The following is a 144,179-nucleotide window of genomic DNA, read 5'->3' on the forward strand; positions in this document are numbered from 1 at the left end:
AAGTTTCTGAAGTGTGTTCAGGAGAAGTTCCTTGATCAGTATGTTCCAGACATAATGAAGAAACAGGTATTGCTGGATCTGGTTCTGGGGAATGAAATGAATCATGTGAACTGTGTCAGTAGGGGGAACATTTAGGGAACAATAATCTCTGCATCCTAAAGTTTAGATTAGTAATGGAAGAAAACAAGGAGCAATCTAGAGTAAAAATACATAATTGGAGGAGGACCAATTTCATGTAGCCTTGTATAAATGTGGATTGTGGGTACCGCTATAGGTGCAACCAAATCATAGATGTTAACTTATGGGCTGCTTGGGCCTTTAAGCACTACACACTCCAGTGACTGCACGAACTCCTGAGTCAGGTACTATGTGTGAAATTCTGGACTCAGCAGCTGAAATAATTCTCATGCTGGCCTTTAGCTGATCACTTACATTCCCTTATGTTGCTTTCTTAATTGCTTCCACATGCAGCTTACTAATTGACTCCCATGGTGTGGATGTATCCTCTGGTGGTGCTACTATAGGAGTGTGTGCAAGCTGCTATAAGGCGGTCGATGCAGTTTGTACTTTGGACTCAGCCATCACTAAAACAGCTAAAGGACCAGAAAAATAATACATTTTAGTCTTTTATGATGGTTTAGGATGACAGTAAGTCACCCATTGAAACAACTTGATGTTTTTCTACATTTAAGAAGGTACATACATTTGTTGCTGTTTTCATATGGCAAGATATCTTAATTGTTATGCAGTAGTGTTGCACTGTTGTGGCTGAGGAAATGAATATCAACTAAGCAGAGAAAGGTAAACAAAATACAATGCCAGCCATGACCATGAGGTGGCATCTAATCTCCCACTTCAGTTCCAGGATCTTCAAAAGTGTTATGAATAGCTTTCAGCTCATGTATGTCAGTATAATTTATAAATATGCAGTATTAAATGTGCAAAATAGAATAAAAAAGTGAGGTGAAAGCTAAAATGAGCAGAGCATCCATCCCATTCTGAGACACTGAAAGCCACTTTGTTTTCATAGCCCTGTGAAATGATCATCTCTAAGTGGGTTGATGTATAATGGTGCCTGACTATTTTTGCTATGATCTAGCAAGGGTGAAAAGAATGCATGCTTGAAAGAAAGGCAGTGGTCTGTATCCAAACAGTTATATGGCCACAATCTTTAAGATTTTATAATCTTTTTACCTGGTGACCTATTATAACTGGGAAGAAAAGAAGTCTGTGGTAGATACAAATGTCATTCTGACAACACCAGCAATAGATCACTGCTACTAGTCCAATCTCAAAAGCTAGGCCAGGACTCTTGACAGCTTTAAAGGTTTGGTCTGAATCATCATTCAAATACCAACTTGCCAAGTGCCTTTCATTGCTGGAATTCATCTGCAACTTTTAGAACAAGAATCATTCCAGCAAGTCTTGGATTTGATCAGAGTTATCACACCAGGAGGCAGTATGGTGCACATCAGTTAAAACAACACCATGAAATCAACCGTTTTGAAGGTTTGAAACCACCAGAAATGATACAATATCATTGAATGTCCAATTGAAAAGGGGGTCCAGTTGCATTGTTTATAAATGTGATAACCACTTTCTACAATACTCTGACAAGTGGTGTGGACTGTTTTCTTGAACCTGCATAAATTGAAGCAGCTATATATTAGATTTTTTTATAAGTCGGATTGAATATATATGCATATATATGTGTAAAGGAAACAGCATAGACATTTACGTTCACTATATATCAAATGCCTTACATTCTAAACTGATGAAGTTTGATGCCTCGGTCAAACTATGTCAAATTACTGAAAACTAAAGTCACTTAAATGTGCTTGTTAAACTTTGTTTACATATGAAAATTAAGCATTATATAGAACAAACCAGAATCACAAAGTTATTTCTAGGATACTTTGGGACTGAGGTGTGTTGTAAGCGTTCAGTGTCTTGCAAAGAGATCTGGAGGCTTGTGTTGTTGAACATTAAGTGTTTATTAAACAACTCATAACTATATACATCTCCAGGATATAGCCCTAAATAGGTGCTAACTCCATGCTGGCTTCTGCTAGACTACTATTGTACTCGGTCCACTATCATGTGATTCTCTACTTTATACTGTGCGTAGTACTGTTTCCCCAGTCCTGCCTTAAACCTTGCTATGCTGAACACCTTTGTACTACAAGGTGCATGTTTCCAAGTTGCTTTTTGGATTAGAGTCAAACATAAATTAATAATTTTTCCATTATATCTCGAAAGTTACTTTAGCTCCAGCTTCTTAGGTATAATAGGATGGTAAGAATTGTTATACTCCAGTTGAGAAAGCCAATTTAAACCATAATTTAAGAGTAAATAAAAGAAGGAATTTGGTTATTTGTGACATATTACAGCTTCTGGTAATTACACGTACAAATCAGGAGCCCTATATTCGGAAAAGCAGACCTTAATGTAAGTTATGGAAAATAAGTATAATGGAAGACAATTAACGTCATGCATAAAATCTCAGTAAAAGGAGTCACCCTGCTATACAACTGCATAGAGAGGCATCCTACATTAGTACAGGAGTGGGAAACATATTGTTGAACATGTTGAACTCTGCATTGAACTGTAATCACATGTTGTTACAAATTTAACTTTTATTCCAATTTTCACCTATCCAAACAGAAGGCAGCTCCACAAATGACAATCATCCCACATTATGGAAACCAACATCAGAAAGAAAGTAAATAATGTCCTGTTGTTATAATTTTGAGAGAAAAGAGCCCCAAATTATTGTTACATTCAAGGAACAGTTACTGTTTCACCAAATATGGTCAACAGTCAACACAGTGAAGGCCCACATTTGTGGTATGGGCGACACTAAGAAAGCTGCCTTTGGTACCAATCCCTATTTGTCCTTAGAACTTTAAAATAAAAGCAAAATACTGGGGATGCTGGAGATCTGAAATAAAAACAGAAAGGGCTGAAAAAATTCAGCAGGTCCAGCAGCTGAGTTAATGTTTTGAGTCCAATATGACTCTTCTAAGTTCTAAAGGCAATATATTTCAGTCAAATTCCTTTGTATATGTATTGAAAACTAATGTGCAACAAAAACGCTTCGTATTAATATTATACCTTTAATGTAATAAAATATCCCAAGGTCTTTTACAGGACCATTGTAAAACAAAATTTGACACCAAGTTACATAAGGAGATATTAGGGTGGATGACTAAAAGCTCAAAGAGGTGAGTTTTAAAGATCTTAAAGGGTAAAAGCAAGGGACAAAGGCAGAGAGATTTAGAAAGGGAATTCCAGAGCTTAAGGCTTAGGCATGTAAAAAATTAACTGCTAATTACGTAGTAATAACTCTATGTCAATGTATCAGATACACATATTCGCAGAAAGCATTAAAACATGATGAGGGGAAAATTTTGATCCCATGATGCGGCTTCAAGTGACGCTATGCAGACTATGTTGGTTCCCCAGGGGCAGACAACTCCTTGGCAGCTATCTGCATGGTTTGCTTCAATGATATCATTGGGGAATTTCATGTGGGATGTGCAGGTGGCAGCCTGAGATGCTGTATGCTCCTGAGGAATCAACATATGTCTGTGTAGTGCCACTTAAAATGTTACTATGTGAACAAATTTACCCAGTTTCTTTTCTACATTTTAGATGTAAGGGAAGCTGCCTGTCAGGCTTTGGGAGAATTCATCCAAAACAATGGAATCTTTGGATCTGCCCTCTTGGGTGAAGATAAAAGATTCCATGGAACTTTTCAAAAAACAGAAATGGGGTTTTCCAGATGTACACCAAAAAGCAGATTATCTGAGCATTATCTCATTGCTGTTTGAGGGACCATGCTGTATGCAAATTGGCACCTATGTTTCTCTACATTACAACCGTGACTATCAAAAAGTGCTTAACTACCTGTAAAGTGCTTCAGGATGTCCTGAGGTTTTGAAAGACACTATACAAATGCAAGATCAACCAGACCCTCAACAAACAACACACAATTAAATTAAATAATTTTAGGTTGGAGAAAAATGGCCATTGCTGTCTTCCAGAGTCTGATATTTCTCATTATCATCAGCAGTGTACTGTCACATTCATTTCTATTCATTAGGATTGATCAGGATATGTTAGCATAAATAAAGTGGCTAGTTGAGCACTAGATTTAAATAATGGCAGCTGATTTCTTGTGTTCTTACTACCAGTAGCTGGACTGACTTGACATTTATTGGAAACCGCACCTCTCTGAAATGGGTAGCAAATAAAGGAATTTAATGCCATAAAGCTCTCTAAAGGGCCACAATTCCCATAGGTTAGAAAATTACCTTGTCTGTTTTATTATGATAACATAAATTCTGTTAATTAGTCTAATTTCATAAGGCAGATTGGGTTAATTACAAAATTCATTCTTCCTGTAACAAAGGGTAAGGTTTTCTCTATATGAAGGTTCAAGGGTATGACTGTTATAGTATAATGAAGGATAATAAAGTCAAAAATAAAGTTAATTAGTTGAATTTACATATATAAATTCTACCTATTTGTTATGCTTTGTCTTATAATTCAAAAATCATGAGACCCAGTTTTATGCTAAATTTGGAAGTTATGTCCATTTTTCTTTAGTTAATGCATCGTTGAGTTGCACTAATCAGATTTAATTTACGCATGCAAGTTCTCCTATGGCTGTAAGAGCCATAAATGCTATTCTACAAAAGAATGAATGTTGTTACTGTGTTGTAAAAGGCATCCACTTTGCTAACAGTTGCAATCATAATTATCACTTGTTAACATCAGATTTTGGTATCAGATTCTTTGTCTCCCTCTAACTCCTTGCTTTCTCAGGACATGCCTGATAAAATCCTTTGGCTCTAAGCTTAAAGTACATTGTTGCTGTGGGAACGGAGGCTGTCTAATTAGTGGAAATTGGGATTGCTAATCTATAAATATCTGCATAATTAAAAGCCAGACATTGATCATGCATCCTTCACATATCTTTCAATGGTACCATACGTCAAACATATTGCTTTAAAGACCATCGTATCTCAAAGAGTCAAAATCATTAGGGCAAAAATAAATAATTGGTGAAAGTAAATTGATATGTGAAATTACCAATCAAACATCTGATTGATTAAATGTGGATGAATTAAAAAGTTGTTTTAAAAAAGTACAAACAGGAACAAGTAATTAGCAAAAATGGTTTAATTAAATTCCTTTTTATTTCAAAGCTACCATTCATAAACCAGCAAAACCAACAAATAATATAATCCAAGTAATGTCTTCACAATTTTGAGCTGCTGTCTTTACTTGGGTGACTTTATATCAGAAACATCAGAAAACATGATGAGAAAATTACACCATTCTGGAAAAATAATCTTTACTTTTACCCAGAAAATTGCTTTTAATGTTACTATTGCCCTTTATAAATTTCACACAAATAGACGGAATATGACACAAATTTGGTCTTTTTGATTAGTTTTGGTCTGCTAGGTGTGCCTTTAAATCCACTTATCAGAACATAAGCTGTATGAAAAAAACCTGGAGTTTAAATCCCTGAACCAAAAGTATTTTGATATAACATTGCAAGGATTGTTGGTTGAAGGCTGTCGAAATAATTAAAACTTAATGCTGGTTGATTGATTCAGTTTGTGTATTTTTTTGTATGGTTCCTTTTTGAATCTGAAAGGTGGGATTTTCAAAATCTAAAATGTCCCAGGCTACATAAAGGAATAAAAACAAAAAACTGCAAATGCTGGAAATCCAAAACAAAAACAAAAACAGATTTACCTGGAAAAACTCAGCACGTCAGGCAGCATCGGTGGAGAAGAAAAGAGTTGACGTTTCGAGTCCTCATGACCCTTCCACAGAACTGAGCGAAAAAAAGGAGAGGGGTGAAATATAAACTGGTTTAAGGTGGGGGAGGGGGGGGGAGAGAAGTTGGGGGGGTTGGGCGTTCGTGTGGTTATAGGGACAAGCAAGCAGTGAAAGGAGAAGATAATCAAAAGATGTCACAGACAAAAGAACAAAAGAACACAGAGGTGTTGAAGGTAATGATATTATCTAAACAAATGTGCTAATTAAGAATGGATGGTAGGGCACTCAAGGTATAGCTCTACTGGGGGTGGGGTGGAAAGACTAGCGGGGCATAAAAGATTTAAAAAATAATGACTCACCGTCCAAGGGCCCAAACACTCCTTTCAAGTGAAGCAGCATTTCACTTGCATTTCCTCCAACTTAGTCTACTGCATTCGTTGCTCCCAATGCGGTCTCCTCTACATTGGAGAGACCAAACGTAAACTGAGCGACCGCTTTGCAGAACACCTGCGGTCTGTCCGCAAGAATGACCGAAACCTCCCTGTCGCTTGCCACTTTAACACTCCATCCTGCTCTCTTGCCCACATGTCTGTCCTTGGCTTGCTGCATTGTTCCAGTGAAGCCCAACGCAAACTGGAGGAACAGCACCTCATCTTCCGACTAGGCACTTTACAGCCTTCTGGACTGAATATTGAATTCAACAACTTTAGATCTTGAACTCCCTCCTCCATCTCCATCCCCTTTCTGTTTCTTCCCCCTTCCTTTTGTTTTTTCCAATAATTTATACAGATTTTTCTTTTCCCACCTATTTCCATTATTTTTAAATCTTTTATACCCCGCTAGTCTTTCCACCCCACCCCCACTAGAGCTATACCTTGAGTGCCCTACCATCCATTCTTAATTAGCACATTTGTTTAGATAATATCACTACCTTCAACACCTCTGTGTTCTTATGTTCTTTTGTCTGTGACATCTTTTGATTATCTGCTCCTATCACCGCTTGCTTGTCCCTACAACCACACCAACACCCCGACCCCCCCCAACTTCTCTCCCCCTCCCTCACCCCCCACCTTAAACCGGCTTATATTTCACCTTATATTCGCTCAATTCTGTGGAAGGGTCATGAGGACTCGAAACGTCAACTCTTTTCTTCTCCACATAAAGGAATGAGCAGCTTCAGATGAATGAGTCTGCTTGAGGAGTTATTCTAAAAAAAAAACTAATCAGTTTGAAACACAGATATAAAAAATTTTATTAAGTTTTCCAAAAAAGTGTAAATTAAACAGACTCTTGTGGTGTAAGAGATTCAAGGAAAAGAGCTAAAGTGCACTATTTAAGCTGTTTACAAAGCCATACATTTATCATGCATCTTTCACATATTTACTTGTGAGCAAAGCCATGGCTCGTGGAATATAGGGACAATAGCAACTTGGATACAAAATTGGTTGTGTGACAGGAAACAGAGAGTAGTGGTTAATGGGTGTTTTTCAGAGCGGAGGAAAGTTTGTAGTAGAGTTCCCAGGGGTCGGAATTGGGACCTTTGCTCGTTTTTAGATGTATTGATGATCTAGACATTGGCGTACAGGGCACAATTGCAGATGATGCAAAACTTAGAAGTATTGGGAACTATGAGGAGGATAGTGTGGAACTTTAAAATGACATAGACAAGGTGGAATGAGCAGACAAGTGTTAGATGCAGTTCAATGCAGTGAAGTGTGAAGTGATTCATTTTGGTAAGAAGATAATGGAGAGACAACATAAAATAAGGATACAATCCTAAAGTGAGCGCAAGAGCAGAGGAACCTGGAAGTGCATTTGCTTAATTCATTGAAGGTGGCAGGACAGGTTGAGAGAGCAGTTAATAAAGGATATCGTATCTTAGACTTTATTAATCATGGCACAGAGTACAAGAACAAGGAGGTTATACTGAATTTGTGTAGAACACTGGTTCAGCCTCAGCTAGAGTATTGCTTCCAGTTCTGGGTGCCACACTTCAGGAAGTATGTGAAGGCTTAAGAGAGGGTACAGAAAGGATTCACAAGAATGGTTCCAAAATAAGGAACTTCAATTATGTAGATAGGTTGGAGATGTTGGGACTGTTTTCCTTGGAGAAGGCTGAGAGGAGATTTCTTAGAGGTATTCAAATCCATGAGAGGTCTGGACAGAATAGATAGGGAAAAACTGTTCCATTGGTGGAAGGAATGAGAACCAGAGGGCACTGATTTAAGGTAAAAGAAGCAATGGAGACATGAGAAAGAACTTTTTCACACAGTGAGTGTTTAAGATCTGGAATGTGCTGCCTGATTGTAGGGTGGAGGCAGGTTCAATCGAGGCACTCAAGGGAATTGGATTATAATGAAGAAATGGAAGAATGTGCAGGGTTACGGAGAGAAGGCAAGGGAATGCCACTAGGTGAATTGCTCATTTGGAGAACTGTCACAGACACAATGGGCTGAATGGCCTCCTCCTGTGTTGTAACAATTCTGCGAACTTAGAATTGGGATCTTTAAAAATGTTTTGCCGACTTGAGGAATTAGATCAAAATGTTATTGTAAATAGATAACTATGTTATACCTCAGTTAATCGTGTGTTTGTCTTTTGTAAAATACATTTGATATTTTAAGATTAGAGTCTGATGTGATGTTATATCATGTTTACAAGCTGTTGGTTGGGGTGGGGGTTGCAAGTGGCATAGTGGTATTGTCACTAAACTTGTATTCCAGAGACCCAGAGTAAATGCTCTGGAGACACAGGCTCAAATCCCACAATGGTAGACGGTGAGATTTGAATTCAATAAAAAATTAAAATACTGATAATGACCATGAAACCATTGCTTTTTGTTGTAAAAACCCAGCTCATTAACATCATTTAGGGAAGGAAATCTGCCATCTTTACCTGCTTTGGCCTACAAGTGTACTCCAGACCCATAGCAATGAACAAGGGCAATTAGAGATGGGTAATAAATACTGTCTGAGCCAGTGACACCCACATCCCATGAGCAAATTAAAAAAGATTTAGTGGAGATACTGAGTAGCTAAAAATAATTACCAGATAGATTCTTTTGTTCATTTCTTGGGTGTATTGTTATTATTCTTGGGTGAGAATTTGAATTCAGTTTAAAAAGTCTGTACAAGGCCAGAATCAGTGAACACAGGGCTATTGCATATTGTAAAAACCCATCTGATTCACTAATGTACTTAACAAAGAAGAAAGAAAGAACAAAAAGTACAGCACAAGAACAGGCCCTTCGGCCCTCCAAGCCTGTGCCGATCATATTGCCCGTCAACTAAAACATTTTGCACTTCCGGGGTCTGTATCCCTCTATTCCCATCCTATTCATGTATTTGTCAAGCTGCCTCTTAAACACCACTATCGTACCTGCTTCCACCACCTCCTCTGGCAGCGAATTCCAGACACTCACTACCTTCTGCTTAAAAAACTTGCCCCGCACATCTCCTCTATAGTTTTCTCCTCTCACCTTAAATCAATGTCCCCTAGTAATTGACTCTTCCACCATGGGAAAAAGTTTCTGACTATCTACTCTGTCCATACCACTCATAATTTTGTAAACTTCTATCAAGTTGCCCCTCAATCTCCTTTGGTCTAGTGAGAAAAATCTGAGTTTCTCCAGCTTCTCCTCATAGCTAATAACCTCCAGACCAGGCAGCATCCTGGTAAACCTCCTCTGCACCCTCTCCAATGCCTCCATATCCTTCTGGTAATGTGGTGACCAGAATTGCACACAATATTCCAAGTGTGGCCTAACCAAGGTTCTATACAGCTGCAGCACGACTTCCCAGCTTTTATACTCAATACCCCTGCCAATGAAGGCAATCATGCCATATGCCTTCCTGAATACCTTATCCACCTGCACTGACACTTTCAGTGACTGTGGACCTGTACACCCAGATCCCTCTGCCCGTCAATGCACTTAAGTGTTCTGCCATTTACTGTATAATCCCTGCCTGTATTAGACCTTCCAAAATTCACTACCTTGCATTTGTCCGGATTAAACTCCATCTGCCATTTCTCTGCCCAAGTCTCCAACCAATCTATATCCCGTTGTATCCTTTGACAATCCTCTTCACTATCTGCAACTCCTCCAACCTTAGTGTCATCTGCGAACTTACTAATTAGCCCAGTTACATTTTCCTCCAGATCATTTATGTATACTACAAACAGCAAAGGTCCCAGCACTGATCCCTGCGGAACTCCACTAGTCACAGCTCTCCATTCAGAAAAGCACCCTTCCACTGCTACCCTCTGTCTGCTATGACTAAGCTAATTCTGTATCCATCTTGCCAGCTCACCTCTGATCCCATGCGACTTTACCTTCTGTACCAGTCTGCCATGAGGGACCTTGTCAAAGGCCTTACTGAAATCCATGTAGATAAATCCACTGCCCTTCCAATGCTGATCATCTTCATCACTTCCTCGAAAAACTCGATCAAGTTAGTGAGATACGACCTCCCCTTCACAAAATCATGCTGTCTCTCATTAATACTCAAGGAAGGAAACCTGTCATTATATCTGGTTTGGCCTGTATGTGATTTCAGTTCCACACAAATGTGGTTTTGTCTTAACTGCCCTCTGCAATGGTCTAGCAAGCCATTCAGTAGCATCAAACTACTAAAAAGAACCAGCGGGCTTTCTACCCTTAATGTCACCATTCACATTTCTTAGCTAATATCACCACCATCAACACCCATTTGTCCTTTTGTCTATGACATCTTTGACAATCTCTCCTTTGCCTCCACCTATCACTGGCCCTCTATCCAGCTCTACCTTTCCCACCCCCCTCAACCAGCTTATATTTCACCTCATTTCTTTTTTTCCTCAGTTCTGATGAAGAGTCATATGGACTCAAAATGTTAACTGTATTCCCCTCCGCAGATGCTGTCAGACCTGCTGAGTTTTTCCAGCTAGTTCTATTTTTATTTTTGTACTAAAAAGAAATCTTGACATACCACTCAGCTTCAGCCTAAGCATCAGAATTCAGACACTACAAAGGCACACCATGCCCAGTCAACCCTGCAAAGACCTTCTCACTAACATTTGGGATTAATGCTAAAGTTGGAAGAGCTGTCCCAAACTAGTCAAGCAACACCCTCATATAGTCATGCTCAGTGATTTTCATACCCATCAGTGAATGTCCCATCTATCACCATCCCTGGATATGTCCTGTCCCATTGGCAGGACAGATCCGCAAGAAGTGGGAGCACAGTAGTATATAGTTTGATGGGAGTTGCCTTGAAAGTCCTTAATATTGAGCCCAGACATGATGATGTCTCATTGCCTCATGGGAAAGAAAACTTCCTGAAGATTACCACCTACTGCCCTTCCTCAGCCAATGAATCAGTGTTGAAAGCCACATGGATGAAGCACCGAGGGTAGCAAGGGCACAGGATATACTCTGGTTGAGGGACTTCAACATCTGTCACCAAGAGTGGCTAGATAGTACCATCACTGCCTATCCTTGCTGTTTCCTGAAAGAAATAGCTGCCAGACTGGGCTTGCAGCAGGTGGCATGGGAACCAGCATGATGGAGTAACCTACTTGAACTTGTCCTTCCCAACCTACCTGTTGCAGTATGACAGCATGTGCAAGAGTGACCACATCCAGTCCTTGTGGAGACCAAGTTCCATCTTCATTTTAGGGACTCTATCATCTTATGTCCCATTATCTTCTTACTAAGTGGAATAGATTAAGAGCCCCAATCTAGCAGCTCAAAACTGGAAATCCATAAGACACTGCGGATCATCACTAGCAATAGGATTGTATTCCATCACGTGCTGTAACTTTATGGCCTGGTATATCCCCCACTCTTTCATCACCATCAAAACAGATGAATAACCCTGGTTTAATGAGGAGTGTTGGTGAGCATGCCAAGTGTAGAACCACATGTATCTGAAAATGAGGTGCCAACCTAGTGAAGCTATAACACAAGGCCACATGCATGCTTAACAGTGAAAACAACATGCTATAAACAGAGCTAACCTGTCCCACAACCAATGGATCAGATGAAAGTTCTGCTGTCATGACTATGTAAAAGGCATTTTCTCAAAGTAGTCTGTGAGCTAAGAATTAGCACATGTGTATGTATGTAGCCCCTTTTTAATTTGAGAGTGACTCAATTTAAAAATAACAAGGAACAGAACTTTAGTCTTAAACAAGATAAAGGTTTGTGTATTACAAAACTACTGCTGTAAGTTACTTAAGTAAAAGTAATAAAATTGCCAACTAAATACAGATGCAAGTTTTCAGCATGATATCAAGAAATGGTTGAGTGCACTGGACACAGCAAAGGCTATGGGACTCAACCACGTTCCAACTGTAGTGCTGTAGACCTAGAAATCCCTAATAGCACTGTGAGAATACTTTCACCACTTGGACTGCAATGGTTCAAGAGGTGGCTCACCATCACCCTCTCTAAGACAACTAGGGATGGACAATAAATGCTGGTCTTTCTAGTGATGTCCGCATCCCAAGAATGAATTCAGAAGAATATATTTGAGGCCTTGTGGTAGTTGTAATTTCCATCTTATTTATGTGGAAATAGAAGACCTTGATGCACTGTAACAATCTGGTATAAGCAGTGGAATAAATAAAATAGAATGATTGCCAAGTGATGCTGCATGGACAGCAAATACTAGACCTATTACGTGAGGTATAACATGTAATGCCACATAAGGAAGTGGATTAACAATTAGGAGAGTCCTGGGAATAGGTACTTGCATCATAAACAAGTTTTGTAAAATTGTATGTAAACAGCATACAGTTATGATTGTGAGGACTTTATTTAATATCAGTAAAGTATAACATATTTTTACTTCTGTCATGTGATATATTGCTTCAACAAATTCACAGCTCTACTGTGTTCTGTAAAGCATTGTCATATGTGGCCTGAAGTGGATCAAGCTAAGCTTCAAATCTTTCATTTCAAGTCCTAGACTACCCACATACAACAGCACAACAGGTCAATTAGAAACACACAAGAGGCAATTTTACTGCTTAAGTGTTGGACTGCCAGCTAAAATACCTGAATTGTGCACCAGTTTTGGATGAGCTTTTTGGTATTAACTTACTTAACAGGGGAAGAAGAGAAACTAGTTTGGCAAGGATTGCATCTTGCCTGCCCCATTCAAATGTCTCCTAGTGTGTCAACAAAGTAATAGTGTGGATAACAGTTACAGAGACATTTAAGGTTTGGATTTTCTCAACCTCCTGATTGAACACTGCATGGCAAATTTAGAGGATGGAAAACATACATACATTACAATAATAGTAAAATAATTTGCAATCCTTGTGTGTCACAGTGTGAAAGCCATAAGGTGTACTTTCTGACCTTCCTTCCCATGAGAGGCATGACAGCTTGTACTCTTTTGCTGTTATATTTCACACTTGGGTGCAACTTCAGCAGTTGTTTATTGATTGTGACAGCCAAGCATCTGACCACATATTCGGTAAGGACTTCTATAATTTAGAAAAGGAAGGATTTTTCTTACTGGAAAAATGAACTCTTTCAATTGCACTAAGCTCAACAGTAGGAGCAGTAAAAGATGATCCACCAAGTGGTATTTGGTTGGTATTATTTGATCGAGATGATTATTCAGTTATTTTTGCACTCCATCGAGAGTACTGATCAAATGTGAGATGCAAATATTAACCATTAGAGTGCCCACAGCTCCAGGGAATCATGTGTTCCTAAAGTCAATCATTTTCTTCTGAGATTACAGTCCCAACACACTAGTACTGAAAAGTTTCTGGTGTTACAGTGTATACATATTAATTTACATTGTTTACTAGCTTCCTCACTATAACACTGCTGTCATGACAATAGAACATGCTCTTTAAAGCAATTCAAAGTAATAACGAGGATGTTTTAATAATTTTATTTCCATTCTGTTTACCATTCACCCCACCCTCCAATTTTCACTGTTACCTCTTTCTTGTTTCACTTATCTTCTTTTTAAAGTTAACTGATCATAGTCAAGCTGAAGAGGTGTGAAATAAACCAGCATTGTTAATCTATTATGCGATGGCTTCAGCTAGGAGATGGATATAAATGTGAGATTAGGATGGGACTGCGGTCAGTCATGGTGACCCCACAGTTAAATAGTCTGTCTAGGCTCACGTGAAGAATAGCCATTTGGGTTAGGTACTTTTTGCTAAGCCATCACTTTCAGAAGAGGAGAAAAAGCTTCAAGGGAGAAAAAAATGTTAGAATAATAGAATGATATGGCACAAGAGGCCATTCAGCTCATTTTGCCAATGCTGGCTCTTTGTAAGAGCTATCCAATTAGTTCTACTCCTTGCCTGTTCATTATCGCCCTGCAATCTTTTCTCCTTCATGTATTAGCCTATTCCCTGTTAAAAGTTATTACTGAATCTGCATCCAACACCCTTTCAGGTAGTGCATTCAAGATCATAACATTGTGTTGTGCAAAAATATACTTTCTCATCTTGCCACTGGTCCTTTACTTATTACCTTAAATCTGAATCCTCTGGTTACTGAAACACTGGAAACAGCTTCTCCTCATTAACTCTATCTAACCTTTTCATGATTTTAAACATCTTGTCAAATCTTCTCTTCCTCTAGGCTCTCCACAAAACTGAAGTCCCTTATACTTGGCATCATTCTAGTATATCTGCTTTACACCCTTTCTAAGGCCTTGACAATATTCCTAAATACAATACCCAGAATTGGGGACAATGCCGCAATTGGGGCCTAACCCGGGATTTATAAACATTTAGCATAGTTGCCAAGTTTATTCCTCCCCACTTTTTTGAACAGAGGTGTAACATTTGCAATCATACAGTCCTCTTGCACCACTACTATAACTAAGAAAGATTGGAAAACTGTGGCCAAAACTTCCACTATCTCTAGCCTTGCTCCCTTCAGTAACCTAGGATTCATCCCATCTGCATCAGTAACTTTTCTACTTTGAGTGAAAGCAACCTTTAAGTACCTCCTCTTTATCCTTTTCTATCCCATCCAATTTCTCTACTACAACCTCCTTTAATATGAAGTTGTCAACATCTTCTTTCATGAAGGCAAACAAAGTAATAATTTAATACCACAACCTTGCCCTCTACCTCCACAAGATCTCTATTTTAGTCCCTAATTGGCTTCACACTTGCTTTGACTACCATTTATTATTTATATGTTTATGAAAGACATTGGGATTTCCTTTTATGTAATCCACGAATCTACGCTCATGCATTCTCTTTTCCCCTCTTATGTTCCTTTTCAGTTCCTCTCTACTTTCTGTATTCAACTTGGCTCTCTACAGAAGTAGGAACCTGATATTTATTATAAATCTCCTTTTATTTTCATCTTAATCTCTATATTTTTAGTTAACCAGTGAGTTCCGGCTCAGGTGTTTGATGTACAGGGGAATGCCATAGGGATCAGTGCTGGGGCCTCAACTGTTAACAATCTATGTCAAGATTTGGATGCGGAGACAGAATGTAGAGTTGCTAAATTTGCTGGTAGCCAGGACAATAAGTTGTGAAGAGGACATAAGGAGTCTGAAAAGGGTTATAGTTAGGTTACGTGAGTGAGCAAACATTTGGCAGCTGGAGTATAACGTCAGGAAGTGTTTCTTTTTATTCATTCATGGATTGTGAGCATCACTGGCTAGGCCAGCATTTATTGCCCATCCCTAATTGCCCTTGAGAAGGTAGTGGTGAGCTGCCTTCATGAACCGCTGCAGTTATTATGGTTACAGTGCTGTTAGGGAGGGAGTTCCAGGATTTTGACCCAACGACAGTGAAGGAATGGCAATATATTTCCAAGTCAGGCTGATGAGTGGCTTGGAGGGGAACTTCCAGGTGGTGGTATTTCCATGTAACTGCTGCCCTTGTCCTTCTAGATGGTAGTGGTCATGGATTTGGAAAGTACTGTCTAAGGAGCCTTAGTGAGTTCCTGCAGTATATTATCGATGGTACACACTGCTGCCACTGTGCAGCGGTGGTGGAGGGAGTAAATGTTTGTGGATGGGGTGCCAATTAAATGGGCTGCTTTGTCTTGGATGGTGTCAAGCTTCTTGAATATTGTGGGAGCTGCACTCATCCAGGCAAGTGGAGAGAATACCTTCAGATTCCTGACTTGTGCCTTGTAGATGATTGACAGTCTTTGGGGGGTCAGGAGGTGAGTTACTCAGATTCCTAGCCTCTGACCTGCTCTTGTAGCCATAGTATTTATATGGCTAGTCCAGTTCAGTTTCTGGTCAATGGTAATCCCCACGATATTGATAGTGGAGGATTCACCAATGGTAATGTCATTTAATGTCAAGGGACGATGGTTAGATTCTCTCTTGTTGGAGATGGTCATTGCATGGCACTTGTGTGGCGTGAATGTTACTTGCCACTTGTCAGCCCAAGCTTGGATGTTGTCCAGGTCTTGCTACGTTTGGACATGGACTGCTTCAGTATCTGAGGCTTGACGAGGTAGATGCTGATATGATGTTTCCTCTTTTGGAGAATCTGGAACTAGGGGGCACAGTTTCAAAATAAAGGGTTTCCCATTTGAGTGAGATGAGAAGGAATTTCTTCTCTCAGGATTGTTGGTCTTTGGAGTTCTCTCCATAGTGAGCAGTGGAGGTTAATTCTTTGAACATGTTCAAAGTCCTAGAGTTAGACAGAATCTTAATTAATTGCTGAAAAAAAGAGACATGCTATTGAAGCTTTTAACTTGCATTCATCAGGACAGATTCACAATAATCTCAAAGGGAACAACAATTTGTACTGCATGAGAAGAGGGTGCAGATTGGTTGTCAAGTGGATTCTGATTGGTAGAGGCATTGCCATGGAGAATGCATCAGGGAACTCTTAATTGTCAAGCTTTAGTTTAAATTCAAACCAGGCAATTCAATTGATTTGTCAAGTTTTTGCCATGGGGAATGAACCAGGGAATGGCTATTCCCCAAGCTTTTGTTAAGTTGAAAAAAGTGCAATACATGGACATGTTCTTTCTGTTTGCAAAGGACAAGGTCTTGTGTGTGAATATATGTACCTTCTGGCACTTGTAAGTGAGCCCAACTAATAACCTGAAACTGGTGTCAGCGTAATTATTAGCACAATCAGGATTGTTTAGCAAGTGTTGTCCAATCACAAAAGCACATACAATGTTGCACACCGTTCTGAGTTTTGCAAGCATGCACTGGTTGTGTAGTGAAAAACAGCTGGGGGATGTTTGATATGATCCTCCAGTCGTTGGGACATATGACCTATCTACTGGCATCATCCCAGCACTGAAATTCATATACCACATTACTCATTTGTGTGGTAGGAAGAATGTCTTTTTGGCTTGATGGCAGCATCCTGTTCATGAAGAATACCCCCCATGTTGCTCCTGCATAGTAGCAGTGTGAAACAGCTAGCTTTACCTGTTGCTCAATTTTTTGAGACACCTTACCTTTAATCTGAGGTAGCCTGCGCACTTTTTGGGACCGAAAGTGATGGCCTTAGGTCTATTCATGAGTTTTCACAACATATACAAGCAGTGATCTGATCAGGGTAGCCATTATCCAGCAGGATAGCTTTGATGAACTCTATTTCAGCATCAAGCTTACATTGAGCAAATGGCTCGGGCCCTATTTATGAGCTTGCCGATAAGGCCAAATCTTATTGTGTGGAACCGTAGGAATTCCAATGCGTCCATTGTATAGTGTAAGTGGGCTTGCTGTGGGCAATAGTAGAGAGCCCAATGGCATACTTTTCAAGGAAATGGGCTAATTTGACTGCTCCACTTCAAAGGTGAATTGAGTGCAGGACGGAATCCAATAAGGTGTGTAAGGAAATTTTTACATGAAGCTGCAGATTCAAATATAGCAAATGTATCATCTACGTATCAGAATTATGAAAGGGGCTGGAGGCTCGGGGTCACTGTGGTTGACTCTTAAATGCCCTCTGAACAAGGGTAATTAGGGATTGGCAATAAATGCTGGCCTAGCCAGTGATGCCCATATCCCATGAACAAATTTTTAAAAAGTCATGAATGGTGCTGACCATTAGTGAACATCCCCACTTCAGGCATTATGATGGAAGGAAGGTCATTATTGAAGCAGCTGAAGATGGTTGGGCCTAGGACCCTATCCTGAGAAATTCCTGAGTGATGTCCTGGAACCGAGATGATTGACCTCCAACATCCACAACCTTCTTCCTTTGTGCTAGGTATGACTCCAACCATTGGAGAGTTTCCCCCTGATTCCCATTGACTCTAGTTTTGCCAGAGATCCTTGATACCATACTCTGTCAAATGCTACCTTGATGCCAAAGGCAGGTGCTCTCATCTCATGTCTGGAGTTCAGCTCTTTTGTCCATGTTTGGACCAAGGCTGTAATGAGATCAGGAGCTGAGTGGCCCTGGCAGAACCCAAACTGAGTGTAGGTGAGCAGGTTACAGTACTGCTAACCTGAACTTGTCCACTTTGGCAGGGAGAATAGGAAAACAGCATATTATTTAAATGGAGAGAGTTTGCAGAGCTCTGCAGCACAGAGGGATCTTAGGGGGAGATGGTGGTGTCCTGGTAATGTCATGGGACTTGTAATCCAGTAGACCTAGGCTAATGCTCTGGGAACATTGGTTCAAATCCCACCATGGCAGCTGGTGGAATGTAAATTCAATTAATAAATCTGGAATGTAAAGCTAGTCTCAGTAATGGTAACAATGAAACTATCATTGATTGTTGTAAAAACCCATCTGGTTCATTAATGTGATTTAGGGAAGGAAATCTGCAATCCTCATCTGGTCTGGCCTACATGTGACTCCAGACCCACAATGTTGTTGACTCTTAGCCCTCAATGAAGGGCCATTAGGGACGGGCAATAAATGCTGGTCTTGCTAGCGAAGCCCACATCCCAATAACAAATAAAAAAAATTCTTGGTGCATGAATCACAAATAGTAAGCAGGTACAGTAAGTGATTAGGAAGGCAAATGGAATGTTGCTGTTTATTGCAAAAGGAATGGAATATCAAAGCGGGGATGTTTTGCTACAGATGAAACCAGATCTGGAGTTTTGGTCACCATACATTAGTAGTAGTTCAGAGAAGGTTCATTTGACTGATTCCTGGGATGAAGAGACTACCTTGTAAGGAAAGGTTGGACAGGTTGAGCCTGTATCCATTGGAGTTTAGAAGAATCAGAGGTGATATTATTGAAGCATATAAGATCCTGAAGGGACTTGACAGGGTAAATACTGAGAACATGTTTTCCCTTACGGGAGAGATTAGAATTAGGGGATACAGTTTCAAAAATAAGGGCTCTCTCATTTAAGATGGAAATGAGGAGAACTACTTTCTCTCAAAGGGTCATTAGTCTGTGGAAATCTCTTCCCCAGAGAGCAGTGAAAGCTGGGTCTTTGAATATTTTTAAAGCTGAATTAGATAGATTCTTGTTTGGCAAGGGAGTCAAAGATTATAGGGGTATACAGGAAAGTAGCGGTGAGGCCACAATCAGATCAGCCATGATCTTATCAAATGGCAGAGGAGGCTCGAGGGGCTGAATGGCCTACTCCTTCCCTAAAATCATATGTTCATACGAGTCAAAGGCTGTGAGGGCAGGCAGGAAAGTGGAATGTTTTTAGTCTGAAACAGAACTAACGACTCTTTGAAGGTCTCCTATTAGTCATTTGTTGTTTTGCCTGCTACGCCTATTCTGCCATTCAGTTGGAAACTCTAGTAATGACCAACCAAGAATTGTCACCAACTGACAGTGAGGAGAATGAATAGGAAATGTTTTAGCCAGGTTGACTGTGTCACATGAGTCTGTGGCACTAGGAAAGGACAGGGAAACTTGTTAAATAGTTGGCCTGCTCACACGGTTGAAGTCACCACATGAAACATGTTATTTTAGGCTGGAATTCAGAAGTCTTAACCAACCATAAAGATAATTTGTCTCGATGTAGGAAGCTTGATAAAACAAATGACCTCATTGGCATTATTACTTTCTGGAACAAAATGTGCAGTGATTATATCACAAGCATTAAGTTTTCAATGTGGCTTTCTTTGTACATTAGTAACATGGTAGGAATTGTTTTCTGCCATAATCACCACTACCAACAAACCAATGGATGTTAAACCGATATAAGGGTCCCATAATATTCTAGACTGTTATAAAGAAAAAGGATAAAGACGTATGCATCCAGAAATTACTTCTGGTTGTATAAACTCACTGAACTCTAGCTTGCATTATGTTGCATTTGATGAGGTATTTAACATTTGCTATAATATATATTGCCTCTCATACGGCCTGGTAGCCTAATGTCAATCATTCATCATTTGATAAACATTCGATCATTAAAGCTTCAGCTCGGACATCATCCCGAATTAACTGCACAGTAGGTAATGACACTGATGATGTTTGCCAGGACGGCTACATCCAATGCAAAATAAAGCCATTCTACCAATTAAGATGAATATGTGGGAGCAATTGCAGCCAAAAGTTATAAACAGCTTTTATTTCGTTCTTAACAGTTTATGATGCCATCAGAACGTTATTATATTGTTTCTGGCACTCAGAAACGTAGTCTTCATGTAACAAAGCTGAAGCTTCTCATTCCAGCATACCTGTTCATGGCTGTGGCCTATATATCTCCATTTTCGAAGCTGCAGAGCAGAAGTTATTAAAATTTCAGGTGAGCTGATTCAAGCTGAGCCAACAAGTGGCCTCCGTGCTTTAGGAAAAGGGATCGTGTTTACATTTTAGTCCAAAAAACAATAGGTGTCTGAAATAACAAGGCGGGTGTAAGATGAGATAATGACAATGTTCAAAACGAGGTTAATGGACTGTAATAGATTTCGAGTTTAGAAAGTATCCAAGACATTAATGCTTTGAAATAGTGGTTCTTTCTGTTTGGGGTAAGGACCGTCTGCCGTCTGCTCTCCCGTCGGATCACCGCCCATTCGCTTTGATGATTTCCACGGAACTAGATTAGCGGCCCTCCAAAATTATTATAATAAGGTAACAATTGCTATCAAGTGTATGAAATATATGAACCTTTCATAAAATTGCACGGAAGCGATTTTTTTTTAAAGAAATGCAAACTTGGAGTGCAAACTGACCGTCAGCATTTCCGGGTTAGCTTTTAATAAGTCGGCTTCTGCAGATTGTCATGTAACCGGGTTCACCGAACAGGAAATCTACCTATGCAGCTTTCCAAAACTTGCCTCACCTGCCCTAACCAAACTTACTCAGCCACTCTCCGAATTAGATCATATTTTCTCCCTTTCTCTCTTTTCTCTTTCTCTATCTCCTATACACACGCGTTTATCATTAAGGCAAATGCTTGCCCTCAAAGATTGCAGTGGTTTATTTTGTGCTGGTGTGTGATCACGATTAAGTAATATCACTAAGGAAATATTGCAACTACAGTTTAGGAGACAGGTGCGAATCTTGTTAAACGGGTTTCAAAAATATGCATGTTTTTAATAATTGGATCTATATCTGAAAAGTGAAAAAAATACAGGGTGTGGGACTAACTCTTTCAGAGTGCCAGCACTGGCACGTTGGGCCGAATGGCCCCCTTCTGTGCTATATGGTGCTATGAATTTATTTTACCATCTGTCCAGTTATAATCGATCTGAAGTAATCCAGTGATACATTTTAAGTAAATCAGGCACATGAAAGCCTAGCAAAAAGGGCACGTTTTATTTTCTTTCATACTGCATCAATAAAACAGACTTGTTAAAAAAGTTTCCATCTGAGCAGCCTACGGATTTGTGTTATTAATAAAGATTGTAGATTGTCAAAAATTATCTTTCATTGTAGCTGAAGACTTTGTTTCAGTGTGGACAGACTCGTTTCGCGCGTGCCTCCTTTTGATCCCTGAGCCAGCTATAGCAACTTCATTTTAAGAAATGCAGGCTTGTGTTGCATTTCAGCATCGCGCCTTCACAATCCCACCGCCACATGCGTTGTGTCTTTTTATCAAAATATAGTTAGGATTAATAACATACACAGCTAACATCTTGAACATGTCATAACCCAAGGAAATAAAACTAAAAGTCTTTGGTTTGAATTGTACGCTAATACTACGAGCAATTACGTGGAAAAATTAAGGCTTGTGATCAAAACATATCAAAATGTAACATCACCAGTACCTAAAACCTTTCTTTAAATATTTGCTTTGATTTTTAATCGGTGAGAGATTTTAAGAAAACTAAGCATACTGATCATATTGACCAACTAAATAAATAATTGAATTGGATACAGCATATTACCACAATAAGTTTTAAAAAGACTCATTTTAAAACCAACTGTATGACTTTGGATAACTTGAATTGTATTAAGGGTTTTCTTGTAAAATGAGTGGTTTAAATGTTTAGAAAGCGAACCCACCCATTCAGTGTATTTTAGTTTTTAATTTTTAACATTTTAACTTTACTGACGTGGGTTAATTCATGGCAATATTATATACATTAAAATGCAACATCTCACCAATAATACGCCGTCAAACGGTTTTGGAAGGGCCGGTGTTATTCTGATGGTTTTAAATATGAATTTATCATACGCCACCTCGCATAACAAATGTATTGAGGGACATTATGGGAAAATGGCGAATTGCCATTTAATGGATTTGTGAATTTGCTTTGAAATAGGTTTTTGGATGTTGTGCGATATGTAACCGATACTGTTCCGGGGTCTCGCCCAGGAGTTACTTTATAGATCGGGCGTAGTGGTCAAATTTCGTATTTCTTCGGTTTCACATTGCTGCCGATGGGTCACAGCAAAAGGGAAAGATCAGACACTTAGCAAATCAACTATTTCCGGTACGCTTGAGACTAAAACTTGAACGGTAGCCGGAAAACATGCACACTTCTGGTGATCTGTATTAGAAAATAAATTTAGCTTTTCTCAATTTGTGCGTTTCTTTTTGTTGTGTTTTGAAAATGTAACAAAACCGGTAATAAAAAAATCAACAACTTGTGTGAACTAACTTTCCCTCTATGTGTCCTTTTCCATCTTTTCAATAAGGCGCAAGGGTAACACGGTTCTCACTGAGTTTTGAACCCGGTTGTAGGCTACAGCCGGCGCGTCACACACGCAGGAGAAATAGCCGACAAGTCAGAAGTTTTTTTTTGCAAAAAGCTTTTGACTGCTCTTGAAATTTAATTCATTTAAACTAACGGGAATGCTAGTTAAAGACTTCCAGTGTAACACGCCGGTTTTTACTTCGAGATGTATTTATTGCACTCGCGTTAACTGGAGAATCTAAACGCTTCTCAAAGCGCATTTCCCCTCCTGCGGTCCATGTTATTAATGACCGGCAGAACTGTTTCATCGACCCTCATGATCACCGTGGAAATTACCGCATTAAAATCCTGCAGTAAACGTGTCGACAGCTGTAGTGGTTAGGGGTGATGTTGAAAGGGTTTACGATCGTTCCTAATCCTTTGCTGTTGTTGGGAGACACGCGTGACGATTTCTGTTTAACTCGTTTCTTCTCAGGTCGGTGGGCGGGATAAACAAACGCTCGGATATAAAAGTCAATGCTGTCGCAACTTTGATTTAACCATAACTGGGTTATCAACTTAATACTTTGAAGCAAAATGTGAACTTGTACTTGCAGCCATCCATCTATCCAACCTTTTATTTATCATCCCCTCGTTTGATAACAGAATACAACGTAACATCGTTGTGTTTAAATTGGCCTCTCCCGATTAAAAATGCTAAAAGTAACATGAAAACTGGGTTAAAGGAATACTCTAGATAGAAGAGGACTGGTGGAAGAACAAAGCACGTTAATAGAAAATCACCTTTGTTGAGTCAGACAAATTCCATTGTTCAATATTATCTCCTTAAACATGAGAAAACTTACAATATTATCACATCCGTCGATCCAATCTGCTGAGGGTTAATTTAGATAAATTAGTGCACAGGGTGGATTTTTAAAAATGCCTTACATTCACTTCATTGTTTAAACTTATTAACTGGCATTATACCGTTTAGAACGTATTCTAATAGAACTCTAACTTACTGTTCATTTTTTTTCACGGGATTTGCAGTAAAATTCAAATTTCGTGGCTTTACTGAGAATTTGTCGGCCTGTGAGATGATTCAATCACCTACACAATGTTCAGAATAACACCCTGATCAAGTTGGGCACTCCATTCTTATTGCTTTATTTTCTCATTACGAAGTTCATTTACTGTCACAATCGAGATTAAACCCGTTTAAAATAAATTGGATTAATTGCCCAGGATTCCGGACACTCGAGATCTCGTGGCTGTAAATTAGCTAATGTCTGGCGTCTTGAAAATTTGTTTGATTAATAAAACGAACACACTCTTCGCACCTTTTTAGTCCTTGTCTGCGATTTAGATACAGAATATCCTTGTGGAATATATATTATTTGGAACCTTTGCAAAACATGTCTACTCTTGCATTTTCCAACAATTGTAAACGCTTTTCCATTAATTGTACGCTTGCGTTTATCCATTACGCTATATTTTTCCATTAATTGCACGCACATTTTTTTCCTCTCTGATTGCACATTTCTCCTTTTCACTTTACTCAAATTGTCCTATTAATATAGAGTTGGGAGAATTACTACTGCATTAAAGGGACTGGATAAGGGGTTTATGGCAGAAACAGATTTACTGGCCACAACACCAACTTTTAAAAAAAATAAATCTGCTGTTCCATTTTAATGTCCCATTTTTAATAAACCTTTTGACCAATCAAAGCTCAATTCAAAAGCCACATTGCCCCTTAAGAAAATATAGTTTTGAACGCAATGTATTCAAGACGCCGATCTCTTAATGGAATAATTTCAATATTGTATGCAGAAATAACTTCAAAGTCTGAATTTCAGTTTTTCCCCATGACGATTAGATTCCACGAATTTCAGAGGTTGTAATATTAAATTGTCCAAATGACTTTAACATACCCAAATAAGCTAATTGTGCCGGTCAAGACAACCTTTATAATATTTTAATGATAGGTATGACCACGAAAAGAGAAATTTACCGTGACAGTTCGCCGCGAGAATGCCTCAGAAGTTGGATGGCAATACATCGCTGGGTGTCCTCGAGAAAATTGCACATTTAATCTCTAGTGGGCGCTGTCGATCCATGAAAAAGACCAAAGTCAGTCGGATCCTGGTTGGCGCCTTGCATATCATACCTTTACATCATTGCATTTAATACCCAACCCAGAACGAAATATATCAGTGCCTTTAACCAGCCGTGTAATTCTTTAAACAGAACACAAATGCATGGACTTGAAGCAAATCAATGGTTGTTACATAATTGTTTACTCTTGGGGTTAGGCACCCAATAATTTATCTCCAGAGTGAATGTTTTTGAAGATTTTCTCTCCCCCCCCCAATTAGTTCTGTGTAAATATGTCTCTCTAGCCGTTGTCCTCTGTTCCCCACCCCCAATGCACTGCCACAGAATTGGCCAGTCAGAGGACATTTGTCAGGGAAACACGTTGAACTTTGTGGCAAAGTGGAACTTTATCAGTTTATTGAAGTGAGAGTGCTTCGGATGGCAATACATCGGCAACCCCTCACCAACCCCCCTCCCCCTTTTCCCCTAACCACGCCACCCCCTCCATCTCCCCATCAACACCTTAATTAAATGATAACAAGATTTGTGCTAAACCGCAATCTTTCCAATTAACAAGTGCAAATGAAGTAGTGTGAGGATTTATGTAGAAACGCTGCAGCAATGTGTACTTGATCTGTTTTATATGGTTACCTGTGCTGTTAGGTTGGCTGCTAACTCAGATCAGCCTTCATCCGATGGAACAATAACAATGGAGAAGGGAAGGCGTTGATTGGCGGCTTCAGGGGCCAATAGGAGCGTGATTTTGCCTGACAGTCAGGAAGAGCGGCGGCTGCAGGTGGCTGGCTCAGCCAATGGGCGGGTGTGTGGGCGCTCTCCCAGTCGGTTGTTGGGTGGTATATAACCTTCTTGCAAGGAGCTGGCTCATCACGTCCTGGTTCGTGAAAGTGGCCAAGTGGAACGCTGAGCGAGACAGAAATATCCACACACATACAACACACAGACAGAGCGCGCTTGCATACGCATTGCTCCACACTTCTGTTAACAACCCACCGGACAGACTTGGACATATTTCGCGAACAACAAAGATTAATTAGCGAGGAGAGAAAGATTTGCCACTGAGATTTTTTTTGCCTCATTCTGCCGCTGCATTGCAAGCAAGTGTCTAGGTTCAAAAAACAAGAGTTGCAGCAATTTAAAGTAACACGGGGGCGGGAATGAGGAAGGCGATCGGCCGAGTGTGAGACCGAGTGCCCCGCTTGCAGACAACTCTACTGGATCAGCAGCAACTGGAAGCGGAGAGTCCATTTCAAGTTTCGGCGGAGCAGTCTCGGATCAGAAGTGTGCTTTTGGTAAAAGGATACCGCTCAGACATTTGAGGGGGGACCCACCCAGGACGAGGATAGCCGAAAATATATATTTCGACCTATATTGGACAAAGTGATCGGTGATGATGGCGATAAGGAACTCGCTTTGGAAATACTATTTGGGAGTTTTGTTCGTTTTATGCAGGGTGGCTATATCAAACTGTGAAATTTTGGCACCTATATATTGGAATTCCTCAAACCCCAAGTAAGTGACACAACTGATGAGCTTGGTCAGGCTCAACACTTGCAGCTTTGGTATTTTATTTCTTGCGATTATAGATACACAGGCAATACAGTACAAGGTGGAATTAACTGTTAAACGCAGCACCCAATCCCAGTGTTACTGTAAGCACAAAGGTGTGATCATTGACACACTCGTGCAATACATTGTCTTTATGGTGGTCCTGCGATAGCTGTGGGGAGGGCGGTTGGTTGTTGAAATCGAAGCCGGCCCGCGATCAGCGGGGACTCAGTTGTGAATTGTGGACTGCCGGTCTCAATGTGAGACGCAGGTTGTTTAAATCTGACTGGGTTTCGGTATATTAAAGGGGATTTTTTTTTAATTGTGAAGGCAGAGGGTTTTCACGAGCGGTGGGAAATTAACACAACCTGGTGTCTCAATCTCTCTGGTGACCTCGACTGGGAGAACAGTAATAGGGAAGTGGCGAGGTCGGAGCAGGAGAGGCGCGGGTCGCAATAGGAACCACGTAGAGCTTGTTTTACGGGGTTGGGGGAATCCTCAATAGACGCGCATCTTTAGCCCCGGCGCGATATAAGCTGTAGTCAGATAGAGAAGGTGGCTTGTGGCGTTAGGAGAAGATTGTGCTAATGTTCGGGGTGGGGGGCGGGGGTTGGTGGTAAAGCGATTCTACCTGTCAATGTGCTGGATAAGACTCTGCAGTCAACAATAAACTTGCATTAGAGGCTTTGCCGAAGTTTAATTTACTGCAAGGCGATTCTCTGCAGGAAACCTAAGCTTTATTTCCTGAATTATCCCAATGCCCAAGTTAAAGTTGGTATAGAAAATGGCACGCGGCGGGGGGGGGGGCGGATATCCCCTCTCATTCCTGCATGGAGGCACACGCGCTATGAAATGAAGACACTGAATTTGAAGTCAAAATAAAGTAACCAACCACCCCCTCCCTCCTACCCGCCCAAACACCTCCTTTGTCCTGCTTCGAAAATTAAAGAAACTGAAATTGCTCCGAATGCAACTGGTGCAAGTGGTAAAAAGAAGGAAAAAAAAGCCAAAAATGTAAAGCAGAACTATAAATTCCCAGACCTGTACCGCTGTCAGGCCACACCACTTACCCCCTCACACTGAATGACCCCCTCAGTTTTTTTTGTTCGCAGTCTATCTTTTTAACGTATATAGGAAAAGCAAACAGTTAAAACCGTGTTGGCCCGTGAAGTGTTTTGTCTATGAATCAGCTTCTTATCAGAGCTGTGTTAAACCTTTCGGTTGGAACTCATTGAGCAAATGTTTGTTTAAAGTGTTAAAGTAAATGGAGTGTCCCAGCTACCAAAATCAGGTCAAGATAAGAAAACTTGATGACAAATCTAAATATGCCCAGTTTTGGCCCCTTTTTCAAACAAGACTCAGACCCTTGGCATCTCGCCTCTTAAGCAATTTGTTACCGTCAGCTTTACCCCTTCAGCATTGGAAGTTAACAGGGAATTTTCCGAGGTGATTTCGGTCGTATTATCAATAATTCCGCTTGTTTTACGTGCCTGAACTATTTTTGATCGTCTATTTTAACAGCCCGATTTTTAAAGCATTTGCAACTTGTTTTGCAGTTAGTAACAGATCCCTATAAAATGGGCAAAATATTCAAATGGCGGGATGTCCAAATTGCCTTTGGAAGTCCGAAATATAACTTTTTTGCTTCCGAACTCTTTGTCAAGAGGTTATTGTATGTGGTTTTTTTTTAAAGAATGTAACAAGCACATAAAACTGCGAGTTAATGCGGGAGGAGGTGCTGCGGGATAAAGCTGCTTGTTCCTCCAAATCAGGGATCGATGGAGTTTTATCGAACCTAACCAGGTTTGGATTAGATTTCGGCGCAGAATAAAAAACTGTAAAATTGATTGAGAAATCACATTACAGCCTCGCCATTTATCTTCAGCCAAGTGACACTTTCGTTCAATAAAAAAGTTGCGTCGATTTTCTTCTTGCGCGCTGGGAAAGCAGAGAAAAAGAAGTCGTGAAACTTGCTTTTAACGCGCCATATGTTCCAAACAAAAAGCTAATGAAAATGCCAAGGGCGATTCTGCTCCCTGGCCCCACACTTTACAGAAAGTGATCTCACCGTAATTTAGGAGTGGGGTTGGCAGGTGCGAACTTTTTTTGCTCGATTTAGGTGGGAGAAAACGGTCAATGTTAAATTTTAAGAACATATTGCTAACGGGCTAACTAAAATTGTCCGCGCTTTCGCCAGTGGAGAGTCGATTTCAGAATGAAGAAAAACATTTCTCAATCTTCCTAACCGTTCTCTTGACACCTTCAGCTACTTCCACGGCCATGTACTGGACTCTTACTTCAACAACTCCGAGTGGGGTTGTTCAAGTAAACCCCGCCAGCGGCCACTAGAAGGAAGAAAGTTGCGGGGAGATTTTAATGAATCCTTCTCCAGTTGCCTCGAAGCGAGCACCGTCACATTCTCCGCTGCTCACTAAGAGACAGCAGCAACAGGTAATAACTGCACTGGATAGTTAAAGAAACATCGGCCAGATACATTATCACCAAATAGAGACAAATTAACTTCTGCTGCAGAAAATGCTTGAATCAGCGGAGCATTGCACAAGTACCCAGTTGTTCGGCTCCGGGGCATCCTGTGCGAAATGAAATATTTTGTTACAGCGTGTTCTTGGAACAGTTTAGATCTTAAAATGATAATCGTCATTACAATAAGCGAGTCGTGCAAACCTAACAGATCAAATGGCGTTTGCGGTAAACCTGAGAAAATTTTCCAATTCCCTCTTCTTGAAAGTTCCTTTAACCCAAGAATTTTGTGAATGACGAGTGATCAAGTCTTGCATTGCGTTCGCGAAATTCAAAGCATTGATGTTTTGCGGTTAAAATTTTAATTTGGTCCTTGGCCCTTAACGTGTCTGAACACGACCATTTAAGCAAGTTATAATGTTTAATATATCCTTCAACTTGGTCTTACAATGATACTAATGTATCGCTGGCGCTGGCGCTGTCCCTGTCGATATATAAAACAAAACACACATGCTAAACGTCAAGTTAAGTCAAGATAAACTGTCATTTAGTTTTAACATTTTAACCAAAAAAATCAGAATATTACCAAATTAGAAACTCTGGTATTAGTTTCTTTTTAATTGAAAGACTCCTAATGAAAAATGAAAGGAAATTTCAGTCAGACGATAGAGGTTTGTTTCTGAGGTGCCGCATTTTAGTTCATTCCGGGGGAGAGATGCAGATCTTTCCAAATATTACAGTCCTACAGAGGTCACTCTTCAGATGTTTAAAGAGCCAACACTTCCACCAAAATCTCAGCCTGTAACTGTCTGTAGCCATTTTTAAACTTATGGGTTATTGATCTTTTCTCAGTTTCTAGAAATCACATTTCCCACAAGTTAGACTGGAGCTGGGTGCGGGTGGTGGTTTGGGGAGGGGTGGGTGATAGGGGACTAAACAATCTATTCATTAATCGTTGCCAGATTGTGCGAAGCATCCTGAGACAATTTTGCAATTTGAATCGAGTGTTCCCATCAGAATAATTGAACTATTGCACCTGATGATACGTCACCAATATTCTTGTATTTGGGTGTAAGACTTTGATTAATCTATTGCATAATCATTATGAACCAGCTACCTTAATATATACAGGCAACAGAGTTGCCACCCCTTTAGGATTTCTGTTGAATCGCCAGGATTTAATGACTAATCTCCATGGACACCACTGTGAGCAACCCAGGAGAAAAAAAAAATCATAGTATCATTAAAAAGGGTTTTTTTTTCCTTTCTGTGCTTTTGTTTGTTACTTAATAAATATTGTAGGTGGCAGCAAAGGCTGTTTGACTAAATGGGACAGTTGGAGGTAAAAAGTGATGTACTGAAACCTGCAGCATTATATTCAACCAGAGTTGGCAAATCTAAGGAGACTCAAACTTTGCTTTGAAGTAATTGTATTTTCACTATGTTGTGCATCTGTTTACAAGGGCCTGCTTCAAGGTGGCCCTTAAACTGCCTGACAAGGGCAGGCTTGTCAGATCTGTGCAGTCTGCTTTGCAGTGCATCAGAAAGTATCTTCATGCATTGCAGGGAACTGATCATTTTCTACAGCTCATTGGTTTAATGCAATAAAATCTCACAAGAAAGTGTCCATGTAGTATGTTGAGATTAATGAGCATCCTGTTCATAAATATAGTGGTTCAGAAGGAGCATTTGCACAAGTATAGATTCATTGCTTGTTTGCTTACAAGTGAGGAGAGAACAGAGCATTTTTGCTAGCTTGATGTAATGTCACTCAAATGATTCTGCTGTATTTACAGGAAGCATGGATCAATTATAGTTAAATTCAGTAATGCATGTAACTTATATGATCCCTTTTCCCTACACTCAAATGTTACCTTTGTAACTCTCTTGGAACTCAGATGGAAAGATAATTCAATCAATGACATAATCAGGTGACTTATTCCACAAATAATAAGATAATGTACATAAATTTAATTTTAGCAAACTTCTCCCCTTCCAAAAAAACTGTTGTGAAATTGGTTTTAATTTTACTCAAGGGTTTACGATAATTATTTATCACTATGTCCCAACATTATATTACTTTGCTTTAGTCCCATCTCATCATTAACTTAATTGCCTTATCACAGTAGCAAGGGTGCAGTTTTCTGCATATTCATGAGTACTGGTGGTCAATACCAGTTAGAATAGAGAGAACTTTCCAGTGTTGGTGGTTTGCGTCACGGGGTGTACTTCCACAGAAGCCTTGTGCACATTTACTGCCCTCCAGTTTCTGTTTGCTCATTTTCACAACTTGCTGTTGCTTTATAACCTCAGAAAATGGGCAGAAACTCCTTAAAAGTTGCAATTGTTTGACAATTAACATTTTCCAGATACACAAATGTGTAAAAAAGTTAATTTTCAAATACGTATACATAAGAATTATTTGGTGAGGTTTTGCTGCTTAAATAGAAACATAGGAAGATCTAAATTTTTCATTCACCTTTTCATTGCTGCTTAATAGCAGGTGATTTGATCAATAGGCCAGCTATAGTTATTGTATTCACCTATGTTCATAATATACTGAAACGGACCATATTATTGTATTGATTATAGAACCAGGCAAATTGCAGTGCACATGGAGGTGACTCGACCCATTGTGCCTGTGCTAGAGTTCAACTGGAACCATCTATTTTAATCTAATTTCTCTTGTCTTTTCCTCATATCCTTTTAGTTGTCAAGTTCTTGTCCATTTCCCTTATAAATAACATTGGAAAATGTATTTCAATAATTACTCATGCTAAAGCATTCCTTATTCATACAATAATCTTAAAAAAATATTTGTTGCTTACCCTTCTTGTTTCTTCAGTGATATTCTTGAGTTTCTTCTTCCTGGTTATCCATCGGGCAATTAGTGGAATGAATCTTCCATTACTCGCCTCTTTCTAAAACCCTTTGTAATTCTGAAAGCCTCTATTAGATCGTTCTTTTAATCTTCTCTATGGCAAAAAGCCCCAATTTTTTATATTGATAACCTCTCATTCCTGATATTATTCCTTGCTGTACCTTTTCTGTGGTACTAATATATTTCCTGTGATGGGGGATTGACTAAGAAGGATGCTGCTGCTATTATCACAAATCATTCTTTCATACTTCCCTTTTGATGGAAGTTTTTCCTGACAAAAATATATTTCTATTGAAGTTTTACAGGCCACCAGGTGGTAGATTAATAAAGAAAACTCTGACAAAACCAATCCATTCTGACCAAATATTAGGACATGGCGAACTATAATTTCATGATTTCAGAAAATAAAAATAAAATGTTAAATCATTAGCATCTTTAGGAATTATATCGTGCTTTTAAGGGGAGACTTTTGAGAGGGGCTGTACAGACATTACTGGGATTGCTTTCGAATGTGCCTTGATTGCCTAAGTAAAATACGTTATTTTCCTAATTCCTGTTATGAATAGTGTACTTAGAGGATGCTGTGCAGTTTGTTGGGCAAGGTTGTTGTTTGCTCTGTGAATCTCAGTGCCACAATTGTGTTTTCTGTCTGAAGGAAATTCAAAGAGACGAGAGTAAAATATAATTTCTACCAATTGCCTGTGCACATCACAATTTACCTCAGCCTGTCTGTTTAGTTCAAATCATCAAAGGTAGAGGCAACACCCTTGATATTTCTCGATAAAAGCAGATTCTGGGCAGGATCCAGGTTTACATCATAATAATCCTAACCACAAAGAAAAAAGACTAGTCATTATTTTAGACATAATATCCCAGCCATTAGTCTCCATGGAGGTTGGGGACAGTGAGCAGGCTGTAGCAGTTCATGGCACACAGAGCATGAGAAATGTAAATGCCGACACTGGTACTGAGCAGAGAGACTGTGCTTTATGCTCACATACCCAAAATGACCAGGCAATGGATTTAACTTCATTAAAAAGCATGTCACTTTTCAGAGAAAGGACAGCTCAGATGACAAGTTATTCCATTTGCATTTTGAAAACCTATCAGCATCTGCATTATTGAGGCCTTCGAAATTCACAGGCATAATTTAAACAAGAGTGTGCTGTGCACTGATGTGGCTATTTGATGGCAGAATGAATTACTGAGATTTGATTTTAGTTCAATGAACATATTCTCAGTTCATGGCCAACTACCTTAAATAGACCAAATAATTCATTCCTGGCAACTGTGTTTACTATTAATACAGGAAGACAGTTTTCCTACTATGCGGTAGAGTGTTAATATTATTGCATTGTCAGGCATCTTTGGTGACTGATTATGTAGGTAAATGCAACACACAGTATGATATAAAAATTAAGTGATTTGACTTGGGATAGCATTGGGAGTGCGATAGTTTGTGTTCCTGAGTTAGGGGTGATAAAGAGCCAGGGTCCCACAGATGTTCCCTGGCTCTGTTGAAAAAGTATGAGGAGCAAAAATCAGATTGTACAGAATTCCACTTGAGAAAAGGTTACTTCAGTATGTCACCAATTTTAACGGTCACATCTCATCCATACTGATTAATAGGCAGCCTCTTTTCTGTAGGTTGAGATATGTAAACTCACTTTTGTAAATATTATGAAGTTTTCCAGATTTTTTTTAAACTGTTTAAAAAATACAGGTGGGTTAGAATCTTTAGAGCTAAACATTATTTGAAAATCAATTGCATACTTGTTTCTTGCTACTTGGGAAAGATCCTCCCTTTGTAATCTTAATTAAATATAAGTTCCAATTCCCAAATTCCAATGATTTCTGCAACCAATCTTTTCTCTCAATAAAGCAACATATCTAAGTTCAGTTAATAAAGTTCAAGGACATCATCACATTGACGTAACCAGATTTCAAGTACAGAAACTACCTCACGCATTGTGACAACTGAAAACATAAATTATATGAGCCTGGGAATGATCTTGGATAAAATTATCATACAAGCACTTAACATGGGCTTGTAACAAATTAATCTCTGTACAACATTAAGGGAGACATTACATTGCATAAAATAAGCAGGTTAATGTTGTAAAATAGGACTTTGATATGAATATGCTACACATTCATATAGCAATGTCTTAGAGAATTTGTAGGCTCATTGGGGAAACCTCTGTTACTTAGCTCCAGGGATTATTCTTGTGTCAGAACAGTTTTACATTAAATAGGACTGATGAGTCCTTCCAAACTGATCATTGAGTGATACAAACTGATCCGAATGTATTAAATATTTCTTCATTTGTAGGTAAGCATTTTGAGTAGGCCGCAGAACTTGCATTTATTTCAGGGCTCATCTTTTTCTTTTCCTAAATACTAAAACAGGAGGAACTAGCTCTCATATGATACAATAAGTACAAATGCCTTATGTGTGTACTTCTGCAACATTCTGTTAAATAAATGGTATATACTCAATGGATTAATTGAACCCTTGGAAGATCCTTATTTTCTTTTAATTGCTTTAATTCCAGCAGGAACCACCATTAACCAGGATATGGCTCATGCAAAATGATGGTTCATTTTTGACTCTCCATCTGCTGTTACAATAGCAAGTGATAAGATGGGTGTGTGATTAGACATAAAACAGTACATAAGTGTCTTGATGCCTTTACTGCTCACAAATTGATTGACACATCTCCAATTCTGCACAGATATGTACTTGCTTTTTAAAAGTGCTGCTGTACTTATTACAACCAGTCCGATGTGTTATTGTCAAGAGAATTTTAAGCTGCTGCACCCTGATGAAGAAACCAATAATTTGATAAAAATAAATTGCTACAAAGTGCTGTGCATGGAAATCAGCAGGAAATGTGAAAAGAAGTCGTAAATACCAATTAAAGGAGTATGACAAAACAAATCTGTACTTGCTAACAGCAGTCTCATTGTTATCGTATTTGCCCCATGTTCTTGCCTATAAAATTGCATGGGAATGCAGAAGGTTCAGCTGCCTTAAAGCAAAAAAAAAATCAAGAGAAGCTTGTCTCCAAACTTTACACCCCCACCTTCATGCTTAACCCCTGAGGAATTTTAATTTTGGCAAATATGCAAACCTATTTCTCAATCCTACCTACCTCCAGATCAATCGTGGGAAAGTGCACCAGATTGCTTATTGTGCTGTAAGTCAGATCTCTATATATTAAGGGGTAAAAATATGTCCATTTGCAAAGTTTGACAGTTGATCTATCATCAGAAAGAAAACCTGTTTGTCTGCTTTTATCTTGAGGGGTTTAAATATAATTTATGTACCAAACTATTGATTAAAATTATGTAATAAAGGAACGCAGACATGATATTTATGTGGGTGTACATCATATAATTTATTTCGTTTACAAATAAGGAAAGTAACAAAAGTAAATGCAACTTCTGTGGCTTCAAGGCAGAAGTTAGGCCAGACAAAAACAGTCTTTTCATGTTGGATAATTTTGTGGATAAGTAGAAAATGTTAGAGAAACTCTTGAGTAATGACAATAAAGTTCGGGCTTTTCCTCATAAATTGGACTGTTGTGATGTATGTTTATATCACACACTTTCTGTTGAAATTTTACATCTCAAAGCTAGATATTTATGTGGAAAACCTGCAAAGTGAAGAGTTGACAAACAGATTTCCCTAACTGCTGAGAGTTAAACAGTAATAATCTCACTATGGATGTATTTTCTCCCCCAATATGCTTATAGACCCAAGCTACGATAAGACAATTCATTGCAGTACATTTTACTGTAATTTAACTGGAGTTGAGAATTTTTTTATACATTTACCAAAAGGAATACTGCATCCTGTTCTCCTAATACAAAAGCAAAATACTATGGATGTTGGAAATTTGAAATAAAAGCAGAAAAGGTTGAAAATACTCAGCAAGCCACGCAGCATCTGTGGGGAGAGGAACAAAGTTAGTGTTCCAAGTTGATGATCTTTCATCCACTCGCCCAATTTCTCTATATTGATATGCATAGCTTCAGATATAGATTTGACTATTTTGACATATTAGTGTTTGTTTGCTGATGTATCTATGTGTTTTCTTCAGAGACTTTTTTTCAAATGTGGAATCGAAAATTAGGAGAAAGCCAATACACAATCATCTTCTATTTAAAAGGAAATCAACCCTCAAGTAATTGACAATGAAAGCATTACACTGCAGATTGGAGCAGTAATGTAAATCAAAGGACAGAATAGAAAGAGCCGGATCTAGTACAATTGAAATAAACAGTCACAAAGACATCAGCAGTAGTAATCTGATCGTTTCTAAAGCAAACTACCAGTCCATTCCTTTCTGATAAATAATACAGCAAATGCACCCATTTTATACACAAAATATAAGCGGGAACCAGGGGTTGCCAAGGCAACATATAGATTTTGTTCATGTCCAAACTGACACATCTATCATTGTAATTTGAAAAGGAAAGGAGAGAAGCAGTGTTTAGAGCTGTTGAGCATTTTATTCTATAAGAGAAGGCTGGGATTAGGATATATAAAAGGCCTGTTTTTTGGCTTGGGTTGGAGGATGGTAAAGAAAAGCTGCTCAGTTCTTGTTCATTCATTGTGTGTAATATGAAAAAGGTAGATTTAATTTGCTGCTTTATTGAAGTCCTGTATGCCTAAAGCTCCAGATTGTACCATGGGTTGGTTAGGTTTTTTTTTAACTCCTGGCCCAGCAGCAGCTATTCGGTCGGATTAAGCTTGCTTTGAGATTGTTTCTTTCATCTATTTGTGCCACAGACAGGAACATGCTGAGTAGCAACAGAACGCAGGAGGATTGGTGGGGCTGAGGTTATCTGAAAGGAAAACAGAGCGCTTTTGATGCAGCCATCTTTCAGGCACAGGCTTTGGTCTCACACTCCATGAGAGAGGCAAAGATAAACATACGACATTGTTCTTGCAGTGCTCTGTTAACTATGTTTCTGAGTGCTGCTTCTTACCCAGCAGAACTGGTCTGATCTTCAGTATCCAAGCCAGCCATTTCCCACCATGATCCTAATAATATCAAGCTGGTCTTCTCTCAGTCTCAGGAAATGGGGAGGAAGACTAAATGAAGTATCAAATGTCAAATGCAGAATCTCCCATAAAAAGCCATTTAAATTCTGTACAGAGGAGATTGTGGAAATGGGGGAATACTAGAAATTCCTGTCTAAGCAAGATGGTTCTTTGTCTTTTTTTGCTTTTCAAAAGCCTGTTGTGTTTGTAAAAGTGTTCAATTTTGTCCCTGTGTGGAATCCTGAAGAGATTTTGGCTCTAGAGGGCAAATGCAACCGAGCTTTGCAAGTATCTGTTCCACCAGGTAAAGCAAGTAACAACTATTTTATTGGCTGTTAATTAGCATTTCAGCAGAACAAATGAATTTTGTGCTGCTTGGAAGGAAGTTTTCAGATTTGAGCTTCTAAATGATGATAAAAGTGACTTGCTCAAACAAGGTGAATTTTTACAATCAGATTTGAAATAGTTTCTGTTAGTGAAAGTGTTAATGAGATTCTGGTGAGGTGTTAAGGTTTCTGTGACATTTTACACATGCAAGAAAAGGTCGAGAAAAATTGGGCAAATGTTCTCTTGCCAATAATCTTCCCAGTTGTCCCTGTTCTCTCCCTGTCACTTCTCTCCTCAAGACATTGACTCCTTCTGGAATACAGTGCTGATCACTCTCCAGTACCTCACTCAAATGGATATTGTTCATCTGCGAGCCTTGATAATGAATACGGGTGAGAAATTCAGCTAAATTTGATCTGTCCCGACCTATATTCCACACAAGCAGTTAATAGATCATGATTTGAAACTGGATGATTTCCTCCCACCTCTCTCTCGAATCTAGGGACAATGAAACCAATCACAATACCCTTAATTACACTCATCTGAGATCAACCAACTCAGCATAGATTGTGGATCAAAGCTGGGACTTTCTAAAACAAAAACAGAATTACCTGGAAAAACTCAGCAGGTCTGGCAGCATCGGCGGAGAAGAAAAGAGTTGACGTTTCGAGTCCTCATGACCCTTCGACAGAACTTGAGTTCGAGTCCAGGAAAGAGCTGAAATATAAGCTGGTTTAAGGTGTGTGTGTGGGGGGCGGAGAGATCTGGGACTTTCTGTTTGGTCCAGCTACTCATTGAACAAACTCACGAAGAGAGCTTCAAATGATCTTAATTGAGTGCAAAACAATCCCAAGAAGTAATGTAATCTTAATTTCACTTTTGTAAACCTCAAATATGGATAGAGCAAGCTGCTTGGAATATTGTTATTCTGATTTGCCGTTAATGAGAAAGGAGCGAGTAGTTCAAGATGAAAATGAAAACAAAGCTATTTGTGTAAACAGTTTTTGTGATTATGAGCTGAGAGGCTGAAGCTCTTCCATTGGGTCAATGTACTATAATAAAAACAGAGATTTCTGAACACGGGTGGAATCTGGGGAGGAAATGCTAACAGAATATAGTGTGTATTTAGCACTTCTGATGATTCCTACCATTCCAAAATTCAAGCAATGAACCATGGCAAAAAGATAGCTGGAAAAAAATGTTGTGCTTGTGAAACATGTTTTAGCAGAAATTGCCAAGTCTTCCTCTCTTGCACAGAAAAGTCAAAAAAATGAGTATTTCATTCTTGGATAAACTATATATCTTCGACCTAAACAGCGAGCATAGATTTAACCAAAGATTTGCTGATGAATTAACTCATCAGTGATGTAGGCAAATGCACAGTTATAGATTTAGTCTGTTAACTAGAAATTAAATATTTCACATAATCTAGAGGAAGAGAGAAGTTTAAACAAAATAAATTTAAAAAAAAAATGTTGATGAGCTAGTTAGCAAATTGCAGCTCGCTGGTGCAATGTTGGAGGCAACTTTTCTCAGTGTTTGATATAGAGACTTCTAAAGAGAGAGTGCAAATATTTAAAGGAGGTTTCCTTACTGTATTGACTTGAAGCATACCATCCCTCTTCCTCTCCCCAGAAAATTGTGAATTTTGATTGGTGTATTTTCTAGCAGCTTAGAGCTCAAAGCAATTACATTTTCTCACAATTTTATAAACTATTATCTTCCTCAGTCTACAGGTATAGGTTAGTTTGCACCATATATAATAATTTCATATGTCTCCAGTTGATGTGATGCATCAAGTGTGTTAATGTGGTGGGTGGTGTGTAGTGATCAGTCTGTCACCTCTTGCTTTCAGCTGGCTAGCAGTATAACTATTGAAGAAAGAGAACTAAGTGCATAATTCTCTCCCACCAGTACATAACCTCTTCATGAACAAGCTGTATGTAGTGTCTCTCTGTAGCAACATACATAAACTGTGTACCTTGCGAACCCAGACTGAACTACGGCTGAGACCTGGCCCCCAGATGCTTGGCATTACAGGCCCACTGGCATGTGGTTATGCCATGGTGCCCATGAAACAGACCCCCCAACTATGGGTAAATAGCCTCATTGTCTTGTGGGTCAGGAGAGTAGCAAGGTAAGGAAGTAAATCTTTGCGGAAAATCTGGAGTGGAGCCCCGTAGGCAGTAATTTGTCATCTATCAGGCAGCTTTCTGGCAACTCCTGCAGCAGAACTGGTACCATCCTTTCCTTTGGACAATACTAGCAATTCTAAGAGGAGCTCCTTGATGCTTGGGCAACTTGGGCTCTGTACTATCTGCACAGGACTGTGTCTTGGGGACGACACTCCAGCTTTGTTCTTTTCCAAGCATGTTTGCCCTCTTGAGTCAGCTGCGACTCCATTGATTGGGTCATGTGAGCCAAATGGAAGACAGCTGCATCTGCAAAGACGTGTTCTATGGTGAGCTTGCTATCGGCACGAAACCAATAGGCTGCCCACGCTTGTGATACAAGGATGTCTGCAAGCATGACTTCAAGTGATCAGAGTCGAAGCATGGAAAGTCCTCACTGCTGGCTGGAGCGCCTAGGTCAAGCGGTCAGGAAGGACGTGGTAAAAGCAGGGGGCAAAAAGAATGACCAAATGGTGGGAAAAAAATCAGTTAACCACAGAATAAGCTATTCCTCTGTGCCAGCTGCGAAAAGGATTGCCATTCACAAATTGGCCTCTACAGTCGCAACAGATGATGCTCAATACAGAAATGACATACACCATGGGCACAGTCCATCATCTTCCAAGATGGACGGGTGCCTAACTAACTATATAGAAATTTCAACCCCACACATCATTTAACATTAGTTAATTTTTTTTGTTTCTCAATGTGCTCTTCTCAAAACAACACACACAGTAATTGTCGAGTGACACATTAATTCCATCAGCCGCTTCTGAATTATATCTTCTGCATCACTTATTGTCTTGATTAAATTTATTCTGATGAGTCCCTGCTATAGCTAGGTTTCAAAGATGTAGCCAAAAACTTTGGCCTTTGAACACTGAATGTAATTTATTTAGTGTGTGAGATTGGGACCTTATTGCAAAAGATTTAACTAAATTTAATATACACAGTAACATAACATAAGAAATAGGAGCAAGAGTAGGCCAATCAGCCCTTTACGCCTGCTCTACCATGCAATGCAATCATGGCTGATCTTCTCTACTCAACCTGCCTGCACTATCTAAATACACCTTAATTTCCTTAGTTTCAAATATCCATCAACCTCTGCTCTGAATATACTCAATGACTTGGTGAGTATCCACAGCCCGCCGGGGTAGAGAATTCCAAAGTTCTACAACCCATCACATGCCTAAAATATTTAGTTGTATGAGTTAGTGACATAAGTGCATTTTCATTCAAATATAGAGCAGATTCAGTTTTTCACTAGCAGGGAGGCCTATAAATCAGCTCTGCCTCTCTATTAGGTCACCGTGAAGACAGTAAAGGCTGCAGGTCTAAATGCACTGCTGGTGAAATTATGAATGCAGTATAAAGTCTGAGGAAATTCCTGGCCTTGGTGTCTCAAAGTTGCAATACTGAATATAAAAATGTACAGAGAGGTTTAGATTTCACTTTCGCTGAGAAATGAATGTGTTGCTTAAAATATTAAATTTCAGAAAAACTATTGTCTAGAATCAGTTATAGTCAAAAATGTATGAATTTTGGAATAAAAGTTCTGACATGACCACTCCTGGTCCGTAACAGGAGTGAAAGTCTTTAAACTTGTACACCTTCTAGCCCAGGATGCTCCACTAAAATGGACAGAACAGTATGCCTTGAATGTATAATTATATGCTATGTGCTCCCTGGTACATCTCAGGTGTGGCTGCATTGGAATCTGTTTTATCTCTTTATATTTACTGCATGTGTCTATTCACAAGTACAAATGAGAGGCTGAGCACATGCAGTATCCAGTAGGTAAATCAATATTTTCACTACTGGCCTTCAACCCATTTCTATAATGTTTATTCACTCCATGGCAGGATGAACAAACTTTGTTCACATTTATGTCAATCCCGTGCCTCATGAGAAATGAGATATAATCATTGAATTCAGATTGTAAGTAGTTGATTTACTGCTCATTTTCATCTTCACCCTTGCAGGCACAGGGTTCCATGTGCCAAGGGGGTCTCATATTGAGAACCTGGGCCAGTATGCTAACGGACAGAAAATCAGTAGCACTGTGCTTAATTACCCAGTCTCTGCTCCTGGCGGGTGAGACTCTGAGGAGAATGTTACAGTGGAAAACTTGCTGCTTGACTTTAACCATTCTGATCCCCAGCCCACCCCATCCCACCCATAATGTCAGTACAAGATGCAGAAAGCCATTGTTTTTGCTTCAATAGCACCTGGACTGTATTTCATTTTTTCATTAAACAAAATTAAGGATCTTTAAAACATAGAATTTAAGATTAGGAAGCTCTGCAGAAATACATTTCTTGTTGCATGAGTTCTTTCTGCACTAACTCACCATCCACTGTGGCACCTCATGCTGACTTCCTCTTTAATCTTTACTCATGCATATCAAAGGCTGCTTTTCCCAGTATGATGCATGAAAACATTGTAACACCTATCTTTTCAGTTTGAGCAAATCACATCCAAACAGTTTTCATTAACCTTATTGACTGTGTTTGGTCAGGGGCAGCTCACAAGATATTTGCTTTGTAACACGGAGCAAGCCATGTTAAATATCAAAGGCGGCTCTTGCTTCTTGAAATCCTTGTGTGTGCGTGTTTTTAGCAGGCCAACTTGAATTTGTCATAATCTTTGAACAACCTTTGAGCCAAGGTTACAATGATGACCAACATAATAATCACTTGGTTCTATTTGATTATCCTCATCAGATATAACATTCCACACAATCGCTCCATGGTCTTGTCAAGGCAACATGAAGATACAGTGATGTTTATGTCAGTGCCATCAGCGATAGCCCTTTCTATCCGAAATGGGTGATTTTGAGTGTGATACCTGTATAGATTGTGTTGTTGATAGCATCTGCATGACATCAATAACAAAGAGCAGTTTAAACTAGACCTATCCAAAATCTCGGGTTACCTTTCAGTTTGCAGAAAATTTTGTACAGTCATTTCTCTATACATTTTGAAATCACACACATTGTATATTGTAAAATTATGGTCATAATAAATCTTATTTGTAGAAAGAGCAATATTATAAGTCTTTAAAAACAGTAACTTAGCTCATGTCTGACTTATTCTTATAATTATAGTAGAAATGGCTCTTTTAAACATATGTTGAAGGCAGCAACAAGTAAAAGTTGCATTAAGAATCCCTGTCCATTTTAAATATCCCCCTGTCACTCAAAGAGTGTAATGTTTATGGCAAATTCAAATGGTCTCAAACATTAATCTTGAAGAGCCAAAATCTTCAGTGCATTTCTAGCTTCAAGCATTTGGTCTTTAGCCAGATAAACACACTAAAATAAACTGTTTGGTTTGGTTGAGCAATTTAAGAAAGTGTCTTGTGAATTTTAGGAGAAACAATTGTTTATCTCAGAGCATTTAATATTTAACTTTGTTAGCCACCTTGATTTTGTCATGCTGAAGAACTTTTGTTGTAATATTAATTCATATAATTGATTTATATAAGTACATTTTTTGGGGATTTTGAGGTCTCTGTCTCATCACTGGAAATTAATTTCTTTCCTAACCGCTGACAGTCAATGTATGGAGTAATTGTATTTAACTCAACAAGGTAAACAGAGAGCCATTTCACTAGCTACCACTTTATAGCCTAGGTCTTGGGACCTGTGCCAGGCTCTAGCTTGTAGGAGCTGAGTGCTGGAATCATGTCCAGACCCATTTCTCCATCAGAGCAGAAGGCTGGTTCCATGCTTGTGTAATACTATCATCAAGATCCATCTGGCTTCCTTTGCCCTATGATGTTAGGCACTTTGTTAAAGGAATGCTTGTTGAAGTCCACGTGGAGTTGTTTGCCCCTCTATGCAGTTTGTCAGAGGCCGCTTTCAGTTCTAGTTATAACTAGCTATCTGTTTAAGTTTTGTAAGAGCCTAGCATCTGCTGTCTTTCTTTGTAAGCAGCAGTTGGTCTCCCTGATTGGATCAGAGCCTCCGTTCAGTTCAGAGCCTCTGTTCAGAATGTCCAGCTTTGCCTCAGAAACCTTGCACTCTTCTCTCAAATCCACACGATCCATTAACTTTCTGGAACATGGCTCAGTGGCAGTTGTGTAGGTGTCTCTCTGGTTTAAATTGCTCTGTGTTATTTCACCTTTGCCAATTCCCCGTTCTTTTAAACTACAGTAAGGAGGAACCATAACTGGGATACTAGCTAACAACATTTCGGATTGTTTTTTGGACAAGGACAATAAATCTTTTCCTTCAAAATGACACCTTTGATGAAAGCTCCAAATATACTTGTTGGAATCCTTTTTTTATGATAGTTGAAGCAATCCAGCTACTTTCTCTCGTAAAGTGCCTCCCTGCTCCTTTCTAATGGCTTTTTGGCAAAAAGGATACCTGAAAACATGACAGTACAAGTGAGAAAATACTGAAGTGGAGAGTATTTCTTTATCTCTTTATCTGCTTTCTCCACATTGGTTTTGACAGGTTTTTGTTCATATTAGAGGTGACAAAAACAGCACTTTATTGTTCAATCTCATTTTATTATCATTCCAATTCTCACTTTGATGTATGTCTTTTAAAAACAGTAAAAATAATAGTTTCAAGAATTTACTGTTACACATACATTTCATGAGTTATTTTACAATTTAGTTATATGGCGAATTGCATTGTTTTAATTGCATTGCTTGGAAAGGTTTTGTTCCATGGATTTTAGAGCTTGATCCAGCAACCTATGCAAAGGTTTGCTGGTGTCAGTCAGGTCATTTCCTCACATAGGGCGGAATTGTCCCAGACTTACACTAAGTATAGTAGCAGGCAGGAAAGAGGCCACATGCACATGTGCCCCAATACACACTGTGGGATACCTCCCTTCCCCAGCAATGCCCTAGCCCTGCAGCCTCTTCCCTTGCCTGAGGCTGCTTATCCCCCTCCCCCAAGCAAGCCAAAGCCCTGCAGCTGTTGAAAAGCCACCTCTGCTTTACGGCTGGTCTTGTAAGTAGAGACCTGCCCATGAGCCCCCCTAAAAGTGATGTGTTGCTGTCTGCAAAGCCTGGTGCTGATGACCGCGAGTGCTGCCCGAAGTAAGGTGCTCAAAAAAACCTCAAAGTTCCGAGCGAAGTGCAGCTCACCAAGTGCATGTCGCTTATGTTGTGAAACACAGATGTGCCCGGATGATCCAACCTGGGGGATGATTCTGGTGAGCCAGGCTTATAATGATATGTAGATGTATTACAATGAAGTTCCTGATGTGTGGCAGTGGGAAACACCGCTCTGCCTGTCAATGGCAAGCCGAGGATTGCATACTAGTTTCACAACGTTATGAAGCCGATTTTTGGTCCTCCTGCCATATTGTCCACTTAGGCCTGCCATGACACCTGATGCCAGCGGGCCCGAAAAGTTCTGCCCATAGTTATGGGCTCTAATTAATCACTCAGTATAGGTTGGACATTTAATATCAACATGACTTGTAAATTTACATTTGTACATTTATTAGAAATAAATGGATTAAAAACTATGTTCATAAGTTAGTATAGACAGCAGAGCCTTATGTTTGCCAAGCAAAATGGGACCTTTTTGCTTTGAATTTTGTGAACAACTAATGCACTTAATTTGAGATTTATGGCCTTTGGTTTGCCTACATTGACGTTGGGTTGAGATTGCCCTCAGTTATTCCACGACTTGTGTGCAATGTACAATGGGATTTTGTATTTATTACAGGCAGTGGTTTCCTGAATATGCCAAAAAAATGTTAGGTTCTGTGCCGGTCTTGCCAATCAGTACCAAAATTACCTGCCAACCTCACTAACATACACTAGATCGTAACAGCCAAGTAGAAATCAGCAATAACAGTTGGAGTCTGAGGAAAATACAGAACTAATTCAATGTTCTTTCATCAAGTCCCTTATTATCTATGAAAATTAAAATTTAAAGCCATCAAACCTCTATTATATGCCTCGGACACCATGGGGGAGAAATTCATTTGCATAGTGTCACAGTGACACTACCCAGATCACATCGGTTTCCAGGCACAGGCAGCGTCATGGGCTGTTACATGCATGGCCTTCACTGTGATCCTCATTGACATCTTTGAAGAGTGCCATAGAGTGTACAGGTAGCAGCCTGTGCATTGCCTATCCCTGGGGAGCTGACGTATGTCTGCATAGCATTGCTAGAAGCAGCACTACACAAACAAATTTCTACCTCTAGGGCAGAATTTTCTCGTCAGCATGCAGGGGCGGGCCCCGTACGCCAACGTGTAAAATGACATGCAGTGACATCGGGCCTGCGTCCCAACATCACCATGCATCATTTCGATCTTTCATTTGGCAGGTGTGCTGTGCACCCACCAAACTGTCAAAGACCTGTTCAGACCATTAATACAGAAATTAACCAAATTGACACGGCTGCCCATCCAACCTTAAGGTTGGCGGGCAGGTGAAGAACCCAAGCGGCCTTTGCATTTTTCATGAATCCTCATCCACGGGTTGGATGAGGTTTCATGAAGGGTTTAATAATTAAATAAATATTTTCTCCACACTTCATAAACATGTCCCAGCTCATGTGACACTGTCACATGAGGAGATATGCCTAAATAATTTTCATCTGTCTTTATTGAAAACTTTCATTCTGAACTTAATCTCCCTGAGGCAGCTCTGTGCCTCGGAGGTTTCTGCGCTCTTTCATGTGCATGCACGAAAGAGCGCAGGCCCCGACTCTCCCTCCTCTCCCCACTTGCACAGGTAGTGCTGAGCGCTACTGGGCATGCATCACGTTGGACAGGCCTTAATTGGCCCGCCCATGTAAAATGGCGGCATGCAGCCAATCACAAGCGGCAATTGGCCCCACGCCCGCTCCTGACCAGCCTGTCCAATGGGGAGAAAATTCTCCCCCTAGAGTTTAAAAAAAATATTCTTGTTGAAGCTTTTCGGTTCCTAATGTAAATTTTTTTGATGCCATGTGAAAGCATTTAAAGATCTAAACGAGCACCATTTGAACTAAGAATTAAAAAAATATATATTGTAAAGCTCCACAAATAGGGACTGTGGACCCTGCTAATCTAAATTGTTTGGGCATATGTCTACACCTGAAAAACTGTTTTGTGTGGGGCAGACTATGTTAATAAAGGTGGATATTTTCTGGAATTGGTGCAAGACATTGAGGAAACTCAGGTGGAGTTTAAAAAATGATGTAAGATCTTCGCATTTCCTCAATCCTTAGCACTGAATGTGAGCCTTATCCTGATGTTTTGGTGAAAGCTTGCAGAAAACTGGGCACTTATCTTTGGAAGGTTTAGTTCTATTAAAAATAATTTGTTTTCATACCTAATGATTGCTGATTGCAAGTATACTGCTCAAACCTGCGTGATTTAAAAAAAAATGAACAGCTTACAGATATAGTTAATCTTCTGCTGTACTACTTTCTTGTTTCTAATAAGAACCATGTAAACTCTATCTCCTAGGATCAGTGCTGAAGTATTTATTGGCTAGACTGAAGAGAGGGCACCTGACCCTATGAATGTAAATGCAGAATAGCTCAATAGGGCTTCAGGAAGGATATTGCACGATTTTCTGGCATCGCTTCATATGCTCCGTATTTGAAACTGCAGCATATTCTTATAATTGTGAATCCACACTAATTTTCTGCAAAGGAAAGCTTGCAAAATTGACCACCAACAGTTTTAGCAGTCAATTATACAATAAAATCTCGTCCTTTAAAGTTGGCAAAGATGGTTTCCCCTGCCCACACCCCATAATAATCAGGAAGGATTGTTGTGGTTGATTAATTTACCTATCATTATGATTAACCAGCTAAAGGGATAAATTGCTATATTCAGGCTGAAAGGTTTAACACTTCAGAAAATGAAGTGGTAGTCTAAATTACAATTACTGAAAATTTGAAGGGTAACTCGGAAGAAAAAAGATGATCACAGATGTTTTTTTGTCAGAATGCAGCCCCTAAGGAGGAGTGATCCATGATCCTTGGTTAGGCTGCCACTAGCAAGTTCTAAAAATAGGACCAGTTTCTTACATAGAGTCCTATTTCATTCCTGACTTCCTAACTATAAAAGATGATGATCCAGATTACCAATGGTAATTGTTCAAATGCAAATCACATGCTGACAGCTGATTACAGACAGGCCCACAGTCACATAATCACCAATGTTAAACATCTACAGAGACCATCAAATTCAGTGATCAATCCGTAATCAGTTGCTGCAGTCAAAAGCATTAGCAGAGCTAGATTTCTACAAGAGTTTTGATCTTCCCATTTGTGCATAATTTCTGCTATAGGAAGAGAAATAGCCTCTTTATAACCTCCTGTCTAAATGATGTCACTAAGCTACCAAATGTATTTAATACTGTATAGTCCAACATGCTAAAGGCATCTAATGGGAGTTAAAGGGACTATGCTGACTATTTTCTTTAAATTGGGACCTCTGAAAGGCTACTTATTGGTCAGGCATTAGTGTTACACAATGTTGTTGCAAATTCAGTACAACAGTGCCACATTTAAAATTACCAAACCAACACTGTTACTTGTCAAACTTACAGAAAGCAGTAGTTTGGCAACAAATTCAAATGTAGCAGCTGGAGTTGAGGCAACAGATCATGAACATAGAAAGTGATCTGTTTACTGGCCCAGTTCCAAATACTTCTACAATTGCACTTCGATTTAGTAGATTTCAGAAGAGTACATTGAATGCAGATATAATCTAATCCTATTTAGGATCAAATATAATCTATCCAGAAAAATAATTTCTATTTAAAATAATTGCATAGAATGTTACAGGACGGAATCAGGTGCATGTCAATCAGCCCATCAAGACTAAACTGGTTATGGTCTCCACATAAAACATCTTGTCCAATCTCTTGCTCTCTCTCAATTCTCATTCTCTTTTAAAAGAATGTATAGGGATAGATTTTGACTTTGTGCTATAGTGAAATGGGCAATAGCTAATTAATAGGTGGATTTACATCCCTCCTGATTTTTATTTTCATTGATGTCATTATTGTGCAAAGTAAAAACATACCCCATGGATTCTGTTTCAACAATAAATCGGTTGCATTCTTACCACCTTCCATTTAAAAGATTTTTTGATCTAATCTTTCCTTAATTCTTATTGCTGTTATCCTATGCCCTTTTGTTGTTCTCTTGCCAACCAGTGGAATCTGACCCTAGGATCTGCTATCAGGTGAGGTTTGCTACAGGAACTGGACATTCCAGTTCCCTTTGGCATAGGCAGCCATTTTGGCACAAATTGAGTGACATTGTTCAACTGGTGTCAATGCCCATTGTGCCAGTGTTACTAATATAAGTATAAGATTTTTAACCCTTCATTAATCTTTACTGTAGTCAGCATTTATATTTTGGCAATTTTCTTATATTGCTCAAGATGTCAGTGTCAGGTAATGAAACATTTCACCTGTTTCTGTCATCCAGTATTAGTTTCAAGTATTCTCAACATTAGTGTAACTAAGTATATTTCCCTGCACTGTTCTTCAGTAAAGATCTTTAATTGCAACCTTCAAAGAGCACTTCACTAGCTGTTATTTTATACTTTCACTAGCTGATATTTTATACTTTCTACAGCCAGAAGTCCTTTTTATCTCTGAGTTTGCCAGCTTAATGCCAATGTGTGCCATATGAACATATGAATTAGGAGCAGGAGTAGGCCGCTTGGCCCCTTGAGCCTGCTTCGCCATTCAATAAGACCATGGCAGATCTGATTATAACCTCAACTCTGCATTCCCACCTACCCCCAATAACCTTTCATTCCCTTCCTTATCAAGCATCTATCTAGCTCTGCCTTAAAAATATTCAAAGACTCTACTTCCACTGCCTTTTGAGGAAGAGAGTTCCATAGACTCTCAACCCTCTGAGAGAAAAAAAATCCTCTCATCTCTGTCTCAAATGGGCGACCCCTTATTTTTAAACAGTGACTCCTAGTTCTAGATTCTCCCACAAGAGGAAAAACCTTTCCACATCCAGCCTGTCAAGACCCCTTTTATTCTTCTAAACTCCAATGGATACAAGCCTAGCCTGTCCAACCTTTCCTCATTAAAGAACCCTCCCATTCTAGCTATTACTCTAATAAACCTTCTCTCAACTGCTTCCAAAATGGAGTTTTTGCATCATGGAATGATTTTCTCCAAGCTCCACACCACGAGGCCATTCTCATTAGAAGTAGGAGGAGACTGCCACCCCAACCAATCCAGGCTGGATTTGAATTCCAGATTTCAGAGATGAAATGACGATCTGAGCTAATCGACTGACTCACTGACTCCCTGGAACTCTTGTTCTAAACAAAATTTTAAAAAACAATCAGGAGTCAAAGCAAAATAATGAGATTAAGAGAATGGTGACTATCAAGGAATGTCTTATTACCTGTGATCTAATCAACAAAATGAGGTAACCTATTAAACTGAAAGTAATTTGTAAATGTTGTCTAGACACCAACACCCTCACCCTGATTAGATTACTGCGTCCAATGGGAGATTAGATAATTATGAATTAGACAGCTTGGGGGACATTCCCCCTCCCACCCCCGGTTAAGGGGGAAATGTGGGAGCAGACACCGCTGGCCGGCCTTCTGATCGGCGCCCATGGTCAAGTGGGGGTGGGGTCGTGCACCGCCATTTTACATGGGCGGGCCAATTAAGGCCCACCCAGCATGATGTCCACCAGGAAGCGCTATGCACTCCTTGTGCAGCCAGGGCGGGGGGATTCCTTCAGCTGGGAGTGCGCTCTTTCGTGCATGCGTGCAAAAGAACACACAGATCTCCCTGAGGCAAAGTGCTGCCTTGGAAATCAGCTCTGATTCAAAAGTTGACAGAAAGGTAATAAAAAAATTTCCCTGACATATCCCCTCATGGGACACTGTCATATGAGTTGGGACATGTCCTTAACTTTTATTTAAACATGTGACAAACATTTAAAAGCCCTTATGAAAACTCATCACACCTTAAGGTTGGACGGGCAGGTCCATCAATCAAGTTAATTAGTTTTTTAATGGTCTTAATAGGCTGGTGACAGTTCGCGTGTGCAGCCGATTCGGCTTTGCGCCGCCAAACTGAAAGTTTAAATGACGCGGGGTGATGTCGGGACGCATGCCCAACGTATCTCCAGGTCATTTGGCGCATCGATGAGCGGGCCTCGCCCTTGCTCGCCGACCAGAAAAACCTGCCCCTTGATTTCTACTTTCTTGTTCTGCCTTCTTAAAATGCCACTTTCCAGAGTCCTTTTTGCTTGAGTTTCTTTGAGTATTTTATGGCAGTGATGGTGAATAAGGAATGCAAAGCAGGTTTTTTGTTCATCATTATTTTGCTACCAGCAGTAATCCATTTAATGGCTTAGTTCTGACTTTAAAATGTTGATTTGGTAATGGGGGTTCGATCTTCTATAGCACAATGATGTTTACAAGTGGTTGCTAATCTTTCATGATGATATCAGTAACGATTTTTATTTTCTATGTGATTGTTAGAATGAACAATCTTCAGTAAACATTATTGAAATAATTGAATTGTTAGAGTTAATCAACACATAATTGTGCATTGAGAAGGTGAGCTAGCAGTTTGATTTAATTATACAAAATGATGCAACTGTAAACTAATTATAACAATGGATAACAGTGATATAATCTATTAGGCCACTAATATACATTTTTCCATGAGCTAACATTTTTGTGTGGATGAATATGACACTGCTTTTCCCCCCATTTCCATACTTCTGCACAAGGTGCAGTGGAGAATTTAATATAGACTACGCACTCAACATTTAGATTTTGATATCTCATATATTGATCAGTCCCTGACTACTTGATATAATTTCTGAAGCTGTCTGGGAGCAGGGGAGATGAGATCCTCCATTTGAAAAAAGTGTAAGATTGTATCAGGCTATAATACTAATTAAAAATTGTAGAGCATAACAGGAATGATATAAGGAATCCTCCCATTACTTGGCATTGTGTTTCCCATGTGATATGAAATTACTGAGACTCAGCACAGTTCTCAGTACACTGGGATAATTTAAGCCTTTATCAATTCATAGATTCCCCTTTCTTGCTTAAAACAGATTAGTCTTAAATATGTTGATTCTAAGCAGGATTTTACCCTACAGAACTAACTTTGACTTCTCACGTTGCAGTTAAGGTAACGATTTTGGTCATGTGTCTAATCAGAATATCTTTAACTTGATTGCAATTTTAGTTCCAAAGTGAAAGATAATCCTTAAAATAAGCTGCATCATTGCGATTTGTGAGATTCTAATGCTGTGCGTGGTTATTGCAGCCTTAACCAGCAGTCTAAGACAAAAATAGAACAGGACAGCTTAAACTGAAGTATATCAATGAAGTAAACTTCATTGCATGTTTTTCACAACTAATGCAGGCAAGTATGGAACACATATTTTCAGGATTTAAAATAGTTAAATCCAGAAACTGTTGAACCCATTCAAAACCCAGAGTTAAAATTGGACCCAATATGTCAATGATGAAAAGATAGGTTTTACATGGATAGAAAGGATTCTGCTTTCTCAAAGTATCCACCATTAAGGTGGCTGCATTTGTTGCCAATGATGTTTTGACTCGTATACACCTATGCAGAAAACATAGGGTAGTAAGATGCATAATTGGGCAATACTGATCCAGCGTTCTGCCTAAAATGTAATTTGAGTAGTAGTCAGACAGTGCAGCATTCCAACTGTGACTTCATACAATCAATCTACACAGATTCCAACAATGAGATGCATTTATTTAGCATCCTTAATGTAGCAAAATGCCTCAAGGTGCTTTACAAGAATGTCATCAGACAAAATTTGACACTGAACCACAAAAGAGGTATTAATTTGGTCATAAAGGTAGGCTTTAAGGAGAACCTTAGAAAATGAGAGAAATGTAGAAATACAGAAAGATTTACTGAGAAAATTCCAGGACTTGTGGCCTAGATAGCTGAAGATATAACAATGTTGGGCCAGTGAAAACTGGAGATCCTCAGGAGGCATGGAGGAGTGCAGAAATCTCTGGGGGTTGCAGGCCTGGATGAAGTTATGGAGATAGGGACAATCCTGAGTTCAGATAATGGACAGTGCTGTAACATCATCTGGCATCCTGGCGCATGTGCAGAAGGTTGATGTAATTGGGTTGTCTGAGAACTTTAAGTTCTTGCACAATGATTAACCGCACTGTGTAAGGTAAATGATATGGAAAACAACAAGCACTTAACCCATCTTGCATGTGAGATGAATCTCAATGCTGTTCACTCCTGCTGGTTTCCATTCTGTAAAACAGAATACAATTAAACTGGAGGAGATGAATCGCTTTGGGTGTCATTCAAAATCCTTAATATGCAATTAAATTTGCAGGTTAGATTAAGAAATGACTAACTGTGCTGAATCATGGTTGAAATGTTGCTTTGTGACAAGCTCGGTAGTTTTTCCTGTGTGCAACTGTGGCTAAGTTCTTTATAAAATTGTATCAGCTTCATGTGGCAAAGGCACTTTTTGCTCTGGACCTTAGGGATATTGTATCAGTAGCAAGTTTAAGGAGCTGCTTCCAAGTTTTAACTTGAGCAAACATAACTAAAAGTAAGGACTAGTGACGGTGTACAGATATGGTGTTGCGAGTGCAATTTGTGTATATACTCCCAAAACAAGTCCAGTCTGTACACCAGGATGTACTTTCATGAATAAAATAAATTGTGCAACAACAGGTCCTTTATTCCAATTTATAAAATTCCTTTGGGTGCAACCTTTTTATGGAATGGATCTGTTGTGAAAGGTGTTCCCAAGTTCTATTTTAACCTATGAGATTTAGCCAAAATGTAGCTTATCTCTTGTGTTGTGTGGTTCAAAGATCTGCACATCTCCATATTTTAGCGCAATGGGAGTCTGTAAAGTTATAATGTTGAACAGCAGAAAAAAAGTAAAAACGATTTCTCAAATTTTATTTTTTGAATCGCTCAACAAACAGCAATATTCTTGTTTATAATGCAATTATTAATGTGACAAATGAGCTTAAAATATATAAATAGAAATCTTTTGATAGTTAACTATTTGGATTGGGGAATTTGGGGTGGAGAGGGTTAGTTGGTTTAAAAGGGACACTATCCAACAAAAAGATATCAATGGAAAATATTTTTCTCTGCTTTCATTTAATATCCCATCTCCATGTACTTTGTTATTGCAGCCAGTTACTTATCAAGTTCCAGCTTCCTGCAAAAACTTGGGGGAAAAAAAGCCTTACAAAACAGAATATTTGTCAATGTTCTTTGGCAAATGCACATTTATTTACATGTTCTTCTCTTGTGTTTTTATTTGTAGGTTTCTACCGAGTAAAGGCCTGGTGATGTATCCACAGATAGGAGACAAACTGGACATTATCTGTCCCAAGGTGGACTCCAGGATTACTGGACAATATGAATACTTTAAATTGTACCTGGTGTCGAAAGACCAAGCTGACAGCTGCAATGCTGTGCCCAGCCCCACACCATTACTCAATTGCAACAAGCCAGATCAAGATGTCAAGTTTACCATCAAGTTTCAGGAATTTAGCCCTAACCTTTGGGGATTGGAATTCAAAAAATATGAGGACTATTATATTATTTGTAAGTATTAACAATTTTTTATCTTATCTTGCCAGCTTTGAATTAATTACAAGCTCTTTAAAAAGTCAAAAAGAAAGACCTGAAAGAACTTGCATCCATAAAACATCTTTCGCCATCTTAGGACATCCCAGAACACTTTAGTGAAGTTTATTTGAACTACAATCATTGTTGTAATGTAGCAAATGTGGTAGCCAATAATACAGCATGGAGAAGTGCTATTGAAGAAAATGACCAGCAAATCTGATCTTTATTGGATAAAAACAAAAAGCTGCGGATGCTGGAAATCCAAAACAAAAACAGAAATACCTGGAAAAACTCAGCAGGTCTAGCAGCATCGGCGGTGAAGAAAAAAGTTGACGTTTCGAGTCCTCATGACCCTTCCACAGGGTCACAGTGAACATATTCATTCAGTTCTGTTGAAGGGTCATGAGGACTCGAAACGTCAACTCTTTTCTTCTCCGCCGATGCTGCCAGACCTGCTGAGTTTTTCCAGGTAATTCTGATTTTTATTGGTGTTGGTTAAAAGATAAATATTGACCAGAACACTAAGAAAAGCACACCTGCTTTTCTTCAGAGTGTTTCAACTAAGTAAGGAGTCTTTGAGGTTTGTGATTATAGTGGTTTTCTGTTTTGTTTCCAATCCCATTTATTTGAACTCTTCTGCCTCTGTCAGTTCCCTGCCTTGAAGTATTGCTGTAAATCATTGTGTACATGCAGCTGATTCTGCAAATAAGCTGTTATTTTCCTTTTGCAATCCACATTGAGTTAACAGCTTGCCTCGTTTATATAAACTTGGAAAATAAAAAAGGTCACTTCCTTGTACCCAAATGTGCGCAGGGAATAAAACAGGCACAGAGAGCCAAGATGGATGGCAGCTTATTCCACACGTTAATCACTTAGGGTGTAAACGGAAGTCTCGCCTGGAAAATGCCGCATGCTGAATTTCAATCCTCGTTAAAATGTGAACACAATTTTCTTCTGTTTACAATTCGGTCACTAATTCTAAAGCAGAAGTCTAATTATTGCCTTAAGTCTTGGCTATTTTAAAAATGTGAACAGGAACTGAGTGCAAAGAGAAGTAACATTTTAACATGAGAAATCTTTAAACAAAAACAACTGACTGTAATTAAACATGGAATATGTACAGCAATACATGAATGAAATAAGTCCTAATGTCAATTTTTTTGTATTAACTTCTCCTTCAGTTTTAAAAAAATATTCTATTCTCATGCTTTAAGATTTGAAATCACTAAGGTGAACAATTTCAAGATAGAATTGGATGATAAGTAAGTTTAACCATTAGCTAAAAGAATGCTGCAATTTGTAAAGCAAAGCAAAAGCAACACAGTTCTTACTTTGGCAAGTAAGTGATAACACCTCAAAGAAGTGTTCTTCAAATCTTTAGCGAGGTCCTGCCTGAATATCAACTTGGGGATGACATTTGAATTGCAAATGCTAAGAATATTAGAAAGTAGAGAACAAAATAATCCAATTTAAGCACTTCCTTGCATTAACCATGCATTATCTGCCTTACCATTGACTGACCTGTTTTATCTCCCTGAAGGACACTACCTAGAAACTCTATGATGCTTATTTATTAAATAATACAGCAACAATGGCCTGCATTTGAATAGCACCTCTAACACTGAAAAACACCCCAAGGTACTTTACATAACTGTAATGAGATAAAAATGGACAATGGGTCAAAGAAAGATATTAGGAGGGGTGAGCAAAAGCTTGGTCAAAGGGGTAGAATTTTAGGAGAGTCTGAATGGAAGAGACAAGGGTTTTGAGTAGGAATTCTAGAATACGGGGTCCAGATGTCTGAAAGTGTGATCACCCATGGTGGGATGAAAAGCGGAGAGAAGTGCAAGAGTCAGAGGAATGGAAAGTTTTGGCAGGCACTGTTAAGAGATGGAGGTGCATTCAAAGGTGAGGTGCAATTCTCCAGAATATCTGTTCTTTGCATATCTTCATTGGTCAACCATGGTCACTACCTTCCTTCAATCGCAGACTGCCAATCCCCAACCAACATACCCTCCCCATGACTTGTGACAGCATTCTCACCTTGGACTCAGAAGTCATGGATTCATGCCCCACGCCAGGAATTTGAGCACATAATATGGGCTGGCACTACAGTGCATTAATGAGGGAGTGCTGTATTATTGGAGGTGCAACTTTTGAATAAGTCATTAAACCAAGCCCTATCTGCCTTCTTAGGCATAAGATCACATGGCACTACTCAGAAAAGAGCAGGAGAGTTCTCCCCATTGTCCTGGCCAACATTTATCCTTCATCAAACTAAAATAGATGATCTGGTCATTTACCTGATTGCTATTTGTGGGACCTTGCTTTGTGCAAATTTGCTGCTGTCTTTCGGTATGCTGCAAAAGTGAGTATAGTTCAAATTATTTATCTGGTAGGTAAAGCACTTTGGGATGTCTTCATAACATGAAAGGTGTTATATAAATGCAAGTCCTTCTTTTCTTTGATCCTAGCACTATTTGTCCCATGGAGTAATATATGACCTTAAACTATTCTTATTCCTGTAAGCCTTAATCTGAACAATGTATTTTCAGCTGTTATATAACAGTTCCATTTAGCTATTTGAAAAAAAATAAGCATGTGAGAATGCAATCAAAATGTTAGATGTTCGTTCGAGGATATAGGACATGTTTGCTTTTGAAATTTCAGACAAGCTGAAGAAAAATATTGGTACCATAATCTTTAAAAGGCACTTATCAAAATTTCTTTATTTCAAGGTATAAAGTTCAAATTCTCTTACACTTTTAATGAGCAGCTACATTCATGATAGAACATGAAGTGTGTGACTATACAGCTTTAATTAGAATAGAGCAATGAAGAGTTGGATATGAGTATACTTCACAGCATTTTGCTTATGCTGCATGTCTATTAATAGTCTATAAGCAATGCTTCTCATACTGCTACTGTAGCTGTATGTCATGCATTGTATAAATTCCCATGCTGGTGAGCTGTCTGTTTTTCTAATCAGTCCTAAATTTATATATGAAACAACCTTATAACAATCTGGATTTAACAAGCTGAGACCTGGCTTGTCCTTGGTTCACAAATTACCAAGGCTGTGAAATTGGCCTTTAGAGTTTCTCCCAGCCTTGCTCAGTCTCCAGTTACAGCACCTTCATTAATTTACAATCCTTTCATTGCTCTAGTAGGACACATTTCTGACTCTGGGACTAAAAATGAGAGAGCATGCAAATGCTTTGGGTCAGCAAGTAGATCTCATTAGTTCAACTTACAGTTGGATGATGATTACTTGCTATAACAGTGTTCAGAACATGTAACATTTTGAAATGTTGTCTGTAAAGTGTTGTCTGATGGTGTCTGACTTAATTAATGGAACCCAATGGCTGCACAAAACCAAACCCTAGAGCTAAACCCAATTCTAAAGTTGGGAGACTGGTGAAGACCTTTCATTTGGTGATAGATCCTGGCAGAAGTAGGCCATCTAGAACAATTCTAATAATTATTTTAACCGAATCCTGGCTTTGGCTTAAAGCAAGAGGCACTTAACTTATAGCTTATGATATGACTTTAAGCTTTCACCTTACACAAGACATTTAAGTGCTATAGTTATGAGCAACACAGTGATAAGGAATGGTGCTTACATTATGTGTGGAATCATAGCTATTTCTTATATGGGAACCAACGACAGGGAATGTTATTAGGCATGGATAGAAAGCTTTAAGTAGAAACTGCAGTATTAAAGTTCCTGAAAAACTGATAACGAAAATAATGTGGGTATTATTTGGAGCGTAAAATTGTTTTTCTAAGTATATTTTCATGTAACTGGCTACACTTTAAATTCAGTGACATCAGTTAAGCTAAGGACAGTGAGCATACATGAAAAGCAAATGCATAAAAATATAGAAAGTAATAATATTGAAAGTAAGACTTACTTTTATGCCTTTCACAACCTCAGGGCATCCTAAAGTGCTTTATAGCCAGTGAAATGTAGACAATTTGTACACAGTAATAATCAAATAACCTGTTTTTAGTGATGTTTGTTGAGGAATAGATATTGGTCAGGGAAGAACTCCCTGCTCTTTGTCGGATAGCATATGGAACATTTTACTCCCACTAGACAGAGCAGAGTGTTAGTTCAATGAATTATTCAAACGATGGCACCTCTGACATTGCAGCATTTTCTCAATATTGCACTGGAGTGCCAGCCTGGATTATGTGCCCAGGTCTCTGGAATGGAACTTAAACCACAGCCTCTGACTCAGAGGCAGTACAGCTATTACTAAGTGACAAACAAAAATAAATAAAACAAATAAAAACCTGCAGATCCTCATGTCTGACCCTCTTGGAGATCTGCAAAAGTTATTGGAGTTATTGTGTAGTAAAATGATCATTTGGAATTTGGAAGATGGTGGTCCGTTTTTGTCCTGAATCATGTTAATTGGTGGTTGATTTTAACTCACTTTGCTCCCAAATGGCAGAAATCAGGGAGCTAAAATGAAGCAAGGGGTGGAGAGGATCTCTTTTGCTCCAGGATCAGGCTGACAATTTTATATTGTAACCGGCAAGGACATGCAGCCCATGTTGCCTGGCACTGCCTTAAATACATATGCAGGCAGCCAGGGCCGGAAGAGGCACAGCAAAGTGAGTTTTCTTACTGTTTTTTATCATTTTCCTTGAGGTAGCTGTATTCCTCTGGGACCACAAGGAAATTTTCTGACTCCCATATTTTGGGCTTCCCACTCCCTCTCAACTGGGAATCCCCTCTCTAAGAACTTACCTTGTGCCAGTGACCATTCCCCCCTGACCTTGGTGGCAGCATCCTGATGTTTGACTTTAACAGGCTGGTAGCTGATTTCTGATAACTCCCTGGTCTTTCTGGTCAGCAAAACAGTAAGTGACACCTTAATCAGGTCCTGCAGCTAAAATTGACTAAACCTTCCTGCTTCTGATCCTTGCTGCTCGCTTTTCCATGTACCTGCATGGGAGTTAAAATCAAGCCCCACTTTGTCTTAGACTACTGTATTCACAAATACTGCTGTAGAAAATATGTAGATTTGTTGGTTCTGAAGCATAGGCGATATATTTAGTGGAACAATGTGGAGTTCAGAGCTTTGGATATTGAAAGAGATGTCAAACTCAGCCATCCCTAGTGTCACATTATGTATGGAAATACTCCATGGCCTGAATTTTTTGGCCGTTGGGCGCTTGCGATTAGCGAGCCCAGGAGCGGCCAGGAAACGGACCCCCGACCGTGATCGGCCCCCAACCGCGATTTCACGCTGGCTAGCTAATTAACGTAAGGTTGGATGGGCAGCAAAACATTTCATTTAATTTTTACTTTAATGGCCTGTTAATTGTCAGCGGGTGCACTGCCGACTCCGCACGCGCCCACTGAATGAAATATCGTGCATCATGTTCTGATCGAGTGGGTTAGGTGCACGTTTGCCTACTCAGCACAAATTTCAGCCCACTGTCCCCCGATCTTTATTTTTTTAAATCTCCTAATGGAAATTTCATCCCGACCTGGGATGAGGTTTGATGAAAAAAGTAGAGGCCAACTGGCCAGTTCGACCCAACCGCCAACTGTAAGGTTGGACGGGCCATGAAAAATCGCAGTCAATTGTGCCGTTAATGGGCTTAATTGCCCTCTCAATTGTCGGCGGACGCGTTTCTGACTGCTGCGCGTGCCTGCCGAGCGAAATATCTTGCGTAATTTTACACCTGATCGGGTCGGGCGCGTGCCCGCTTGCAGGATGTAAATTTTTGCCTCAAGTTTAATTAGTTGAATCCCACAAACTTATTTGCTAGCCATGCACCTTGATCAGAACCGTTTTCCTCAATGTTGTAATGGTCAGGATGACAAGGCCTTTAGAGGTGACATTTAAAAAAAAAAAATCTGTAATTGAAGTAAAATTCGAGAGATGTGGTGGGAGTTGATTCAGTCTTCCACTGGAGATGACAATACAAAATTCTGATATATGCAAACATAATCCCGCTACATTCAATGTAAAGACAGCTACATAATATCAATGGCAGTTTGTGTTGTACAAACATTATATTGTTGTTTTTGATCTAAAAATGCACGACAAACACATGTTTTATTGAAGCAGACAAGTGGAAAATTACTCTAGATTCCTACCGAGAAAAGATTCTCCTTGTAAAGCAGTAAGGTTCATCAGTGGGGCACAACCTGACTGTGGCACTTTATTAACTTTACTGGAGGACTGTTTGTAGTCAAAGCAAATAGCTTCATGTACATCATGGTTTTAAAACCAGCTATTGTGCAGGAGAGCGATGTGTTTTCTCATTAGTTATGTTGTATTCCAAACTGTCAGTTGGCATTAACTCAGTGAATGTAGACATTGACTAATCAAGGGATGACCTCCCGCTTAAAACGGTACATTCTGCCTGACTGGAGCCTTAGGGTAATCATTAGGTCATTAATATCATTGCTTGTGTTTGTGATTGGATGGTTTTCAAAAGTGAAAATCACTGGATTGAAACTGGCTGATTTTAATGCTTCAGAATTATTTTTTGATTAACCCTTTGAGAGCTGGTCTTTCATTTCTATACTAGAATCCTAAAGTGATGATCAGATTACAAAATTTCTTATCTGGATGATACCTAGAGCATTGAATGTACAAGTTTTCAGAAATACCCATTAGTTCTGATAGAATTCAAGGATTTGCTATCCATAGTTTTCCAACCATTAATTTGATGATTGGGAGATTGTGGAGAAGGAGAGCCTGAATTCCTGATTTGCTTTATGTAATTAATTTGGGTATCTGTGTTTTTTGTACATGATAATCTTTTGTTTGCATTTGTTTCCAAAGCAGCAAAAATATTCAGAAGCTAAATATTTGGGTACTGATTTTGCACCACGTGGCATGAACACGCAGACGTTAAACATTCTCATCAAAATAAACTTGTCTGTTATTTATGTATTAATTCATTCTTTTAAACATATTAATGCCTTCACCTTAAACAGAGAGAGGGTAAGCATTTATCTATTAGTATCCCACAGTGTAATTTCAGGGTCTTTGTTTTAGAAAGAGATGATTTCAGTAGTTATCCTGTAAAACACTGCTCAACTTTATATCAGCCACCAGTATGTATTTAATCAGGTGAATCATTCAATAGGGAACTGGGTCAATCCATAACTCTATGTGAAATGGTGGATTATAGATGACTTGGGCGATGAGAGGAAGTGGGTGGGCTGAATAAATTTTTTGGATTTTAACTCTTTGATTTTTTTCCCTGTAATATCTGCATCCCAGTTCTGATGAATCATCTAGGTGCAGTTTGAGATTGTGCACTCTAGTCCATTAACAGTTACAAATTGAACATTCAGAATTTTGCATTGAAATAGACAGAACTGGTTTCTATCCCTACAAATCCCCTTACAATGCACACAGAGTCTATGTGACCCCTTCAGAAACAGTTAGGCTGTGGTGCACCTAAGCTTAGCAGGGCTCCTGCTGATTAGAAAAATATTCCCTGGTAGCTTGGAATCAAACTGAATTTGACTATTGGTTTGTGCAAACGCAGTTTACACGGCTGTTATAATGACCAACTTCACATCAACACTGTCACATTCTAATGGATTCCTGTTACAATGTTACATGAGTTAAAGATGACAGTGATGGAGAATGCAATACTCTTTTCAATCGACACATGTGCTATTGAGTAAATTACTTGTACAATAATTAGAATCGCACACTTAGAATGTGCCTGCTTGTGCATTTAACCGCAGTGCTTTGCTTACATTTTGATGGCTGTTGGCATCTGCCCTCATGAATCCACCTCCCCCACTGATAATGTGGAGCAGCTTAGGCCATGGAATCCTGTATTTCCCATCCTAATGCTGTCTGCAGTCAGCCAGCAGGAGGTGTGGTTGAAGCAGGACAAATGATCACTGCCAGCTCTTCCTCTCCTCAAATGTGGCTATTTCTGTGAAGCATTTCAGTTAGCAGCCAAATTGAGAACCCACTGAATTCAACCGAAATGCTGGGTGGCAGCTGTGAATGGGAGGCATTTCTGACTAAGGCTAAGATGAAGAGAAGAAATGTAAATATCTGGGGTGAAAATTACATCAACCGACTGCTGATAAGAATCTAAAGTGGAATTCAAATCATACCCATTGTGTGAAAGGAACGATTATTGTATCTTGTTCATTTATAGCCTAAAAAAACTAATTGTAACATTTGAAGGAGCACATCTTAAATGTACAACTGCATCTTTTTCCTGTTTAGCCATCAGCCAAGACAAGTTAGGCTGTATCATCTAAAGAACAAGAACCTAGAAATTCTGGCTCCTTTTGGGCACAGAAATAGTGCCACCTGTGTTGGGCAAGGAATTGGAGATGAATCCCATTTCCAACCCTTTCTGACCATATTGCAAAATTTAGGTTTGGAAGGGATGTCAAATAGATCCCCCCACTGGCTACCACACACGCGCGCACACAGACGTTGGCAGGATACCGGTTGCAGCCCAAACAACCCATGGACTCCACTGCATACAGCCAACAGTAAGCACTTGGGCTCAATACAATTACCATACCACAGGCCTCCTCCAATGCCTTTGCTTTCACTGTAGAGGAAAGCAAATTGAAATATCTTCTGCCATCCTTCTCCATCAGGACACCATTTCAAAATTTCTTTGCCCCTGCTGAACAGACTCCCAGGGAACACTGCAAAGGTACAGGTGCCTGCCCTGTATGCAAATTACCCTGTCCATATAATTTGGGATGAGGGCATTATCAGGATTAATTTTGATTTTGCGTTAATTTACATTTTGAAGTGATGATGTAGAAATGGCAAAATACTACCTGTACCTTTTTTGTGACTATTACTTTATGCAGTGTACTCACTATGTTTATAAAAGATTGGTTTCCTGGGCTGCTTGTCTCTGCTGAGGAGGGCAGTGCTGTTTGTAAACCAACAAAAAACAAAAGAAGAAACAAAACAATACTTTTGAGCTGATAAGCACCATTACCTTTTAATTTCAAAAGTCCAAACTCTTTTGCCACAGTGAAAATACTCTCAGTTTGTAACTGCTGCTAGCATTTGATCCTTCCTGAGAGCTACAGGGTGTTGTAACAGGCATGGGAAGTGTCCTTCTCACACACTTTCTCTTTGCCACGGGCAACGTTTGAAGCTTGCATTTTGGAAGACAATCATAGCCCCTAGAATCTGTGCTCATTAAATCGAGACACTCGAGTTTAAAGAATTCCTTGTCGTCCTTGAAGGACCTGGGCATAATGTGAGACAATTACTGCGGAGCTTGTTGCTTCCATTTCAGATAAGTGGCCTTATTGATGAAGGGGGTGGGGGAGGTGAATACTATATTCTCATGCTTACCAGTAGAAGGTTAGTCTTTGTGAGCTGATTAAAAAAAACCTGCCAGCATTAGGAATATTCATAGGCACCCACCATGCTTTTGTTTAACAGTAAAGGGAAATCTCCCAGATGGAGAAAGACGACTGCATAAAACTTGACATGGCACTGACCTTTCCTGTTAGCTAGACAAATCAAGTTACCCCCGTCAAGCGACCCACTGTGTTAAAGGCAGTGTGGTGTCTCCTAATATAACGAAACATACTGGAAAATCTTCCATCTTTTTGGCTTTCTTGTTCATTTTTATTTTACCGGCAGAAGTTTTTTCCTATCTAATGAAGATGTTGATACAGTCCCCCTTTTGAGATACAACTGCATTCTGACAATGTTCTTATTCCGTGTTTAGAGAATATATAAAAATTTTTTAAAAGGCACAATAGTGGATCAATGCCAATGCATTTTGTGACAGTTAATAAGTGTCATAACTCAAGGAAGCACATAAATAGTATTGCTGACACTTGAATGTATCATAATTAATTTGGCTGTGAAAAAACATTAAATCCAATGCTAGTCAATATTTTATTAGGTGCATGGCTAATTAGCAGAAAGCATTAAACTAGAACGGGCCTTCATTTGTGTCTTCCACAGTCTTGAAGATATAGAGAATGGAAATCTGGTCCTTTTGCCGCCAACAGAGCTGAGATTCCTTTAGCATTCTTCAGCAATGTGTTCTATTCAGCAATTCATCAGTAGCATGTAATCCAGTTACTCCACATCTAGTCCCGGTCCCTATAAAATTATTTTTACTTCATCTCAGACCAAACAGAAGTGCATTTTGTGGAACGTACAAAGAAAAAAGAAACGTGTTTTCTTTTATTCATCAGGGAAAAGTGAAAAGGGATTACAAGTGGTGCAGTTCAATGGGGCCTTTTTCCACAGCCTGCTTTACAAAGGAGTGATTTTTGGGGGAGGAGCCCTTGTCCTTCCTGCTCCTTGTTGCAGCAAGCTTAAATGTTACATTTGATTTATTTCCATCTTTTGTGTGTTTAAAAAGCTGGAGTATTGTCCTTGAGATGTCATGAGCCGCTGATGTTAGATAAATAAATGTCGTTCGACCAAAGCCACATTTGATCTGTGATCCATAAGTCAATTTGATAAATTTAAAAGCCCATCAACCGCTGATCTGTGTCTTGAGGTTGACTTATGTACAGGACTAATGATTGATAGAATGCTAACTACTAAGTATAGAAATTTGAACAAGGGATGAGCTTTCCTGTTTCTAGATTTTCCTGGGTGAGTAAGCGAATAGTGTGATTTTTGTCCTTTTGGGCTGCTCTCTAACTAATAATTAGTTACAGATTTGTTCTTTTATTAACTGAGAGTGGTCCAGTATTATTTTTTTAGAGTATCTCATTGCTTTATTCCATTTCCATACCAGCATAGGAGCAGCTTTGAATGTGACTCTATAGGCTGGATTTTCATCCTTGGGGTGAATATTTGGATTCAGGAAAATTCTGAGCTCAGCCCACTCACCTTGGAAAAATTGCCCACAAGACAGGATTTTCTTTGTGGCCAGGGACTGGGTGGGGGGCGGGGCTGGAGGTTGCTGGGGTGGTGCGGCTGCAATCGGGCCACCTGACGGGAAAAAGTTCAGAGGCAGCCACGGGCTGTCGGGTGTGGAGGCAGGCTTTTCAAAAGGCGCTCAGTGCTGTGGGACTTTTTCCCAGTTAAAATCGAAACAGAAAAGCTCTCCAGCCCTCATGCATGACACCTCATCACTCCCCACACACTTCACATGTCCCACCCATGCCACCTCATGCCCTCCACCCATCCAATATGGCCCAATGTGCAAGCTATGGTACTTCCATGCCCATTCACTCATTATGCACTGTACGGAGGGAAAGGTGGTGGTGCAATGATATTATCACTGGACTGGTAACCTAGAGACCCAGGGTAATTCTCTGGGGACCTGAGTTTGAATCCCACCATGGCAGATGGTGGAATTTGAATTCAATAAGAAAAATCTGGAATTACAAGTCCGATGATGACCATGAAACCATTGCCGATTGTTGTAAATACTCACCTGGTTCAGAAATGTCCTTTAGGGAAGGAAATCTGCCGTCCTTACCTGATCTGACCTACATGTGACTCCAGACCCACAACAATCCGGTTGACTCTTAAATGCCCTCTAAAACAAGGGGAATTAGGGATGTGTAAAAAGAGGTTGGTTTAGCATTTATTGCCCATTTCAGCCAAGCCTCATTGCGTTCTTAACTGAGTCCAGACACCCATTAGAGTACTGAAACACCTGATCCCCAGAGAAAACATTGCTTGATTGACAGCTGTGGCTCTCTCATCTATGCCTTCAATTTCATAATGTTTATTTACACAAGATAAAGAGGCGACAAGTGCTTGTAGTTTCTGATATTGACACTTTAAAGGGTCTGGACAATTGACAGTTATTGCATTGTAGCTAAGAAAGTAGAAAGTTATCAGTGAATGACTGGTGGTTGTTTCAAAGTATTTTAAAAAACATGCTACTGTCACTAACTATATGATTCAATGGTTCTATAGAGGATGTAGTGGGTGAATGGGCTTGGAAGTGCCATAACTTGCATGGGAGGGTTTGAGGGGCCATAGGGGTGGCTTGGGAGGGGGGGCACACTTTGCCATGGGGGGCATAAGGAGGACCTTTGAACTTACACGCAAACTATGGTTCATGATACCTTTTAAGGTGCCATGAACCATAACTCTATGAAAAGCTAGCCCAACTTCGTGAAAATTGCGCAAGACCAGGACTTGCCAATGTCCGCAATGGAGTCAGCTAGGTCAGGAGTGTAGGGTAAGTGCTTGCAACCCAAACTAGCCTGCACCCTTAAAAGGCACTCCTGAAAATTGAAAACCCTGGAAGTGGGATCGGGAACCCTGGAATTGTCTCCCCGCTGCCATTTTTAAAGGGCTCCTGTGTCATTCCGGCACAGTGAAAATCTAGTGACACCACAGATGTTTTGTGTTCTAAGCACTGGGCTTGTTACTAAGAGGAAAGATAGCCTGTGCCAGCTTCCAGTATGGTTCCAGATTCTGAGAAGGTAGGGTGGAACACAGTATTTTCATGTTGTCCTGCACGGCAGGGGGGTTGTGGTGGGACAGACAAAAGCCCATTGACTTTCAGCAAAGCAAGAAGATCCCAGTGGTGGGTGGGGCCAGAAAATTCTACCCCTAGTGTCCCAGTCAAGGGTGTTTGATGAAGTGCTGAAAATTGAATTGCTCTTAACAATGGCAGACATAAGAACATCTAAACTGGTATTCTACTGTTCTGGCTCTGCTACTGTTATTTCATCAGAAGAGCCAACAGTACAAAATAGCCTCTGGGTCTTGTTCAGAAGTTCAAGAAATCATAGCCACGCATGTGTAATGCTTTGCCAAATCAAGAATCGATGGGACTGTAGGAAAGTAAAGCTGAAGGCCAAAATTCAGTCTGTTCTCAATTTGGCAGTCAGTATACACAATGATGTGCAGTTTATTGATTTTAAAAATGTTTTAACGTATAATGTGATGCTTGTACATTTGCGACCAAAGGAAGGTTGTACAGCCAATAAAGATCAGTTCAATTAGTTGATACACTAGTTTGAATTGATATCTGTTAGGATCTGAAGCAACACCACCTGGGGTTAAATCCAACTGGATAACTCCACATTAATAATTCCAAAAAAGACCCATTAGGTTCAGTTGTAATTGGTTAACAGCTGAAGCGGTGTTCCAGCTAATCCAATGTCCAACATTCAATGCATTTTCCAAGGTAGAAAGGAATCCTGCCATACGCTTGAACCATGAAGCAGCTGGGGAGTGGAGGGGAGGGGAGGAAATATGTGAGAGGTCGAAAGGGCTTGCATTAATACAGTGCTTTTCATGATACCAGGACATTCTAAAGGACATTACAGCTAATGAAATACTTATTTTGAAGTGACGTCACTGTTGTAATATAGGAAATGACAGCCAAATTGCACACAGCAATGTTCCAAAAACAGCAATGAGATGATGTCCACATAATCTGTTGGTTGAGGACTAAATGTTGGGCAAGATACCAGTAAGAACTTCAGAGCTCTTCTTCAAAAGAAAACTATTGGATCTTTTTTTATCCACCTGAGAGAACAGATGGGGCCTCAGTTTAATCATTGAAGGAGAGCACATTTGTCTGTGCAGCATTCCTTCAGTGCTGGAGGGCCAGCATAGATATTGTTAAATTCTCTGGAGTGGGACTGGAACCCATAACTAACCTTCATGGCTCCAAGGTAAGAGTGCTACTAACTGAGTCACAACAGACATCTTAGGTTGACTTCAACCAGCTAATCTATGTGCTGTGTAATTGTGCAGTGGATTTTCTTTTAAAGGCTAATCACTTGTGCTCCATAATACTGTATGGAGATAATTGATCGAACGCTGGTTTCTGCTGGCCAATGAGCAGTTGAGATTTTTTTTTGAATGTCAGTACTATGTATTCATCTTTCTGGAGCGGTGTCAAAGTTACACAGATTCTCTCAACTCAGTTCCACATGGATGTCATCGGAGAATTGATTTGAGAAAATGAGAGTTAAAAATAGAAAAAAAAAGCTACAGGCTGACTCTACAGCTAGACACGTTCAAATTTAATTTTGTTAAAAAAAAATAAGCCTTTTGTAATGCAAACTATTTCCATTGAATTTTCTCTTCCTCTCCCCTGCTTTTAATTTGCCTGCCATGAATAGCGTGAACTGGCTCGAGCTACTCATTACTTTTGAAAGAAAGCATCCGTTCTCCTGTGATTATTTTTAGGGGAGAGTGAGAACCTCTTTGCTGCATTCCAGCCAGTTCCTTCTAAAACGCTTTTAAAATATTTGCGTTCTGGCCTCTTATAATTGGCAGGGCCCATGCTGTATTCACAAAGTGCACCTGTAAGTTGTGAGGAAATAGAGGCATGTTTTAAGGCTGCATTTTGTGTCAACTGTCAGCAGCGGGTGGAATACATGGCTAATCTGAGTTGAGCAGAAAAAGCTAACACATTAGTTGCTTTGATGGGTTATTGGAGAAAGGAGCATGGCTGAATCTGTTGTTCCTCTTCAAGCTCCTCTGATCACTGGTATAGTCACAACTCCAACAACTTAATTCACCATGTGATTAGAACAAAGCAATGTGACTGACCTGATAGACCAAAGATGGCTAAGGCCCATGCTCTCAATGAAGTACAGTCAGTCCCTGGAGAAGCAGCAGTATAATGATCAAATGAAGACATATTAAAATGTAATATTACTTCCCTTCCGTTGGGCATTGGGAAAATATTAAATCCAGAAGTGGCACTTGTGTAAGTGCATTCAGCTTCAGCTCATTGATTCATTATTGTTAACCTATTTTAAAATTGTGCACAATTTTGATGAGAACCTTGTAACAGTGGCTATAGTCCTTGTTATCTTTGACAGGTGCCACAGCCAGATAAACATTATGAAGCCAGTGGTGACATTGTTCTCCTTGGAATTGTGATGCAAATCATTCTACCCCAACCCCATCTTCCCCAGACTGAATGAAAATTTCCATTCCTTTCCTTCAAACCACTTTGTTGTTATTAGGTTCTTGTGCAGATGAGCACCACCATCACGGGGATATAAAGTGAAATGTAGCACACACTGGCAAAAATGAAATATAGCTGTTTTCAGTTTAAGTTACTTCAGCAACCCTTGCAGCAGTGCATTAGTCCAATAGATTGTGTTGGTTTTAATACTGTCATGACTCAGAAAAAATGCTGTTGTGTGCTTGATCTATTGACTGTCAGATTATCTTCAATCAGTGTTGCAAGCTATTGTCATTCAATATTTTTTCGACCAAAATAACAGTCAGATTTTGATATATTGATTAAAAACATGGAGTAGGCAGTAACCTGCACTGCAAATATAGCATTTCTAGCTCCTCAGCATCACTTTCCTCATAACAAGCTATTGAGATTTAGCTGGATGAATAGGCAAAGCTCTCAACCTGAAAATCTTCCATCCAGCTTTTTTTTGAACACTGTTTTGCAGAAATAATGAGACATTATTTTGTGATTTTATTATTATTGCAAGGGGCATTCAGTTGTCATTTACAGCTGATGGATGGAGCTCAAGTTTCCCACCCTACACAAGGCATTCACGGAATTAAACAGTTCCAGGACTTACAATCAAATCCTAGTTTCGGTTTATTTTGACTGCAAGAAGATGTAGTGCTGCTTCCTGGACTGTGTAATATGGATTCACCTTGAGAAGCTAACAAATTTTTTCAAGTCACTCCAGTGTCACATTTTACCTTGTAAAATAGAATGTGATATGGACTCGTTGAGGCCTAGAAGCCAAGCCACAGAGGGTTAATTTACAGTCTTTGTTTTCAAGGCTCTTTTCAAACAACATGATGTGTTAAACAGTTGACCTAGGAGGCAGTTTGCAGTTGAAAGGTATTCTCAAGTTGAGAAACAAAACTTCAAAAAGACAGAGGTGGAGGGTGATGCAGCTGATGTTTGCTTAGTGATCAGCCTCTTACAGCTGCAGTCTGTCGGGAATACTTTGCACTTGCTCTTGTGTTTGACTTACACACATAGCTTTCAACAGGTACTAATGACATGAGGCTCTGGTATCCTGAGCATCACCAGCTGATTTGTCTCTTTCAGTGAATGTAAAGTGCAGCTTTGCACTGTGAAGCTTTGCTTACAGCTTGACCTCGTGCAGCTGGAGGTGTGAGGTGATAGCTTGACAGCCCCTATGAATTTTTCAAATAATTTCTTCAAGCATCCTTGGCTAATTGTCAGATTAATTATGTGGATTGGGTTGTGATGTGGCTCCAGCTAGGACTGTCAGATTACCTCCAGCCAACAGCCTTTTTATTCTTTGTCCAACATGAGTTTTGAATTCATAACAGATTTCCCTCTCCCATCTTAAAAAATTCATGAAGAAAATGAATTAAGAAACTAGACATCATCTAAAGCAAACTTCAAGGATCCTATGAGATTGTTGAAAGTAGAATTGTTCATTTCTTTGTTACTTGACCTCAAAACGTGCCAAATCATATGGCACTTTCTACCAATAATTCTTTCATACATTTTGAATAGATTGCAATCAAGCAATCTTGCCAAGGTGGTCACTTGGCATACTGGCAGACTCTGCAATCCACAGTTGTGTTTTTCTGCCCGATCCCATTTCACATCCAATACATGGTAACTGATTAAGACACAGGCTTCAGATTGTGTCTGTGACACCAGCTAGGATGAAGGGAGGTGGGACTGGCTAGATTAAAGAGGAGGGTTGGGGGTGGGATATGGATGATGATGGGGAGAGAATTAAAACTATGGCCCTGAAATTAACTTGTGTGGTAAAAACCTACAAGCATTTAAATGCATTTGTCTGAAATTTGGTGGAGGTGGTCTCAAATTAACCTGACGAATGCCTGCATTAAGAGCAATTTCAGTCAGACCTGTTAAGTGTTTTCATGCAGGTATTCCAAAATAATTTGATGGTCAGTATATGTAAAAAAAGTAGTAGCCATGTGAAGGATACATCAATGCCCAACATAAAATAATTAACCACTGCAGCTGCTTTCAATTGTGTTCTTTCATTTTTATATGCTATTGTTAATTAGCTCTGCATCAAGCTGCAAGGTGATCTGTCATAATTGGTGGCCTTTGCATTCTTCTGCACTGTTATGAGGGCTCCCTTTGTCTCAGCCTATGGGAAAAGCATAAGTTTTCATTGTTACTTCTTCATTGAGCTTCTCCTGGTCATATGTTTGCGGGTGCCCTTTAGTAGCTCACTTCGTTCGCCAACCTATCACAACTGGCCTTGGTTAAGAATTTACCCAGTTCAATCTGCAATACCAGCCTCATTACCTCCATGTTAAACTTCTTTTAATGCTGCCTTTAACCTGTAGTTTCCCCATGGTCTGCATTGCTTGGATCTACATTTGGGAATTAGTATCGTGCCTCTACACCTCTTATCATTATTTTCTTAGAGAACTGAGTCTGGTCTAATTATAAAGCTTCAGCTAGCTACACTCACGCACACTCAACTTGACAACTGTAGACAATGTTCACAGATGAACCCTTAACTAATTTGTGACATTTGTTTGTCCACTTGTAAATTGGCTAATACCCACATTAAAATAACGGCATGTTATTGAAGTGGGCTAAGCCGTCAAAGAGAATTTCTAGGCCATAGCCCATATTCTCCATGTTGCCTATATTCTCTGGTGTTTAGAAGAAAGAGTGACACTCTCATTGAAACATGTAAAATTCTTAATGCGCTTGACAGGTTAAATGTTGGAAGTATGTTTCCCCTGGCTGGAGAATTTAAAACATGGGGTCACAGTCTCAAAATAAAGGGTCGACCATTTGGGACTGAGTTGAGGAGAATTTTCTTCACTCAAAGGATTGTTGTTCTTTCAAATTCTCTAGCCCAGAGAGCTATGGATGCTCAGTCATTGAATGTATTCAAGTCAGAGATAGATACATTTTTGGATACTACAGGAATCAAGGGATATGGAGATAGTACAGGACGATGAAGTTGAGATACATTAGCCATGATTTTGTTGAATGGCGGAGCAGGCTTGAAGAGCCATGTTGCTGACTTCTGCTATTTCATTTTTATGTATTTATTGAATGAAGAGTGTTTTAATAAAGTCCTTGAAGGCATTATTTGGGTGTATCCAGGCAAGTGCGCTCAAAGAGGAATTAAATCTTCCCTCATAATCCAAATAAAAAGAATTCTACTTCAAATGAAAAATACAATTTAAAAAATGAACAGTGAGCAGTTCCGACATGGTGCCTTGGACTTATTGTAATGAAAGGGAAATTAATTAATTTAAATAGATACATATATTAACCAAGGGTGTTCAGAAAGTTTGTAAGTAATTTCAACAGCATGCATTAATTCAGCAACGGCACATTGTCAGGTACCCTTCCCTCCACTGCAGTCTCAATGGTATCTTCAATAATCATTGCCAATAAAAATATTTTAAACCAAGGTTCCATTTGCCCGCTAGGTAAACTTGAAAGATCCTGCAACACTATCTGAAGGGGCATTCTCCCCAGTGCCTTGGCCAACACATATCTGGACCAATACCACTATAAAAAAAATGATTTGATTATTTACTTGCTGTTTGTGGGAGCTTGCTGTGCACAAATTGGCTACTACATTTCCTACATTACAACAGTGGCTTCATTTCAAAATTACTTCCATGGCTGCAAAGTGCTTTGGAAATTGAGGTTGTGAAAAATGCTATACACATGCAAGTTCTTTCTGCTATCTTATTAAAATAGCTTGCTTGGAAAAAATGAATAAGTGGAAAACAAAGTGAAAGCCAAATTCTTGTGCTGCTTTTAAAAAAACTAGTGAGAGAAGTTTACTACAGGCAGCTAATACTTTTTGTACTGTTTTATACTCGTTATTCAGGCTTTGTGGCATTTGTTCCGGTCTTGTTGCTGTTTTCAAAAGTATCTGGATAGTAAACTAAAGCCTGATCCTGTCTGGACAGCCACACTTTTTCCCAGGCCCGTAAATAGGTTGATTTATTAGCATTTTTAATGATCAACGTACTGAACTGATCACATTGTAATAAAGATTTACTTTGGTATCTGAATGCTTTTCAAAGAGCTAATAGTCTCTGGAATTAGTTTCATAGCTTGGTTTCACCTGCCAAGCTATTGTAGATGTACACCTGTAATCAAATGACCAGGTGGAGTGACAGAGTTAACATCTTTATTAGCAATTCCAGGGCCCTGTGCTTGCTAGAAGATATTTGGGTGCTGATTTAACAGTGATGTCCTTGGTGTTTTAGTCTAATAGGTCATAAAAGCCACTTCCAACATTGACGGGCATGATTTACACATAAAATTGCTTCATGTTATTGATTTTTCCATCTAAAAGCTATATGTATCCACAATTCTCCAAATCTGTTGCTGTGGTGCCACATTACAAGCCTATTCTTAACTGTCTTTTAGAAGATTAGGTTTCGATAGCTGATGGATTACCATGTTGCCTTAAGTGAATGGGGGAGGGGCAGGAAGTGGAGGTATTGAATAAAATGTTGTAATATTCAGGTTTGTGGATGTAACTAATATGTAAACTCTAATAGTGACTTTGGTCAGATAATGTTGATTTTCTACAGACGATATTGGATTGAATCTTGATGATTATACTTTTTTTCTCATTTTCCCAGCAACATCAAATGGTACTTTGGAAGGGCTGGAAAACCGAGAAGGTGGTGTATGCCAGACAAAAGCCATGAAGCTTATAATGAAAGTTGGACAAGGTAAGAGCCATCTCATCTTTCCCAAAGACAAGAGCAATCATCTCTTTTCTCCACTTAGCTATAAACTGTTCATAATTATTGTAACAATAAGAGGCAGAACGCAGTATCTTCATTACTGTAAAAATCTGCAGGTGGCAGAAGTCAAGAGTACCCAATGCCTAATTATTGTCCTGTAACTTTACTGGAGTTTCTGAATCAGTCTGTTATATAAAAGGATTAGGAGTGATCTAAAAACTTGTTCTAAATTTTAATGAATAGTTGCGCTGTGAAATGAATTAAAACAATTTGTCTCTGACTTTTCCTTAAGGCCAGTGAAACCAAGGCATCGATTTGAGACTATTGTGTTTTTAATTTCTGAAAAAATACACTTTGCATTTTTCTTTTACCTAAAGATTTGAAAAAAATAATTTGTGTTCAATTAAAAGAATAGAAATTATGCAATACAGACTTGCATTTATTTTTGTGCCATTAATATGAAGTAAATTTTGCTAGACACTAAGACTTATTATTTAAATATTTTGAATGCAGCTGTTACTAACTAAGATCACTCCTTCCTTGTAATATCATTAGTTGATGGTAAATGGAAATTAATCCTGTTGCACTTAACACAATTTCAGTTTCTAAATACAGTGTGTGTTGACATTATAAATCTCCCTTACAACTTGTATCATATACTTTCTATGTTAGTGTAGTGTCCATTTAGCATTCTGTCAGTGTCCACTATTCGAATGAATTATCACCTACAAAGTCTTTGCCTGATATTAGTCTGCCTCTCTATAGCTGTTGCAGATACTTGAGAGGTCAGCATTTAAAACTGCCTAGTATCTGCAGTGTCATTAGGCTTAGGTCAGACATAGAAAAGGGCTAATTTAAACAATGATCATTGCTTCTCCCTCAAGGGTGTGCACACAAAAACAACTTAAAATAATGATAAACTAATCAGAACAGTGCTGCTGCAGAAGTGAAAGTTTTAAATCATGTTGTTATACCAAAGTACCTGTGCATTGCAATGAATTGCTCATCACCTCAGATTTTACCAGGTCAGAAAATACACTCTCACTTTGCTATAAATAGAAATTCTGCTGTTCATTTGATTAAGCTCTAAGCTATAAATAAAGATTTTTAAAAGAGCATTACTGTTCATCAAAGTGACTTCCAAAGCACTAAGCCAATAAAGCCAAAAGCAAACAGATTTCACTCCATGGTGCCTGGAGCCTGCAGTATCTTAATGTGGGTTGCTTGAGAAGTAAAACATCAGTGTTGAGGGATGTTCCCCTTTGTCTGACTGATGAAGGTATCTCAACGTTACGGTTTGTAACTGAAACAACCTTTTTAAAAACTTTTTAGATGCAAATTCTATGGGAGGAAAAGAAAATCCAACCAGAGCTCCTGAAAAAGACCGGAATGGCATCACAACCAAGCCCACCCAAAAGGCCGAGAGTGAAGGTAACCATTTGGTAGAAGCTGATTATAAGGAAGATACCTCACCTGTGAGCTGGAGTGTTGGAACTTCTTTCATCTGCCTGAAAGGCCCATGCCATGTGCAAGTTAAACACAAGTGATCAAATGGCAGGAGTCCTTTTTGGCGATTCTGAGGAGCACTACTCCTGTTTGAGACTTAAGTGCATCTTTATATGAGCCACAGCTGTTCACTACTTAATTTGGCTCAATTTTGCATGTATGTGAAGTGTGGTTCAATTGGGACATTTGCACTTAGACCCGGCCTATACAATCCATCATCTTTGAAAGAGCTAAAGCCAAACTCCTCTGCTGTTTCCCCACAGGCTTGCAAATGTTTCTATTTCAAGTATATACTCAAATACCTTTTGAAAGTTACTATTGAATCTACTTCCACCATTCTATTGGGCAGTGCATTTCAGATCATAACCTGCTGCGTGAGAAAAACTCATCTCTTCTCTGGTTCTTTTGGCTCTTAAATCTGTGTCCTCTGGTTACTGACTCTCCTGTGAGTGGAAACAGTTTCTCCTTATCTACTGTATCAAATTCCCTCATAATTTTGAACAACCCTATTAAATCTCCCCTTAACCCTCTTGGCTCTTAAGAAGAACAATCATAGTTTCTCCTGTCTCTCCAGATAACTGAAGTCCCTCATGGTATCATTCCGGCAAATCTCCTTTGCACCCTTTCCAAGCCCTTGACCTCCTTCTTAAAGTGTGCTGTCCAGGATTTGACACAATACTCCAACTGAGGCTTAACCTGTGATTTACGAAGGTTTAGCATAACTTCCTTACTTTTGTACACATTGCTTCTATTTATAAAGCCAAGGAGTCTGCATGTTTTCTCAACAGATTTCTCAACTTGTCCTCCCACCTGCAAAGATTTATGTATGTGAACCCCCAGATGTCTCTGTTCCTGCACTCCTGCAAAATTGTAACATATATTTCTTACTACCTCTTTCCCTTCTTTCTTGTAAAATGTCTCATTTTTCCTACTTTCCTGCATTAAAATTCATCTGTCATGCTTCTGCCCAATTCACCAGCCTGACTATGCTCTTCTGAAGTTGGTTACTATCCTGATCATTGTTTACTACATTTTTGTTGTTATCTATAGTCTTTGAAAATATTTCCCCTATATCTAAATCGAGGTCACTATTATATTTAAAAAAAAAATATTGATCCATGGGGGATGTGACTGCTTGCTCCCCTCCAGTCTGAGCAACAACCAGCCATGACTACTTTCTGCTTTCTGTCACTTAGCCAATTTTGTATCCATGCCATCATGTCCACTGGTTTCAATTTTGCTAACAGAACACCTTTGAAAGTGCATATACACATAAACTGCACTGCCTTCGTCAATCAAGTTTGTCAGTCACAATTTGCCTTCAACAAATCTGCATTGGTTATCATTTATTAACTTGTGTTTCTCCAAAGTCTGTTACATCATCAACTATCTGGGACAACAACCCAGATGTATAGTTATTTTAGATGGTTGTTTGTGGTCAATCCAAAAAGCTCCTTACTAAAAATCACCAGATTCTTTATTGAAGTGAGGTAGTACTTTACCAAACATTCAAGAGATCTAAAGGATAAGATTAACTATCTGTTAGTTATGTGTGATATGCATTAAACCAGCAGTAACTTTAGCTTTTTTCAATATTTTTTCTTCAACAATTGTAAACTAGGACCATGAAAAGCAACAGGAGTTTACCACTTTCACAAGATAGCTACAGTGTATTATAAACTGAAGAAGGGCGATGCATTCACAGCACCTAGAACTCTGCCATAATTAGTGCAGTTTTCTGCACTTGGGTCAATTGTGTCTGCTACTGTTATTTCCTCCTTATTGCCTATTCGTGACAAACTCCTTTACTCCTAATCCTTTTAGACTTTCTCTCTGCCTTTCCACATTGCTGAAAAGTGCACAGCAATGTTATTTGCGATATACCTAGATTAAAATTAGAAAATGTAATATTCTAATTTGCTTCCTAGGGAGTTTAGGTTTTGAACAATTCCAGATGTTTGACAGATAATGAGAGCTCCTGTGTACTGTGCTTCAAGAGAAAAGCCTTTAATTTCTTCCTGTTCTTCTTCCTCAGTGTGTCAGGCTTGCACTCAGCTGCAGTTTACAAGAATCAGTTTAATGTAAACATGATTGATTTCTTCATCTCTATTAGCATGCATTGCTTTGCCTCAGCTTTGGGAGACTGCTACAGGCCTGCTAAGTAGAATTTTTTCAGAAGAGTTCTTGCTGCTGTCTCTGGCTGTCAATTCTTTGAGCAGCAAAAGGAAGGACTATGAGTATATATTACAATTTCTCAAAGCTGTGACTCCCCACAGGGAACTGTGTATTATTTTAAGGATTTAAATCAATGTTTCAGACCCGTGAGCTTCCTTTATGTTAGTGTGTCAGTAAATAAATCAACTTTTAAATAAAATAACGCCCCACATTTTGTGAATGGCTAGAATCCAGGCAGATTGTTGATACATTTAGTATCTATGTAATTGTTTTATTTTTATTGTAGATACAAAGTGGTCAAATACATATAGGGCTGAGTCTCAGTTTGTAACTCCACCTTGGCAGTATAGCAGAACTCCATTTCTCAGGCCTTTATCTCAGCAAATTAGATCAGTTTGTGTGGAAATTGCATCATTCAAGCAAAGCAATTGTCTACTGGTAGCAGCTTTTGCTGTTACATCAATAACTGTGCTGCCTCCATGTGAGAAGCCTCATGGTATGAAGTCACCAATTATTGACCCAAAAGAACCATTGAATGTTCTTCAAAAATACAAAAATGTAATACTAGAGATCCTGGGAACCTGAAATAAAAGCAGAAAATGTTATTCAGCAGGTCTGGCAGCATCTATGGAAAGAGAGGCCAGCATTTTCTGTTTGGCATGCAGGGGCAGGCCCCACACGCCGATGCATAAAATGTCACGTGGTGATGTCTGGTGTGCGTCCCGACATCACTGCGTGTCATCCCGATCTTTCGTTCGGCGGGCGTGCACCGGAGTCGGCTATGCATCCACCGCACTGTCAAAGGTCTGTTTAGGCCATTTAAAAGCCAATTAAGCCTATTGAGAAAGCTGCGTGTCCAACTTTAAGGTTGGTGGGCAGGCGAAGAGCCCAAGTGGCCTTCGCATTTATCATGAAACCTCATCCACGGGCGGGATAAGGTTTCATGCAGGTTTTATAAAGTAAAGAAAAGTTTTTATGAAAATTCATAAATATGTCCCAGCTCATGTGACTGCCACATGAGGGGACATGTATGAATAATTTTATTATTTTTATTTTTTCCAACTTTAATATTGAAGTTAATCTCCTTGAGGCAACTCCATGCCTCAGGGAGATTTCTGCGCTTTTTCGCACACGTGTGAAAGAGCGCAAGCCCCTCCTCTCCCTCCTCTCCCTGCCCGGACAGGTAGTGCTGAGCGTTACAGGGCGCACATCACACTGGGTGGGCCTTAATTGGCCCGCCCACGTAAAATGGCGCCATGTAGCCTATTGCGGGCAGCAATCGGCTCTGTGCTCACTCCCGACCAGCCCACCCAAAGGGGAGAAAATTCTCCCCAACGTTTCAGTTCAATGACCTTTCATCATAGGGTTTTATTAGGTTCATTTGGTGGTAAATCTGTTTATTTATTGAAATATTACTATTTCGCACCATAAGTTACCAGAAGTTATCTGTCTAACATCTCTGTCCCTCAGACTGGAGGGGGGATTAATTTAAGCCGCCCTGATTTCTCCTCTCACTACCTGCCCGTAAACAGAGAGATGTTTTTGATTTTCGATTTCCCCCCATTTATAATTGGTGGTATATTTTTCCCAACCCTTCAGTTTTGGAGTTATCCAATTGTTTATTAATTAACCGCAAAGCAACTCGAACTAAGATAAATTAGGAAGGTTGGTTTATTTTACACACACACAAATCGCGGGAAAGGGGTTTTGCAACTTTTACCCCTTTTTGCACTCATACAATAAAAGAAGGATAAGGGAAAGAATAAGGTACAGAGCAAGACCATGATAAAAGGGTTATGGTTTCACGTGAGTCCAGGGTTCATAATGAAAAGTCAAGTGGCGTTTTCCTTCTTTTAGCAGGCTAAAAGTGTTGCATGGTGTTCCTACTTTCCAGAAGTGAGGACTTCCATGATGGAAGAAGGCATGTAGAGATGAATTAGTCTTGAAGACAGAGATACAGACATTCCAATGTTCCAGTAGTTCACAGTGTAGTTGAAGGCCAGGCCTTTGACTGGACAGAACTCTTTCTGCTGTTACCTTTTGGATGGTTAAATGGTAGACAGAGGCAGGCTGCTTGCCTGGAGTCCCGCTTCTCTTCTTACATCAAACAGGACCTGAAGATAAAATTCAAGAGCTGTATAATTAAAGGAATTCAAACAGTGCAAGTTCCGGTCATGTGACAGGGTGGTTTCAGGTCGAGCTATTCAGCTAATGAGGTGCCTGCTTGAAACCCATTGTGTTTTGGAGCAGGTACTGGTGGGGCACAACATTGGAGATTAGGGGGAGGATCTTCTGGTCGGCAAGCAGGGGCAGGGCCTGCTTGCCAATGCATAAAATGATGCGGGAGGATGTCAGGTGGAACTCCCAACGTCACCCCGCGACATTTCCATTTTCAGGTCAGCGAGGGCGCAGCCGAATCAGCTGTGAGCCCGCTGACCTGTCAATGGCCTAGGGAGGCCATTGAAAAAGTAATTAACATCATTAATGGACCTGCCCATCCAACCTTAAGGTTAGCAGGCAGGCCGGGAGCCCTGACAGGCTTCAGAAAAGCATGAAACCTCAACCATGGGTGGGATGTGGTTTCATGAGGGTATTTAAATATTTAGTAAAGGCTTCAATAAAAGTTATGGACATGTCCCAACTCATATGACACTGTTACATTAGGGGACATGTCAGGGAAATGTTTCTATCATTTGTTTAACAATTTTTAATTTGGAGCCGATCTCCCTGAGGCAGCACTCAGCAGTCTCGGCTGAGGGAATCCCCCCCTCCCCAGCCTGCACAGGAAGTGCACAGCGCTTCCTGGCAGACGTCACGCTGGGTGGGCCTTATTGATCCACCCATGTAAAATGGCGGTGTTCTGGCACACTCTTTCCTGCCCCCCCCCCCCCCCAACCCCCACACCACCACCACCACCACCACCACCACCACCAATAGGGGGAAAATTTTTCCCTAGTCGCAAATAGCTCTACCTTTGTCTGTAGCTAGCTGGTGCAGACTTACCGTCTATGAATCCTTTGGCTTGGCTGGAATGTTTATATAATACAAGTCGCATCCCAGGATGATGAGGTAGCCTTTGTCCAATGGAACAGTTTAGAATCTTCCAGAAACCAGCATGTGATCAGCTGCAGCCATTTTTATCAGCCCAGCAATTTTTTTTTCTTCCTGTCTCCTGGATAGGACAATTTTATTAATACTATTTTGGTCATCACTATTCTGTACTGCCCAGAATTTGAAGGCTGAAATTAACCCGGCAACCTGTCTTTTGGGGAATAGAATTGCAGATTTCAACTATGCAACTATGCTTTTTGTGAAGACGTGCTTCTTGATTTCACTCCTGAATAGTCCAGCTCTAATCTAAAGATTATTACCCTTTGTCCTGGACTCCTCTACCATATATCTATCCTGTTGAATCCTTTTATAATTTAAAACAACTTGGTTGGATCATTCCTCAATTTTCAATACTCAAGGAAATCCAGTCATTTCCTGTGGGACCCTTTTCTCCCTCAATCTTTCCTTATTCTTTAAATGTTCTAAAATCCAGAAGATTGTCTTTGTATTCTATCCTGCTCTCTTCAGTTAGTGGCTTCAACTAGTTTTTGCAATAAACAAAAACTGTGGAACTTGCAGCTCACCACACTGAACCTTCCCTGATTTCAGTGAAGCCAGTGAGAAGTGCAACAGATGTAAAGTTCTGGGAGAAGGTCACCTGACTACCATCGCAACCCATTTAATGACACCTGGACACCTAAAGGATGGGATTTGGAGATATTTGTTTGTAAAGAGATTTGTGCTGAAGTGGAGAAGGAGCAGGTCCAACCTGGCAGAGGAGTAAGATTACCAGACAAGTGGATTTACAAAGATGGAGCATTGTTGCTGGTTTTAAAGTTTTGATTCACAAAGGAAAAATGGCCATGTAAATTAATTTTATGGTCAATCGGATTTGAAATTGTAAGCTAGATGAATACAACAAGGCTTCTGAGTGGGAAAAAAAGCTCAAACACACAGTTTCATTCCTGAATGAATAGTCTGGCTTGTTTATCAGCATATGGAATGACTAATACATTCAGCACCAGCAGCAAAAGGGCTGCATCCAGTCAGACAGTATGACTAGGGACAATTGTCTTAAGGATTTACATTTTCTTACTCTTACCATACTGCCTCAGGCAAGCCTGCATCTGTTTTAAGTGAAGCTGTCAGCTCCATTTTTTGCTACTGATTGATGAAGATTTATTAATAAAAGGGTCCAGGGATAACATGACATATGTCATTTTAAATATTCATTGCTAACCACTAGTGCTTGTATTTGGATAACCAACAGATAAGCTCATTTGCCAAAGCCTTCTGTTTTTATTGAAAACTAAAGTCTCTTTGTTTTGATGGCCTGTTCAAAGTCAGTTGGTATGTTGAAATAAATACATTGTGCCTTAATTTAGCAGTTATTTAACGATAATATATTGTCTCTGCAAGACCTTCCTTCTTCAGCAGCCTGCTTAACCGTGGAATCACTATATCTGCCTCACAACACAGAGATTACTGATTGGTTAATTCAAATAATATGAAAATGGTTGTCCTAAAATCCCACCAGTAATTATTTGGAAACACAGAGACTGCAGCTTCAATTATTTTTCAACCGACAGGAGGTTTTATTTAACAACATTTAATCCGAGGAGTGAAACTATATTCTGAGAAATTATTCTAAAGGGCTTTAGTTGAGAGTCAAATTACTCAAACAGTTCTTCTTTGTTTTCAGGTGGGACACACTCATTGAGTGGTGATAATAAACCTTCAACTGCACCCAGGGACCCGGACCAGGGCAGATTCCTCAGCCCCGACGTGGCCTTATTTGCAGGCATTGGATCAGGCTGTGTGATCTTCATCCTCATCATCATCATGTTGGTGGTCCTGCTGCTAAAGTACAAGAGGCGGCACAGAAAGCATTCCCCGCAGCACACCACCACTCTGTCCCTCAGCACACTGGCCACCCCCAAACGGGGAGGCAACAACAATGGCTCTGAACCCAGTGACATTATCATTCCATTAAGGACTGCAGACAGCGCCTTCTGTCCTCACTATGAAAAAGTCAGTGGAGACTATGGACATCCAGTATATATAGTTCAGGAGATGCCACCACAGAGCCCAGCGAACATATACTACAAAGTTTGAGCTGCCAGAACTGAGGCTAGTTTGGGATCCTGAAGAAAATTCTTGGCCTGTTGCATACCTGGGTCTTCTGCTGAAATTAGTGGTGATTTTTTTCTTTGCACCAGGATTGACTTTAAATGTGTAGGAGAATTAAAGGGGAAAATGGAAGCTTTGCAGGAAATTCAGCTGAAGAGAGAGTTGGTTAGTATGTATGGTCTGTGTAGGAATCTGCTTACAGTAAAATAACAGGAGCAGCAAGCCGGAGAAAAGTTGAGTCGGGGACTCAACCAAACTGTTCCACCTTTTACCATTAATTTCTGGACCATATGCTACAAACATACCAGGAAGCAAGAGGCAAAGGGATGTTTGAACTATCTATCACTGTATTTATAACTAGTAACATTTTAAGCTTTGGATATTCAGCAATAGAAAATAGTCAGTCTCCACTTTCCCTGGACTGTTATATTTTATAATAACCGGATTTCATAAATCCACCTCTGTCTTTGTTCAGTGCTTTTGATTTTTATTCCCCTCTTTATTGTTTTCCTGTTACCAGTATTACTTGTTAAACTGAAGGCCACTTTGCCTTTGAACACGATCACTGTAACATCAGGAAACTTCTAGAACATACCACAACATTAACTTGAATCAAACATCCCAGCCACCAGTGATAGTGTTCACAAAAGCACCCAAATTTAATCAGTCATACAGGAAGTAATAAATCACGTCCACATACATGCAGGAGTCCTTTCAGTCATACGTAGCACACGTTGGTAATGAGCAGGAGACCAGGAGTTCACCTGTGACTTTTAACTGCATTTGCAGTTGTATGCTGCTGCCTTTTTGAATCTGAAAAGGATGTGTAGAGATATACATTACTTAGGGAGCACTTTGGTACTAAAAGTTCCAAGATGTAGGCTGGTAGACATGGTGACAAGCACAGTGCTGTAGAGCTGCACTTTAAATGAGCTCAAATAATTATTTTGAGCAAAACTGAACTAGAGAGAGAAAAATGAAAGGCCTCCATCTGCAAGGTGCTTTATTGAGGTATTGAAGGGAAGGACACACATCAGTGAGAAAAGGCACTACGGGGCTAGTGATGTTGCTTTTAAGAACAGTGCAACAGTGGTACAGTCAGGCTGAGGAAATAAATTGCCTTACAGTTTGCGTTGTATGAATAGACTGTGGAGCAGTCTCCATATTACATGGTACAGCTTTCTCTTACTGTGGCTGGCAGCTTCAGTGACCTCTAAGGCTTTACCCTTGAACTACTCATGAGACAAAAAAAATCAAATACACTACAAAAAATGGAGGAGGGAGAAGAAGGACCTGAGTGATTAAATAGCAGACCTGGAGAGCAGATCATTGTCGGCCAATTTTTGTAGTCGGAGTTACTCAGTAAGAATGCCCAGTGGGCAGATGAAGATCGTTTGAATATTAGACTATCTGGATGGTCATAACATTGCCACAAAATGTTTGGACACTTGCCTCTGGGAATGGAATCATGTTTCCATAAATAGCAAAAAATAAAAATAGAATCATCTTAAGACTTCTAAAGTAACAGAAGCTGGGAAATTGCTTCTGCTTCATATTTCCAACAACTGAAGGGCTTTTCAGCCTTAACACATGGGCCTAATTTTTAGAAAATACTTCTTAAATTAATATTAAACAGTAGTAGCCTGGCACTGGGAATGTCTTTTCGAAAATCTTCCTTACTCCTGTGGTGACTTGCAATGCAGGTTGTGTTATTAATTACTGCTTGGCACTGTCCAAACTATGATATCTTGTAGTTTAAAATTCAAAGAATGTGCTGTGTGAAAAGACTGGGCCCAGAAATTTCAAAGGAGAACCGACAGGATAGTTGCCCAGCCTAATCCTTGAGCCTGGAAATTACATTGGCGACAAAAGTGAAACACTTTGCATGTACTTAGATCGTTGCTACGGCAATGAAGTACATTATATGTGCAACAGATTTTCTACCATTTCCATGTAAGGTGTGTTTTTTGTGGGCCTTTAGGACAAGAGACATATTAGCAGAGACATTCTCAATTATACAAGGTTAAGTTTGTTCTTTATGAAATACTTTATGGGTATTCTGTGCCTGATTTTTTTTTCGTTTTAAATCAGATTTGAAAACAGCAGGTGAATTTCCAATTTAAAAAAAAAATCCAACGTGGGGATTGATGGGATTTCTGGTTTATAATACGCGCAGTGGTTGTGTGTCCGATGTAGAGTAAGGCACTTTACACTGATCCCATATAGTTTGTCTTACTCACCCCGCCTGCCAAGAGAATGTCACTGTAACCGCCTTGCAGACACATTCATCCCTATCACCTGGTTTTAGAATTTGCACCACAGTGAACTGATGCTAGTTGTGAAGCTGTAAATATGTGGAATATTTTAATGTATAACGATTTGGGCAGGGAGGGAGGGGAGAGTTAAAATAGCCTTATTCACCTTCTTAGTAACAGAAGTTCACAGCAGAGCATGACTTAATTTTCCTTAAAGTAAAATGTTTGTGTAAATAGAAGATTTTTTTTAAACAAATTCTAAGGAGGATGTTTTGTATAAAATCTGAATTTTTTGCAATGTATTTTTAGCTATAGCTTGTTTCCAAGGCAGTGTCATCCCCCTTTGCACAGTTTAAAAATGGAGAAAAAAGAAAATTGGTAAGGTTACCAAATTGACTGCTGCATATTTGTGCCATGAATATTTATTTAATTGTTTCTTTGTCCAGTTTGTGTACACAGTATTACGCTTGCTTTATAAATATTGAATGTTGCTTTCTCCTCATTTTTCTCCTTTTTCGTCTGCTCTTTCAACCATTTTCTTTTTCTGAAGCAGATTTAATTTTCACCTTCACTCCCCTGCAGTCCAAGGAAAAATGAACAAAATTAAAATCACATTCCATAAGTCTGTTACAAACTGAAATTGTTTTTAAATAAAAGACTTTTTTTCCTATGGAAATTTGCCTGGGGTTCAATTTTTTTCTTCCTTCCTTCTACTTCCTGAAATCTAGCAAAAACAAAGGTCTTTTAAAATGGCTTGTTCAGTCTCGAATAAAATGCAGGAGATTCAATTATGAAGTTGTGTTTTCAGTGCCCTAGGGTTGGAGAGGGGGAAAAGTCAGCCAGTGTTCCCTTTTCTGATTACTAACGTATTGAAAGCGTACTTGCATATGTCAGGTGAGGAGTAGGTTGGGTTTTTCTGCAACACCCCCTCCGCATCCAGTGCATGTTGACACTGATGTCGAGGCTCATGCATAAACGACAACTTGCATTTGTATAGTGCCTTTAATGTAGAAAATACACTTGAAAGAGGCCTAATCAGAAAACAAAAGTGGACACTGAGCCAAAGAAAGGAGGGGCTGACCAAGAACTTGGTGAAAGATGTGGACTTTAAGGCAGGTCCTAAAAGAGAGTAGCAGAAACATTTAACAAAGGAATTCCAGGGTGTTGGGCTTAAAAGATTAGAAAGCTGAGCTGAGAAGGTAACCAATAACTGGAACATACCCCAGCATAAGAGTCAGCAGAGTAAATTCTTTATTCTTCCTCACATTGTTCCATTTTCATATAATGAAAAATAATTGTGAACAGTTCTCATAGTTTTCCATCTGTTAAATCGAATGGATAAAAATTAATACAGGCATACCCAAATTCCTCATGATTTCCTAGCATGAGATGTTCTAAAGAAGGACATTAACCTGGTGAAGGAGGTGAAAAACAGATTGTTTATGCAGAACTTCTCTGAAGATGTCCTTCACTTTGATCTTCTGGCTGGGGATATGTGATTTATAGAGTATTCCACAATGTAGCTAGTAGTGTTTGAGTCCCACTCTGGAATTTGATGACCATAGAAAATGTGTTCATAACGTGGCCAAATAGGTTGATTTATTGACCTGAAAATCCTTCCAATGTGTATATGGCAGGTGGTAAGAGTGGGAGAGTCTCCTGGGCAGCCAAAACTTGCAGAAGGCAACAGCAAACCACAGCAGTCAGTACCTTTCCAAGCATAATCATGGACCAATACATGGAAGTCCCTGGTCGCAATGCCCTCTTAGGGCATGGTACCTGAAAAGTGGGAGAGAGAGAAGCTTGTAAGGTCGATAAATGGAAACCAGTAGATGTGGTGTACTTGGATTTCCAAAAGACATTTGATAAGGTGCCATACAAACATTTAATATGTAAGACGGGCTTATGGAGTTTGGGTAACATAATAGCAAAGTTGGACGATTGACTAACGGACAGGAAGCCAGGAGTAGGGAGAAATGGAAAGTTTTCAACTTGGCAGCCTGTAACTCGTGGAGAGCCACAAAGGTCAGAACTGGGGCCACAGCTATTAATAATAAATATTAATTACATAGATGGAGCTACCAATAGTATTGTATCTAAGCTTTCTGATGTTACAAAGCTTGGTGGAATGTAAGTTGTGAGGAGGACATAAAGGCTGCAAAGAAAAATAGACAGATTACTGAGTGGACAACAAGCTGGCAGATAGGGTATAATGTGGGGAAGTGTGAGCTTGTTCACTTTGGCAGTAAGAAAAGAAAAGCAGAATTTTTAAAAGCTTTGAAACTTGTAATTGTAAATATTAATAGAGATTTGAGTGCACTTGAACAAGAAATATCGGAAGTTAGCATACGAGTGCAGCAAGCAATTAGGAAGGCAAACAGCATGTTGGCGTTTATTGCAAGGGGGTTGAAGTACAAGAATAAGGAAGACTTGGTGCAATTAAATAGCACTTTGCTGAGACCACCTCTAGACAATTGTGTGCAGTTTTGATGTCTAACAAAGTATCTAATGAAGAATATGCACACTTGGAGGCGATAGAGTGAAGATTCACTAGATTGGTTCCTGGGACGAGAGAGTTGTTCTATGATGAGATGCTCAGTACATTGGGGCCTACGTTTTCTGGAGTTTAGAAGAATGAGAGGTGACCTCAATGAAACATTCTGAAGAGGCTTGACGGGGTGGACTCTGAGGTTGTTTCCCCGGTTGGGGAATCTAGAACACGGGCACAGTTTCAGATTAAGAGTTCGCTCATTTGGGAAAAAAGATGAGAAATTTCTTCACTCAGAGGTTTGTGAATATTTGAAATTTTCAGTCCCAAAGGGTTGTGGATACTCCACCATTGAGTATATTCAAGGTTGAGATAGTTCAATTTTTGCCATCTCACAGAATCGAGGGATAAGGAGATCAAGCAGGAAAGTGGGGTTGAGATAAAAGATCAACCATGATCATATTGAATAGCAGAGCAGTCTGGAGGGGTGGAATGATCTACTCCTGCCCCTATTTTGTAAGTTCTTACATTTTTAATGCTAATATGCCTTAACCAACCTGCCTACTGCAGACGTATCTGTTCATTACAGTATCGGTATGAGTGACCACCACACAGTCCTCATGGAGACGGAGTCCCACCTTCATGTTGAGGATATCCTCCATCATGTGTGGCACTACCACCTTGCTAAATGGGATAGATTTCGAACAGATCTAGCAACTCAAGACTGGGCAACCCCGAGGTGCTGTGGGCCATCAGCAGCAGAATTGTACTCAACCACAACTTGTAACCTCATGGCCCGGCATATGCCTTCTCTACCATTACCACCAAACCAGAGGATCAACCCTGGTTCAATGAAGACTGCAGGAGGGCATACCAAGAGCAGGATCAGGCATACTTAAAAATGAGGTGTTAAGCTGGTGAAGCTACAACACAGGGCTACTTGCATGCCAAACAGCATAATCAGCAAGTGATAGACAGAGCTAAGTGATTCCACAACCAATGGATCAGATCTAAACTCTGAGTCATGAATGGCGGTAGACAATTAAACAACTCACTGGAGGAGGAGGCTCCACAAATATCCCAATCCTCAATGATGGGAGAGCCCAGCACATCAGTGCAAAAGACAAGGCTGAAGCATTGGAACAATCTTCAGCCAGAAGTGCTGAGTGGGTGATCCATCTCGGCCTCCTCTGGGGCTCCCCGGCATCCCAGGTGCCATTTTTCAGCCAATTCAATTTGCTCCATGTGATATCAAGAAACAGGTGAAGGCACTGGATACTGCAAAGGCTATGGGCCCTGACAATATTGTGGCAATTGTACTGAAGACGTGCTCCAGAACTAACCGCACCCCTAGCCAAGTTGTTCCAGGACAGCTACAACACTGGCATCTACCCGGAAATGGTGTTTCCTGTACACAAAAGCAGCACAAATCCAACCTGGCTAACTACTGCTCCATCAGTCTACCCTCCATCATAAGTAAAGTAATGGAAGGGGTCATCAACAGTGCTATCAAGCAACACTTGCTTAGCAATAGCCCGCTCACTGATGTTCAGTTTGCATTCTACCAGGACCACTCAGCTCCCAACCTTATTACAGCCTTGGTTCAAAAATGGAAAAAAGAGCTGAACTTCTGAGGTGAGGTGAGGGTGATTGCCCTTGACATCAAGCTAGCATTTGACCAAGTGTGGCAACAAGGAGGCCTAGCAAAACTGGAATCAATGGTAATCAGGGGGAAATGTCTCTGCTGGTTGGAGTCATACCTAGCACAAAGGAAGATGGTTGTGGTTGTTGGAGGTCAATCATTTCAGTTCCAGGATATCACTGCAGGAGTTCCTCAGTATAGTAGCCTAAGCCCAACCATCTTTAGTTGCTTCATCATTGACCTTCCTTCCATCATAAGGTCAGAAGTGGGGATGTTCGCTGTTGATTGCACAATGTTCAGCACCATTCATGACTCCTCAGATACTGAAGCAGTCCATGTCCAAATGCAGCAAGACCTGGAAAATATCCAGGCTTGGGCTGAGAAGTGACAAGCAACATTTGCACCACACAAGTGCCATCCTGGGTTTACCATTGACCAGAAACTGAACTGGACTAGCCATATAAATACTGTGGCTACAACAGTAGGTCAGAGGCTAGGAATCCTGTGGAAAAAACTCACCTCCTGACTCCCCAAAGCCTCTCCACCATCTTCAAAGCACAAGTCAGGAGTGTGATGGAATACTCTCTATTTGCCTGGATAAGTGCTGCTCCAACAATATTCAAGAAACTTGACATCAACCAGGACAAAGTAGCCCGCTTGATTGGCACCCCATTCACAAACATTCACTCCCTCAACCACCGACGCACAGTGACAGCAGTGGGTACCATCAACAAGGTGCATTGCACTCACCAAGCCTCCTTAGACAGCACCTTCCAAACCCATGACTACTACCATCTAGAAGGATAAGGGCAGCAGACACAAGGGGACACCACCATCTGGACTCTCCCCTCCAAGTCACTCACCACCCTGACTTGGAAATATATCACCGTTCTTTCACTGTCGCTGGGTCAAAATCCTGGAACTCACTCAGTATCAGCACTGTGGGTGTACCTACACCACATTGACTGGAACGGTTCAAGGAGGCAGCACCTTCTCAAGGGCAATAGGGGTGGGCAATAAATGCTGGCCTAGCCAGCGACACCCACGTCCCATGAATGAATAAAAAAAAGCTCAGACTTAGGTAATGGTTAGGAACTGGAATGCCTCAGCTTTATTCAGTTCTGTATGGAAGGCTTCATATATGGCTTAGCAGTGAAATTGAGGACTACCTAACCTTACATATGCAAAGCACGTGAATCTAATTGATTGGTAGCCCTGAAGCTTGAATTTTGTAACTGAAGTGACTGAATCCTGACTTTAGTCACTTCTTAAAACTCTGGGCGAAACTGACTCATATCCAGAAACACACAGACCATGCTCCCACTAGCAGCTTACCCAAAGTGGTCACTATGCATTGTGTGAACTTTGATACTCTCAGGGCATTTCAATCATGAGGGCATCACAGTCAAGCCTAATCCTATTCTCAGGTAAGATCCAAACATCCAGGATTTACTGAATAACTATCTGGAACAGGAATGCTGCCTGATTATGCCTTCCTTAAACCAGGCATCCCGAGGCCAAAGCACCCTTTGTGCTGCCGTGCTGAAATCAGCTAACTGAGAACAGACCTTGGATTCTACCTAATCTGCATAGGTACTGACTGGAAAACTCTCAGGAGCTGACGTACATATCATAACCTGCTGAAAAAACATATGTCTAAGCTTTTCGTCTTTCATTCATCAGGACACTAGCAAGATTATCAATATAAAGGGAAAAACAACAATTTATACTGTATGTGAAGATAGTGCTGATTGGTTGGCAAGTGGCATTGCCATGGAAAATGCACCACTGATGATGACTGACAGTTAACTACCAAGCATTATTGAAATTTAAACCTTGACCCTGACTGGTCAAGCAGCCTGGTTTAAATTTCAAACAAAGCTTGGCAGTTAACTGTCAGTCCCCATCAGTGGTGTATTCTCCATAGCAACACCACTTGCCGACCAATCAGCAGTCTCTTCACGTACAGCAAAAATTGCTGTTTTTCCCCTTATATTGGTATTCTTGCGAATATTCTGATGAATGCAAGACGAAAAGCTTAGACATGTCCCTTTTTCAGCAATACTCAAGTTCTGTACTACCAAATGACTACATATCATAAATTAATAATTCTTGGAACAATTCTACAGCACAACCCAAAACAATCAGAGCTGGGAATTCCCTACATTCTTCAAAGCATTCTGAAAACGTTTCTATACATGTTCCACTTCAACATGCATTCTTTCATTAATAAGCTTCCTGGACACTTAAATTGCTACCATAGCAATCTGAAAGGAAATCTCCAGAATAATTTTGCAGTGTCATTCTCACAACTACTATATTTGTGCAAATATGTGATTGGGAACACAATGCTCCTCACCTGATTTCGACAGTTCATTGAATGATGAGTCTGATTAGTGGAGGGAATGTCAACGTGTGGGAGGGTGGGCAATGTGGAATAGTGGATATTTTAACTCATTATGTCATTTGCAACTTAAGGTTAATGGTCAAAAGAAAACATGTAGACTGAATGGTATTAATCAGAGATTGGGATATTATTTGCTAACGAATAAGTCTATCATATATTTATATTCTTGAGTAATTAAAACACATTGAAGTCTTTATCACGGGTCAGTGATGATTCCTGTGGGTTAAGAATATATATTGTACTTCATTTTTTCAACTTTGTAAATGCCTCTTCATTCTCTATAATATTTAATACACTTCACATCATCCTCATTACAAGCTGTCCCTATTGGTCAAAGGCATCATTGCCTTGCAAGCTTATGAGAATATTTGATTTACAAATAGGCTGGAGGTCTGACAGTAGCTATGAAACTGCACTCCAGTGAAATTGCCATCAAGAAAAGTGTGTGAAAAGAAAGGAGATAGGATCAGTAAAAGTTAGCTTTTACATTTTGCTTATGAACATGCACTCACAGTGCAATGACATCACCAAAACATTTTTGTTACAAATATAGCCTTGTGCTGCTTTGAGCATTGTCATAGTAACAGCAGTGACACTTGACTTCTCCAGAAATCCCACGCTAAAACGTCAGAGTTGGTGCTCTGGACTCTGTTTTTCCTCCCAACACACAAAATATTTTTAAAAAGCCATCGCCCATGAACAGTAATGTGGTACTGACCAGATAATTTGTTTTTCTGATGTTCATTGAGGAATAAATGTTGGCCAGTATACTGAAGATAACTCCTCCACTTTTCTTTAAGATTGATGGGAGAGCAGACAGGGTCTTGGTTTGGCATCTCATCTGAATGACAACATCTCTCACATTATGCTCACCTCTCTGGTGTGGGATTTGAACCAACAGTCTTCTACTCAGAGGCAGAAATGCTACCTAAGTCTTCTTTTTAGGCCGTCGCTTAGGGTCAAGGATGACTTGTTTCTACTCCAGTTCAATGGATTTGGAGACGGCTGACAAGTCCAATGTGCAATCTGCAAACTCTGCCACATGTGGGACAGGCAGTGCTTGGAGGGTGGGGTAGATGAGTTGTTTTGGAGGTTTGTGCGCTCTGTCTGATGCCTTGACCTTGCCCCTGCGTGTTTCCAATGAAGTTTCTCGATGTGTTCGGTGCCTTCCCGATCAAGCCCTCTCCATTTTGGTTGATCACAAGCCAGGGTCTCCCATGAGCCGGCGAGGATGTTTCATCTCTTCAGGGATGCTTTGAGGACTTTCCTGAAGCATTTCACTGTCCTCCTGGGAGTCTCCTGCCATGACCAAGCTTTGAGTAGAGCAGTTGCTTCAGGAGCCTGGTGTTAGACTTACACAGAATCATGGAATGGTTACAGTGCAGAAGGAGGCCATATGGCCTGTCATGCCTGTACTGGCCTTCTGACGGAGCGATTCATCCACTGCTTTTTCCCTGTAGCCATGAAAATCTTTCTTAAATAATAATCCAAATCCCTTTTGAAAACCCTAAATGACCCTGCCTCCACCACACTTTCAGGCTGTGCATTCCAGATCCTAACCCCTCACTGCACGAAAAAGTTTTTCTTCATGTCAGAATCACAGAATTGTTACGGTGTAGAAGGAGGCCATTCAGCCCATCTTGTCTGTACCAGCTGTCTGAGCATTTTAACTTAGTGCCAATCACCTGCCATTAATATTTATTAATAATAGTATTTAATAATCTCCTGTTGCCATTGTATTTTTCTCAATTATCTTAAACCTGCGCCCTCAGATTTGTGATCCTTCCGCTAATTGGAACTGTTTTACCCTATGATTAAGCTGCGGGCACTAGTCATGACCTTAGAGGCAGAGAGGTCATTGAGAGTCAATGAATGTTGGCCAACAGAAGCCCGCAATTTCAATAGGGAGCACTCAATATTAGAGTAAGAAACTTTTTTAAAAACTTACCTTTTTGGTGGTGGTCTTCAATGATTCCTTCAAGCAACAACTGTTATGATGCACGTAGACCAGATAATCCTTTATGGATGCTTGCTGCATTCAGAACAACCTCATTTCTGGTTTGAGTTTCTAGGCTAGGTATTAGGCCCTTATATACTTATTCAAGTGGCCTAATGCCTTTACAGTGCCTTAAACTATATGACATTATACTTGATTCTAATGCTCTTCAAGTGTAAAAGATTGGCACTCTAAATTGGACTTCTTTGCACCTGTTTCCTGCCTAGATAATGGGTGTAACATGGGCCAAATTCATCCCTCGAGTGCCTTTAAAGAGAATACCTCATCAGCAGTAACCTGCTAAAAACTGAACAGCTACAGGGAATGATTGGTATCCGCAATGACTATGGTGGCAACACTGAAGAACTGGTTGTGACCACACAGACCAAGATGATCCCAGGTTCATCCCTGGGTCCAGTTACCTGGGTCAGGCTTTCAAAAGCTCGCAGATTGGGATCTGGGGTACAGGCATGATTTCAAAATTGCGATCCCAAAGGTCATTATAGGACTTATGAAAACTCGTTTTTAGGATGTGAGTGTCGCTGGCTAGGTCAACATTTGTAGTCCATTCCTAATTGCCCTTAAGAAGGTGGTGTTGAGGCGCCTTCTTGAATTTCTGCTGTACATCTGGTATAGGCACATTCATAGTTCTGTTAGGAAATGGATTCCAAGTTTTTGAGCCAGCACAGTGAAGCAATGGCAATATAGTTCCAAGTCAGGATGGTGAGTGGCTTGGGGGTGGGTTGCATTCCCATATGTCTACTGCTTTGCCCTTCTAGATGGTAGAGATCCAGAGCCCAGACTTCCATTAGTTTATTGAAAGAGGTGCACACAAGGAACAACATAGCTTCATTGACAGCTTTTTTTCCCTTGGTTCTATTTTGTCAATGGCTCAATGTGTATTGCCACAAGATGAAGAGATGTCAAGTGCTTATACTTTCTGCTGTTGATACTGTAAAGGTCTGGTTGTTGATACTTTTATAGGGTTGTAGTAAGAAAGTTATGAATGGTTGTGTTTTTTAAGCTTTTCCACAAATGCCATTGTTACTATGGGATTCACTGGTTCTGTACAGAGTGTTTACTGGGTGGTTGGGCATGGAAGTACTATGAGTTAGTATGGAGATATGAGGGGCCATTGGGGCTGGGTAGGGGGCATAGGTTGGCATGAGTTGACATGGATGGGGCATGGGGATGGGTGGGGTGGTGAGGGGATATGAGAGGACAGAGCTAGAAAGCCTAATATTGAACAAATAAATTGGGACAAAGTCCCAGAGAACTTAGGCGGATCTCTTAAACAGCCGGCTTTGGCACTTGGTAGCCCCTGTAGTGAACTGTTTCTGGGGACAGCAGGCCTGACTCCAGCACGCAAGTGATCCTCCATAACGTGAATCACGCTTTTTGAGATACTTTTTTCCAAGGCAGGCGTGCAGAGCCGGAAGAATTTCCTGGCTCCCCTACCCACCTCCAGCCTGAAAATCCAGCCCCATATTTCAAAGTTCTTTATTTGTTATAAAGAGCTGCGGGATGTCCTGAAGTTGTGAAAGGTGCTTTGTAAGTGCAAGTTCTTACTTTTTTCTTTCTGTTAAATGAATGGAATCCAGGAAATCCACTTTCAAATAAAACATTCAGCAGCTCACAGATAGCTTAGACTTTTAAGGGTGAGGCAATATTACAAATACTGCAACTGGTTACTCATCTATTAAATATTAATACAGTAATTTGATCAACGATGAGCTTTAAAGATGTTTACTTTGAATTATGCACATCACAGCAGTTTAATGAAACTGTTAAATTAATCCTCAGGGAAATAGGAAAGATTGTTTCAAACTCAATGTGCTGATCACTGGGAACAGAAAGTAATGAGTAAGTATTACATCGGGACAATAAATCTCTGGAAGGCTGTTACATTTATAAGCTGTGATATTTAAATACTTTTAGCTGTTCGTTACGGGTGCTTCACATAAAGCAGCTGTAATTGTTAGTAGTACAGGTTTACTATTAACAAGTAGATAATATATAATAATACAAAGGCCATTTTGAAACAGCAATTACAGGTGGATGAGTGCTCCTGATACCATGACAAGGAGACAATTCTGACTGTGGTTTAAAAAGGACTGTAACTGTACCAGTTACATAATTTTTCAAGCCTTTCTTCATAATTATAATATCTCTTTCCTGGTAGCAACTTCGAAAACTCAGAATTTTACTGCTCTTTTTAAAGATAATTCTACCCTATACTTTCATTTTAAAGATCTCTGTATCAACACTGCAATGTCTCTCTGTTCCTCCACTCTGTTAAGAATTGGACTATTTGCAGTATATTTCATTTATAGTTCTAACTTCTAAATGAACTAGTTCATATCATTGCGCCATGAACTGCATTAGACATCCATCTACCCACTCCACTAACCAGTCTATGACCTGTTACAGCATAAGAGTTGCTTTTAACTTAGGCATGAGTGCAGTGTGCTAAGAGGAGGCGATTGTCAAATTCACTAGGTCACAGTGGGCCTTCTGAGCTCTCAAGCTTAATTTAAATATTTCCAGTCAGACTGCCCCAGCAAATGTGGCAGAAACTACAAGATCACTGCTACTGGGGATCTGAGAGAACTGTTTCTGGTGCAGAGGTAATTTCAGGGGGAAATAGGATGTTGGTATGGGATGTATTGTGATGCAATTTTAATCATGAGAGAGGGAGGGGACAAATACAGTGCAAGAGAGGCTCAAGGTTTCTTTGCTGAGCTCAAGGGAACACTACGGCTTCTCCTAGTTGACAAGGAACATAGGAAATTGGAGAAGTAGGCCATTCAGCCCCTTGAGCCTAGGTCACGGCTGACCTTCTACCTCAACACCATTTTCCTGCACTATCCCCATATCACCTGATATTTTTACTTTATAGAAATCAATCAATCTCTGTCTTGAACATATTCAATGACTGAGCCTCCCTAGTCCTCTGGGGTAGATAATTCCAAAGATTTACCACCCTCTGAGTGAAGAAATTCCTCCTCATCTCATACCTTAGTGGCCTTTCTCTTATTCTGAGACTGTGTCTCCTGGTTCTAGACCCCCCCACCCCCAGCCAGGGGAAACATCCTTTCTGCATCTACTCTGTTCAGACCTGTAGAATTTTGTGTTTCAATGAGATTGCGTCCCATTCTTCCAAACCCGAAAGAATATAGGCCCAGTCTCTTCAATCTCTGCTCATAAGACAACTCCACCATTCCAAGAATCAGTCTGGTGAACCTTTGTTGCACTCCCTATATGGAAAATATATTCTCCTTTAGGAAAGAGGACCAAAACTGTACACAATACTCCAGGTGCAATGTCACCAAGGGTCTATACAATTGCAACAAGGCATCTTTACTCCTGCACTGAAATCTTCTTGCAATAAAGGCCAACATACCATTTGCCTTCGTAATTGCTTGCTGCACCTGCATGAAAGCTTTCAGTGGCTCATGAACAAGGACACCCAAGTCTCTTTGAACATCAACACTTCCTAGTCTCTCACCATTTAAAAAATACTCTGCATTTCTGTGTTCCCTAACAAAGTGTTACGGATAGGAGGGGGATTAATTTAAACAGCCCTGATTTCTCCACTTACTACCGTTCATAAACAAATTTTTGATTTCTTCTTTTATAAGTGGCGTCATGTTTTCCCCAACCTTTCAGTTTGGAGTTATCTAATCCTCTATTAATAACCCCATAGCAAACTAGAGATAAGGTGAAATAAGAGGGGTAGTTTATTTTAGACACATGCAAAATGCGGGAAAGGGTTTCACAACGTCCGTCCCCTTTCCCTCTCATATAAAAGGTGGAAAAGGGAAAGAGGTGCAACCCTTCAGTTATGAGGAAAGATTGGAGAAGTTGGGACTGTTTTCCTTGGAGAGGAGAAGGGTGAGAGGAAACTTGATATAAGTTTTCAAAATCATGAGAGGTTTGGAAACCCACCATTATTTTCTGAGATTTCAGTTATTACATCCTTTATAATTAATTCTAGCATTTTCCCTACTACTGATGTCAGGCTAACAGTCCTGTAGTTCCTCTTTTCTCTCTTCCTCCTTTCTTAAAGAGTGGGGTTACATTTGCTACCTTCCAATCTACAGGAATATTCCAGAATCTATAGAAGTTTGGAAGATGACCACCAATGCTTTTTTAATCTCGACAGCCACCTCTTGCAACACTCCGGGATGTAGATCATCAGGTGCAGGGGATTTATCAGCTTTCAGTCCCATTAATTTCTCCAAGGGCAGAATATTACACTCGGCGTGCAGGTATGCGCTTGACATGCCTGAATGTAAAATGACGCGCAATGATGTCGGGCGTGCGTCCTGACATCATCGCGCAGTCTTGCGATATTTCATTTGGTGGGTGTGGGCCAGAGTTGGCTGCGCGCCTGCCGTTAATTAGAAGGCCTATTAAGGCCATTAACAATCTAATTAAATTCAAATTTATGCTGCCTGTTCAATCTAACGTTTGGTGGGCAGGTGAAAAGGACAAGCGGCTTTTACATCTTTTAGGAACCTCATCCAAGAGCGGGATGAAGTTTCCTAAAGCAAATAAACATTAAATAAAAACTTTATTTTTGAATTAAAAACATGTCCCAGCTCATGTGACAGAGTTTTATTCTCTTCATTAGATTTTTTAAATATCGCTTCATTCTCCCTGAGGCAGCTCTGTGCCTCAGGAAGATTGAAGCGCTCTTTCTCATAGTAGGCCCGCTCTCCATCCTCCCCCCACCCACACAGGCAGTGCTCAGCTCTGCCACTCACAATCCACGCAAGGCAGGCCTTAATTGGCCCGCCCGTATGAAATCACAGTATGAAGTCGATCACGGGCAGCTGTCGATTTCCGACCACCCCCGCCAATTTCTGCCGAGGGCAACACCTGCCCCAGCACTACTTTTTTATTAACACTAATTTCTATCAGATCCTCATTCTCACTAGTCCCTTCGTTCTCTAGTATTTCTGGGAGATTTTTTGCATCTGCCTTTGTGAAGACATCCACAAAGGGAAGAATTTTCCTGTCGGTGAGCGAGGGCAGGGCCTGCACGCCGACGGGTAAAATGATGCACAGTGACATCGGGCTGGCGTCTCGATATCACCACGAATCATTTAGATTTTTAGTTCGGCGGGTGCGCAGCCGACTCGGCTGTGCGCCCGCTGAACTGTCAAAGGCCTATTAAGGACATCTAAAACCTAGGGCAGGATCCTCCAATCGGTGAGCAGGCCCCGGCCCGCTTGCCGACACGTAAAATGACGCGGGATAACGTTGGGTAGAACTCCATGGGCGGGATGAGGTTTCATGAGGGTATTTAAATTTTTAATAAAGGTTTCAGTTAAAGTTATGGGCATGTCCCAACTCATGTGCCAGTGTCACATGAGGGAACATGTCAGGGAATTTTTTCTATCATTTGTATTGTAAATTTTGAATTCGGAGTCGACCTCACTGAGGCAGCATTTAGCCTCAGGGAGACCTATGTGCTCTTTCGCGCACATGCGAAAGAGCACAGGGAACCTCTCAGGGAATCCCCCGCCACCCGCACCGGGAGCACTCAGCACTTCCAGGCGAGTGTCACGATGGGCGGGCCTTAATTGGCCTGCCCACTTAAAATGTCAGCCGATTGGGGGTGCCGATCAGGTAAGTGCCCACCTCCCCCCCGCCCTTGCACAACTCCCCCAACGGGGGGAAATTTCTGGCCAAAGTATTTGTTTTGTTCCTCTGCCATTTCCTCATTCCTCATTATGAATTCTCCTGCCTCTGCCTATAATGGGCCCACAATTACTATTGCTAGTCTTTTCTTTTTAACATACCTATAGAAGTTTTTATAGTCTGTTTTTATGTTTCACGCTAGTTTAATCTCATATTCCATTTTCTCTTTCTTTATCAGTTTCTTGGTCCTCCTTTGCTGAATTCTAAAATACTCCCAATCCTTAAGATTACTACTCTTTTTTGGCAATTTTATAAGCTTCTTCCTTTGTTCTAATATAATCTTTAATTTATCTTGTTAGCCACAGTTGTATCAGTTTTCCTGTTAGGTTTTTGTGCCTCAAAAAATGCATATTTCTAGTGAGCCATGTGTTAATTCTTTAAATGCTATCCATTACCTGTCTACTGTCATGCCTGTTAATGTATTTTCCCAATCCATGACAGCCAACTTGTCCCTCATATCTTCGTAGTTTTCTTTGTTAGGATTTAAGACCCTAGTTTTGGATTGAACTACATCACTTTCAAACTTAATGCAAAATTCTATCATATTATGATCAATCTTCCCGCAAGACTCCTTTACAACAAGATTAATAATTGGCCCTTTCATATTGCACAACACTAGATCTAAAATAACTTGTTCCCTAGTTGGTTCCTCAATAAACTGTTCTAGAAATCTATTTTGTATACATTCCAGGAATTCATCCTCTACATCATTCATGCTAATTAGGTTTACCCAGTCTATATGTAGATTGAAGTCCTCCATGATTACTGTATTACCCTTGTTACATGCACCTCTAACTTCTTGGTTGATACCATGCCCTACATTACCCTACTGTTTGGTGGCCTATTGCTCTTTCTTAGTTCAACCCAAACTGATTCTACATTCTGATCATCTGATCTAAGGTCCTCTCTCACTAATGTACTGATCGCATCCTTTAGTAACAGCACTATCGCACCTCTTCTTCCTTATTTCCTATCCTTCCTAAATGTTGAATACCCTTGAACATTCATTCAGTTCCCAGCCCTAGTCACCCTGCAGCCATGTCGCTGTAATAGCAATTATATCAAAACAGTTTACTTCTATTTGTACAATCAGTTCATCTACCTTGTTGTGAATTCCCCATGCATTGAGATAGAGTGCCTTTAATTTTGCCTTTTTAACATTTTTCTATGTTTTGACCCCATTTGATGCTGGCCTTTGTTTCCGCTGACTTTGGATTACTACTTTTCTTCCTACTATTACCAGCTTTGTTTCTCTCATATTTGAATTCCTTCTCTGGTTCCCATTCCACTGCCAAGCCAGTTTAATACCTGCCCAACAGCGTTAGCAAATCTCTTGGCAAGGATATTGGTCCTGGTCCAGCTAAGGTGCAACCTGTCCACTTTGTACAGGTTCCACCTACCCCAGAACTGGTCCCAGAAATCTAAAGCCCTCCGTCCTGGACCATTTCTCTAGCTACGCATTCATTTGCTCTACCACCCTATTTCTGTGTTCAATAGCACATGGCACTGAGAGCAATCCTGAGATTATTGCCTTTGAAGTCTTGCTTTTTCACCTCTTTCCTAGATCTCCAAAATCTGCTTTTAGGACCTCACCCCTCTGTCTACCTATATCGTTGGTACCGATATGGAGCATGACCTCTGGCTGTTCATTCTCCCCCTTAAGAATATCCTACAGCCATTCAATGACATCCTTGACCCTGGGATCCACCTGCCAACAACTCTGTCTTGCACGTCCCGCATATGGCGAGAGTTGTGGGACTTGTCATCAAAGTCATTCCTTAGGTCCCTGACATTTGAATATTTATCCAACATTGCCTGTTGGCAATGGGTCACACATCTGAAACCTGAGGATTAAATGAGCAGCAGAATAAACAGAAAGGAAACAACACTGTCTGATTTTATACCCGACCTACATGACCCATTCTTGAAGATAGTTAATTTCATTCCCGCTCCAGAGACTTGAGTACATAATTTAGGTTGATAATTCTGTGCAGTGCCACAGGAGTGTTGCATTGTTGGGGGTACAGTCTTTCAGGTGAGATTTAGAAAAAAGAAAAAGACTTGTTAATTAAGTATTTTTGAAGTGTTGTCACTGTTGTAATGGAGGAAACATGGCAGCCAACTGGCAGCCCATCAAGCTCCCACAAACAGCAATGTGATAACAAGCAAATAGTCTGTTTTTTGCAATGTTGATTGAGGAATGAATATTGGCAGGGCACCAGAATAGCTCCAATGCTTTTCTTTGAAATAGTGTCATGGGATCTTTTACACCCAACCGAGAGGGAAGTCAGGCCAGCATTTCATGTCTCATTGAAACCTAGCTGGATGTGAAAAATGACGTGATGGTATTATTCCCCAATCAACATCACTAAAACAGGTTATCTGGTCATTCTCACGTTGCTGTTTTCAGACACTGCTATGCGCCAAATGGCACTCATGTTGGCTACATTACGACAGTGATTGCACTTCAAAAAATATTTCATTGGCTGTGAATTGCTTTCACATGTACTGAGGTTATGAAAGGTGCTACATAAATGCAAGTTCTTTATTTCTTCAACTGGCAGGATTGCAATGATAAGCTCTTGCACCACAATGGTAGCATCTCTACCTCTGGGCTATAAGCTCTGGGTTCAAGTGCAAATTCAGGACTTGATGATCATAAAAGGTACATTCATACTGTGGCTAAAATGGCTGATTAGCACCCTGTAAATCTTTTCAATATGCCTGATAGCAGACAGTAAGATTGGGAGAGTCTGCTGGTCAGCCAACTGCAGAATGCAATGGCAAACCACTGCAATACTTTGCCAAGCATAATCATGGACCAATTGATTGGAAGCCCATTGTCACTAATACTCTTTTAGGGCATGGTACCTAAAAGTGGAGGAAGCGGGAGAAAGGAATTACTCAGAGGTCATTACCATGATTGTTGTTCATGTGAGTGACTGGAGCTTGAAGTGAATAGCTATTGGTGATCTGGGATGTGTTCACAATGGGATCTGGAAATCCATTTTGGAGGAACGCCTTCTCGTCAGGCTAATTTGATGAATTTGGTACCCCTCCTCTTGTGCCAATGTCCAAATAATTTATATAAATTGAAATCAGAAGACAGACCCCAGCACAGGTCCCTGTGGCTTATCATTACAAACATTCCCCATACCCAAAAAACATGTATTTATTCATACTCTGCTTTTCTGTCACTCTTCCTTCCGGCTATCAATGTGATGAAATTCCCTTCTATAATGCCTGGCGCAATCTCCAAAACAAATCTCTTATGTGACACCATATCAAATACCGTCTAAAAATCATACATTACAACATTCACTGCATTTATAGACTCAAGCCACAGTATAATTAGAACCAGATTTGGGCCATAGCTAAGTATAAAACAAGCTGTAAGAGTAATAAAATAAACGAGGCTGGATGTTATCGGATAGAGGATGGCACTGGATGATTACAAAACATTGAATGCAATAACAGCCGTTTAAAAAGGTCAAAATGTTGCTTCTGGGAGATATTGGCCTATTTGATTGACATTTATAGTTGGAAAATATTCAACTTTATTCCGTAGAAAGAAATTTAAAGAGCAAATAATGAGTTGAGGCAATAAAACTGAACCAGCGATGCTTTCATGAAGGACAGGTAATATTTAACAAAATATTGGAATTCTTGGAGAATAGAGTTGAGCATTGAAGCAATTATGAATTTGAATATTTTGTCTTTTAAAAAGTGGCTGACAAAATTCCCCACAGTTGAATTGTGGCTATAATGAAAGCTCACAGCATGAAAAGGAATTTATAAACCCAATAATGAACTATATACAAAATAGGAAACAGAGAATTCTGATCACAGGTAGCCATTTTAATTGATTAACTATAAGCAATAAAATTCAGAAACCTTGTAGACCATACTAATGAGAACCTTTCTAAGGCAACGACTAGTGTCATCTCTGGTTCTGGTGGTAGTGCTCTCACTCCAGAGATTGTCAGAGGTGTTGACTATTGGATGGAATGTTAAACAGAGGGCCCAGCTACTTCTTTCAGGTAATGCAAGAGATCCTAAGAACAAGAGAAATGGACTGCCCCAATGCCCTAGACAGCATTTTTCCTTTAACCAATATCACTAAAACAGATGTTCTAGTTATTTATCTAGGCTTTCTTTGTGGAACTTTGCTGTGTGTAAATTAGTGGCAACGTTGCCCTTACTGACAAAACATGCTCCACTGTAAATGTACTTAATTGTTTGTGAGGTGTTATGAGACAGCCTGAAGTTATGAGAGGTGCGAAATGAATTCAACTTCTTTCTTTATTAAAAGCAGAGGCAGAATATGTAAAATTATGAATGGTACTAATTAGGAAAGCAGAATGTTCTTAAGCGATGGAGGTTCTCCAAAATAGATCATTTGGTCATGTCCCAGATCACTGTCACACAGCTTGCAAAATCTAGAGCTATTTAAGTGGACCTGAATTTGAAGCACAACTCAACCATGCTCTGCATATATGAGTAGATAATGTTTTAATAGTGTTAGGGTGATTATATCATTATGTCACTGCGTCAGCAATTCAACAGACTTGGAATCCATGCTGCAGAATCAAGGTTGCCCTTTTAATATGGTCTGTTTCTTCAGAATTGAACAGACCACTTACTGAGATAGACATGATAGAATCCCTAGCAATTTAACACTGGTCACTTGGTGCATGGCAGTTTGGATAAATGGAGTTTTACAAATTAATGGCTGATTAACAGGTAGGATCACACTGTGACCTTTGTAGCAATACATATCTGAAAATAGGACCTATGATTATAAAATGGGGCTTATCTTATTGAACATAATAGCTTGGGAAAAGGCTTTATGATTGTTAATTTACAAGAACTTGCCATCTGGGACATTAATAATTGGCAAAGGAAATGGAACTTGCCTGAATTATAGCTCAGGTAAATAGCCAACCTTCTGTAAAGTGGCACTGAGGCAAAACTTCATTCAGTTGTTTTGGTTTTTGACTATTATACTTTCAGCAAGATATTTATGAAAGGACACAGAAAAATGATAAAAAAGGATACTTCCCGTTCTTAGTTTATGAAGAGAACCTGATGCTGCTTTGTATTGCATCAGTGTCTTCAATGCAACATTGATAGGCAACAGCAATATAAATTTGTCATTGCTGATCAGCATCACTCCATTGGGTGGTCTTATGACATTTTGCTTTCTTACCTGTGGAAATCTAAAAACCCTACTTGATATGTGATTTCAACTTAACCAGCCCAATAGGAACAAAACAGATTGGGATCAGATGCCTGTCATACTCTCCAACCTGTTTTACTCTCAGTTGACTTCATGGTGTACAAAATGTTCCTATTAGGCGGTTTAGGTTAAAATTGGGGTTAACTGTTCTGGTGGAATGAATTTGCTGGAGGAATGGATTTAAAATGTGATTCCATCATCTCTGAATCCTAATGGGTAGTAATGTTTGCAGGGAGTGCATCTCAGAAAATTATGGTGATCTCTCCAGCAATTGTAAGGATGGGATCCCTCCTCCTGTCACTATGTGGAATGCTGAATTCCTTAATAATTCCAGTTTCTCTTCTTTCTAAATGTTGAAACAAAAACCTACCTATATTGAGATTTTTTTGGATCAGAATATCTATTTTATTATCTTTGGAGTCGCCATCCTTTCATTCTGATGCATGGTATCTATCATTCCAATGTTAAAATGCCACCAGGAAGATCCCTACTAAAGGTTGAGGACTGAGTTATGAATGAAGATTGGAAAAATGTCAGTCCTTTACCCTTGTAAGAAGTCAAATGAGTTACGACCTCCAGCTGTTCTTAAGATAGGAAGTGGAATAGATAATGTTAAATCTGAATCACAATTACAGGGCACAAAGACCTGTCCACAAATTGGTAAATGACTAATACGGGATATAATCTAGGCTGATACCTCAGTGCAGTTCCAAGCGATTTCTGCCTTTCAGGAGTGATATCTTTCAGATAAGGTGTTAAGTCACAAAATGCAAACAAAAAATTCAAGGAAAAATTTAGCAGAAATGGCAGCATCTGTGGCGTGAGGAAGAGTTAATGTTGCAAGTTAAATGACTTTTCTTTGGAACTTCTCCCTTCATAGATGCTACTAGATTGTTGAGTTTTGCCAGCACTTTCTCATACCATCCCTCATACCAAGCAACATTGCGTTGAACTTTCTTAAAAGTTTCAATAGTGTCTGCGCATTCTTGAATTTGCAAATTGGCTGTAGAATTTGTCCAAAAAACAACACTGCGCTTCAGAAGTAATCTATCAGCTATGGATTGCTTTGGGTTGGGAAAGTGCTATATAAATCTAAATTCTTTCATTCCTTTTTATGTGAGGATGCATTTCTTCACACAGTGACTAATACTTGGAATGGTCTACTGGTAGGATAGTTGAGGTAAAAACTGAGACCATTCAAGAGGCATTTAGATGTGGGAGGAAAATACAGATGATGGACTTGATGGTCGGGATTTTCTGGCACCATGGTGGATGCAGTGAGTCATTCAGGAGCCTACTGACTTTGGTGGGACCAGAAGATTCTGCTGGTGGGAGGTGCCAGAAGATTCCAGCCAATGACTTTCCTTAGCTGTGTTTACTCTTTGTATAGTGTTATGATCCCCATGGCGTAACGTAAACCAAAAATAAATGAATAATCTGAATCTGAATGAATTGAGTCTGAATGAGGCCAAATGAAGAAATTACAAACAAGATTTCACTTTTTGTAACTTTTACTTTAACACGTATCAAAACCGATGCAAATTAAACATTAATTAACAGGAAAATAATATTTCAAATAAAAAGGTAAACTTAACTTCAAATAGTTAATGTAAAGAAGGTGCATCTTATACAACCACAAGCATCCACATCACACCCCTCAGACATATGGCAATACGTAGCTAGATAGTTCCATAATATGTTGTTGCTCATTCATGCAGGGTTGGTCAGGATTACTATCTAATGGCAGCTTTCAACTTCGAGTTTCAGGGGTACAATTATCATTAGCAAGGCACATTTCTATAAACCCTCTCTCCCTCAAGTCATCACAGTCTGGATGTTGTAGCTTTCCAGAATTCCTTTTCAACCAACCAACCCCCAACCAACCAATAACACTTGGTTCATGGTTAGGCTGCTTCTAGTAAAACACCCAGGTCTTTGGTGCCTCTGAGCTATTCTGGATTTTAGACCTTTTTAGCCCACTTGCACAGTGCACACTCCAAGAGTTTCTGCATTTGTGTGCTGATTACATTTTGCCCCCAGCTCTCCTTTCTGGCTGCCAGTCACACATTATTTGTATGTTAACTTCCTTCCTGTTGGTACTCCATCCAGGTCAAAGGTCACCAGGTCACATGGATCAGTCTCTTATTATCTAAGGAAATTACAATTGATCCCTTAACAATTGATACAAACTCTAATAAGTACTTTTCAAACATGCTTAAAACACATTCCACAGACATTTTTTAAAAATTACAAATTTTCCTTACTGCACTGCTTCTGGGCCAAAGGTAATTAAAATTGCACTAACATCATTACACTACGAATTTGTTTACATCATAGATTACGAGTGAATCTGCATTCTTTTACAGCATTGACTTAATGATAGTACTCTTGCCTGAGTCAGATGCTCCTGGGTTCGAACCCCACTCTAGAGACTGGAGCATATAATCTAGCTGATGCTCAAGCAAAGCACTGAGGGAATGCTGTTCTGTTGGAGGGTTGGCTTTTGGATTAGGTTTCAAATCAAAGCTGTGTCTGCCTTCTCAAGCAGGTATAAAAGATCCCATTGCATTACTTGGAGGACACCAGGGGAGTTTCTCTGGTGTTCTGACTAAAACTACTATTTGATCATGTTCTCATTGCTGCTTGTGGAATCTTGCTGTGTGCAAACCGGTTACTGCATTTCTTTCATTACATTTGGTTGTAAAATGCTCTGGGACATCCTGAGTTTGTGAAAGGTGCTATATAAAAGCAAATGTTTTTATTTTCTTTGTTACAGACAAGGGAGAGATGTATGGATGGTTCCCTCTTTTTTCCTACCTAATGAACTGCAACAAGATGTGTTTAAAAACAAAGTGTTTTAACCCCTTTGAGTGCTGTGACTCTCAAGATCAGGCAGGAAAGAGACTTTTTCATAAGTTTAAAAAAGGAAAGCATAAACATTTATTTCTTAACACCTGAAACCAATCACAACAGCACCCACTCACACAAGACACACGTGTACAAGAAAAAGTGATTACAAAAGAGATAGCATGCACTTAGGATTTTAAAGAGTCCAAAAAGTCACTATACTATTATCTTTTGAGATGTAAGCTAGAAGCATTGCAGGCCTGATGATTTCTTTTTGGTTCACTGAGGTTTCTTGGAGGTTGGAAATTTCTGGCAATTGATTCAGAGTGGCTTATTCCTTGCAACAGCATGTTTCTGGCTTTGCTCCAATCAAAGTTGAGTTAAGCTAAGTAGCAAAGATATAATCTGCAGGTAAAAGGATAGCCCCATTTCTCTGTCTGTTAGGGGATTCCAGGCAGAGTCTTTTCTTTGCTGGGTGGTCTTTGACAATGTTGTCACTGACACAAAATGGGGTTTGAATCTCAGCCATTTGCACCTTCTTGTGACAGAGCAGTTTTCCTTCACAGCCCTTCTGTGGAATTTCATTCTGCAGCCACTAGTCTGTATGGCCATTGTATGTCAGTTTCTGAAGACCTTCAGACATTAGTAGCTGTTAACTCCACAGGAGAGATCAGTAGCATTTTTAATGTCTCTGCAATGGAATGTCCCAAAGAGGCCATTTCAATCTTCATGCCTTCACCAGGCTAGCAGATTACTTCCAGCCTTTGGCAGTTTCATAAATATTTGTAGGCAAGGAGGGAGGTCACCTGACCTCTTGACTCCAAATTTTCCATTTTATGTTCTGCTTTTAGAAGTAAAGTGCCCATTTTTTCATAAATTAGCTGGCATGACACCTTTTAGAGTAAATTATTATTGCAATGCAAATTTCTGACAAGAGAAGACAATATGTGGAAAACAACTGAAACAGGAATTAATTAGGAACAATAGTACAATGGAAAAATAACCCATTCCCTCCACTCATTAGCACTGTCCACTAAATGGGATTGTTCTTGAATCTATGGTCAGGATTTTCTGGCCCTGCTGCTTGTCTCTGCCTTGGCGGGTATGGTAAGCCATTTAAATCTCCATTAAGTTTGACGGGACCGTAATATCCCACTGGGTGGGAGGGGCCATAAAATTCTGGCCTATATTTTCCTATCATCCTTGAATGTTATTACTTAGATGCCTATTTTCTTCCAATATCATAAGCAGACTTAAAAAAAATCCTCTTATCTATAGCGGAGTATTTTCTCCCTCTTACATTGAATCACAGAATCAGACAGCACAGAAAGAGGCCATTTGTCCCATTATATTTGTGACAGGAGCTAACTAATTAGCTCCCCTATTCTTTCGACAGCCCTGCAAATTTCTTCTTTTCAATTATATGTCCAATTCCCTTTTGGAAGTTACTTTTGAATTTGCTTTCATCATCTTTTCAGGAAGCATATTCCAGACCATAACAACTCGTGTAAAAAAACAAATCTCCACTTCTCCCTACTGCCTCATTTTGCAACTTACCTTAAATCTGTGTCCTCTAGTTATTAACCTGCCTGCCATAACAAATCAAGAAAGTCAGTTGATAATATTGCTGATGGCACCAGTGTAACCTTTAATATAACCTATTTTGGTAACTCACTGAATGCTGGTCCTGATCTGGCTCACACTAGATCATGTCGGCCCCCTAATTCAATGATTATTAACTACAACTTGGAGTCAGCATTTTAATATATTAATGCAAGCATTAACCAGCAACTAGAAGGTTCCATTTGAGGGCATTAGTGGATTTTATTGCTATCCTTCATTAATGATAATAAATCTGTTACAGTATACCTTGAGGAAAGTCCTGCATCATATGATGTGCTACCAGAAGTTGTTATATTGTCTACAAGACACTGTGTACTAACACAAGAATACAGTTTATGTGTGTTTCTGATATCTCTTTGCTCTCTTCAGTAACATAATGATATTGAAAATTTGTTTCAACATGTAATCGTTTTAAAGGTTTTGCTTCAGTGGGCAATTTGTGATATTGATTTTCCACTCACACTGCATTATTTAAACTTGCATAGACGGGATAGAAATGTAATCTGACCTAATTATGTTAGTGGAATATCAGAAACACACAGTCTATTTCAGAAAGAAAGTGTTAGCATCACTAATCTGCTCAGTATAGACTGATAACAATGTCACAAACAGAGCTGGGCCAAACATTTTATTAAAGTTTGAACCATTGGAATAAACTAGATGCAATGAGTTTAAAATTGTTCAGGCCAATATCTATCCCTCAACCACATCACTAAAACAGATTATCAGGTCATTGTCACATTACTGTTTGTGGGACTTTTCTGTGTACAAATGACTGGCCACATTTCTTATATTAGAAAAGTGGCTATACTTCAAAAATACTTAATTGGTTGTAAGGCATTTGGAACATTTGCAGTTTCTCAAAGATGTTATATGAATGCAAGTTTTTACTTCTTTCTTTAAAACAGTTAATCGTATTAAAATATATATATATTTTGGGGGCACTATTGATGCGTTAATACATATATATTTTGCATACTTCATGCAGGCAAGGTCACATTTAGAGTCCATGCCTAATTTCTCTGAGGACGTGATGCTGGGTGTTCTTTGTAGTGATTAATTTTTGTAATTGAATGGCTGATTCCCTTCCATGAAGGACATTAGTGAACCAAGAGATTTCACAGTCATTTTTGCCTGTCCACAAATGACCAGATTACTTCATTAATTCAGGCCCTAGCATCTGAATGATCTCTTCTTTTACCATGACCTGTGTAGCATCTTCTTCCCTGGAAAGACAGATGCAATGTATTAATTTAATACCTCAGCTATGACCTCTGTCTCCAGCTGTAAATTCCCTTTCTGGTCCCTCATCTTCCATACTCCTTTTCCCACCCTTTTACTATTTATATGCTTATAAAAGACTTTGGGATTCCCTTTTATGTTAGCTGCCAGTCTCTTTTCATAGTCCCTCTTTGCTTCTTTTATTTGCTTCTTCGCCTCCCACCTGAACCTTCCATATCAGCCTGGTTCTCAACTGTATTTTCTACCTGACATCTTCCATAAGCATGCTTTCTTTTTTATCTTAATTTCTATCTCCTTTCTCACCTAGGGAACTCTGGATTTGTTTGCCCTTTCTTTTCCTTTCGAGGGATTATGCCATGACTGTGTCCAAATTCTCTCTTTTTTGAAGGTAGTCCATTGATCATTCTTCCTGCCAATCTTTGACTCCAATTTATTCAGCCCGGATTTGTTCTTATCCCAGCGCAGTTGGTTTTCCTCCAGCAATTTTTCTTACTCTGGATTGTTCTTTCTCCTTTTCCAAGTCAGCCTAAATCTTATGATACAATGATCGCTGTCTCCTAAATGTTCTCCTACTGACACTTGATCTATTTGGCCCACCTCATTTCCATGAACCAGGTCTAGCAGTGACTCCTTCTTTGTTGGACTGGAAACATACTGCTGAAGAAAATTCTCCTGAACACACTCTAGGAACTCTCTGCCCTTTACATTATAATTCTCCCAGTCTATATTTGAATAATCAAAGTCCTCCATTATAAGTACTGTATAATTTTTGCACCTCCCTAATCTCCTTGCAAATTTCTTCCTCTATATCCTTCTCACTAGTTGGTGGCCTATAGACTACACCAAGCAATGTAATTGCACTTTTTTTGTTCCTTAGCTTTAGCCAAACTGAATCTCTCTTTGATCCCTCTGGGACATCCTCTTTCTCCAGCACTGCAATGCTCTCCTTAACCAATAATGCCACCCTCCTCCTTTCTTATTTTTTCTGAACATCTTGTTTCCAGGAATATTTAACACTCAGTCCTGCCTTTCTTTCAGCAATCTGTGCCATAACTAACCAATCTCATTTACCACACACTGTGCATTCATATATATGCGCAGTAACCCTGATTTAGACTTAATTTCTTTTCCCTTTACTCTGACCCCACCTATTAACTTACTATTTCCTATTCTAGTACAATCTATCTTTCCCAATATTCTTTGCACCTTGGTATCCCTCTCTGACATTATCCCCTGGTTCTCACACCCCTTTTGTGTTAGCTTAAAAACTCCCCAACAGCACCCTGCAAGGAACTCAGTCCCAGTTCTTTTCAGGTGTAACCTATCCAGCCTGTACAGGTCCCATTTCAGCAAAGCTAGTCCCAATGTCCCAAGAACCTAAAGCCCCCCTTTTGCACCATCTTTCCAGCCACACATTCATCTGTTTTAGCTTCCTATTTCTGTACTCACTTGCATATGACACTAGGAGTAATCCAGATATTACTACTTTAGAGGCCTTGCTTGCTAATTTTTTACCTAGCTCTTTAAATTCTGACTGCAGGACCATATCCCTCTTTCTATCTATGCTGTTGGTATTGAGGTGGATCTTGACTGCTGGCTGTTCACCCTCCCCCTTTCAGGTTGCTCTGCAAATGCACAGTGACATCCTTGACCCTGGCACCAGGGAGGCAACACACTATCCTGGATTCACGTCTGCGGCCACAGAAATGGCTATCTGTTCCCCTAACTATTGAATCACCTATCACTACTGGTCTTCCAGACTTGTCATGGTGCCATGCACTTGGCTGTGGCTGCAACACAGATGAAATGTCATTCCTATCAGTATTCAGTACTCTTGGCCGACCTCCTGCCCAACCTGCCTGTTCCTTTTTGACTGTCTGGTGGCCATCCCTTCCCTCCCTCTGTCTCCATACTCTTAAGCTGTGTGGTGACCACATCTATAAATGTGTTATCCATGTAGCTCTCAGCCTCATGATGCACTGCAGTGATGCCAGCTACTGCTCAAGTTCTGTAACCCGGGTCTCAAGCTGTTGCTACTGACGACATTTCCTGCACAAATGGTTATCCAGAATATGGGAAATATCCTGGAGTTCCCACAGAGCACATGATAGGCACTGGAGGTGGGAGCAGTCTTGCCATTTCTTTATCTATCAGTCATTCTTGCTACTGTTAAAATAAAAACCTTACCAATACATTTCACTACTATTAATAAACCTTACTGGTACCAATATATCCTACTAATTCTAAAAGATAAGATAATACTCACCAGTTACTCACTTGTTCCTTATTATTACTTAATATTTTCATCATTTTTAATCTTCCAGTCCCTAAGCAGCAATGCTCCCCAGCCAATCATTTTATGACTTCCTGTGATGTGACACCTCAATTTCAGCTTCTGTTTCTGAACTCTCATGGCAGCATGCCATGGTGGGATTTAAACCAATGGAGCCCAATTTAAACTGACTCAAAACTCATTTATTTACACAATTAAAATTGGCCTTTAGTTTACTAGTTCAGCATCATAACCACTAAACTGAGCATAATGCACTGGGAAGGTCTCCATTTGGAGCCTTAAGGTCCATGCTGAATCAGCTGATCTCAGCTAAGTGGCAGTATAGGTCCCCAATCTGCATGCCTGCTCTGGATGGAGGCTAAGATACCTTTTCCTGATTGCTTTCTATTTGGTCCTTTTGCTAGGTGCATATGTGTGAAGGCTGAATGAGCAGAGAGTGAGATTCAGGTGTGATGCTATTCATGGCCAAAATAGGCATCTTATGCTGAATGCTTGAGGTAACATGTGAAGAATGGCCTCTTGGGTAAAACTCTGCAGAACTGTTGCCACAGGTCCAGCTGTCCCCAGTAAGAGCCAGCATAAGAGAAAGAAAGTAGGACAAGAATATGTACTAAATTGTAGTGGTGTACTATCAGAATCACTCAAGGACAAAAGTTTAAATGGATATTTCTAACCTGACAGTTTCCTGGCACAATGTAATTCAGGGAGTCTTTTTACCCAATGTCACTTTAAATTGAACTATTCACTGACTCTTTGTATTTACAGAAAAGCTCTTATAGTACATTAAGCATAATCAGTGAGCAATTACCATTAAAGTCAACTTTTGTTCACAATGTGGCTCATTTTTAATGAGACCTGAATGGAATTGCTGCTCCTTTGACACTGTTTGCATGTATGTACATGTGCACATATTGTGTATGGTCATGTACATATAGGTCCCAGTGCCTGCTCACGTGCATATTTCTACATCCATGTGTAATGGAAGAAAGAACTTGCATTTATATAGCACTTTTCATGACCTCAGAATATCCCAAAATGCTTTACAAACAGTAAAATGTTTTTGAAGTATAGGCTTTATGTAGAAAATGCAGGAGCCAATTTGTACATTTAAATGACCATATGATTTATCTTATTTTACGCATTGCCTGAGAGATACATGTTGACAGGACACTGAGAGAACTCTCATGCTTTTCATCAATAATAGCAATAGATCCTTTTCTATCTGAGAAGTTAGTTGAAGCCACGGTTATCATCTTATTAGAAAGATGACATCTCCGACAGTGTAGCACTCTCTCAGTGATGTATTGATGCCCAGCTAGGGTTTGAAGCCCAAATTTTCTGACTTAGAGGCAAAATTGCTACCACTGAGCTGCAAATCGACAAGTGTGCTTGCATCTAAGTGTATATATTTGCATATTGTACAGTCATGTATCAACATGCAGGTAATTGAGATTGCTAGTTGCTGTAATACAGGTTATGAGAGTTAATTAAAATGCTTGCTTAAAGGGAATATCTACTGAAGTATTAATTCTTTGCCTGTACTTCCTTCTCATAGTGCTATTTATATGAAGTTATTGAATATGACACCATTCCTGGAATAATTATTTTTATATAAGTGTGCCTTCAACAATATACAATGTAGAAACAGGAAAATGGTGCATAATTGTTTCAATACTACCTCCTAAGGCATTGAGATTCTTTAGGCCTTTTCAACTGGGAGCAACAGACTCAGCTGGTAGCAGCTGCCTAGATGTGAAATGATAGTATTACCATTGACTAGCCTTGTAAAAAAGGCACAGGTAAAGTTCCAGTCTCTTAAGCCTTAGATTTGTGAGATGGGAGCTGGCACCTTTCTGTTGCTAGGCTGCACATCGTATCATAAAAAGGGAAGAGTTAAAAGCTTCTGGCTTCTGGATCCACTTTAGGAACATATGACGGGGTTGGTGGGGGGTGGGTGCTAGTGAAATTGGTCAGGGGCAGTAGCACACAAAGAACAACAGTAATGCGGTGACCTGATTTACTCTCCATTCTATTTTCTTTTTCCATCTTTAACATCAAAACTCCTGCACAGATGTATATTATACAGAATAAAATACTCATGGGAATGGCTTCTGGGTGGTAATGCAATCTCCATGTTCTTCTGACCATATAAAGTGCATTAACTACTCTTTCACTACTTGTGGCAGCAGCAAAGCATTATGGCTTTCCTATGGTTCAATATTTCAAACCTTCATTGTGAACTTCAGCTATCTTGTAAACCTATGGTTTTCCTTCAACTGTCCCCTCACCTTTTCCCTTTTCCACTTCACCAAGCAGTATATAGGACTCAAGTTCAGGCCTGCACTAAAATATGCTATTTACTTTCATCTTGAGTTGTATGCAGGATAAGAGTGTATATGGTTTATTTTCCATTCTGTGCATCTCGTGACACACAGATCAGTGAGTATTGGCTCAGTGGTAGCATTCCAACTGCTGAGTTAGAATGTTGTGGGTTCGAGTCACATTCCAGACAGCCATGGAGAGTGGAGATCAGAACTCTGACCTGTGGGTTGATATCTAGCTGGGTACTCATGTCTGATGTGAGTGGAGTAGTGACACCCCCCACAAACCACCCCCCACCCCCTCGCCCCCCCGCTGCATGTAGCCTGTACTCAGTCAGGCTAATGATTTATCCGCCTAACAGTGGACACAGAGCACAGAATATGATCTATTGGACATAAAGCACTGGAAGAAATAGGTTGCCTCATTAGGCATAAAAGAGAAGAAAAAGAAGTCACAGAGAGATGGTAGGAACTCATTAGCTCAGGCTGAATTAACAATTAAGCCACAACAAACTTTAATTTGCAAAGGCACAAGTTTCAAAACTCAATTTGCAAAGGATGGCTTTCTGGTGTAGTTGAGGTGAATAGCATAAATTCATTTGAGGGGAAACTAGAAATAGAAATAGAAATAGAAACAGGAATAGAAGGATATGGTGATGGGGGAGTTGACATTAATAGAGTAAGAGGAAACACATGCAGAACACAAACATTGGTGTAGATTGGTTGGACTCAATAGCCTATTTCGGGGAGACAAATACTTGGTACTTCTGATTCACTGACAGTGCGTTCCAAGCTTTTATGGAAGTTCTGAACATACAGACAATGAAGAATAGGAAAAGATGCGCAGATCCATCTAACCTGTCTGACACAACCATGACACCTTGTGCACCAACATATATACAATCCATATCCCAGCCTCCCCTTCCATCTAAAAACCATGTAATCTCTTGCAAGAGGCAAATAAAGATATAAATTCAGGCCAAATAAAGCCAAAAATCTTGAAAATTCCTCTCTGCCCCCTTATGTGATGAAAACTAGTCCAAAAGACGACTGCTCTGAAAATGTATATGCAGTCATGTAGCATTGACTTCTTTTAGAGGTGAGCCACTGCCACACTTCCCTTTTAACACTGACTGATGAGCAAATTGATCGAATGTTAATGTGGAGGAAGAGAGCCAGGAAAGGAAGGTGTAATGTTGATGATATGATGTCATATGCATTTTGCACTAATGGATTGTAGGGTGAACTTTGTAAATTTGAAGTCCTGAGACAGAGCTTCACATGGTGGGACCACATGGTAAAACTTTAGGTGCAAAGGCCAGTGAGATTTGCAGGATTTTCAATCCATTAACTTTAAAAGACGGCAAATCCTCATGGCTGATATGCGTCTGACATATGAAACTGGGAGCATGGATTTGTGAAACCTACCCTCATGTTCTTATAAAAAATAAAAAAATTGCCAGATTGTCTTTTTTAGGGAGCCAATGCTACCAACCATTATATGGTGAGATTTCTAATCTGCGTTAGTTTTCATCTGGTCTTCCCTTTATTTGAAGAAGCACTTAGGTATGAATAGATGATGGATGTTGAACTGGATGGTTAGAAGGGTTAGAATCACTGGAAATGGCAAGCAAATTGAAGGGGACAAATTGTCCCATTTTTACACCATTACCTGGATTCCTTTACAGTAAGCTGTATTTTACAGGGAGTACATGGTGCAGTACATGAGTGTAGTGGTTATTACATTGTATTACAGCAGTAAACAGGCTGTTAGACCCAAATGGTCTACAAAGACCCTCATCTCATTTTTTGTCTCCTTTGAAGGTTAACATTAAATCGGCACCACCCTTGCAGGCCAAGCCTTTCAGATTACAAAAACTCACCTCTGGTTCTTTTTCCAAATAACCTAAATCTGTGTGCTCTGGTTACCAACCCTCCTTATCATCCTTATCAGTTTCCACATGTACTGTACACGACTGATATCCAGCTCTACCTCACTAATGCCTCTCTCGATCCCTTCTCTCTTTCTAAACTGTCAGGCTGCTTGTCCGACATTCAGTATAGGATGAGTAAAAATTTCCTCCAATTAAATATTGGGAAGACTAAAGCCATTTTCTTTTGTCCTTGTCACAAATTCCATTCCCTTGCCACCGACTCCATCCCTCTCCCTAAACTGTCTGAGGCTGAACCACACTGTTCACAACCTTGGTGTCATATTTGACTAGGAGATGAATTTCTGACCACAGATCCACATTATCCATAAAAATACCTATTTCTAGCTCCATAACATCTCGCGACTCTGCCCCTGCCTCAGTCTGTCTGTTAATTAAACCCTCATCTATGCCATTATTACCTCTATATTTGATCATTCCAAAGTTCCCCTGGCCAGCCTCCCACATTCCACCCTCCACAAACTTAAGATCATTCAAAACTCTGATGTCTACAGCCATCCATCTCCCCTGTGCTTGCTGATCTACATTGGCTTCTGGTCAAGGCTTCGATTTTAAGTTCTCATCCTCATTTCAAATTCCTCCATAACCTCAACCCTTCCTACCTCTGTAATCTTCTTCACCCATACAACCACCTAAGGCTCTGCACTCCACTAATTTTGGCCTATTGAACATTCCTGATTTTAATCACTCCACCATTGGCAACTGTGCCTTCAGTTGGCTAGACCCTAACCTATGAAATTCCTTTACCTCTCCACCTTTCTACTTCTCTTTCTTCCTTTAAGGTGCTCCTTTAAATGCTCCTCTTTTGCCAAATGTTTGGTCATCTGATGTAGTTTCTCCATATGTCGATGTCAAATTTTATTCCCTAATGTTTCTGTAAAACATTTTATTATGTTAAAGACACTAAGTAAATGCGAGTTGTTCTTGTTATTAATTTTGGGACAAGTATCAAGTTTTAACTTATTGGAATAATAATGTTTTTCAATGCATTTCAATTACTTTTCCCTCAGTAAAATCGTAGGCTGCAAAACTAGGCTGTATCACAATTCAACAAGTTTCACTTTTTAGACTGATCTTAAAAATGTTTATTTTAAACATCTGACACTGAATTTTTTACTGCTATTCACCAATTACATCCTCCCACAAGAGATAATGCAAATGGATAATGTCCACTGTTACTTAATGCTACATCATACAGTATTTCATCTTTTTTTTATATAAGCCTCTGCCTTAATAAACATCGCTGTAACACCTCATTGGTGTCTCAAGAGTTATAAATATGATTATAGTTCTTTGGTTATCGACCAATCTAAAGCAGATTAAGTTGATACTGGCAAGGTAGTGTGTATTGAATATGTTACTGGATTAATAATCCAGAGGCCTAACCTAATAACCTGAGAAACATGAATTCAAATCCCACCAGTTTGAGGATTTGAATTGTGTTTTCCATAAAAATCAGGGCAAATTGAGCAGGAAGCTTGTTGGATTGTCATAAAACCCCAACTGCTTCATTAATGTCCCTTTATGGAAGGAAACTTATCATCCTTATCAGCCTAGACCTCTGCCATAAACTCCGTAATCCCCACCCAAATCTTTCTGCCTCTCCACATGTCCTCCTTGAATATGATCCTTACAACCTATCTGTTTGACCAAGTTGTTGATCCTATATTCTCATATCGTCTTATTTAACTTGGCATCAGATTTTGTTTGATTACACTCCCGTGAAGCAACTTGGAAGGTGTTATGTAAATGCAAGTTGGAATCTATCTTTATAATGCTTATCGTGCAAAAACGTTTAATAACAGCTTACATTTATCTTACATTCCATGAAGAGAAAGCAGTTAATGTGTTGCATTTAATATGGCTAATTATTCTTCATGTGCAATTATTTTATGGAACAAATGGACAAATTTATTAAATAATGTGTTGTCTAGGTATTGTATTTTGCCATTTGCTCTACAGAGCATAACTGAGCTCATTACATCTCATACCTGCTAACTGTCCATATAAAACAAATGTCGATTAATGGGAAATAGAAGTTGAAACTTGCAAGGTAACAGTACAAATGTGTACACTTAGGAACAAAGAAACAGGAATAGGCCATTTTTCTCCTTGAGGCCATTCCACCATTTAATCAGATTATGGATGATCTACAACCTAACTCCATAATCCCACATTTTCCCTATACCCATATTATTTTTGGTTAACAAAAATCTATCAATCTCAGATTTCAAGTTAACAGTTGATTGAGCATCAATTGCTGTTGAGGAACAGAGTTCCAAACTTCCGTTACCCTTTAAATGTCAAAGTGTTTCCTAATTTCACTCCTGAGAGGTTTGACACTAATTTTTAGACTTTTGCCTAATTCTAGACTAGGCAGTCAGTGGAAATAGCTTCTACCAATCTACCCTATCTATTCCCCTTCATATCTTGAATCAACCCTTAACTGTCTAGTTTCTAGGGAATACAGCACCAGGGTGGAATTTTCCTTTCTGGGACTGAGGCCCGGATTTTCCGGCCCGGTTGTGGCAGGACCCGCCTTGGGAGATTCGGCAACCCAGCCAAAAGTCCATTGACTTTCTGGGTATGCTCTACCCAGAGGATGGAAGAAGTAGGCCATGCTGACAGACTAACCCGGCATGGGAGGAAGTCTCAAGGATGGTCAGCGCCAGGTGCATGCATGAATGACCTCATCTGCTCCGCAAGGGTAAGCGAAGCCTCAACTGCTCATGCTCACCTCACTGAATGGTAGAGGGGCATGGGCCTCAGTGACAATGTGATAAGGTGATGCATCTTGGCCCCACTGCAGTCCAACTAGTCTGCAGATGGAGAGGCCGCTATGAGTCCCAGACCCTTCCACACAGAGAGCTCAGATGCTGTCTGGGATGGGGGGTGGGGGGAAGGCACTTAGGTGTTCAGGGCACCAGCAAGCACTACCAATGGTATGCCTCTGAGAGCCGTATCCTTTTATCTGCATGTTTTCACTGCTCTGGAGGGTGCTGCCCAGAATCCTTGTGAACAACCTGCAGTGCATCAATCACATGGCACACAATTCAGTGGGCTATTTGTAGGCCTGGAAGCATGAGAAAGATACATGAAACCCAATTGCTTGCAACCCCTTCTCTCTTTGCACAGGAAAAGTTAAGGGACAACAGGAGAGAGAGACAGAAGGTTGGAGGGGGCCGGCCTGACCTCAAGAACTTAATTGAATTTGAGGAGCAGGCAGTCCAGCTGGCGGGGAGGAATCTGACCTAGCCTGTAGAGATGGAGAGGTCAGCGGGCAGCCTCCATCCAGTAAGGATCCATGCATGTCACATGGAAACTTAAGGGTCATGCTTTCCTCCATGTTGGAGGCAGCTCATGCAGTCACTCACTCTCTCCTTTCTCACTTACAGATGTCAACAGGAAGAGAGCAAGGGAAGAGGATGAAGCTCTGTCCAGCAGTCACACCGGCCCATAGAGGACCGAGGACATTGGGCAGGAGGGAGAAAGTGCAGCTGTAGAGATGTTACAGCAGTTACCTGCACCCTCCACCAGCGCAGAGACACTACTAGATGTAGTTCAGGAAGGGACTCACATTCTGGCGGTCACTGCATGGACACTTGTCCGTAATAGGAGGAGGCAGGGTCAGCTAAGCTCACCAGCACCGGGTGGACTGCTGGGTAAGAGGCATCTGCGACGTCCAAGTCTGATGATGACCCTTTGGAATCGGTCCTGCACAAGATGCTGGAGAGGCAACAAGAGGCAGGGGAATATCAGGCAGAAGTGGCAAAACCCTCAACATAGTGGCAAGCGAGGCGGAGGTTTCTGTCCACCGGCTCCCTGATGAAGAGGTTTTGACATTTGCACACATCGAGGTGTCCACAGGGAGGGTTGTGGATGCCATGAAGAACCTGGTCCAACAGATTCTGCTGGAGATACACGCAGACATGCACTCCATCCCTGTAGTCATGGGTCAGCTTTCACAGTAGCTACGTGAGACAGGGACAGGGCTCCCTCCAGGTTCTCCTTCCCCTCAAGGAATCAGGCAGGGGCCCTTGAGCACCCAAAGGGAGGAGGAGCAGGGCACCACTGGGACCTCCACTCAGGGCTCTCCGAGGGTGCCCAGCCCTTCAGAATCCGCCTTGCCTGTGACCCCTTCAGCTTTGTCTTCTGTGACTGCAGAAGGAGCAGCTGCTCCACAGCAGGACAGCCAAAGTCAGCCGGGGTCCTCCAGACCTCAGGTCTCCACAGGATGGCCGGCAAGGTCATCCAAAACAACAGGGCAAATTGGTCAGCAGGCTGCCTCCACCCCTGCTGTGAATGTTGGAGAAGCACATGGAAGAAGTGGTAGGGTATGAAAGATTAAAAAGTTTTGATTTCACATATGGCTGCACAGGAGCACTATGATTGTTAATCTTATGATGCTTTTGTAAATATAGTCCACTTGCACTTTAATGAGGTCTGATGTAGATTATTTGCTCTGTAGTGCCTGTACGCGCTCCCCCAAACCCCACCCTTGCCCCTAACACCTTCCGAGGGACACCCCTGGCTGAATCTATGTCCCCTGGAATTATGCATGTGCAGGGAGACAAAGGTTTATGCCAGGGCCCTTGCACTCCATGTGCAAGAGGCCTCCTGCGCATGCTAAGCCTTTGATCTTCACACACTCATCTGTCCCAAGGCCCTAGCATTGTAAGTGCTGCATGCTGGGATTCCCTTCAGTTATCCAGCTGAGATGATCTGCATCTTCATCCCTCCTGATGACTGAACTCCCATGCAGCATCTCGAGATCTCCACCATGAGACTCTGCATAACTTGGAAGAGCCATGGTTACCGTGATCTTCAGCACCCAGTCGAATGCCTTTACTTATCCCCCTGTCACCCACACCCTCCCTCCCCCACCAGGTTGACCTCCCAAGGTGCAATGTTGACCTGCCCACCACTCCCCTTCAATCCTCCCCCATCACCCTCGGTTCCGTGCAGATGAATGTCGAAGTCCTCTACCTCCCTGAGGAACCCCCCCTCATTACAATAGACATGGATCACTCATCCTGCCAACCCCCAGCTCCTGAATCCACCTCTCCTTCTACATCCCCTTTAACAACCCTCAGTACTCCTTCACCTAACATCTCCAAACCCTTCCCCTTCTGCCCTAACGGCTCCACTGCCCCCTTTAACTGTCACCATTCCTTCCTATTACTGGTTCCCTGACTGTGCCCCCCGACAAGACTCTTCAATTGACACTACAGACCCGTCCCTCTGAACCCCTTTCCCCTCTTCCCCCCCATACCCATTCACACTTGCACAACCCTCATGCCCATTCAGAACTGCTCCTCTAACCCCGCCTACACTCCACCACAGCCCTTCTCATCCTCCTGCTCCATACCAGCTCACCCATTCAACCGCCCGCATGGCATCTCTCTGTTCCCCTACCACCCGCAACCTTCCGCACCTCACTCTAGGCCCCAACACTCACCCCACCTCTTCGTTCCTCTTCTCCCCATCTAATCCCCCTACCAGTGCAGACTCTTAAAAGCCAACAGTACCTCTTGCAGCCATCCACTTGCAGCTTGGAGATCCAAACCCTAGAAGAAGCTGCAGTTTGAAGGCCCACCTCCTGGGAGAAGCAGCAGTTTAAAGATCCACCTCCTGGGAGAAGCAGCAGTTTGAAGATCCACCTCCTGGGAGAAGCAGCAGTTTGAAGATCCACCTCCTGGGAGAAGCAGCAGTTTGAAGATCTACCTCCTGGGAGAAGCAGCAGTTTGAAGATCCACCTCCTGGGAGAAGCAGCAGTTTGAAGATCCACCTCCTGGGAGAAGCAGCAGTTTGAAGATCTACCTCCTGGGAGAAGCAGCAGTTTGAAGCAGCTACGCTGAGAAGGTCCATGTGTTGATGCTGCACCTACTGACTAACGGAAGTGGTGTTCCAGGATCCACACTCTCTGGAGACCTCCATCTGATCTCCCTGCCCCAGACCTTCTTCAGGTAAGTGCCGAGATTTGCACACCACAGCAGTCCAGATGTGTTTTGGACAAACGTGAAAACCTACTGGTGGCATGGATGATTGGGCAGGGGGGGTTCATGATTGTTGTTGGGTGGGAGTGCAATTTCCCACCATCCTTTAACCCCGGGGAAACTAACTTTTTGGCTACTGCCACTTTATCCCCCCACCCACCTTTAAATCCACCGCAGTGGTATGGGGAGTGGCCGGGGAGGTGGGGGGGGCGGGGGTGGGGGGGGGGGGGGGGGGGGCAGTGGTGGTGCGGGGGTCTGGTGGGGGTTGGTGGTGGTGGGGTCTGGAAAATTCCACCCTTAGTTTGTGTAATCCCTTTTTGTAATTTAATCTTTGGAGTCCAGCAATCATTGGTGATAAATTTATGTTGCCGTCCTTCACTCATTCCAAGGCCAATATATCATTTCTAAGGTGTGGTGCCCAGAACTTCTCAGTGCTCCAGGTGTAGTCTGACCAGAACCTTTGACAATTGTGGCACAATTCTCCCTACTTGTATTGTAATCCTCTTGATATAAGGCTGGTATTCCATTTGCCTTTTTGATTATTTTCTGTACCTATTCATGACATTTTAACTATCTATATACATGGATCCTCAAGGTTCTTTGGACCTCCACTATTTTCAGCTTTTCACCATTTAGAAAGTAAACATGGTACTGAGCTTTGCCTGTCAGAACAGAAATCAGGCATTCAGACACAGAGGTCAAGTGGCTCTACAAGATATTTTGTCTGTTAAATTAATAGATGCAATTTCTGCACAGCTCGTTTACTCTGCATCAGACTTCCCAGTAAATGCTGCTGGTGGGTGAAGATTCATGGTGTGAGCACAGTTTCATTAGATTTGTCCTCCAGTGTAAAACAAAGGCCATTATATGTGTGGTAGAAATTGGACCTCATTGTGTATTTTTTGGGTAGAAAACTGGGCAAAAAGGGATCAAATGCGGGGTGCAACATTTCTGGACTAGATCAGTGCGAGTGACACAAGTGCTGGCACATTACTAAAGGCAGGTTTGCAGGCAATTAGGATGGCCGTCCTAAATAGGCAGTAGGCACCTTGAATATGTTAATGAGAATCCCGAAAATTTGTCTGCATCAAGAAAGGCAGGTATTGGACTTACTTCGCTTAGTGGTTTTGGCCTAGCCATTGGCCCTTTAAGTGACAGCTAGAGGCTACCACTATAAGTTACATTTAATAAACTTAACTTTGTATGGAGCACATGTGAGAATGAGCCCCTGAAGCATGGCTTTCCTGAAGGCCACTGATGCCCTGCATTTGTCCTCCCCACTGTTCACATCTCATTCTCCCCATCAAAGGAGTTTGCTGAGTGCTATCACCAGTTCACAATTAACCTCTGCTTCCCTGGTGAGCTGCCTGGTTCATTATTGGCTGCCCCTTGATTCAAGGATGCCGTCGACTCAGGGTCAAGGGTTTGTATCATGGATCTTCATGTGATCGAACAGACCAATTCTTGACTTGCAGATCTTTGGGCACATGGGCAGGACGTCCCATAAGGTAATGGGCTCTGGAGTGCTGGATTTCCTTTCTTTTCTTCTCTGCAGCTGCTCTGCTTCATCATTAAGCCATTGGGACTCAAAGGCCAGAATTTTCCAGCCCCTCAAGCCGGCAGGATCGGAAGATCCCGCCGATGTGAACGGAGATTTCAATCGTTCACCGGCCCCGCCATGGTGGAACCCATCGCAGGGGTGGCTGGAAAATTCTGGCCAAAGTGTTTTGTGGCTTGATCGACAAGTTGTCGCCATGCTGAATGTTTGGTCGCAAGATCCTCTCACTCATTAAGATCAATACTGTCGACTTCACAGTGTCTTCGAAGTATTTTCTTTGTCCTTCCCTGGAATGTTGGCCATTTGAGTGTTGTGGAAACAGGACCAGGCAACCGAGATGGTTTTCAGCCATCAACCTTCAGACAGTGTCCAGTCAATCAAAATTGATTTTGCAGGAGTTTTGCCTGAATCCTTGTGGATCTGGCTTCCAGAGGGACACTATTGTTTGTTCGCTAGTCCTCCCATTGGATCTGGAGGATGCAGCAGAGCCATTGCTGATTGAATTTCTCCAACACTCTTATGTGTCCCTGATACACAGTCCAGGTCTTACTAAATGTGCATGGTGATGACAACTGCTCTGTACACTAGGACCTTTGTTGACCTGCAGACATTTTTGTTGTTAAACACATACTGTTGTAATTTGTAGAAGGCTGAGCTGGCGCAGCTGATCCAGTGTTGGATCTCTTCATCAATGGTGGCCTTTTGAGAAAGGTAGCTGCCAAAGTATGGGAAGTGTTCAAAATATTCCAGAGTCTCTCCTTCAACAAATATGGGAAGTGGAATATTTGGCTGACCAGTTTTGGGTTGATATATGAATTTTGATTTGACAACATTCAAGGACAGGCCAAGATAGGTGAGGTCGCAGAACTGAAGAGATCAAGAGTGGCTTGCAAACCTGGTGCAGAATGGGCAAAGACACTGGGATCATCTGCAAACTGCCAATCATTTATATCTCTGCAGATTTAGTTTTGGCATAGAGGTGACCAAGGTTAAAGAGTTTTCCATCCAGATGGGATTAAATAGTGACACCAGAGGGCAGTTGGTCTTTAATGAGGTAATTGGACACTGTCAGGTAGTTTGTAAAAAGTATGGGGGCTATCAAACAGCTTTGCTTGACCCAAGTCTGGATTTTGATGGCATTTTAGATCTCCAAATCTAGACATTTGCCATTATATCATCATGAAGTAATTGCAAGATTATGATGAAGTTTCTTGAACCATCTTGGCTACAAGCTTTGTTTTTCATTTATTTTACTATTTATTACAGATTTCTCATTGTTGGTGATTCACCCATGGATTCTACCACGGGGTACTGGGAGATAGAGAGTGTCAACTGCCACTGTAAATTCATGGTTGAAGAGTTATTGAAAATGTTCTTTTCAGTGTTGATGGATGGCACTGTCATCTTAAGAAGAAAAACACCACTCTGTGAATGAAGGGCATTTTGTCCATTTAACTTTGGTCTATAGGTGTCCTGATGGCTTCAAAAAAGCTTTGCATGTCACAATGATCAGCATAGTGCTGGATCTCTTGGGCTTTCTCTTCCCACCACATGTCCTTTATCTTCTGGATTTATATTTGGGCATCAGCTTTGAACTGTTGGAATGCTGTCTTCTTGAGCTGTGATCTTGGATTGTACTGCCAGGCAATGGAAGCTACTTATTTTTTGTTCCCAGGATCACATATTTGAGCATTGTTTTCATCAAAACAGTCCTGGTAAAGACAATGCTTGAACTCAATTGTCTGGACATTGAAGACTAGTTCAACTGACTTTATTTGATCCCTGTTGATGACTGTTCTGGAATTGAGTTGCATGTGTAAAGATTTTCTAGGTTGGTTGTGAGCTGCACTTGGAATTCCTGTCTTTGGTCTGTCTGCTTTTGGGCTAAGACATTGATCTTCTTCCTCTTGGACTTTTGGGCCTTGTGATGTTTTGGTGCAAGTTGAATGTTGACTGGATGAGCAAGTTGATCTGTGCAACAGGCATCAGTCCCCTGTATGGCTCAAGTGATACAGACATCGCCTAGATCTTTGACTCAAAGAATGACATAATCCAGCAGTCGCCAGTGCTTTGATATAGGATGCCTCCATGTGGTTTTGTATTTGTCCTTCTGGTGGAAGAGAATGTTTGTTATAAAGAGGCCATGCTGAGAACACTTTGTCAGCAGGAGGACTGCATTTGCACTGACTTTCTTCACCCATCTTTCCCAATGATTCCATTCTAGGCGTCAGAGTTACGATCATCCCTGGCATTGAAGTCCCCCAAAGGTATGATCCTTACTTCACTTGGGTGGAAGTGAGAACTTCATTAATGTCAGAATAGAACTTTTCCTTAACATCTTCATCAGCGTCAAAGGTCAGGGTGCTGGTGACAATGACATATATGTTATGGCTGAGCTGTAGGTGAAGTATCATGAACCCCTTTACCTCTTCCCTTCTCACTCTCCAAGGTCCCAAACACTCCTTCCAGGTGAAGCAGTGCTTCACTTGTAGTTCTTTCAATTTAGTCTACTGCATTCGCTGCTCAATATGTTGGTCTCCTATATACTGGAGAGACTAAATGCAGACTGGGTGACTGCTTTTTGGAACAACTGCACTCACTCTGCAAGCATGACCCCAACCTTCCCGTTGCTTGCCATTTCAGTTCACCATCTTTCTCTCATACTCATATTTTTGTGCTTGGCCTGCAATAATGTTCCAGTGAAGCCCAACATAAGCTGGAAAAACAACACCTCATCTTCCAGTTAGGCACTTTACAGCCTTCTGGACTCAACATTGAGTTCAATAAACTTTTGACCATGAACCCTGTCCTCCATTTTGAATTTTTTTCCCCTTAGCGCCAGCCTATATCTTGTTCTCATGTTTTGCTTTCAGACACCACTAACCCTTTATCTGCAATTAACACATTCTGCTATTTTGCTTTCAGATAGGAATGACCTATATTTTGCTATTAACACTTATTCTGGATCAAAGATTTAGTCTTTAATACTATCATTACCACTCCTTTTGTCTTTTGTTCCATGACATCTTTCCAATTTATTTTCTTCTGCTCTCCTATCCCTATTCCTGATCTTCTATTCTGCTTCACCTGCCCCTCCCCCCTTTATTCAACAGCATAAAACCCATCACATTTCTACCCCTCTCTAGATCTGAAAAAGAGTCATATTGGACTTGAAATGTTAACTCTGTTTCTCTCTTCACAGATGCTGCCAGATCTGCTGCGAGTATTTTTAGCATTTTCTGTTTTTATTTACATATCATGAATCATTCATTTATATAATTGAGGAGATCTGGCAGTGCATCCGAGATCCTATTCCAGATGGCAACACCAATTCTGTGGACATGACGGTCACTGTCAGCCTTTCCTTTCAGTAGATGTATTCCCCTGCTTGTTCCTTCAGTTGCCCCTCCTCAGGAAGACAGGTCTCACTGAGGCTGGCAATGTCAATTTGAAGACGTGATAGCTCATGTGATACAATTGCAGTTCTTCTTTCTGGGTGGTCACTCTTGAGATTATCCATGAGTGTTCTAAAATTCCAAGTTGCAAAATTTAGAGTTTTCCTTCTTTGACCACAAAGATGGTGATTCTGCAGGGTGTGGGTTCCCTATGGGAAACTTATGGGACAACTTATTTTTAGGGCACCTTATCTAGCCCTCTCCCTTTCTGGGGTGAGCAGTGGGTATCCTGAAGAGAACTGCTCAGTCACAGTTGCTGCTGCCCAAAGACACATCTGTCACAACACAGGCATCCAATGACCTTCATGCATCTGTTTCCTGTATGCAGATTCTTGGCTAGGGAGTGCCAGGTTCATAGCCTTGCCCCCGTCACCAATTTTCCATCACCAAAGGATTTGGCAGATGGACCCTGGCAAAAACCTGTGCATGACTTTATTCAACATGGGGAACTTGGTGCACCATCATTGTCCATGTGACCCTGGCGGGTGATAGTCATGTTTCGGTGATGTGTCAACCTACCATGACTGGGACCATCTTGTTGCTACAGCCTTCTGCCGCTGGTGAGAGACACAGTCTTCCTTTGCCTGTTCTGCCTATGAGGGTTTTTGCCCACACTTTGTCTGGCACATCCTTCTGACCTTGCTACATGGGTACTCCTACTAGGAGAAAGGATCTCCTGATGGCTTCACTCAAGGAATCATTGGAATGCACAGCCTCTCCACTAAATCAATGTGGCAATCCATGGATGAGGCCTGGGTATACACAGCAGGGCTTGGCAGCTCACCAGACTTATTTAAATGACCTATATATGGATTCAGCTTCAGGCCTACGTGTTTGGACACAATGATCTCTCCCTTCTCCCAGCTCACATTGGTCTAGCAGTGGAAATAAATTCCAATTCCTGTATCTCTTATTTTTTATTAAAGGTTTTAAATAGGAGCACTTTTTTAAGCTTTAAAATTTATTTCCTTTCCAGTAATAGAATATTGGCTGCTGCTGGGGTAAGAAACTTTAACTTGCACGAGAAAGAAAACTGATGAAAAGGCTGAGATCAAAGGTTACAAAAGGCTAAATGGTGCCCAGAAATCCTCTTTAATAAATTCCACTTTAATGATAGACAAAGGTGGAATATATTCTACTAAACTGTCTCATGATCATGAAGATTTTGAAAGAGATATATAGGTTGTAATGTTGTTTCTCAGTTGTCTATTCTTATCATGTTTTATATTTTACAATATTTGAAGTAGCAAAGGAGCAGAGTTTTTTTATATGACACTATTTCTTATATGACATTTTGATATTCTGGCCACTGACATAATGAATAGGAACAGCCTCCATTCATGATCTCAGAAATGGAATTTAATATTTAATAATAATGATAATATAGATGAATCTGGTAATGGTGATGTTGTCAATGGCACTTTCTAACCTTAACCATTAACCATATACAATTACCATAACCATAACCTCAATTTCTACCCCACAAACTAACCCCAAACTCCTAATCCTAACTACTAGGCACAAATACAACCATTTGCCCTAAACCCAACTGCTAAACACCCTAAGCCCTCACTCTAATCCCAACTCCTAACCTCAACTCTACCTGCACCCCAAAACCTAATACCCTAAGCATTAAATCTAATCCCTAAACATGGGATGCATCAATATTCTGATGCAGCATAGCCTCCATTTTCAAAATCCACTGTAACATCATCAATGACAGAGGTTGGCTGTGTTGTCAATAGTGAATGTGACGATATCAGTTATACAAAGCCGACTGCAAACTCAATAGTTATTGTGGTGTCATCAATAATGCAGGTTAGCAGGGGTGTCAATGGCCACCCTGTATAATAATAGGCTCAATTTTCTGAGAGTGCCCTAGTAGAGTCCATTGATTTGAATGTTAAATTGCAAGCAGCCTGTATAATTTCCTGATATATATTACAGTTAGCTTCAGGTATTCAGACAAGAACATTCAATGCTGAATCCTAGACTGCTAAAAAAAATCAAACAGTAGAATCTCCATGGGGATTCTGCCGATCATCCACCATTGAGTTGGTGGAAATGCCCTACAACTGACATAAACTTGCCGCACTGTCTCTGGGGTTTCTGCCGATCTTCCATCAAAACTGCAGCTCTCGGTCTTGCAGGTGGCAAGTTCAGACACAGCTCCTCATCATGGAAACAAGTGTTCAGGAATAAAATTTGGATTTGGAAATAACATTGGTAGAATGTACTTCCTTATTAAACATTAAACTACAAATAAATAAAAAGATCAATTGCACTAAATGAAACACATGAATACTGCCTCCTCTCATTTTCACCCAGTCCTGTTTTATCTTTGTCTTGTACATTTCTGTGTTTGTGTCTGTTCTCACTCTCTTATCTGTCATCATTGCTTCCACAGTCAATGACTTTTGCTCCTCTGTGCCATCGTTCTCATCATGGTCTCTAAATGTTTACCCAGGCAGGGGGCTCTACTGCTCTGCTTTGAACCACACTTCAAACAGCAGCATTGCACACCTCTCAGAATGCATGTATGTGCATCAACTCATAACAATGCTATAAGAAACTGGGGGGAAATGTTCTCCCAATCTTGAACTGTCAGAGTATCATCTCAATGCATGGTTTAATGCAAGGTCAAATGAAATTCTATTTCTCATTTCATTAACAATGTTATTAATGAGCTTATTTTAAATTTAATCAACATCTTTATTAATAAAAAAAACAAGGAAAATCATAGGGGTGCTTTAGTGTGTTCAGTATTAACACTGAGGAGTGTGATTTCAAATTCTCTATTGAGTCAGGCTAACATAGCCCATGAGCTGTCATCACTAAGTAGTTAGCTTTTCAGTGAACAACACAGTTCTGTCATGTAATTATTTTATTAATGAAATTCTATGAGTTTTCTTTCCTTGTTTCTTTTGCAGTTTAGACCACTTAAGTGAAGCAACACTTAAGCTCTTCACTGGCATAAGTTTGTTCCAGAACTTTGTTCCATTGCAACAGGAAGCTCTCATAATTGAAAACTCTTCCCCATCAAGACTATAATGCATTTCTAGTCATGTGCAATGTGCTGATTTGGCATAGTGTTATCTAAGTGTCTTTATGTACCATTTAAATGCTGAACTCAAAGTGATGGCTGAGAACATCTGGAAAGATGTACACTTTAATGTTAAAACATTTCCAGTGTATACAGCAAATCAAGCTTGATCTCATCCACAGACACTTCTTCCCACACCCGCATACCTTTAGGCAAACAATAAGGATGAATGACTTCACTCTGTTCAAAATGTGGCTTAATCCATCACCTCAGGGCCCAGCAGTTGTTTTTTTGTGTAACATTTGATATAAAGTCAGATGTTAAGCCTGGGCTTGTATTTTGATAGCACACAGGGCTAAACCCAGGCCAATACACTGTCTATTTCACTGCTGAAGTACCCACAGAATGCCTGAATCACAATCTGGCTGAAGACTGTATGCATAACTTCAGTTTTTACTTGCTGGCCTAAGGCCTTGCTTGACCTCACCAATATTGAAGCAATGTCTCATGTCAATAGACAACTAACACAGGCAAAATGGGGATGCTTACTGGCCACAAGGCAGGTCAGAGGGATCATCAAAGATGATACCATTGACAGAAGCCTGCTAAGAGCCTGCATGACCTGACATGCAGGCAGCAACATGGCTAGCTGTGCTGAACAATACTTTTTCTTTAAAAAGGAAGAAAGCTTAAAAAAAAGATTAGCCTGTTTCAGAACAAAGGATCTATCAAGCTAAATGACAGCCCTTGAATGGACAAACACGTGATGTTATTTATTGGCATTTTGAAGCAACAATTCAAAGTCACTAACTGGAGACTTACTATAGATGAAAGCAAAGATTACTTAGATATTAGACAACGTGTCAAACAAATCTTACAGTGACTCTGCAATCTTGCTTTATTCTGAAATCTCACTTCATACTAAACCACCCACACTTGGTTATCACTCATTTCCAACATAAGAGACAACCAAACTGAAGTTGCTTTCAGCAGGTTACTTTCGTTTGTTTAGTCTTGTGTTGCTTTTAAGTAAATATGTGTCAAGTGTACATATAGGGTATATTACTAGATATGAAAAGACCACAGTCCATTTAGTTTGCTATCTTACCATCCCTGTCATTGCCTGATAAAATGATAATGGAGTTGTTGACTAATCATTGTAATTAATCTTTATCTATTAGTCGACAACAGACCCAGTCATGAGGTGAGGAAAACCTCAGAGTTGGAAAGCTTAGAAAACCCTAGGCCCAAGGTCACCTTTTCCTCCTAAGCAAGCAACATTTACCACGTGTCATATTTCAAATTATTCGTATACTATATCCAAAAATTTTATTTTCTGAAAGAAATCCGTCTGCTTTGCATTTGAATGAATCAATACTAACTACTTCCATCATCTCCCTAGAGAGACTGTTCCATAGATTTGCCACTCACTCACTGAAGTAATATTTCATGCAGAGTTTATTAAGGTTAGCCGCCTTCATCACTCACTGGCAGTGTCTTTTTGATAGTGTAGATGGGTTAAGTGTATAACTGTGTCCTTACAGCAGATGGCAAAGCTCTGCAACTAGCTGCCTGTTTACTTAGGGCCTATGCAGCAATTCTCCTTGGCCCTTGGCAGCTATGATTAGTGGAATAATAGCAGGGTTATCCTTTGCTACATGCCTGCTTATCTTTCTGGTATGGTTTCTTTCAACCTATACCATTTTGAGCATGAGAGTGAGTCTTTGGTTTAGTGGTAGCCTCTGAGTCAGAATATGCAGGGTTCACACAATGTTCCAGACAGCCCCGTGGACAAGACCAGAACTCCAGATCCGAATTCTGGTGCTCATGCAGTTATACCTACAGATTTATGGAAAATGGACACTTTACTTTGAAAAGAAAATGGAGAATGGACAATCTGCTTTGAAACAAGATGGAGCTGAGAGGTCAGGTGACCTCGCTTCTTGTCTGCCAATATACATAGAACTGCACAAGGCTGGAAGTTAGCCTGCTTGTCTGGACAGGACATTAAAATGCAAATATCCTTTTGGGATATTCCATTGAGAAGATAATAAAATGCAACAGGTCTTTCCTGTAGATTTAATGGCTGCTGCTAATTTACAATAGCCCTACAGATTTCTTGGCTGCAGAATGGAATTCCACAGAATTGTGGTGAGGAGATGCAAATGGCTGAGACTCAAACCCTATTGCGTATCAGTCATCAGGGACCATCTGTGTTGACAATGGAAAAAAAACAGATACTATGTTCACCTGACAGAAGCCAGGTTGTGGTAAGGAACATTTATTAACACACATTTAGAGAGCAACCTGAATCAGTCTGGGAAAGAAGGAGACTTAGTGGGAATAATCCAGCCCAACAGATAAAACCCACCCTGAGGCAGAGAAGTGGGGCTAGCCTTTTACCTAAACATTTAAAGAACCGAGCCAGATTTTCACTATAGGGACTCGACTGTATCTCAGTTGTAGCAAAGCTTGAAACCTGTGGTTGTAAATAGTATGCTACAATGAATTTGTTGCCAGAAACTTCCAGGCCTGAATTTTCACCCCTCCCGGGAGCGCAGGGTGGGGAAAATTCCCGGTTGTGCAAACCCAACCAGAGAGAAAGTGCCCCAGAAGGTCAGATTTTTTGTTTGGGTTGGGGGGGGCAGGTAAAAATGGAAATCATGGCGGGTGATCCCTGACCGAGTGCAGAGGCTGTTGGATGCGGAGGTGGGCTGGGTGGAAGGCCTGGCTCGATGTACTGGCACTGCGTTAAAATTTTAAATAAACAAAAAAACATGAAATGGCCCTCCAGCCCTCACCTTTAATGCCCCTTGCCCCTCCACACATGCTCCCCATGCTCTAACTATGGTAACCAATGTATCCCAGCCAAATCCAACAGCTCTTTATAGCCCCATGCTAACTTAGTATCAACTCTTGCCCCCACCCACACCAATGGCCTTTACACTTACCATGCCAACTTGCCAAGTATCCACCAAGGGCAGATCTAAGGACTCATGCTGAGGTGAAAGAAATTGAAGTTCTCAAGTGTCCATTGCAGGCTTTATTTTGAAAACAAAAACACTCTCATTCATAAAAATCCATTCACCAAACTCATATTCTCTCAACTATCCTTTATTAAAAACAAACATTTCATTCAAGTGTTTAATCCTATATAAAAGCAAACATTAGAATTCGTAGCCCCACCTCAAACAGTCTATAACCACTTGTAACTGTCAATCAAACTATGAAATGGCAGGCACCCCACTGTGATAATGGAATGTTGTGAAATCTGACCTGCAGCACTAACTGAGTAATGATAAACCACAGACTTACGTCAACAGACAGAAGGAAATAACAAGCAATGAATTTTTAACACTCCACACAGGTTTTTAAAGATTTAAAGATCAGGAGTTTTGAATGCCTTTGCAGCTTGACAGTTTTTGACAGTTGCTTTTGACATGTTTGATAGTTCATTTTGACAACTCTCTTGACAGTTTCAATGAGTTTGTGCACTTTTTCTGCACTTTCATATCCATTTTTAACAATTGCAAAAGGCACCTTACTTCACCCAAAAAGCAGCTTACCTCTTCCAAAGAGAATCTTACCTCTCTCAAAGGGCACCTTACATCTCCCAAAGGGCAATTTATCTCTCCCCTAGGGAATCTCACCTCTCCCAAAAGTCCAGGGACCAGATATAAAGGGTCACCCTAACTCTCCAAAGGACTCTGGAAAGTTTGTACCTGTTCCTGCCAGGTCCAATCTGCACAAGTCCTGTTTCACGCTCCTGGCTATCGAAAATCAGACAAGACTGGAGGCGGCTGATGTTTTATATGGGCAGCTGCCTCCATGCAATGTGCATGCACAAATCCCACCCTGCCCCCATTCCCACCCCTGCAAAAATGGTAGGTGCCATGTTCAGGGGCAGGTCTTCCAGATTTTGGTCTCTGCCATCATTTTAGCAATAATGGAGAGGTTCTCCATGAGTGTGAGTGGATGCCATTGTGAATACACCTGGGTACTGAGAAATAAACATTTATTCTTTCTTTTTTAAACTTATGAGAAAACTTGTCTTTTGCCTGTTCTTGACAGTCACAGCGCTCAAGGGGTTAAAACATGTCTTCTTGAAAATACATCAACCTGCAGTCAGTAGAGAGGTGGAAAAATGGAGAACCATCCGATCATTGCTCCCCTATTTGATAATGGCAGTTTGCTTGTCCTTGATGTATGTGGGAGCCCCCTCATTGCATGGCTTGCGGGAGTCCATAAAACCTACCTTCCACATTGGATTAACCAGTTTATTAGCTGTTATAAAGCTGTTATAGATGCCGATGAAGCATTCACATTGTGGCCTGTCAGACTGTTAATCAGCCTAGAACTCACTCTCCATGAAGGCGGTAGAATTGATGAATAATGTTAGAAGGAAATTAGATGGACACAGGGAGGGTTTTAAACCTGCAGGGCTATGGGAATACAGCAGGATAATAGGACTAATTGGATTGGTCCACGTAGAGTCAGCATGGTCTTAATGGGCCAAATGGCCCCTTTCTGTGCCGTAATGAATCTGTGTCTCCATGAAGCCTTCCACTATGTGTTTGCATTGAGTGTGAAGATATAAAAACAACTACTTTGACCATGAAATATTGCATTTGGATTGCGTCCAAACCAATCCCATCATAAAATGTTCTTTTGCTTACTGCTTACCACAACACTCTGCAGCTGTATCCTTGAAGTATATATCAGTGAAGCTGTTTCTCCTGTGCCCTGTTTTCACTTGCTGCTGTTCTTGTAAATGATTTCTAGTGCCTTTGCTGACAGGAATGGACTGTTTTGGAGGGAGGGGCTGGCAGTGGTGGGTGAAGGGATGCTTTATTTCAAATTTACTATATTAGGCAAATAACGGTATCCCCTCACAAAATAATTTCACAAAATTGCATCAGCAAGAAAATTATAAATATTGGAAAACCATTAATGAAAAATCTGAGTATTAGCATGTGTAGTCTTGCTGCACTCAAAGTGTTATACAAAACTCTTACACACAAGTGTTATACACAACGTATATTCAACTGTGGCAGGCACATCACTTAAACATGTTGCACAGCTCTCACTGACACAATTCCCTCTCTCTTGCAAGGCCAAGTGGCCAATAATCAGAGGCAGCAGTGCCTAACAGTTATAGCTACATGTCTTGACTCCATGGAGGAGGTGGTGCTCTCCATCATTGAAGCTGTGGCCAGTAGTGGGGCTGAAACTATCAAAGGTGACATATGTCCTAATTCTACCTATTCCTCCTTCTAATATCCCACTTCTCCTTCACCCACAATCTTTTTTGATTTTGAAGCTGCAGGTAGTGTAACCATGCACCACTTGGCTTTCTTTCTCATTCCCCTCAACTCAATAATACCGTTTTGTGTTTATGTTTTCAGATTCCCAAGAACTGCTGCCCTGAACAAGGAGTGATCCGGGGAGCTGAAGCCCTAGAGGAACAAGAATAAAGAAGCAACATCATCACTTGATCTCACACTCACAACCATCAGCTCAGATAGTGGCATTGGATGTAAATGAGAGAATAGCATAGAGGTAGGTTCTGCATGTAGTGAGCCACCAGGCACAATTGGGCCTCAGCCTAGCTAGGGGAAGGATAATCTGGGTGTCAGTTACATGGATAGCAACATTGCACATGATTTATGATGCAGAGGACTCAGACGAGGACTTTGATGGATGCCTTATAAAAACAAGTTGATGGGCATTTACACAGAAATGCTTGATGCATCATCAGCCCTGCCAGAAAGTCTGCTGTCACTGTCAAGGAGCATGGAGTACACTAGCTCCAACTTGGTACATGCAGAGCTTGGAGACCATTTTTTTCTGGCGTGGACATGGTGACTAACTTCATGACAGCACTTGTGGACCCTGTCATAATGCAGTGTCTAATGGCTGATGTCTCAGCTTCCATTGCAGCACAAGCAGATGCCACCCAATGCTGCAGTGGAAGGTCAGACTGAGATCATGAAATCTTTAGCTTCTTGCTGTGCACACCTGCCATCATGGTTGCAGATACTAGCGCTGAAAGAGGCTTTCAGGCTATCACCGCAGTCCAGCCATCTGTGGTCTAACAGATTACTAGGATTGCTGAGGCCTGCCCTGTGGGGGTGGCCAAGACTCTGTGGAACATGAGCATACTGTTATTTCTTAGGATGGCAGCATTTGTGCTCCCATCACTGTCACTTCATGAGTGCCTTTGTTGCGTGTCAGCCAGCCAACCCAGGCTACTGCTGCCCATGATGAGGTGATGCAGTCTGAAGCTGGGATTTCAGGCTCCGAGCTGCTCGACGGCATTCTGTGTGGCAGTCTACAACCTGTCCCACTGACAATCATCAACCCTCCACCAGCTATGCTGTAGTCACTAAGATGACACTGCATTGGTGCACTAGGCCAGGCAAAGGCAGAAAGGCACTAAGGGAATGTACATGGGTGATCAGTTGAGTTTTGTATGGAAAGTTGGATGTTGGATAAAGTTGTCATGCAAAGGATGTTTTGTGGCCAAGAGGATGCTGTGATGGTCTGTAGAAGGATGGTACAAGCTGGGACTGTTGAACAATGGGGATCAGGGTTGTATTCACAGGAAATGGAGTCAAATGAAAAACTCATGGGCAGCCTGTCTGGAACATGAGTGTGCCGGCTACCTCCTCACTTCCTCCACCTCTTCCTCTCCCTCTTCTTCTTCCTCGCCTTTCTCTCCCTTCTCCTCCTCTTCTTGAGGTGCTTGTTGAACCCCTGGTGGCAAAGGTGACTCAATGATGTTTCTTGTGGCAGCATGGCTCTCTTTTGCATGGTGGCCTTGTGTGATTGGGCTACAGAGAGGACTCATGAGCCATGTATCAAGCACGTAGCCCTTGCCACCCAGCAGCCACCCTCTGGTTTGATGTGGTGGCTAAAAGACTGATGCGACAATCGACTGGCGCAGGATGAACACTCTCCTGCTTTCAGGATAGTGGGCATTCACCAGCATGATGTGCTGAGTATGATCGAACACCAACTGCACATTCAGTGAATAGTAACCTTTACAGCTGCGGTATGTCTCAGCAATTAGATGCAACACTCATTAAGCTATGTGCATGGAGTTGGAGGCACCCTGCAACTGTCTCTCTCTCTGTTCAGAAAGGACATAATGAAGCTCCTTCTCCTGGCATGAAGAGCCTCTGTCACCTCTCTGATGCAGCAATAGACCATGAGCTGAGAGATATTAGATATGTCAACTTTTCCACCTGCAAAGGAACCTAACACAAAGAAATTCAGGGTTATGGTCACCTTCGCGCCCACTGCAGCACCTGTTCTGATGCTGCAGATCTGGTTCCAAGAGGTATTGAGATATTTGAGTGCCTCCTATGTAAATAACAGACATGCAGACACTGTTCCTGGCTTAATTGGAGGTAAGAAAAGTTTTCCCAGAATACCATAGATAAGTAAGACCTCCTGCTGAGAGCACTTCTCCGGCTCCTCCTCCTCTCTCTGTGAGAAGCTTGTCCTCTTCTTCACTGTCTCTGCTCCATCTCCATCTCATGCTGCAGCCCAAGGGCGGTGGCTGGGTGGTGGTTGGGGGTGGGGGGGGGGGGGGGGGTGCGGTGCAGGGGAGGTGGGTGGTGCTAAGCTACTCCACATCATAGGGAGCAAGCGGTGTGCCCAGAACTCTTGTAATATCAACCAAAAGCTTATCCACATCCAGAATCACTCACTGCCTTTTGACTTCACCAACTGTAACCAACTCCTCAAACTACCTATCACTTCAAAAAACTCAAAAAGAGCCAGTAGAGATTAATGAGCAACTAATTTGCAAGATGTTAATGAGCCTTTAAATAGCACTGGGAGGGGTTGATGGGCGAGGCCCTTCCTGTTGCTATGTTCAGCTATGCATGTTGAAGTGAGAGTTAACTAGAGCGACGAGGTTAAAAATGGAAGCACTAGTCTTGAATCAGTTTTACACACTGACTGATAAACTCTGTATAGTTTTGGTGCACACTCCTAACATAACACACTAATTTCCTCACCGAGATGGTGTTTGGCATGGCTTGTGTCAGAAGTGAACATGAACAATATTTTGGTACCAAAACAGCATCTGTAGTGCTAAAGCCACAGGTACTTTGAATTGAATTTGCAGCCAAAGTCTCTCACATCTGTTGAAGAATCATAGCTCTTGTGTCAGAGCAGTATTGAATTTGGAGATTTCGGAGGGTGTGTTGGCCTTGCTCAGGGAAAACGTGTTGAAAATGACTGTAATGACAAACTTTATGGGCAATTTCAGTATCTTTTTTGAAAACAGTTACTTTGAGCATAATCTGATTTATTCCACTGTCCATGGATTAAAATCCTGGAACTCCCACTCTAACAGCACTATGGATATTCCTACACCACATGGACTGCAGTGGTTCAAGAAGCTGGCTCATCTCCATCTTCTCAAGGGCAATTAGGGATGGGCATTAAATACTGGTCTTGTCAGTGATGCTCACACCCCATGAATAAAAAAAATGCTCTTTAATCTATGATAAATAGTATAGAGCTAAAAGTCTATTTTACAAATCAGTAATCTTGCTGTAAAGTTTTCTCCATGCATGTATTTTGGGAAATTAGCTGCCAAGATCACCAAATGCTGTTGGATATTCTGTCCCAGATTCTCAACTTGCAATCCCAGTAGGTGAAGCTCTGTGCTGGAGTGTGAATTTATAACAAGATACAATTAGTATTATATATTTATACATTAATTGTTTTATTTTTACATTACACCCTGCTCCAGCAAAGTTTTCCATAGTGGGACTGAAAAAAATGAATGGTTTCTATTTGTTTCATGGTGGTTGGTAGATTTTCTTACCTGTGCAGTGAAGACAAGCAACTTTTCATTGGTCATGTTTTCTCCATGGAATATTGGAGCCAAACAACTTAGTTAAGTCAACAGATAATAAAAATTTGAATTTTTAAAGAACAATACCTTCAAAATGTGAAGGGACGTATGTTAGTGCAAATCTTTTAATTCTAATCGTGTATTATTCTTTATTTTGCTGGTCGTCCTTTTGTCAACATGATTCTTGCGATCAATATGCATGTATGTGGAAATGAGCCTGTAGGCTTAGACAGTTTTATGGCTTACTCTCAAATGGTTCTGTTGTCCAAAGGGCAATTTGATGCTAAAGACCTTCAACCCATTCAGTAATTCAACTTTATTCTTTTGCACTAGTTACAGAGGCTAAGCTTTGAATTGGATTCATACTGATCATTAGATCTGTTGCCCTCTTGTAAATAATACTTCAGCAGTTCCCCAGACTTGTAAAGGCGGCAAAGGCTTTTTTATTTCATGGCAAACTTTCTGGTTGATTCTGTACCTTTAACATGCAGTAATAATCACAATGAAAATTGTAAATGTTAGTGATGAGTTAGTTTCACTGTGCTTGTATGTCTTTTTTCATGAACAACTTTATTTTCAGGTTTTAATGTTAACTAGGTAGCAAGCTAGGTTCTGACATGGGATTGAGGTGACTTTTATATTAAAATGGTAGCGTCAATACAAAACAGAACCCTATCGCACTGGCGCTGCCATTATAGCATGAACACCAGAATGTTCATTTTCAGAAACACCACTCCCTGTGCTGGGACCTGCTCAAGAGGAGCACAGATTGGAGAATAGAATGCTGAACTAAGCATGCCTAATTTTTGGTGCTTCTGGTCATTTAAGCAAACTTCTAAAAATGTAACCCCTGGTGTCAGTAAACTCTCTTGTTGAGAAAAACTGGGTTTTCTACACAAAACTCCCCTGATTTCATGTGAAGGTGTTAGATTAAAATGATCTCTTATTTAGCTGAGAAATTGAAATGCTTTGTGAAAGAAACCAGCACATCAACTTGATTTGATTTAGCAGAAGTTACTCACTCACTGGCAAACTATAATCTATCAGGGAAAAGTACAATCCCTAACAGTGCCTCAAACATAATGCTTTGTACATCCTAGAAACTCAAAGTCATTGTCTTTACATCCTTTGTATATTGTTTACAATTAACAGGATCTTTACAACACTTTTTATGATAAAATTATATTGTCCCTTCATTTATGTCACTGCAGCCTGTGTGGTTTATGTTTGGTAAATAAACAAATAGCTTATGTTTATAGACATGGATGTATTAATGAAACATGATAACTCTTAGTCAATTTTAAGCACAGTGATGATTTGCTTTTTTCTCCTCTCAAGTCTGTGAAGGATGACATCAGATTTCACGCTCTTTCCCCCTTTACCGCACCCGCTCTGAGTTACCTTGGTGACAGGGTTGCTAGGGATTACACAGTGGGAGTTGTAAAGGCCAAAGAAGATCAGAGCTTTGTCATTCTCCATTCAAAGGCAATTGTCCCTGAAAAATGTGAAGTGCTTCAATATCTGAAGGCCCGGGTACTGATATAAAGGCAGACGGCTACTCCAAGTAAAAACTCATAATTAACTTGGTGTTCACCAATAGATCGCTCATTAATGGGTATTTCATGAAGTGGACAATTCTCAGGCATTCATCGTGTAATACCCACAGAAGTATTAAACAATGCAGCTCCCCGACATTCCAGGGTAATTGTTGTAATTTATTTCATGCACCCCCCCCCGCCCAACACTTGAGACTCACATTCCCAAGTCTCTCTCAGACTAAATTGCATGCACCTTCAGACTGCATAAAATAATGTGACTTCTGTTAATATTCACTGCCATATGGTCCTTTCTGGAGACCTTTCTAGGTCTACCTTTTTTTTTGTTGAAGGATTTATGTTAAATCCATGCCATGAAAAGAAATGGTGGTGGTCCTGGGTGAAAGAGCTACTCCCAGGGTCTCCATCCTACATCTCCATCCCAGCTCTATCTCCCATTTTTGCCGCCTGCTGTGTTTTAGATGCCATAAAAACTGCTTCCTGACTTAGTCTTTCATTAAAGCTGTGGCATGCCTTTTTATCAGCTTCAGAGCCATATAAATACTGCTCTAGCTCTGCCTGTGTAAGGTTTTTGATATTCTGAATTCTACGTAAGGTAGAAAGATTTCTTTCACCATCTGTTACCTCAGGCTATGGAGAAACATGGTGCATCAATAAAAGTGAAGTTGTTTCTCAACATTCATAGGAATCTGTTTGATACACTTACTGCATGTCATGAGGGGACATGAGGAATCAACAGGATTTCTTGATGTTTGTATTTAAAATTCTTCCCTCAGCCTGCAGTAAGGAGGCCCTGCAGCTTCAGTGCCTTGTCTGTGTGCAATAAGGGAAATGAATATGAATTGTGTCCAGCTGAATTTTCCTATTGTTTTTTGTTTTCTTACTGAGTTCATATTCAGAAGCTGGAATGCCATTGAAGATTTCTGATGTGTACCTGTCATAAGATAATAAGAAATATGGGCAGGAGTAGGCCATTCACCCCATCAAACCACCTCCTCCATTCAATAAGATCATGGCTGATCTGACTGTGGCCTGAAATCCACTTTCCTGCCTATTCTTCATACTCCTTAATTCTCTTGCTGATAAAAAACCTGTCTAATTTAGTTTGAATATATTTGATGACCCAGCCTCCACTGCTCTCTGTGGAAGACAATTCCAAAGACTAACAACCCACAGAGAAAAAACTCTTGGTAACCTCCATCTTAAATAGGAGACCCTTATTTTTAAACAGTGCACCCTAGTTCTCGATTCTCCCACAAGAGGATACATCCTTATAGCAGGATACATCCTGTCACGCTCCCTCCAAGTCTCATTTGTTGCAATAAGGTCACCTCTCATTCTTCTAAATCCAAGACTATAGGCCTGCCGGCTCAACTTTTCCTCATAAGACAAACTCTTCATCCTAGGAAACAGCCTAGTGAACCTTCACTGAAGAGCTTCCAATGCAAGTATACCCCTCCTTAAGTAAGGAGACTAAAACAGCACACAGTACTCCAGGTGCGGTCTCACCATTGTCCTGTACAGTTGTAGCAAGACTGCTACTTTTATACTCTGTCCTCCTTGCAATAAATGCCATCACTTCATTTGCCTTCCTGATTATTTGCTGTAATTATATGCTAACTATTTTGTGATTAATGTACAAGAATACCCACATCCCTCTGCACTATAGAATTCTGCAATCCCTCTTCATTTAAATAATATTCTGCTTTTCTATTCTTCTTGCCAAAGTGCACAACCTTACATTTTCCCACATTATACTCATAGACTCATACAGGTCTACAGCACAGAAAAAGGCCCTTTGGCCCACCATGTCTGCGCTGCGCAAACAAGTACCTAACTATTCTAATCCCATTTCCCAGCACTAGGCCCATAGCCTTGTATGCCATGGCATCGCATGTGCACATCCAAGTACTTCTTAAATGTTATGAGGGTTTCTGCCTCTACACCCCTTTCAGGCAGTGAGTTCCAGATTCCCACCACCCTCCTGGTGAAAAAATTCTTCCTCACATCCCCTCTAAAGCTCCTGCCCCTTACCTTAAATCTATGTCCCCTGGTTATTGATCCCTCCACCAAGGGGAAAAGTTCCTTCCTGTCTACCCTATCTATGCCCCTCATAATTTTATACACCTCAATCATGTCCCCCTCAATCTCCTCTGCTACAAGGAAAATAACCCCAATCCATCCTCATAACTAAAACTCTCCAGCCCAGGCAACATCCTGGTAAATCTCCTTTGCACCCTCACTAGTGCAGTCACATCCTTCCTATAATGCAGATTCCAGAACTGCATGCAATACTCTAGCTGTGGCCTAACCAGCATTTTATACAGTTCCAGCATAACCTCCCTGCTCTTATATTCTATGCCTTGGCTAATAAAGGCAATTATCCCATATGTCTTCTTAACCACTTTATCAATCTGTCCCACAACCTTAAAGGACTGGTGGACATGCACACCAAAGTCCCTCTGACCCTTGGTACTTCCCAGGATCCTACCATTCATCGTGTATTCCCGTGCCTTGTTTGTCCTGCCCAAGTGCATCACCTCACACTTATCCAGATTAAATTCCATTTGCCACTGATCAGCCCGCCTATATCCTCCTGTAATCCTTAGGCTATCCTCCTCACTATTTATCACCCCACCAATTTTCGTGTCATCTGCAAACTTACTGATCAACCCTCCTACTTTCAAGTCTAAATCGTTTATATATACCACAAACAGCAAGGGACCCCACCCCACTGGACACAGTTACAAAAACACCCCTCAACAATCGCCCTCTGCTTCCTGCCACTCAGCCAATTCACCACTCCACCTACCAATTTTTTGCACATTCACTTAAATTATCTATATCCCTTTGCAGATCCTTTGTAATCACCTCACAACTATTCTTACCTCTCCTTGTGTCATCAGCAAATTTAGCTATAAAACAGACTGTCCTTTCATCCAGGTTATTAATATAGATTGTAAATTGCTGAGGCCCCAGCACTGGTTCCTGCAGAACTCCACTATGCCAACTGGGAAATGACCCTTTTATCCCAACTCTGTTTCCTGTTAGTTAGTCAATCCTCTATCCACGCTAATATATGACCCCAATGACATGAGCTCTTTTCTTGTGCAGTACCCTTTTAGGTGGCACCTTATTGAATGCCTTCAGAAGTCCAAATACATCTGCTGGTTCTCCATAATCCACCTTGCTTGTACCATCCTTTTCTATGTACATCTTTTCTTTTATTTCAATAGCATTCTTAACTTAAT

General features: G+C 40.4%; 1 protein-coding gene across 1 annotated transcript; it reads left to right on the top strand.

Moving 5' to 3' along the window:
* Positions 1 to 25,738: 25,738 nt before the first annotated feature.
* LOC121283970 (ephrin-B2-like) lies at positions 25,739 to 85,362 on the top strand. Its single transcript, XM_041198819.1, has 5 exons — positions 25,739 to 26,385; positions 53,631 to 53,914; positions 73,462 to 73,554; positions 74,902 to 75,000; positions 82,004 to 85,362. Exons 1-5 carry the CDS (start codon positions 26,264 to 26,266, stop codon positions 82,414 to 82,416), a joined length of 1,011 nt encoding a protein of 336 aa, XP_041054753.1. The 5' UTR covers positions 25,739 to 26,263; the 3' UTR covers positions 82,417 to 85,362.
* Positions 85,363 to 144,179: the final 58,817 nt, after the last annotated feature.

The sequence above is a fragment of the Carcharodon carcharias genome, chromosome 11 (assembly GCF_017639515.1).
Source record: "Carcharodon carcharias isolate sCarCar2 chromosome 11, sCarCar2.pri, whole genome shotgun sequence".
Classification (NCBI taxonomy): Eukaryota; Metazoa; Chordata; class Chondrichthyes; order Lamniformes; family Lamnidae; genus Carcharodon; species Carcharodon carcharias.

Bases quoted from the DNA above. Each gene is read 5' to 3' on its own strand.
- LOC121283970 (XM_041198819.1), top strand. From the start codon at position 26,264: ATGATGGCGATAAGGAACTCGCTTTGGAAATACTATTTGGGAGTTTTG. The intron at 53,915-73,461 runs GTAAGTATTAAC...TCATTTTCCCAG, and splicing joins TGAGGACTATTATATTATTT to CAACATCAAATGGTACTTTG. The intron at 73,555-74,901 runs GTAAGAGCCATC...AAAACTTTTTAG, and splicing joins TATAATGAAAGTTGGACAAG to ATGCAAATTCTATGGGAGGA.